The sequence below is a fragment of the Marmota monax genome, unplaced genomic scaffold (assembly GCF_021218885.2).
Source record: "Marmota monax isolate L192 unplaced genomic scaffold, Marmota_monax_Labrador192_F-V1.1 WCK01_AAM20220418_F8-fsc00036, whole genome shotgun sequence".
Taxonomy (NCBI): domain Eukaryota; kingdom Metazoa; phylum Chordata; class Mammalia; order Rodentia; family Sciuridae; genus Marmota; species Marmota monax.
The window spans coordinates 2,864,466-3,008,644 of record NW_026694491.1 but is presented as its reverse complement, the minus strand read 5'-3'; the positions used below and the strand labels follow the sequence as shown (position 1 = coordinate 3,008,644).

General features: G+C 37.3%; 1 long non-coding RNA gene across 7 annotated transcripts; it reads left to right on the top strand.

Annotated features, from left to right (window-relative positions):
- Positions 1–32,355: 32,355 nt before the first annotated feature.
- LOC131423237 (uncharacterized) lies at positions 32,356–126,665 on the top strand. Of its 7 annotated transcripts, XR_009224435.1 has the most exons (13): positions 32,356–32,481; positions 32,770–32,909; positions 60,268–60,412; positions 61,239–61,343; positions 61,820–62,016; positions 62,516–62,732; positions 63,689–63,860; positions 89,356–89,446; positions 94,487–94,684; positions 113,870–113,969; positions 122,151–122,313; positions 122,412–122,660; positions 126,370–126,665. It is a non-coding gene; the product is annotated as an uncharacterized LOC131423237 (long non-coding RNA). The 7 variants fall into 7 exon arrangements; XR_009224441.1 differs by lacking the exon at positions 126,370–126,665 and having other exon boundaries at positions 61,261–61,343; positions 122,412–123,280; XR_009224438.1 differs by lacking the exon at positions 126,370–126,665 and having other exon boundaries at positions 63,735–63,860; positions 122,412–123,280.
- The last annotated feature ends 17,514 nt before the right edge of the window (positions 126,666–144,179 follow it).

The window sequence follows — 144,179 nt, the reverse complement described above, 5'->3', positions numbered from 1 at the left end:
ACTCATATGAAATAGCAATAAAATAAAATGCTATTCCTTGAGCCCAAACAAAAATCCCCAATCCTTCCTGACAAGCCCTCTAGTCTGCTATGCATATCAACACACAGTATCAAATGCCCACTAAAGCTATTGACCAACCAGTTCTGCAAACAGCAAGATTCATCTGTCCCCTCACAACCTGACAAAAATAACACGTTCCCTCCAGGCCATCAGAGAAGACCAGATGCGCATCCTTCGGTCAGAGATAAGGTTGTCCTCCACGGGCTGCATGCCTCTCTGAGGCCGCTCCGTCCCTTTCACATCCATTTTTCAGAGTTTAATGGAATCGATAAAGTTTTAAATAAAGTGGGATAGATTTGAAGAGGCTATGTGGAATTTGTGTCTGGATTCAGCCATTCGCTGTTTTGAAATTTCAAACTAGTTGTCTCATATTCCTGAACTTGAGATTTCCTTGTGGTTGAAATGGGAACAGAGCAAGACCTCACCAATAGGTCTCTGTAAACCCATTTGCTAAGCAAATCACTGCTGGTATCATTACTTGCTTAGGTTAAGTGTGGGTCTGACCAGAGGCAAAGGACCACAGCAGGGCTATGGTCAGTGGCTTACGGTTCATAAGAATAGTTCAGGATTTATTACTAGTGGTTAACCATTCTAATCTTTGCATAAGGATCTCCCCGCTTCTTTCCATCTCCTCTTGCCCCTTCTTAGCATTATTTCCAGTAACCCAAACTCAGTTACAAAGAAAGCAAATTTGACATTAAAAATAAAAAAATCAGCAATATGAAATAAAGCAGTTTTTAAACGTTACCTGACCTTTGGGTATTAAAGAGTGGGCCTTCCTATCTAATCTCTCAAAATCAAAAAGAACAGGCAATCACAGAACCATACAACGTGACCACTGGCAATAATTTAAAAACTTGTCAAATTTTGAATTTCAAGGAACTTTTAGAAGATTCTTCCCAGATAGACCAGCACAGCTAAAATCACCAGGAAACTTTATAAAATCAAGGTTGTTTTCTATACATATTTAAGATATACAGAATACCGGGAAGTAAAAAAAAAAATCATTTTTTAAAAAACTAGCAGTTGAAAATAAACTTACTAATTAGCATAGCCTCCGTATCTCCCATGTGCCAGGCAGCGTTTGAGTGCTTTGCTTGTATTGATTCATTTAATCCTCATAATAACTGAACACGGAATCTTGCAGGAGGTCATAGGGCTCATAGGGCTGAGCCAGGATTTCATCTGGATCTAGATTGCTGTTTTCCAGTGCAGGCAATTCTGTGGCTAAATGAAAAATTTTCGGTGGAGCAGCAGTTGTTCATTTTTCCCTTGCTGTGTAGGATAGGCCTCTGTACACTTCACCACTCAGTTTTAGACCACAACCCCTGGACTGTTTTGCAGCTACATATGCCCCTGTGAAAATGTACTGTGGGGTAGCAGAAGATGCTTGTAGGAGTCTCAGCAGACCACGAAGGAGCCAGTCCAGCTGGATTCTTCTCTGCCCTGCTCTTCCTCCTCCTCCACGCTTTATACCTTGGGTGGGATTGTTGCTGCTGTCACCTGATGATGTGACTTCAAGGTTGAAGCCATGTGCCGGGATAGTGGGAAGAGGAAGCTAATGACCTCATACCAACCTTGCTTCTGTCCACCTCTAGATTTTTTTATTTTTTAATATCAAGAGAGGTCTTTTATAAGCCTCTTCGAGGGAATTTCACTTGAACCTTGTTTCCTGGATTTTTCTTCTAATTCTGTTTCTCCCAACATTCTTCATTCCTTGGTCTCCTTTCTGCCCAGTGTCTTGTCTATGTCCCCCTCCCTTTCCTTCTCTGTGGGCCTCCTTTATCATCTGTGACTTCTTTTCTATTCTTATTATCCCCCTTCCATGCTCTGTCTTTGGGTTTCTCCCTTTAAAGGAAAAAAAAAAAAAAGCAAGTATAAGAATTAAGAATGCACACAGAAGGTGATCTGCAATTTTGAATGCAAATACAGTAATTGTATTTGCATGGTAGGATTATGGATAATTTCATTACTACTCTATCACTAATAATGCATTCTAATGTTATTTGTTTTCAATAAAACATAGTGGTAGAGTGCACATTTGTAATTCTCTCTAAAAATCCATGTTAAGCATTTGTGTTTATTCATAATACTTATTATTTTTTAATAGCAGGGAGGTTTCCCACACCATTAAAATGTTCAGAGGCTACCATTGATGTGTGCCCTTCCAAAGAGAACCTGATGTCATTTTAGGGAAGGGTAAATATAACTAGGAAGTAAAATCTATTTTTTAAATCATATAATGCATTTTAATCTCCCCAAATAAGGATTTGGGGATTGCCTTCAGGTTTGTATTTTCCATGCCGGTGAACTCCTCCATGCAGGACCTGTGCTAATTGAAAATTAGCAATTGGCTTGTGAAATCCTAGGAGTACATTGCCTAAAACCACTTTTAGTTACAAGGAAATGAAATGTATACTGCACCCGTACAACACAGACACCTGCTTTCTGGTAGTTTGTGCAGGATGAGGAGCCATTGATGGGCTAGTTAAAATTTTCTCAGTATCTCCTTTCATTGACTTAGTGGATCTCTTCTTTCTCAGAGGCTCAAAGTATTTTATAGATTTAGGAAAGGGAAATTAGTTGCAAGTTGTCTAGTTCCTTAAAATTGCTGACCAAAGACATCTACCGATAAGACAAAGCTGAGAGACTTGTAATGATCTTTCATAAAGCACATTTTCACTTTTAAGGTGCCTTTTAGTTTCAAATCTAGATGAGGTGATATGGTTTTTTCTTTTCATCTTGATATTCTGTGGGTTCTGGTAGAGACTTCTACCAAGGCACCTGGGATAAAGGAGGATCTGATTTAAATTTTTTTAAAAAGGGAAACATTCCTGGCAACCAAAATAAAAATGTGCCTTCATTTCTAAAACTTGTGAAGTTTGGGCAAATAGTGCTCCATCGCTGATTACCTAGGGAAATTTACATACATTCTGATCGTCTGGTGCATCTGTATGTATTTAATCATTGTGCCACATGGGCCTGTTAATTTAAGAGGGAAATAAAGCATTTTTCTGGATAATTTTGCTTTCTTCAAGCTTTTCACATTACCTATGCTTTTAAGAGTGGCCGACTAGGTACAGCCACTTCGTTACCATGCAGGATTTCAGCCATTCTGTTTTAACCCTTTCATACCATTGGATTTTTCTCAGAATGTCTTATTTTGCTATCAATAGCAAAGAAGCCAGTTCAGGTTTGGGAGAAAGCAGAGTCTCTAGTTTAAGCCAGCTACCAAGAAATGTGATAATTAAGTTATGTTCTGTGAATTATAAATTGTGTTCTCTCATGTAGGTGGTTCTGACTTTTGTTGTCTGTTCCTACGTAAATCTCTCTTTTTTTCCCTTTCTTTTTCCTTTTTTCTTACAATATTAAAAGCCAGTTCAATGATTTCCTTATCTAAGGAGACCAGCTGTTTCCTGGAGGTTGGATCTAGTCTTTCCTTTCTAAATCAATGTCTGTCACAGGGAGACAGAAATATGTGTATGACTTAGAGGATTTGTCTTCATAATGATGAATGTTTAGTTGCAGCATTGATTATAAAAATAGAATCCAGACTTTGAAAAGCAATTTAAAGCTATGGTATCTGTCTGTCACGATCATTAAGAGCCAATGAGCATATTTCTTTGTTGTACTTAATCTTTCCACAGTCTAACCAGCAGCATTAATGTTGAAAAGATTACATTCAGTGTGTGACACAAATTTTGTTTATTAGTACCCATCTTATATGCTATTTAGCCCATCATTTAAATGTGGTGTATGGTAGAATCTGCACATTAATTAATTGACAGGTGGAAAATAATCCAGATTCTAGCAGAATCGAAAGAATATTCCAGTTGGTCATATGTTCCAAACTTGAAGATACATTGAGCATGATTAGACTTAAACTGTTATAAGAACGGTTGTTTCCCTAGGAGATCAAAGTTTGGGTTTATGCACATATCTTTCTGTAGTTGGTTTATAATTATTTATCAAATATCTGACAAGGCTAATGAGCTTTGTCTACATTTTCCTTCCCTCTTCCTAGAATTATAGTTTATTTTCTCCACTTTTGAACATTGCAATATGCATCAAATCACAACTGGCAGAATTTTCTCTAAATTGAGAGAGTTTGTCATAAAGCAAGTAGTTTCACAAAACACCTGAAGCTTCAGTTTGAATATCTGAAATTCAAAAAATCTCATGTAATTATAGTTGGAATTTTCAAAGAAGCATACATTTTTAGATCTGGCAAGTAGTCATAGAGATTATTCTATCCCATCCTCTATTTATTTTGTCAAAAGAAAATAAGGCAGAAGAAATTCAATTGGGAAGTTCCTCTTAATAAAGCACTTATTTATAAATTTGAGGGCCTAGCAGGGGAGCTCTCTGTTCATATGTGTGTCTGACTCTTCATAGAAAGTGTAAACTGGCTTCGGCCATGGAAGAAGCTCTGTTGGTGTCTGTAATCGGGAGGTCTAGCCACATGCTGGGTTTCAGGGTTGGCTGGATTCAGCTGCTCATCCATGTCATAAAGACCCCCTTTCTTTCCCATCTTTCCATATGGTCAGCTTCATCCTAAGGCTAACTGCTCAGTGGTGGCAGAACACACTGGCATGTTAGGCTTTATATCTAAATATCATACCAACCTGATCAAAAGAGAAAGTCCACTCTCTCAAAAACAACACACTACCTTCTTCTCCAGAAGCTCTCAGAAAATTGCCCTTTTGTGTCTCCCTTGGACCGGAATTACTCCACAGGTTGAATTGCACAGGCCTCGGTTTATTTGAGTCACCAAGAAGGTGGATTAAACCATAGATTCAATGATGGGTCCAAGGGGTTGGGTTAAACAAGAGGGCCAAGGCCTGAAGGTTGGGCTCTATCCCTCCTGCCACCTCTTCCTCCTAATTCCAGAACAAACAACCTCAACTTCCATTATTATCTACGTAGTGCCAGTAACGACCATAAGCCCAATTTATGTGGATTGTAGAAAATCTGAAGAATTCCTTAAAAAGTAATCAAAACAATCACTTATTAATTCACTTTCTGGAAACTAAGACTAGCCAAATGCCAACTAACCATCAACATTTGGGGTCTCCTCTTTTAATTAAAGGTGCAATATTAATTTTCACTGTCTTTGTTTTTCAGTCGATTTACCTATTTGTATCTCTCTCTCTCCAGTTTTGTATCTTATTTTGCATTATCTTATCCCATCCTCTATTTATTTTGTCAAAAGAAAATAAGGCAGAAGAACCTAACATCACTAATAGTCTTTCTCCATAATATTTAGAACCCTGATTTTTCAAGTAGATTGGAGGGGTGGAATTAGCAGGGAGATAATAAACAAATATAATCTGTTCTTGTTTTTCCCCATGTTTTCCAAACCTTTTCAGCATTTCTTTTAGCATTATCAGACTGAAAAGGTCACTGAGCCTTCACCTCATCGCTAAATGGATCTAAAATTTCCCCAGGGTTCCAAGACTGGCTGTGACGTAGGACTGCAATCAGTAGAGGTCTAGAAACCTTCAGTTGCTGAAGGAGGATTTCTTTGGATGAAGGCAGATAAATGCTGAACCAGGATACCACTGAGAACTAATTGGGCATCAAGGCCCTGAGTTTTAGTTTAGTCTCTACCACTATCCAATGTGTGAGTCGAGAAACCATCGTAAACGCTCTGTCTTCCTTTCCTTATTCCTCAAGAAGAGTAAGAGCTCTTTTCTACCTTGTAGATTAAGATGATATGAAATTCGTAAGAGAATTTTTTTCCAAGTATATGCCTCCATGTCTGTTTCATTCTTTGTAATATTTTGTATTATTTTATTCTCTTACAAAATGTTGGTATTAGTAGAGCGGCTCTCATTGACCCCACAGGACAAATGAGGGAACTGAGTGCCAGAATGATATGATTAATATTAAAACTGCCCTGCTTCTCTAAGGCATCAGCACTAGTGAAAGCATTTGATAATGAGACCAATGGTGGTAATAGTCATCACAGATAGTGACTGCTAACGGTGACGGTAAGGCAAGTAACTAAGAATTAAGAAACTATGAGCCAGGCATGGTGGTGCATGCCTATAATCCCAGAGGCTCTGGAGGCTGAGGCAGGAGGATTGCAAGTTAAAAGCCAGCCTCAGCAATAATGAGGCCCTACCTAAGCAACTCAGGGAGAACCTGTCTGTAAATAAAATACAAAAAAAAGGGCTGGAGATGTGGCTCAGTGGAAAGAAACTATAAATAATACTGGCAACATCTATTTTTAGAATCTGGGCTTGGTCATTCAATTAACTCTCCTCCACTTGAATTGGTGAAAAAACATAATTGTTTAAATAATAGATTGCTGCTTTTTTATGACTTTTTTTGAGTAATACATATTCACTTAGGAAACACAGGAAAACAAAAAAGGAAAAATATCATTCTAATTTTGATAGCTATAGAAAACCGAAAATAACTGGCCCACTGAGGTTTTCCTATGTCCACTTAGATTTATTCTCAGATAATATCTATTGATACTTGTTTGGAAACTTAGAAATTGTAAGAGGCCTAAAGGTTACTCTATAATGTAGTAACCAATCATATTTATCAAGTGCTAACTCTAGCACATTGTCTTAAGTGCTTTAAAGATATTAAATAATATACTCACAATCACTGGTAAAGACTTACGTAGTTAAATCCTAATAAGATTCTCATTTTGCACACATGGAAACCAACACACAGATAAATCACTGGCACGAGGTCATACTATGTGATCTCAGGCAACCTGGCTCAAGAGCCTGTGTCCCCAACCTCTGATATGTGGCGCTCCTTGCCATATATCAGAACTCCCAGGGGATGCCCTGAAATCTGAGGACTTGGGACACTAACCTGTGTTGTGAGAGGATTCCTTGGGCTACTGTTCTGGCTGCTTGTGCTTCCTGGAGAACATGAAAACAACTTGGAAGTCTCTCTGTAGGGTAATGGTAAACCGTTTGTAGTGAAGACCAAGACCCCAGAAGCCTTACCACCATTTCTTGCTGGGAGCTGGTGAAGTTTGTGTGTAACTGATCTGCCCCTCTTTCAGGAGAAGTCAGTCCAGGAGAACATCAAGATAGTGGAAGACAAGAATATTTCATAGACTTTTTTTTTTTTAATAGAATGCTCAATTCCAACTCATGACAATGACATTTTTCTACTTGCTTCCTTATTGATTTAACTAATGAACCCAAGTTACAAAAATGGTTAAAATATATTTTTAATTTTCTTTTAAATTTTAAAACACACACACACACACACACACACACACACACACCCCTTAAATATCTTAAATAACCAGAAAACAACATGTAGAACTCTATTTCTTGGGAGGTGTAGAGCAGATTCTGGCATCAGACCATCTGTATTTCTGTCCATACACTGACCGTCTGCTACTTACCATCTTACAGCCTTGGATAAATTTCTCAATGTACCTATGCTGTTTACAAGCATAAATGATAAGAAATGTACATATCTTCATATGAGTGTGATAATTCTCTGATCATTAATAATTGTGCTGTTACACAGTAAACATGATGTTAGCATTTACAAAAAATGTGCACAGTTGTGTATGAACAAAAATGTGTCCAGAGCATTGATCCTAAGAGTTAAACACTAGAAAATCAAAATGTCTACCCTGGGGGGCCTGACTACACAAACATTAGTGAATCACACTATGAAATGTGTGCAGCCATGGAAATTAATCAGGGGTGTCTCGATTCTACCATTGGATTTCAAGGCCAAGGAAGTCAGAGATGCTGTTCACAATTTTATCCTCAGGGCATAGGACTGGCACAGATAAGGTACTCAGTTGATTATTAATTACGAGAGAATTTTTATGAATGGATTATATTTCAAGTGAAGAAAATAAGTTGCAGAACTTTCCTCCACATTTTTTTTTTGCCTTTACTTGTCCTTGAGATTTTAATTTCTCTGAGAGTGTTTTCTCATCCCTTTAGCTAGTCAAACCTCTCAGCATTCTCTATTCCAGCTCTGTATTTGTTCCCTTTTCTGGACTGATCACCATTCATAATTCTTTTATTTGTTTGAATAAGCATATTGTCTTTTTCCATCTCCTCCCTTCACTGAAGGATAAGGTGTCCAGACGGTCCAGGGACAGTTCTGTTCTGTCCACCATTAAAACCCTACCAGCCAAACACACAGTAGGCACTCAACAGACACTTGCTGAGTGATTGGATGTGAAATTGCTATGTATAGGGAAGGATTGACGATGAACTATTGATACTGATTTCTTCCAAAGAGGGGAGAAACCACAGGAGCTGGGTAAAGAAAGATTTTAATTCTACTCCAGCTTCCTCTGAATAATTTTTAAAAATAGTTAAGTTTGAGCCACATTTATCACTAAAAATATAGAACTAGGTCAGAAAATGACTAGAAAGTCATTAATAATCCCTAATTTATCCTTGTGCTGATCATTTCCCTCATGGGGTCTCAGTAGGGGACAGTAACATTTCGAAGCCTCCCACCATGACTCTCCAGTCCTGTAGGAAGGCACTTTCAAGTGTGTGAGGGAAGAGGAAAGTTTTGCTAGTGGACTCACTCCTTTATTTTTATTTTTTTAGGATTGGTTTCCTTTAAGCATGTTATTTGATTATACCTATTTTGCTAATGAGTTTATTTAAAATGCATTTTCTAAGAGCCTCTCAAGATGTGCTGAAGTGTGGCCACAGGTGGTTTGGAAGATTGCTTACCTATTAATGGTTATGAGTGGAGACGTCGAGTACGAGGGAGACAGAAAGACTCAGGAAATTAGCACATGGCAATGGAGCCTTAGAGAGAGTTTGTATCCTTGTCAGATGAACAGGTGCTAACACTGGGGATCGGACAGAAACGTCCCCAAGACGTGACAGTACTTCCAGAATGAGGAGAACGGGTTACTCCAAACTGCAGCTACCAAAGAGCCCACCTGGAGATATTTTAGTGACTTGGATGTGAAACTAATCTTATCCATGCTACTGAAACCATCTTTTCAACATAAACATCTGGTTTTCCTTTCGTCAGGGCAGCCTGAAATTGTGGGTGGGCGACGATATCTTGATTGGAAAAATGCTGAGCTCAGATGCATAGACAGTTTGGCCTCAGAAAGCCGGGTGTCCAGTAGGCACCCAGTAGGTGACCCATAGATGCACATGTGTGCATGCACACGCACGATGAGCATATGCACACTCCCTTGAGATCAGGGTTTTTCAACCTTGTAACTTACTTACATTTGGGTCCAGAACATCTGTGAGGTGGGAGGTCGTCCTCTACATTTCTGCTTTATTGGAAGATTATTGCCCCTGGAGTTACCTGCCAACTGTGACAACCAATAATACCAATCCAAATGTCACTGCCAAATGTCTCTTGGAAGGCAAACTCACCCATAGTTGAGACTCAATCGTTGCTCTAAATCACATTTTTCCAAAATGAGAAAAACTATTAGTATCACCCCTTTCATTTGCCTACCACTTCATAGTGAACCAAGCCCCCAGAATACGTTTCAGAAAATCAATTCTACCTCCACCAGGGAAAACAGTATGAAAAAGTGGTTGACCGTGTCTTACAGTGATCTTCCACGGGCTCTTATCACAAGAAATTGTTGGCCAGCGGGAAGCTGATGAATGGAACTTTCCTCTTGGTTTTAGTTCCTTTGATGCCACCTACAGTTTGGAATCCTGGGGCAAGTTTTTTGTTCATTTTTTTTCCCCTTTTTGCAAATGTCAAAAGAAATCCTGCCTGTAAAGAATAAGTCCTAACTTAAATTATTAACTGTATTTCATTAGCTTATCTCTTATGTTTCTGTTCTTTGGAGGCTTGGGGGAAAACATGAAGGAAACAGTCGATGAAATCTCACCCTTTTCCTGAGACTCAAAAGTCTTTGGTCACAGTCTGTGAGAGAAAACCTAAAAGATGATTTCAACACATTCAGCAGCTGAGTGCCTCTCGGTGCATAAAATAACCTATAGGTCCTGAACACTATGCTACTGTTGCATTTAATGGTTGTATTAGTTTTGTTCAGGGACTTTTTTTTTCCCCTTTGCTTATTGATCTTTTTTCCTATGTGATGTTGTTCAACAATATGTGCAGCGTGTGCGCTGTCTCTCTCTCTCTCTGACTCTCTTTCTTTCTTTCCTCTCTCTTTGTATTGGAGGCCTTAACATTAAGGTGTTCTAGGAAGAGTAAGGACTTTGGAGTCAGATCATCTTAAATTCAAATCCCTTATTTCAAAAAGTCGAGGGTTGTAACATTGGACAAGTTTTCTGACTTCAGTTGTGGGTAAGGTAAAACTGTCCACAAGATGGCATAAGGAAAATGAATGTAGTAAATAGAGACAAAAAGTCCATGCGTACAGCTTCTGACCCTCAGGCATGGGTTGATCTAGGGCTCCAATGTTGTAAAGATTTCTTGTTCAGCTGTACTTCCACTGAGAATATTCTCAGGTCCATATAATGACCCCCATCGACTCTGACTTACATGCAACATCTGGCCATTATAACAGAGTCTCCTTTTTTAATAGATCAATCAAAAGTTCAGGGCTTACATCTTGCTGAGTAACCTTCGTTGGCTGTGAGTCCATATCTGGAGTAACTGTGTTGAGAGAGAGTAGGAGAGTACCAATTGCGTAGCCTGCATTGCCTCTCCACCACCTCTCCACCAACTCGTCCTGAAGCATCTGGTGAAAGAGATGGGCAGAGTGGTTCTTCCAGGCAAAAACCAAGGGTTTGCTGTATGAAGGGACCTGGATGCTGAACAGATAAATAAAACAAAACCAGACATAACAAAACACAAAACCACTCTAACCCGGAACTCATCAGTGCACCCACACTAAACCTGTAGTGTTGAAATTTCCTTTGAATTATATAACATAAAAAAATCTTCTGGAGTAGCTTAGTCCTACTTTAGATTTTGGAAAAGGCAGGATATTATTTCACTAATTTTATTTTATTTTATTTTATTTGTATTTTGTGTTTGTATGTGTGTATAATTGATGTTCAACCACTGAGCCCCATCCCCAGACCTTTTTTATTTTGAGGCAGGGCCTCATTAAGTTGCTGAGGCTGACTTTGAATTTCTGATCCTCCTACCTCAGCCTCCCAAGCCCCCGGAATTACAGATATGCACTATCAGGCCAGCTGCTTTTCTTTATTGCTTTATGTATGTATTTCTTCTGACACATTTGAAGGTTTATATCTTTTGTGTTTGTTTATCATTATAAATATTTTAATAATTTCCTTTCTTCCTCATTTCTTTTGGCATTATCTGTTAGTTTTTCACAATGATTAGCAATAACATGTCTTAATATTTCTTCTATCTCCTCCTCCACCTTCTCTCTCACAACCTCATTTTAGATGGGCATCTTATTTTCTTCTGACTCTCTTTGTAACACTAAACTATTTTTCTTTTCTACAATGTGTGAGCTGTAACTGACTTTCTTTGACCCCCATCCATCCACAGTGAGAAAAATCACTATATTACCTTCTCCCCAACTTTTATTAGTTACAACATTTCTAATTTCCCACATTTACATCATATTCTCTTCTTTAACATAACCCTGGCACTTGCGTTAATCTAATCCTATAGTTAAGTAGGTTCACTATTCACTCTTGGTCTTCTCCCATCACTTTTTTTCCAGCTCTTTCTTAGTTGGCATACATTTGTTTTCTAGTATGTTCTTTATTGAAGTGCTCATGTAAAATGTTCTCTGAATTCTTCAATGTTTAAAACTTGTTAATTTCTTTTTGGGGCTTGAATGAAATTTTAAATAGTTTTATATTTTAAGATGACTGTCCTTCTGTCTTTAGGATTTTGTCAGTTATATGTTGCTTTGGAGAAGTTTGAGCGACCTTATTTCCTCCCTCCCTCCCTCCCTCTCTTCCTTCCTTCCTTCCTTCCCTCCCAGGAATTGAACCCAGGGGCACTTAACCACTGAGCCACATCCCCAGCCCTTTTTTATATTTAATTTTGAGACAGGGCCTCTCTAAGTTGCTGAGGCTGACTTTGAACTTGTGATCCTCCTGCCTCAGCCTCCTGAGCTTCTGGGATTACAAGCAAGTGCCACCATTCCTGGTGCTCACTATCATTCTTTCTTCCTTCATTCCATTTGATTTTCACACTTTTCCACATTTGTGTTCTTTGTATCTTTTAGCAGTGTCTATATCTCCTTATGCTGCTTCTAACTCATATTGGTTTCTTAATTTAATTTTTCTTTTGCTTTCCCCCAGGTCTCAGAAGCTCATGTTTTACCCCCTAAGGTTTCCTACCCATCTCTTTCCCGGGGTCCCATGTTAGGCTGTGTTCTTGCCTCCGAAAGACAATTGTCTTATTTAATTCAGAGTTAAATATATTTTCATGTTCCATCTGTCCCATTGAAGCTTTTAAAAACAATTTCTGGTGGGCATTCTTCATCTATCATTGTGCTTTTTAAATTGTCTTTATTGTAATATCTTTACATAGCATCCTTACCCGTTCCTTCTTGATGAATCATCTTGAAACAGAGATTTTCTTCTGTACCCTAATGTTTGCCAGAAGGTTCAGAGGGGAAGAAGAATTATGATCAAGCATTAGTTGAATAGGAGTTTTCTTTTGGACCAGGGGATTACATGGGACTTGGTTCAGTCTTTAAATATCTCCCCAGCTGTGGGGTGGCTCAGGATGCAAATCTCTTCTCCCCACCGCCACAGGCTGCTTCCTGCAAAATCAGTCTTTTCAGTGTTATTCTTTGTTGGCTGGACTTTTACTTTTTAGAACCAAATCAAACCCAGGGTATGTCCTGTCTTCATCTGGTGCCCGCCTTACAGGTGGTAGATCAATTGTGTAGCTTTTTACCTTACACTTGTGCAGGAATAACTTATCATGTCAGTACCATATTGATGTCTAGCTCACACTTGAACCTGAACATGTATTTAAGGTATGTAATTTACGCTTGTTAGCTTCATTCAGAAAATAACACAGCTCACATTGAGCTGACAAGTGTTTTCATGTGTCAGACAATTATTCTGATCATTCTTCTTTCAACAAATGTTTAATAACCAATACATTACTTTTTATTCTTTGCAATGATAGTTAAATAAGTAAAAACAGATTTTACCTTAAAATATACATTTCAGCCTTTGTTTTAAAAGGAAAGCGAGAACTAAAACAGCCTAAGACCTGAAGGATTCAGTGCCTAACTTTTAACTGTGTCCTTTTCCTTCTTAGTAAGAGCAATAAACTAACTAGAAGTATGGTACCTCCATTCTGTCAGATAACTCTATCTGGTTTTCTGCGAGTCAAACAGTATTTCAAGTTATTTCATGTGACCACGCAGTTAGATCATACCTGCCATGTCTGAAGTGAAATTCAAGTGCAGCAAATGCTACCCTTTACTTGGGGATCTGGGTCCAATTGGAAGGCTCCCAACAGAAAATCTCAGAAATATGAATTGAGGACTAGGGTTGTGGCTCAGCAATAGAGTGCTTGCTTCACATGCACGAGACCCTGAGTTCGATCCTCAGCACTACATACATACATACATACATACATAAATGAAATAAAGATAGTGTGTCCAACTACAACTAAAAATAAACATTTAAAAAAAGAAATATGAATTGGTAATAAGGAGGAGAAAACTTGAAAGCCATTCTTAAAATAATATCAAAATTAGAGTAATAATTTCAGGTGAACAACCTGCCACATTCATCCTCCTAATTTTTAAAACCCTTAAATGGCTTCCCCATTTTTCTTAGGATAAAAATCAAAGCTCTTTACTTATTCAGCCAAGAATTCTGTGGTTTGGCTCTTTCCTGTACCTGCAGGTACGTCTCACATCATGTCTCTCCCTTGCTTTTTCTGGGGCAGTTATTCTTACTTTATACTCGGCATGTGCTCTCCCACCTCAGGGCCTTTGTACATGCTTTTGCTCCTGCCTGCAAAAATTTGTCCTTCATTTTTGCCTACTTAAGTAATACTGTCCCTTAGATCTCATCCCAGTACCTTCTCTTCAAAGATTCTTCCCTGGCCTTCTTGACTAGCTGCCCTATAGAATAATTCTATATTCTTATAGAATATCAGCATTTCTTTTGTGATTTTCATGGCTTCTCCACTAGCTCTAAACTCCATGAGCCTCTTTTCCACTCTGTTATATTCCTAGCACATAGTAGGTACTTTATAAATATTTGTTGAGTGAATAAGTGAAAAAAAATTATAATACCTGCCATAAATCCTTGAGTGCTAACTTTGTCAGGCATCTGTCTTGTTATATCACAAAAGCAGGTCTTCCTTTTGGAAAATATGAAGCAAAGCAAAGCAAAGCAATGAGTCTAATTAAGTGTCCTTGAGGAAGAATTTTTGATCTTATAAAGTTTTGCATATTTACTTCTCATGTTGGTTGAATATGAAAGGTACCCAGGAGTCTAGAATTTGCATCAAAACTATCTAAACTCTTAAGCTTATAAAAATGAGCAAAGAATTTAATGATGGGTTTTTCGAAGATATATTTGGCATTTTCTTCTTGTGATTGGATTAGAATTACAAGAAGCAGATCCACATTTCCCACCTAGTTCTTATTTCTACCCTTGATTCTATTCCAAATCATAAAGACTAAGGTAGCAAGGGAGAAATGCATTTTTTTAATGTATTGTAATCTAGGCCTTTGTCTTCTGGAACCCAAGAAGTTTGCTTCAGGTTCAAATTTTTAATTTCTCAAATTTATTTCATGTTGCAGTGACTGCTGAATATGCCTCCACATGGAGCTATTTCAAGTTTTCTAAGAGAAGAAAGTAAGTAAGCTCAGAGACAGAAGGGCTGGAGAAATCATCTATTCAGTGATTCTTGTTTTACAGGTTAATAAAAAAAAAACCTGGTACCCACAGAGATCTGGTTCTCTCTTCCTTCCTCCATTCCTTTTCTAGCTACACTTGCTCCAGTAAAAGACTAGGATCAGACCAGTTTTGCACCTCATTGTATCAAAATAGTTCCCTTGCGGGGCGCAGTGGCACACACCTGTAATCCCAGCAGCTGGGGAGGCTGAGACAGGAGGATCATGAGTTCAAAGCCAGCCTCAGCAATGGCAAGGCACTAAGCAACTCAGTGAGACCCTGTCTCTAAATAAAATACAAAATAGGGCTGGGGATGTGGCTCAGTGATTGAGTGACCCTGAATTCAATCCCTGGTCCCCCCACCCCCCAAAAACAAATAGTGCCCTGATTGACTTGGCTGAAAGAAAGAAGAAAAAATGACATCTTTAAAATATATGGATTTTATATAAATACCAAAGTGATGCCACAAAGCTATGTCAACTTTTAAGTCCATTTTCCTTGAACTTGATTCCTTATACCACCTAGAAGGTACCACTTTCTGAGGAACACACAGAGCTTTCATGGGAACAAATCCATGTAGGATTCTGGGTCCCATCACTTACTAGCTGTCCCCCCCTGGAGCCAACCAATTAACTTAGAATGTTGGTTTCTTTATTGGCAAAATTACAATATTATACCTGCTTCAGAGACAACTTCAATCTCTTCTGGTAAATCAATATGCAGACACATGTGTGTTTAATAAATAAAATAATTCACAGATTGCTGTGAGGAATAGATGAGATGTCAGTGCCTGGCATATAAAAGGTATGTACTTTTCTCTGTGGAAGCTAAAGAGAAAAAAAGCGTCATAAAATAGGGATCTATTAAAAATAGAAGAGAGACCAGGAGGTCAGAGGAAAGGGATCAGGGGGAGGGAGGGGGAGAAGGAAAGAAATCTACCCAATTAGGTTATATACATACACAAATATTTCACAAAGAATTTTCCTAGTATCATGTGTAATCATAATGCACTAAAGGAACAAGTAAAACCTTAGAAGATAATAGATAAATAAAAGGGGTATGGTTAATTCTAATTTTCCCTCCCATTCTAAAGTTGGTGGAGCCACTTAGATCTGCTCAGGTGACATTTTGCTTTTCATCCTATAGAAGCACAATATTTGAGGTCTCTTAGGAAAAAAACATGACTGGAAATGGTTCATGTCAAAATTATCTGACATGGAGCATTGTACTAAGTATTTTTTTGTGCACTAAGTATTTAAGTGGTTTATAAAATGACCCCCTGTGGAGTCTGCTGCTATAAATGACAGGAGAACATGCATGCTTTCGTGGTTGAAAATTGCTGCTTACTGGCACACCAGACTCTGGTTAATGTATTGGTGCAAAGTATTTGCATACTCGGTTTCAAGTTCTGTCAGTTTAATAGACTGGACTCTCCACTGGAAAATAAGAGATTTTTAGTACAAATCAGTGAATCAAATTCAGTCATCCTCATGAAGCAGATTCGAATCCTTAAAATTTCATTCATAATTGCTCCTTGACACTTAAAAGAACTTATCACTTTAGGCTGAAATATGGTTCCAAACCTGCAGATGATGGGCTTTTCTTTTCTTTTTTTCCACTTAGAACCCTATAGCTTTGAGGAAAGGCAATGAGATTTGGTGGGACAATTAACATTATCTCCCTCTGCTTCCAAGGACCATGAAGAAGGGGCCAGATTAGCTTCACTGTGCTATAGAGTCATCGAAACAACATGGAACTAGAAATTCATTGTTTTGGTTTTCACCTAGCACACTATGGCACGGGGTAAAATCACTTTTCTCCTTCAGTATTCAGTTTCCTTATTAATAAGGTTATGGGATTGGATGAGATTTACCAAGGGAGGAGCCCTCTGAGTGTGCCCCATGCACTAGGAAGGCATTCTCCCAGCCACCTCCGGGGTCGGCTGTGTGTCTGCCTGCACCATCTCCTTCTGCGCATTACACACCTTTATGGGTGAAAGACAGCATCTTGTGACCCCTTCTACCCCTGTCTAGCTCTTGGCCAAGACTCCGTATTATTCTACTTGATGAGGCATAGGGATCTTGTTGTGCGCTCCCGGAAGCTCTCGCTGTTCATGGCCCCTTGTAGTATATATTCTTTCATTTCCACCTTATACTCTTTAAGGGATGTCTCCAAGGGAGAAGACAGACCAAGGTCTCTTCACTACAAATCCATCCAAGGGCTCCCATCTTGTCCACAAGAGGTCTAAGACAATGCTCTGCCACCTGGGAAAGCTCAAAGAAGAAAATGAACCTAGCCTGGTATAACTCATGTTTTATGAATCTAAGGCTCCTTCTAATTATTTCTACTTTCTTTGCTAATTGCTCAAAACTTATCTATTTAATCATCTCTAGTAGAATTTTCCCCAGAAATTGGTGTCAGACTCATTGATTTGTAGGTTCAGGAATCCAATGATCCTTCTTTTACTCAGTATGGGGACATTGTTTGCCAATATTCCATATTCTGATTTTTTTTTCTCATTGATCTATTTATACAATGAGAACCAAAAAAAAAAAAAAAAAAAAAGGTCTCACTGGATCATTATTTTCCTTGAGACTTGAATTTTTCTCAAAACCCCTAAATGCCCTTTGAAAAAAATATCATCTCATTTCTAAATCGAAGTCAAAGAATGCAAAACTGGTATTCACAAACTCTGAAAACAAGTGCCTGCAGGCTGGGCATCCACTCTCCAGTTTCTCCAATCCTAACTGCTCTTGGTATTTTCTTTGCCTACTATTTTCACACATTTATGCTACTGGTCAGCTCTAGGATGTGTTTTGAGTTTGTAACCCCTGTTGGTTCTAACCCTTTCTTTTTCTTTTTTTTTTTAAAGAGAGAGAGAGAGAGGAGAGAGGAGAGAGAGAGAGAGAGAGAGAGAGAGAGAGAGAGAGAGAGAGAGAGAGAATCTTTTAATATTTATTTATTTTTGTTCTCGGCGGACACAACATCTTGGTTTGTATGTGGTGCTGAGGATCGAACCGGGGCCGCACGCATGCCAGGCGAGAGCCCTACCGCTTGAGCCACATCCCCAGCCCGGTTCTAACCCTTTCAACGTGAAGATTTTCTTCCTTGGTAGAAAAAATGAAAAGACAATAGGGATCACTGCCATAGATTTCCATACCTTTGCTCACATTGAGCTCTCTCTCTCTCTCTCTCTCTCTCTCTCTCTTTCTGTCTGGGATCCTTTGTTCTAGATCTCTTCCTCACCATTCCACAACTTTCCAGAACATTGTCTATGTAATAGAAAGAGTGACAGCAACCATTTATTTTGCACCTACTAAGATGCGGGCACTGTACCGTGTAAAGGAATGAGACCTGATATGCTCAGGTCTTCCAGGCAGGGTGAGGGACTGATGTGGAAAGCTGTATTTACATACCATATGCAGTGTGGTGAATTTGCACATGAACTTGGGAGCTAGGCTGCCTAGGTTCAAATCCTGGCTGTATCACCCAATGACTGTTTAGTCTGCAACATATTTATTAGCTGCCTTATGCCTCAGTTTCCTCATTTGTGGACTGGGGACAGGAGTTAGTACTTGTCTCATAGAGCTCTTGAGAGGAGTAGATGAATATTCTTTAAAGTATAAAGTATTTGGAATAGTACTATTCTGACACATAGAAGATCTCCATCAGTGTTCCCCATCATTTTTATTATTATTAAAGTGTTAACTCAAAGTGGATCAAAGACCTAGAAATTAGACCAGTAATCATGCACATACTAGAAGAAATTGTAGGCCCAACTCTCCATCATGTCATCTTAGGAACTGACTTCCTTAACAAGACTCCTAAAGCACAAGAAATAAAATCAATAATAAAAGGGATGATATCAAACTAAAAATCTTCTCACAGGAAAGGAAACAATAAAGAATATGAAGAGAGAGCCTACAGAATGGGAGAAAATCTTTGCTACCTGCACCTCAGATAGAGTGTTAATTTCCAGGATATCTAAATAACTCAAAAAACTTAATACCAAAACAACAACAACAATAACAACAAAACCCAATAACCCAATCAATAAATGGGCAAATAAACAACAGCATTTCTTAGAAGAAGAAATACAAATGGTCAACAAATATATGAAAAAAGTGTTCAACATCTCTAGCAGTTAGAAAAATGCAAATTAAAACTACACTGAGATTTTATCTCATTCCAGTCAGACTGGCAATTAACAAGAATACAAGTAACAATAAATGTTGGTAAGAATGTAGGGAAAAAGCCAAGCTCACACATTGCTGGTGGGACTGCAAATCAGTGCAAACCCTCTGGAAAGCAGTATGGAGATTCCTCAGAAAACTAGGAATGAAACCACCACTTGAGCCAACTATCCCACTTCTCAGGAATAGCCAAAGAATTTAAAATAAGTATATTATAGTGTTTTATAGTAAACATCAGTATATTATAGTGTATTATAATAAACATCAATGTTTATAGCAGCTCAATTTACAATAGCTAAGTTATGAAACCAACCTAGAAGCTTTTCAACAGATAAATGGATGAAGAAATTGTGATACACACACACGCACACCCCATATATACATATGTATATATACACACATATATATATACACATACACACACACAATGGAATATTACTCATTCATAAAGAAGAATGACTTCATAACATTCGCAAGTAAATGCATGAATCTGGAGACTATCATGCTAAGTGAAAGAAGTCAGGATCAAATAACCAAAGATCAAACATTTTTGCTGATATGTGGAAGCTAACCCACAATAAAGGGGATGGAAAGAATAGATATTCAGTAGATTAGACAAAGAGGAATAAAGGAAAGGGGAAGACAGTGGAATGAATCTGAAATAATTTTCCTATGTGCTTATATGAATATACCATAGTGAATCTCTCATGGTTTATATCCATAAGAATGGGATCCTAAATAGAATAAGATATATTCTGTGCTAGTATAATTATATCAAAATGAATTCTACTGTCACATATAATTAAAGTGAAACAATAAAAAAGTAAAAAAAAGTTAGGTGTCATCAGAAATTATTTTCTGACCCTCTTCCCTGCCCCCCCCCCAGTTCTCATGTATCAGATGTCCCTCCTTTATACTGCTCAATATCTATACTGCTAACAGTGCTAGAATATCATAATGTAATGGTCTTGGGGCTGGGGATGTGGCTCAAGTGGTAGCACGCTCACCTGGCATACGTGCTGCCCGGGCTCGATCCTCAGCACCACATACAAACAAAGATGTTGTGTCCGCCGAAAAAGCTAAAAAAGAAAAAATATTAAAAAATTCTCTCTCTCTCTCTCTCTCTCTCTCTTAAAAAAAATCAATAAATCCATAACAACCACTGTCTCAGGCTATACTGGGATATTGTGAAATATAACTATATTCATTGTCTTATATTCCCGAAGGTCAAAAAATTTCTGAATTCTAAAACATATCTGGGTCCAAGAGTTTCCGATAAGAGACTGATGAATTTCATAGCCTGATACCTTTCACCAAACCTTGCCTCCTCTGTATAAATCGTAGACTATTGAATAATTTAGTTGAGCTCTCTTTGCCTCAGATGGCCCACCTGGAAAATGGAAATAATATTAGTGTCCACACATGGAGTTGCTAGTAAGAGTCAATGTTTGAAAATTGCTTTAAATGGCTGAAATTGTAGTAGTCACTCATTTACTTTTTTAATTTTTATTTCTTACATACATGACAATAGTGGAATGCATTACAATCATAATTATCCATTCACAGCACTATTTTTCATATCTCTGTATATAAAGTATGTTCATGCCAAATTATGCCATTATACATGAGCTCTCTCTCTCTCTCTCTTTTTTTTTTCTTACTACTTCTACATTTTTCGTCATCTTTATTTGCGAAGTGAGGTTCGTGCTCTCCAGCCTCCTGGTGTCCAACACCTAGCTCACAGTAGGGACTCTATAAAAGCTCCTGCACCCACGAATGAGCAACCTCAGCAAGTTGACCCCTTTCTGTTCTTCAGGACAGAATTACAAAGCCTTTTTTATTTGTTACACTTTCACAAAGCTCCACTCATCTGGTCTTTGCCCTCCTGACAGGTGCTGCTGTCCTATTCTTTGCCTCCTGCGAGTTGTGCTTTTCCCTCTACCTTTCATGTATACCTTTATTAAGCTCCTGGGAAGCTCACCCTGTCAGACAATACTGATTCCTTCAAATTTGCTTTCAATTTTCTTTTTCACATTAGTGTTTCCCCCAACCCTAGAATTGAGGTTCTCATCGCCTTCAGACCTATTTCCCTGTAGGTGTGTCCCTAGGACACACAGACTCCTGTCTATATTTCCTTGGAGCTTTCTGAAGTCTGCAAACAGAAAGTATTCATTTCCCTCTTGTGGCTACTACAGACCACGAGAAATAGGGATGTGGTCACAGCCATTACCCTTGGTGGAAACTGTACTCCCTCTGATATTTCAATTTCAACATCTCATTTTCAGATTTCATCTTCCCTCCCAACTCTACTCTTTCTTTATACAATCTTCAACTTCATCAAGATCTCCAATTCATGGACCCTAACCATTCTCATTCCTGAACAGAGAGGGAAGGCTTCACTTCTCTCCTTCCCCATGTCACTGGCAGACCAGCCAAGGGAACCTGTCTGGATCTTGCCGCTGGCTGGTTCTGCTGCCACCCACCTGCATGAGAAATTGGCAAACAATGGAAAAGGGAAAGATGAATTTCACGCGGTTTGATTAAACTGGGGAGAAGCAGCTAGATGGCTTCTCCGTGGTCCCAAAGACACAGTTAAAATTTATAGAAGTGAAAACCAGGTGATATCCATGTAGATTTAGCAAGCCTGAGAATATCTCAGTCTTTATTTCCTTGGTGTCTGTCCTCAGCAGGAGGAAGTATGGAATGCAGAAAAACAGTTATCAGGAAGTTGCTTTTAACTTCAGAGGGGGTCTGGTTTACCCAGACAGGATTCCATAGCTGTGCTGTAGCCAAAGCTCCCAGTTCACTTTATCTAATTCACCTTGTTTTTCTTGGCAAAATCCCAACCTTGTACCTCCCTGTATCAAATAGCTAAACTTCATTGGGTGGGGGCGGGGGCGGGGGCGGGGGCGGGGTGGGTGGGGGGGGAATCAAACATGCATCCAGAATTTTGTTTCATTTTAAATTCGAGATCATAAAGCTCAAATGGGTACTCAAACCTGCCTGACAACCCTTCTATATTTACCTAGTAAGCTCATATTTCCACCCCACAAGTGACAAAGTCTTTCTTGGACCAAACTCTAGACAGCCTCCTCTGAACTTTTTTAAAAACTAGACTCAGCCCTGGCTCTGTCCCTGACCTACTTAGCCCCATTTTAGCAATAATGATGCTGAATGAATTTAGTAAAAAGCCCTCACCCTTGCTATTTGATCACCCTGAGTATCTAATCAAAGGCTTCATCCTCACCATTAATATTGCATCTTATCACCCTGACCTGCCTTCAGCAAGAATCCTGTTAAGTCAGTTTAGTCTGAATCTCCTTTATCCTGTTTCCTCTGAAGAATTTTCATTGACCCCAACTTGTTCCCTGGCTATAACTCTCCGCTTGTCCTGGTTGTTATTAGAGTTGAACTGATCTCTTTCCCCCACTGTAACACCTTTGTTGCAGCATCTCTGTGGGGTAAAGCCTTCCTTTCTGTCTATCGTGGGTTACTTTTCTTTAATGCAAGATGACTTAGGTTTTAGTCAGGTTTGCATCACTGTGACCAAAATGCCTGACCTGAACAACTGGAGGAAGGGAAGTTCATTGGGGGCTCATAGTTTCAGATACCTCAGCTTACAGACGGCAGAGTCCATTGTTCTGGGGCCAACATGAGGCAGGGCATCATGGCCAAAGAGCAGGGTGGAAGAAAGTAGCTAACCTCAGGGTAACCAGGGAGAAGAGACAGGGATAGAGGACGAAGGGGACCAAGGGAAAGAGGAACCCTTCCAGGACATGCTCCCAATGTCCCATCTCCTCCAGCTGTGGCTCACCTGCCTACAGTTACCACCCAGCTTCTCTATGCCCACTAGGGTGGACTGATTAGGTTTCAGCTCTCGTTCGCTAATCCTTTCACCTCTGACCATTCCTACATGAACACAGGAGCTCTTGGGGTCATCCCACATCCAAAACATAATGGCATATTTTCCTGCCTTCTGTCTTCCACTTCTGTCTGCTCTCTTCTCCCTCTTGCTCTTAGCTGCTCACCTTGGCTGAAACTTCATTTAGGAAACAGAAGCTCTTGGTCAGTCTAGAACTCATTCCCTATTGCGTTACCCACTCTGCACACCTACCTGCTTCTCCACCCATCTCCTCTTCCCTCCTTTCTCCCCACAAGGGGAACCTGCCCCTTTCCCCTGGCAAAGGCCCCTCTTTCTACCTGTGTTCAGAGCCCCATCTCTTCTAGCCCTGTCAAGAGCTTCATTCTCTTTTTTCTCTTCCACACTTTTTCCTGGATAAATTAATCCTATTGCTGTTAATGTGCTTCAGAATCTTTTTTCTATATTAAAAAAAAAAAAAAAAGCAATGAAAGGAAACCTCCCTTGAGCCCAGCTCCACCCCCACAGCTACTGGACCATCTGCTTCCTTTCATGATCAAACTTTGCAAAGATTCATGAGATGTCGACTCTCCTACTTTCCAGTTTCCTTGCTAACTTGTTCTTCTCTAGCTTCTCCCTCCAGCATCCCAGGAGGCCACCTGTGAACTCTCCAGACCTTGATCCAGAAGATTCTTTACTATTCTTGTCTTCCTTGACCTCTCAGCGATTTTCTGCACCGAGGAACATTCCCTCCTTTCTGAAAGAGCTTTTCCTGAGCTTCTGAGGCCCCACAGTCTCGGTTTTATTTTATTTTATTTCCCGACCTCTTTGGCTGCTTCCTTTTATCATAGTTTTAAATGTAGACATTTCTTAGATCTCCAGCTTAGAACTCATTTTCTACTTTCTGTGCCAGTTTTGGCCAGCTGAATTTTCTTTGAAAAAAAGAAGAAAAAGTCTTTAAATGCTGCCTAGATGCTGACCCCTGGCGAATTTACATCTCCAACCCAGACCCTATCTCTGAGACAGCCACAGAAGTTCAAAATTTAATATTTCTAGAAATGAAATTCTGTTTTCCCCATGCTGTCTAGTATTTCCCCTCCTCTGTGTTCTCCATTCCACAGCCCCCCCAAACCCTATTCTGAACAAACTGGGAATCATTGGCTCATCCCTCTGACTGGCCATCCACAGCCTATCCATCTCCCCATGTTGACATTTCTCCCTCCACTGTCCGCACAAATCCATCTTCATTGTCTCCTCTTGACAACATTTCCCTAATCAATCCAAGCTATCAGCATCTCTTCACTGGCCCCTACAGTAATCTCCTAATGTATTTCCTTGTTTCCACAGTTTTCTTGTTCTACTCTGTTTTATACGAGGCATGCAGAATGATCTTGAAAAAAAACAAATTGGATCATGTCACTCTTCTGCTTAAAACCCTTCCATGTTACCCCATATGGTTGGAACTAAATTGACCTGCAACCAGTTTATGCCTTCTGTTACCATCACCTGGGCTCTCACCTTGCTGTATCCACGCTGGCCTTCTTTCACTTCTTCAAGCCTAGAACAATCTCGCTGTGTCTGGAACACTCTACCCCCACAGCCTGTCTCAAAGACATTGCCATTTTTCTTAATAAAATCATGTATTTTATTTGTTTGCTGCTTGTTTCTTTTTCCCTCAACCTCATTCCCATATAGAATGTCCATGAATGCAAGAAGAATGTCTCTGATCCACAAATACAGAAGCAACTGGTATCTACCACAGTGTCTAGCGTGCGACGTGTTTGAGAAGAATTTGTTCAGTTTCTGACTCCATATGGACTCTGTTGCTTCTTGGCCTCCTGTTTTAGACTCTGAAGTTCAGAAGTGTGATTCTGTAGATTGACTCAGATCTCCATGTTAATTATGTCTTGCTGTTATATATATATATATATATATATATATATATATATATATATAATTATACATATATATATATAATTATACATATATATATTTAATTATACATATATATTTAATTATACATATATATTTAATTTTATTTAATTTTATTTAAATAAATATATATATATATATTTAACCATACCATTGACCAAGTTATTTAAAAAAATCCCTACATCTTGACCCTCAAAGAACTTTACTAAAATAATGTCCTTCTGCCACATCTCCCTGTCCCACCATCTTTTGGAATTCTCATCATATATGCCAAACCATATCTTTTCTTTAAAAAATCTATTTTATAGCTTATTTTCCCAGATAAAAATAGAATGAGAAGAAGAAAGAAAATCTTACCATGGTGCATAATTTGATTAACACTGAGTAAAAATTCAGAAATTAGCTACCTGATTTAGGCTACTTGTTTGGAAATTTTAAGAAAAGTATGATATGAAATGAAATATAGTTTGTAATAACCATATGGCAGAGCTCATAGATCCCTGTATCTTTATAGAAATTGCAAGATTTTAATCTGAAATATATAAGAATATATTGTATCTTTACAACTTTCATAGATATGTTTCTTTTTTACTAAAATGGTAATTATTTTTATATTTATTATCATATCAATTGCTTAGCAGGTAGAAATAAAACATGAACTGTAGTTACAATTGCCAATGATTTCCCTTTTCTCATGGTCTCAAAAAAAGTATATTTGGAGCTGAAAGTTTATTTGTCATACATCTCCAGTGTCGTGACAAGAATTCAATATATTTAATAAGTAGTTAGAGAGCAGACATTTCTCTTAGGATTATAGCAACCTGTGACTAGGATTATTCAGGTACAATACTATGAGAGTTGAAAGAAAAGTCAGTATAACACTTAAAATTCATTTAAAGATTCCATTTTAATAGAGAAAAGAACTATATAAAGCAAGGTAGAACTATATTAAGAATAGAGTCCTCACTTTATTAAGTGTTAGGGAGAATGTGTGAATTTCTTCTACAGGTTTTTGCTGTTTTCCTGTGGGTAGTCTGAATTAACTTGAAAATTCAGATAAGGTTTTTTTTTATTAGAAAAAAAATAAAATTGAGTAAAATGAGATATTAAAGAGAAGAATAAGTACTGGAAATAAACATTGGAGCTGAAACTAAAGTAACTGAAGTGAAAATGTTTTCATAATGAACTTTTATGTTTAACAAGCCCAGACACTTGGAACAGTGTAAGCTATATTAAAGCCTTTTATGAAAGGATTATGTTTTGTATGATGAGTGTTTTAATATAAGTATGGTACACCACGTAAAATATAACTACATTTAACTCAAAGTAATTATGAGAATTCAGGCAAAATTATTTTTCTCCTGTACTATCACATTGATTCAGGAATTTTTTTTTTTTTTCCTTCTGGAACCTTTCACCAACGTGTCTCTGTTTCAATTATTTTTGGCAGTATATATTGCGTCTCTCTGCCTCAGCTACCTTTTATATCGACAGTTGGTAGCACAAGCCTTTTAACGCACAAAGGGTAGCAGCACTTCAGCCAATCTGTGATAAAAGGGAAAAAATGAAATCACTATGGAAACTGCAGGAAGGATCTAAAAGCTCTCTTTATAAAGTAAACGTCTGATGTTTGTGACTACAGGGGTAAAAAATTCATAAATCTCTGTGATGCTATCATTTCTGATTTGTTATCACTGCAAATGCCAACTCGATGCAGCCTGACCTCAGCTTCATTAAGTGCTGTGTGCTCAGCAGCGGTTTACTATTCAACAGGAGGAAGACCCACCCTGGTCTGCAGGGAGGTCTGGGAGTTTAGGTGATGCTGTGGGACTGAGAGAAGAAACTAACTTGCTCAGAATGTTTTCTTTCTTTTCTCATTTGCTTGTGTTTCTCTTTTGATTCACAGTGACTTGATGGAGTCAAGCATACAGTTAGTTGTTCTGCTCTGTGTTTTCTTTTGGTTTGTTCTTCATTGAAAAATACAGCAAGTCTCAGATCCAAATTCAACGTAGAAACTGCAGTTCGTCCCATGACATGTCTATCTTTGATCTTGCATTGAAAAAAAAAAAAAACACACTCTCTCTCTTTTCAATCATAAAGCAAGTCAATACCCAGGAGAACCTGTTCCCACTTTACCACCTTGGATCCTGGGAAGGAAAATAACAAAGGAGATTGTGACTGCTCAGCTCTGGAGAATCTCATCTGACACCAGACAGCAACAGGCACCTGTGTGAAGAAGGCGTTTCAGAATGTCAGTTCTCAGAAGTTAAGTGACTTTTATAATACTGTTATTTAAATAGGACTCTTTTTATTTAATAACAGTTCACCAGGGAAAGGGAGACTAGGGGATAAAGAGGACCCTGAAAAGTTCTCAAATGTGAAATGCTTCAACTTCAAGAATCGATTCTAGAGAAAGATGAATAATTAAGTAAGTAGACCCATTTCAACATAGCATGTGCTACTCTGCTGCTTTCTCTAATGTTTACAATCAAATATTATTTCATTAGTTAGTTTTTAAGGAAATAGAAACTGGCTTCTTTTTTTAAGAAAGAAAGTTGGTGGCAACTTTACTATTGTTGTAATGCATTGAAATGTCAAAAACTGATGTGCATGGTAATTGATTTCATATTGTCATGCTGAATTCGGACAATTATAAACATTGAAAATCTAATGTTTCAAGGTACTTATGAACAATTAGCAGTTCTGTACTGGCATCTCAATCATATCACTGATGACAATAATGTATTAAGTTCTAAATCCTAAAGGGGATATTGTGTAAATGATACTTAAGAAAAAAATCAGAAAATGAAACCAAAGTAATAAAAACACAAGAACTGAGCATGAGTTGTCAAGGGGCACTTGCTGTTGTGCAAGGAACTTGCTTGAAAGAGAAGAATATAACATCTGCAGTACTGGGTTTATTGAACTTCTACTACTAATGATGAACTCAGCTGCTTGCATAAGCTTTACAGTTTCCACAGTGCTTTCTCTTACATTAAAGAACGTTAATGATCAGTTCCATGGAATCAAATGCAAGTGTGTGTTTGGGCACCCAAACATAAATACAGGCATACTTTTATTTGAAAATATTTAAATGCCTCATACATACTGACTTCACTGATGCTTCTTGTGCATATAATGAAAGCCAATTATCTGTGGAGAAAACTTGACTGGGTGGAAGAAAATTAAATTGGTTTTTAAAGAGTTCCTTAAACAGCAGTAGCTAGGGAAAGGGCCAATAGCAATTTAGTGCAAGATTGTAATGGCTTTGCCAAATTAATAAATCATGCTTTATCCTGACTTTTACCAAAACTTTTGGGTGGGGAAGACCTCACATGACCAATAGATGGGAGAGGAGCACTTTCCCTGCAGCTTTGCAGGTAGCAGAACATTCTGCCAATCTCTGCAAAGCTCTGGGAACAACTGGTGGAGAAACCAGGTAGGTCCTGTTTCACTCAAAGAATAGGATGCAGAATAATACATGTCAATGCAGAAAACATTTTAGAATTGCAGCTCTTGGAGGAAATATTAATGTTCTAGAATATTCCATGATTTATTTGTAAAAAGGCTGTACAAGGTAAACGTAGTAAAATCTTTACCAATGTTTTCTGCCTAATCCCCTTCTGGGAGTTTCCTCACTTCTTTGAAATGCCTTTGTGTGGAATATCAACTCTCATCAATCAGCTACATGTTTCTTTTTTTTTTTTTTTCATTGTGCCTTAAGTCTGAGACTATTTATGAGAGCATTTATAGAAACTTGGGGAAAACATGTTGTTTCATTTACACATACAACAATGCAAATACTTTCTCTTTGTTACCTTCAAATATTAACTTTCTGTTCTCTGTATATTCTCAGAGTTGACTTCCAGCAGCTATTGTAGAATAAAGAAGGTAAAAGGCTCCACCATTACTTCAAAATATCTTATTGCTTACTAATTGATGAGTAAAATATTTCATTGAGCTTTTCTAAAACCGAATTGTTATCTAATTTAAACTAAATGTCAGGAATTTGAACTTGATAGACTATAAAATATATATGATTATGTTGTAGAGAGGATTATTAGGGAAAATGTGTGCTTTTCCTCTATTAGAAATACTGCAGGAGTTGGATGGTGTGAAGTACCTCCTAATACTTCGCATTAAATTATCCATGACTTTTCAAAACAGCACAGTCAGAAATCATACTTTCACTTAGTTATGAATTAAATGGAAAACTAACTAATATTTACTGTTCTCTGAACTTTAACTATTGGAAAGCCTTAGTTTATATTTCATAATGTGTTTTCTAATCAGCCGAATTGTATGATCAGATTTGTTTAAGATTTTAATTTTGAATGTTATCAAATACTGTCCTCTGGCACCCTGCAGAAGTTTTAGCTTTTCCGTCTCTCTCTCAAGAAGGTGAGGTTCTGTGGAGCAGAAGTCACCAGGAAATATCTTTATGGTATTTAATACTCACATGGACTAAAGAGGGTCTCAGAAGTTGTTCATAGTTTTGCATTCTTTTCTGTTAGAAATATTTTGTAATTTTGCCATGAATTTCCAACTTGCCACCATCAAAAATCTTGTTTCCTCACGAACTTTCACTCCAAACCAGAATATACTCTCTAATCTCAAATTGGTTAATGGAGAAAAGATGAAGATTTTAATTATAATTTTAATATGTAATTGAAGCCATTTGTAGATTATGCACAGAGGTGATCTTCTATATATTTAATAACTGTGTCAAGAACTTAGATAATGTTTAATTTGGTGGAGAAACTATTTTTAACTTTGCTGAAGTTGGGTTACTTTCAATATTCCCAGAGCGTCTTTTAGAAGTTATACCAGTGTGAGGTTCCTTGTGTGAATGAATAACTAAGTGTGTCCCCAGCATGTCCTGGGGGCAAATCAAAAGAACTGGAATATTCTGTAAGATAAAGAAGGGATTCTGGTTTTATTTCACACCTCTTCTGGGAAACCTAACTTGAGGTTTCTCAGATCAAGCTATGTGGCCAAAAAGAGATTAAGACCCTTAGAGCAACGAGTCTGCCCCTTGCTACTATGAATGAGTGGTACCCCTAACTCTCCTCTATATAGGTCTTAGAGACCCAGCACATGGGACAGGATATTTACTTTTTTCTTTAAAGAAATGGTGGACACTTCATGTTGGAGTTTTGCTTGACATGAATCATGGCAAATTGGGGACTGACGTATGAATTTTGAACTTAGAGCTATGTGGTATATACCTCAGGGGTGTTCTAGGGACAGAGACAGAGACTTCATGAAGGTCCCTATTATGGAAAAAAAAAAGATCTTTTTTCCTACTCCTGAAGCATACAAAAGTGTGTGCATTGCACAATACAGCTATCCATTTATACACAGAGAGACACACGTCCACATTCTCCATGGCGTATCTGTTTTGATTTGCATGTGCACATGACTCTCATTAACGCTGATAACCCTCTGCAAATGCCTCCAGAAAATAATGGCCCCCTACTGTGAGATCTATTCAAACATGCTAAGAGCCGAATATTTAAAATCTGTTTGGCACACCAAACTTGGTTTTCTGAAGACAACAGAAGTGGAAAAGAAAGATCAAAAGAAAAAGAAAAAAAAAAAACCACAAAAGATAACAATATCTGGATGGGGCCTGGGTAATGCTCTAATTAAATGTACTTACACCTAAGTCTTATCACATGCTCAGGAGTGAGAGTTTACAAGCCCCCTTTAAACTGCAGCCTTAAAGGCAGTCACGGGAACTATGCACGGAAGCTGGGAAGCTGTCACTTCTCCTGTGATCTGGCTCTGTTCAATGTGTGTTCCTATAATTTATCCTCCTTTCTTTCATTGCATGGGCCTCTGCTGTTTTGCTGTTAAGATGGTCATAATAAATGAAGTTGTCCCTTGAACTTCACAAAAATATGCATGTTCTTTAAAATGGGTGGCCTTTGCAGGGGAAAAAACAGTTTATGCACATAAAAGAAACAGACTGCAAGATTCTCTTGTTCCTGACTTATAGATTAAGATGAATTTAGTAAAAATCCATCCATACTTTTTTCCTTGTTCAGGTAAAAGTCATTTGACATTTTGAACATAATAACAACTCTCCCGGACTACAAACCACAAGGCAACCGTTTCAGATGTCACCAAGTCAAGCAATTTTAACTTCTGAAAGAGTTTCTAAAGCCTATATTAATTGCTTAGTGTCCTAGTTAAATTAGCACGACTTGAAATGGTTTCGAAATGCTGGGATTTAGGACAACAGACAGTATGAAAGGAAGTTCCTGTATTTTCTCGGTTTTTTGTTTTTTCTTAAATGGAGTTTTGAAGCACCACAATGCGATCTCTTATTAGTTTGCTTTTAAAAATAAATAAAGCAAAACCTAGATACTTGGGGAAAGCTGTTCGGCAGTGCACAGATATGTTCTACATGTCTCATTAGCATTAACAGCCATGCATGGCTAAGCCTCCCCCATTGCATGGAATATTTACCCTCTGGCTTTGTAAAGTGATGCCTGACTGTGGATCTTATGAAGGAATTTCATAACCATTTTCTACACCATACAGCACACCTACTATATTTGATTATACACAATGTGTCTTGAGTGATGGTAAAAATTAATGAGGATGGGAGTTCATTCCAGGAAAAAAAAAAAAAAAAACCAAAGTGCTCATATATTAAGTGTCTGGGGGTGAGGACAGGTCCACTTCTTGTCTTAACCCAATGACAAGCCACTTTTCTTTTTGTTATGTTATTGTTAAGTACTCAAATGCAAGGCACTTTGTCTCCTTCCACTCCTTAAAAGAAAATTATTCAATTAATACACAAAAATGAAAGTTAGAAACCCACCGTCATTTATGAAGGTCTAGGAATTGAAAGAATGAGATGTATTCCTGGATCTTGGGATCCAACAGGGAGAAGATAGAATAAGTTATTTTTCTCTGAGCTTCCTTTATTTTGCATGATTTAAAATTGATGTAGCATTGGAGATGGGAGTTGTTTTGGGGGTGTTTGAGAAAACAGTGAAGTCTAGAAAAAAAGTGGACCAAAAGGACTTCAGACCTAGGGGACACAGGTCCGCTGGGGTGGCTTTTTATGCAGAATGTTTTCAATGTGCCACACCCCTATGCGAAAGGCTGGAACCTCTTTGGCTTAAGTATCCCCCTATCTGTTTTACAATATATGTATTTACACTCAGGGTGTTTTAAATAACCCCGATTACTCTCTTCCTTTTTAAATTGGCTGTACTGTTCATCTTGGATGTCAAAGCTTTCTTTTACTTGCTAAGTCTTGCCCATGCAATCTAATGCTTCATTTCTCCACCCCCCCAAAAAAAAAATAAGACACTTGCATCAAATTCAACATTTCAGTAGTAGTAGCAAAAATAGCCCCCCCCCCCTTTGAAAAGATAAAGGATTAGTTTCTGCAGTGAGTTCATCTGTATCATCCCCATTTATCTCTCATGGGTGATGAGAAGACCTTCGCATCTCACCAAAAAGCACTAGTAAAGAAGGAGTTAAAATGAAGGCAGGCTCACTGGCTTGCTGAGATCTGTCAGAGTCTGACTGGCTGGCTACATATCTGTCTCTGGAACAATAGGTACCTGTATTCTGCACGGACTGCTGGGCAGCACTGGCATTCTGGAGAAGGTCTGCCTCTGTCTCCGCTTTCCTGGTGAGAATCCCCAATGACAGTCCCACTTTTCAGTGGACGAGAAAAAAATATATATATATATCTGTCTACTCTCTTGATGAAGGACAGAGCTTGATCATTTTGTTCAGGCTTGACTTGGCCGGAGGTTTTAGCTTCTTAGTCTCAAGTCAGCAGTCTCTCTGGCTCTCTTAGTCTCTTTCTCTTTCTCTCTTTCACACACACACACACACACACACACACACACACACGCTTCCTCCCTCTGTCTTATTCTCTTTCTCTCTCCCTCCCTCTCTCATTTCCCCCTCATAGGTTCTATGCAGGCAGATGAGTGTCACCGCTGTCACTGAGGCACAGAGCTATAAACATAGTGGAGCCAATTTCCACGATGGTGAGAGAGGGGGCACTGGAGGTGACAACAATGACAAGATCGTCCTTCTGACAAGTTTTAGGTAAGAAAATATTTATGCTTGATTCTAGCGTTTCTGCATCCCTGTGGCTGAGACATTGTGATAGAAAGCGAGTCTCATAGGGAAATATTTTCGAGAGGGCATCATCGGGGCTGTCACTTGCCTTCAAACCTGTGTTCTCCGGCTTTGTGTTACTAGAATCATCGGAGGTGAGGTGTGAGCGGGCTGGTGGAAGGAAGGGTGAGCTGCTTTTAACGTCTGTGTGGTGATATTCATCATGCTGCTTAAATTTGTATCTGGAAAAAATTCTGTTTGGTGATAGTTAGCAATGTTTTGTGCAATGTGGAACATATGGCTGGGCAGAAATTAAGTGATGCTCTTTCATTCTTAATTTGTAATTATTTTTACACTCAACCATACTGAGGTCAGTGAGTTTTAAAAATTAATGAGATTCCCCATGGAGTTCAAATAGTAATATCTACGTGAGCTGCCAGAAAAAATACGATTGTGCTGGTGTGTATTTTTGCCATAGATTTAGCTGTCTTATTTTGAACACACTCCATTTGAAATCTATGAAATGTACAATAGTTTATGAGACTTGCTGTGATTTGGGAGATTGCTGCTTAATTATTATTTAATAGCCAGGAGACATTGAGTGAAGATTAAAGTGTTAAGGATGGACACTGGGTGTGGAGGTATTACTAAAACTTCGTAGACATTGTTATAACAATAGAGAATACCTGGTACTTTCGAGGAAATGACATACAATGAATGAGCTGCACGCTCCAAAAAAATCTGCAAATGTGTTTTCATTTTAAAGTAATATATAAAAACTCAGCAGATATTTAGGGTGAAAAATTGTTGGTGTGAACAAAGGAGCAAGTGTACACAGAGATGAGAATTCTTTGTCACAAAAATGAGTCCAGGGCATGGATTTAGGAGGTCAAATGATTTTTATGTTCTCTGTGCTCCACAAAGAGAGTGTATTGGGATGAGTTCCAGGCATTTAAAATGTACTGAAAACTTTCAATTCCCACAATTTAAAGGCATTGTTTATGTTCCTGATACCACACATTGTTCAAATGAGAGGGATGGGGGAAAGCAGTGTGAATATACAGTAATGGGGCTAAAGATGTTTTTTATCCCTGTTCCCCCATTTACAAGACCCATTGGGGCTTCCTGTGATATATTGTTATGTAAATACTGTGCAGCCAGGGAAAGCAGCACTATGGAGATTCAATTTACTTTGAAAGTTGTTCATTATAGCAGGGATGAATGTTATTTATTTGATGTGATTCAAAGGCTGGAAATGACTTTTTCATTGTGGCACCTTTTGTAATGGGTGCAGGGTGATCTAATCTTTTTAATTTTGGCTTTCACACCAGTGGAGATGAAAAGAGATCTGAACTCATTTATTGGTTGCTAGGTCCTCCTGGAGGCCTAAGTTCTGTTGGTGGTTGCTATGGCCAGTCTGACCTCAATCTCTGTGGTTTTGGGGACTTAAGCAGTCTCTTTTTTTTTTTTAATTGAGGAGCATGTACCTTGATTTATGTCCAAAATTGTGGCTGAATGTCTTTGTCTGGGAGTAATAAATGGTGCTCAGCAATTCATCAGTTCTTACAAGTAAACATGACTGTCGGACTAAAAATATGTTTTGTTCTGAGTTAATGGTATGGAACAAGGCATTCTCCACAAACAGCTGTCTTTTATTGCGGAGGGGCCACTGAAACTTGGAGCAAAGTGGAGGAAATTGGCATTCATTTAGTTGGCCATTAGCATTTCATTTGTGATTCCGATGATGTGGCTTAGGTGGATAGAAGACGGAGGGTGAGCCTTCCATTTCCTCACCTTCTCCCTAGCAGGGGCTGCCTCAATGCCTGGATTTGGTTGGAGCAAGAAGTCAGGAGGAGTTTTTCTGCCAGTGTTGGCCTCTGTCTGCTTCGCCAAGTGCTGAGGCACAGACAGGCAGATGTGCTGTGTGTGGCTCAGCCACGGGCGGCTCTGTCGCTCTCAGCCGCGGGGGGCTGGCTCTCTGAGGGAAAGTTGAGTCCCGGGTTGGTGACTCCCAGGAATGCTCTGTATGTGTGCCACTTAATGGTCCCCGGACTTCCTTGCATTCTAGACCCTCCTTAGAAAGGAGATGCAGTGATTAAGAGGCAATGGAGTCCACAGCCGCATTCAGCAGATGAGCCCTAATACATTTCCCGTCCCCTTAAATCTACTAATTGATGGGAGCTGCAGGGAACATACACTCTGCTAATAAGATGAAGATGACAGAATAGGTATCAGGGAGGCCATTTATTGCTTATAAGCACTATCAGCTTTCTTCTGAGAGAGACTGCGGCTTCGTAAGGCAGGTTTTTTTTTAAAGTATTATGCTAATGGTTTTTTATTCCAAGTCGGCCAGCACTGAGTATCTTCAAGAAAATGGGATCCATAAGAAGTGACACCCTCCTCCAACAGAAAGGTAAAAAAATCAGCATATTTTTAAGGTGCCATTTTTAAACCATTTCATGTCCTTCTTGCCAGTTCTATTAGGAAACGGCTTTCTAAATATGACTATTTTACATTATTTTTAATATATAAGACTCAAAGAGAATAACTTCGAGAATTTTATTGTTAGACACTGTGCTACAGATTGGCTAGCTTTTGTTAACAAAATACAATCAGGTGCTTCGTCTGTTGCTTTTCAGCTTTGGAAATAAGTGGCTTTTTATTTCTTTAGAGAAAATGATCCTTTGGGGATTGATAGAAATGGTCTTTATTTTATGTAGATTTTATTCCTAGAACCAGTAAATTACAATCTAGGATTAGGTGATGTCAAAGGTCTCTTCCGGCTTGAAAATTCTTCAGAGTACTGGTTTTCTGAAAGAACGAATAAGGTTGCCTTTATTTATTGTAATTGCACCTGTACAATGTGTGTTTAGCTCTTCAGTACAACAGCAGTCAAAACTAATAAGCTCTCTGGCATAAGAAATAATTGTGGCTAAAATTAATTTCCAAATAATTGATATTTTAAAGATTTTCTTTTAAACTGACACCTCAATGCTTTGTTAACTCAGTTTTTGCAGAGCTCAACTTGTGATTCCTTTACTAGGGTTTCTGACTATAGGTCTTTGGGAAGGTAATATTTTCAACGAGTGATTAATTTCTCAAGAAATATTTAATTCTAGGTATCTGAAGACAAATACTTCCTGGTATGTATCTGAATGTATGTGGACCTATTTGAATATAAAATGTCTTATAAATCTTGAATCTTGTTTTACTTTGCTGTTAATTCAAGGATTTAAGTGAATGTTGGATAGCGCTCAATTTCCTGAAATGATTAAATTCACTCTCTGAAGAATCTGGGGAAAAGGCCTGTAATGACATTTTGATGACTTTCATTTTAAGGTGTAATAGAAATTGAGTAAAATGTTTTAATAGCTATCCTTTAATATCTCATTCCAAATACAATGTTTTTATTGCTCATTCTAGCTTGCTAATAATGGTGGCTGGTAATTGTTTCTTATATAGAAATCATTTTATCCTTATGTAAAAGTTATTTCAGAAAAGTCTTCATGCATTTATTTCAGCCTTCACAAAATTGCAGTTAGCTCTAGAGATAACAGTATTTCCAGATTACTTTTGTTTTAATTTGGCATTTCCTAAGGATAATTAGTTGTTTCTTAAAGAAAGGAATATTTGATACAATAGCCTGTGGTTTAAAGAGGAAAGACAAAATAGTATTTGTGTCCGAGAAAGCTGAGAAAAGAGAAAGAAAAAATACTAAGCACTATCACAAAATGAATTTTACTTTGTTATCAGATGTCATGTGTTCTGTAAAATTTAAAACTGGACTAAGAAATAAAAATACATATGCAAATATGTAGCTGTTAAATCTATTTTATTGAATAGTTAAGTGCCGATATATAAACTTAGGAAGATTACAGCTAATATTACCAGGAATATCTTGGCATCTCAATTCTTTTGGGAGATGTACACACGAGTAAAGTTAATCACATAGCTTTTAAAGAATAAAATCCTCTGGGAACTGGAGTTGTGACATATTAGGTCAATTTTCATGTAAGTCAAAATGAAATCCTTACATCAATTTTTCTGTGCAAGTTGCACTAAGCCGATAGCTTCCAAACTGCGTTGTTCAAAATGCTAATTAGAACACTTTTTTATACATTTTTATTTGATTAGAGTGAATATTTAAAGTCAGGCTATAATATTGCTGAATTAACAAGCCAATTATTTTGTAAAATGTAAAATTAAGCTCTCGTATCTAATGATTCTCTTCTGATACACTTGAAAATATCCCCAAGTTTGCTTTATTTTTGAAATTAGTATTTCTTTCCCAGTGCCATTGTTTCAGAGCAACTGGTTACTCTTAGTTTCTTTCTGCCTCCTATAATTTTGGGTTTGGTCTTTTAGGTGTGCCATTTGTCTTTCTGGTCACCTAGAAAGTTGTATTGACTTTGAAGCTATTTATCTGACCTATTTGTCTGAGTTTGAGAGAAAAAATAGCCCCAAACTTGCTTCATTAAAAATTGTATGTGAAGTGCTGAAAGATTTGAGCTGGCCTTGGGATGCTGTTCAAGGTGTTATTAGAATGTAGATTTTCCCAGTAGTAGCAAGTTCCTTATGTAATTCAGTAAAAACTTTCCTTTGGGTATCTTGGTTTATTTCCCCTAAAACAACATCATCTAGGAAATTAATTGTTGATAGTTAACTAGCAGAGGAGGGGCCTTAGTAGCTAGTGAAGATATCACCCCAAGTAACTATTGTAGCTTGTTGGCAAAGATACGTAATAAAGTTTTATCTACAGGTTTTGTATTAATCATCTTTGTGATACAACAGCAGATTTTAATTTTCACTGCCATTGGTTGAGTAGATTTTGTTTAAATGACAGATGGTTTAAGAAAATTATGTTTACTTGATAGTATTTATCATCTCTTTTTTAAGAGATGACCTTTATACACTTGTAATGACCTTGATTCCTTTGAGAGTTGCTAGACTTTACGATTTTATATTATCATATCATATAGTGGACAGAATCTTTTTGCATCCTTAATAATATCTCTAAGCTCTATGATTATGTCCTAATGTTTCTTGACATTATTTAGCCACAGTGTACTTATTCTGTATAAATCCTCAAATTTCCTGTATTTTTCTGACAATTGAGTCCACAGTTCAAATGCAAATACTGAAATATACCTCTAGGACAGGAATTTCCTTAGGGTCAGGTAAGTTCGTACACAGTGGTCAGGAACATGTGGTGTGTAGTTAATTATTACAGTCTTAAGGGTTTTAACATAGTGTACTGCAGAAATTTTTTAAACTATTAAATTTCAAGAAAGAATTAGAAGAATTCAATCTGCTATAAATTTGAAACATGGAAATCAAATATGTTATTTAAAAATATCTTTTCCTATGTGGATTTAGAAGTTGTTCATTCATTCAAAAAAACTTTTATTCAGTGCCTACCACATGAATGACAGTAATCTTGTAGCTCTTTAATTAATAGTCACCATTAATTCATTATTAAATATTATTTGCCTGATTTTGCATATTATAGGAATCTCACTAATTGTACATCAGCTAATCATATCACTATCCATATCAATTTGAAACTTGCACTTCTCTTGTTTATTCTTTTAATGGCTTAAATATATGTGTGTATGTATATATAATATTGCATTATATTCTATAGCAATTTAGACAACATTGTAGCTAAAACAGTGAGAATGTGCTTTAAGAACTGCTCTTTCTCATATGCATTTAAACATGTCTAGAAGCACCCTGGTCCTTCCGATGTTCAGGTCCACTACGCAGCAGACGCTAAATAGGTTTTATTATTTCTACACTTCCTTCTAGTGCTTCTTGAACTACTTTAAGGATTTTTAATTATTTATAGCTAATACTTATATGTCAGACAATGTACTGAACCCTTTACCTTTATTTTCTAATTTAATCTTCCGTGCCACCTCATGGGATAGGTAGCATCCCTGTTTGTTGATGAGGAAACTGAGCCTTTAGAAGTTAAATAACTTCCTCAAGGTCACAAAGCTTGTAAGCAGCTGTGGTGACTTAAAACCTAGGTCCTTCAGGTACTTTGAATTTTTCTAGTCATTCAACAAACTTATTATATAATGTCCTAGGCTTGCTCAAGATGCTCAAAATACAGTGATGAATGTAACAGACTTTAAAGCCCATGGACTTTATTGCCCAAGTCTCTTGACCTTAGAACAAAAATGCTTAACAACTCCCTTGGTGCTCCTATTATTTCCCTCTGCATCTAGGGATTCCCCATCCCCAGAGCTAATAGGACACTATTATAAAATGTCAAAACTCTTTAGCTTTCTTACTATATGGCTTCAGTCATTCTTTCCAACTGCATCATTTCCTATTTCCAACTTGGAATTCTACCCTGGTAGACTGATCTTGCTGCCCCAAGAACTTTGTCCTGTATTTTCTCTGATTATTCCTGAAACAATTTCATCACTGCTTTCTCAAAGCCATCTATCCCCTAGTGGTTTGGGTCAAAGTTCATGATGACTCTCAGGAAGCCTGTCTTAAAAATGAAATCCTCAGATTCTTTCATCTGCATCAATCATTTGACCTGTGACCTTTGCAACAACTAAGGTGATTTGAGGCTAGATGACACTTGGCACATTTCTTGTGTCTGTATCTGCAGATGTGCCCAACTGACAGATTGGCAAAGAGTTTCAGGAAACAACAGTGAAATAAGCATAGAAAGTAAAAAGGATAGAACTGGAAGGATTGGGAATAATGGCCCAACTGCTGGCCTAGCAAAGTGCCTGGCCGAGGGCGTGCAGTGGACACACTTTTGAAGCTGGGAAGTGGGGAGGAGGGGAAGAGGGGAAAGAAGGAAGGAGAGATTGACAGCTGGAGGAAAGCTAGCAGGGAAAGAGAAAATCTCTACCTCAAGGCCTCCCGAAATCTTTATATATATTAGGATTAGAGATCTTATTAAGGAATGTGTAAATATAGACAATAGTCTTTACTTTCAAATATGTTTTGGCTTCTTTTGGGAAGAAGCTGTCACTTTATCAACATTCATGCGTTTGAGACGGAATAAACTTTAGGTGTTTCTAAAAAAATAAGTTGTGTTATGTTTGATTTGTTTTCCATCACTCAGGCGCACAATGCCGCTGATGTTAAGTTGGTTTCACCGTTTCACTTTGTTTGATGATTTCTCTATTCTCTGGGACATATGTCAGTATCATCAAAGTTGCTGGCCACTTTTTCTCCCCCAAAAGGAGACATCTCCTTATCTACTATAAAGTTTTATTTGTTAATACTTCATATTGGATTTTTTTATCTTCAAAAAAAAAAAAGCCAAATTCAACCTTCAAATACCTGCAATTCTCTATTAACAAGCAGCTCTCAAGGTTAATTTTATGATTTTGTTCAATTCGAAAGTTTAGCCTTCAAATCTCAAGACACACACACACACACACACATATGTACATATATATTTTTTAATTGGCTCTCAAACCAAGTCATCAAGGTAAAGATTTTACTTCGCATGGAAATTCAGATGGATATTTTTTAAAGCAACTGCGACATCTGACTCCTGCTGTGTAACGGTTTTACTGTCTGTAAGAGTCAGGATCATATAAACAGAAATATATATAGGAACTTACTTCCAGGAGCCTTTACTTTTACTTAATATACATGTAGTGTGTACTAATTTTTCTGGGCAAAGCAAGTTGGAGAACCTGTTTCCTAAACCAGAGAATGTAACAGGTTGTAAGTACTCTGTAACTTCCTTACAGGGGAGCCGTCTGCTGAGCTTCCCCATTCTTCGGGAATTCCTACTCACTGGTTAAGAAAAGTGAGGATAAATTTCAGCTATCTTCCTTTTAAGAAACTAGGACTATTTCTACAGTTGGTATTGTAATAGCAGCAGCTGAACAGTCCACAAGAGCTACCCAAATGAGCTGAGCTCCAAATGATTGTCACATGCTGTGTTGATGTCGATAAAATGCAGAGGATGAGTTTGAGTCCCCTTTGACCCCAGCTTTCTATGGTCCTTTCATTTTGACACTAATTTCAGGCATGAACCTTGGCACTTAGCTACAGTGTGTAATTGTTGGGATCCCTCTGCCACCTGGGTGCACAATCGAGAGAAGCAAATGGAGAACAATATTTAGCCCCTGTGATTTGCCATAAGAACACACCACATGCAGTTGGAAAGGGAAATATTTAATCAGCCAGTTTTCTCCATGCAGCCCCAGTCAGTTAAGTTGGTTGAAGATTTTTTTCCCTCTGAATTAACTGGTTGTTTTCTCTTTCTAAAGATAGATCCTCTGGCTCCCTCTTGAATTCATATTATACAAATTTGGAAACATTGCATACTAATTTGAATGTACATACAGATGGAAGATACTGTTAAATATGTTAATTTAGTAAGTCATTGTGGTCAGAAGATCAAAATTGAAAAAAAATTCCCCAGTTCTCTGCTTGCTTGGTTGGCTCTGGACTTAGTATGTAAAATGTTGTAAGTGACGCACGAATAATACCATTCCATTTTTAGGTGTGTTGTATGATGATGCTGCTGATCTTTAAAAGAAATTCCATTTGGTGACATTTATGAAAATAGTTTCATGTTAGCAGCTTTTAATTTTAATTAAAAAAATATTGAGAATGGTATAACTTTCAAGTTTCAGGGACACCACCTAGAAGATATACACTTATATAATGGAAACATGAGACAGACGGACTTTCATCAGATGTTGTGCTTAATTCAGTCCAGGGAGGTAGTTTCCCAAGTAGCAAATGTATGGATTAGAGTTATCTGTATAAATAGGCATATCATCTTAAAGACTGAATTTTTTTTTTTGCGTGTGTTGTTTGCTCATATTTTTTTTTTAGCCTGGTGCTATCAAAGTGCTAGAAACATCTGAATCCCGAGTTTGGTTGTCCTCAGTTTGAATCAACTCATTTAATGCCATGACATCCTGTCCTCCTCATGTCACGCAGCCACTCATTGACATGCTAATATTCATGAACATTGAAAATTCTTCCAATTACCGCTTTGATGATACTAGTGTTATTATTTTGGTTTGGGAAATACAATAAAATATATGGGCATATATGCCAATGAATTTCTAATTCTTTGCCACAAAATAAAATTTTTAAATGAGTTCAGAATTTCTATGTGGGGTACTTTTTTTTCCCATTCCATGTTGGGTAAAAGGTGGAATAGCATATGATCTTTGAAACAGTATTGCTTTTGAATTTTATCACAAATTTGAGAAAACTTAGTCATTCATTCACTCTATAATTCTGTTGACTTCCCCCCATAGTTATTTCATCTGACCTGAGTTGCTAAGGCCCCGTGAAGGATTTTATGAAAGAACAAAATGTGATCTTTCCCTCATCAACTAGAGTATAATTAGAGAGAGAAAAAGAACTTTAAAGAACTAATTGGATAATATAATGAAATTACTCTTAGCAATCATACTTTAGTATTATGAAGGGAAAAGCTATTTCCTCACAGGTAGAAAGCAATATTAACAATCAAATATAGCTTTTAGCCTCAGAATATTGGTTCAGATTATTTGTTGTGAGAACAATAACAATATTCAGACTAAAGGCTAATTCTAGTAAATGGATTTTCAGTAGATTTCATCAGCAAAGCTTTAGGTTTTCACTTGCACAGAACTATTAAAAAGTTAACTATGTTGTTGTGTTAATAATTAAACTGCCCCAAACTTCCTTGTAATAAATCATGTGTGTGAGTGTGTTTGTGCACTTGTGTGCACTTTGGGGACTGTGGGGCTAGTGGAGCTTCTCGTTGACCTAATCACACTTCATGATATTCTTCCCAAAATTGGACATATATGTAAATTGAAATGTTTTTAAAATACTTAAAATCATTATTTATGTGTCTATTTTTTAAAAAAATCCTTCAAGTTTTTCACTGTCTTTAGAAGACAGACTAACTCATTCCATACAATGGGAAAGTTTTCAGGAATGAGGATATAGCTGAGTTGGAACAGTGTAACAAAGCCTTGAGTTCAATTCCCATCAATTAAAAAAAAAAGTTCCTTTTCAAAACAGTACTGGGTTTGTCAGTCAATTCTAGCCAAATGCCATGGCCCACACCTGTAATCCCAGCAACTTGGGAGAATGAGACAAGAGGATCAAAAGTTTGATACCATCCCCAACAACTTAGTAAGATCCTCAGTAATTTAATGTGATCCTGTTTCAAAACAAAAAATTAAAAACAAAACAAAAAAAGACTGATTGAGGATATAGCTCAGTGGTCAAGTACCTCTGGGTTCAATCATCAGGACTGAAGAAAAGAAAACAAAAATCTTTAAATTTATCTTCACATCCATTATCGTGTAAAGCCCTGCCTGTGGCTTTGTTCTCTGACATAAATGTTGTGCCCTTTACCTACATGTGTTAAAAACACTATTCCAAATAAGCAAAATCTTTATTTAAAGCTCTTAGCATTAAGCAGAGAGCTTTGGGAGTGGTTCAATTCTCATTTTCTGTCTTGAATATAAAATTTTAGGATTTTAAGGAAATACAAAAACTTTTGTCCATATTCATCATCATTTTCCAAGAAAACCAAAACTTATCCAGTCCAAACATTTTTTTTTTCACTTCATTTAAAAAGCCTTGAAGTTTTGCCATTAGTTACCTGTGTGTTAAAAAGCAATAACCCTGTAATGACAGTTATTCTCTCCTTTTATCTTATGGGTTTGTTCTGTAGATATAGAGGGAAGAGCTTTGGCTGTTTCTGCCTTCTCTGCTCAGGGAAGGGAAGAATTGCTAAGAAAAATGTGTACCCATTTTACTAGACATCTCCCAAAGACTTTAGGTGGCATTCTATAATCCAGGGAGAAAGATGTTCATTTTTGGAGGGTAGTTAGAGGATGAGGCTGGTTCTCCTGAGCATGGGAAAGGACTTAGATCAGACACGTCATGGAGGACAGGTAGCAGCATCTTTTTTATGATGTGGCAGCTTTCAATTCTCAGGGTCTTTGGGGATCAAGGGTCACCATCCATCTGTATAAACAGATAACGCAGACACATGACATACCTGTCCCTGTGACTGTGACTGCCTCTAGTAGTCCCTAATAAGGAACCTCTCTCATAGCAGTCTGCCCTGCACTGTGTTTCATCTTGCTCCCCACTTGCAGAAGGCACCTTTGAACTCCATAGGATGTAAAAAGTATGGTTGACTAGTTCTTCAATAGGATTTTCTTCCTTCACCTCCCCATCCCCTACTGGGGGATAAAGAACATGAAGATTAGAGACTAAGACTAAGAAATGCTATTTCTGACCTATACTCACGCTACTTAAAAAGAGAAACAAATAATGATGACAACAAAACACTTGAAAACGTCAAAATATCATACATTGGGGGATGTCGTATATGGTTACATTTGTGAATCAGAAAAAAATGAAAGAAAATATTTGGGGGGGGATCATGTTTTTGTTTTAAAGATTCTTCTATTCTCAGTTTGACTTTGACTTGCTAGATCAGGACTCCAAAGTCTTCCTCCAGCTAATTTTAGTGTCATGTCTCTGAAGTAAATCTGTTGTGGAGCAGACGTCCTTATCTGTCACTCTGAGGGGACAGGATGCATCTCTTTGGTACACCTCCAGTGTGCTTATTGCAGAAAAAGTTATCTTTGGTATAAGCTGCTTTCACCATCAAGGTCTTCACCCCAATATATAGCTAAAATATTTTGACTACTGATGCTTTGAATGGCAAGTCAACTTCCTAGCCTTCATCTCAAAATATTTAAATATAAAATCCAGGTTATAGCATGGTATCAAGGTCCATGAGCACAGAGAAATTTTTATGCTCTGGTGAATTCATTTCTTGTCAGTCATCACTGAGTTTCTGATTCCTAGATGCATGTTCATCTATCTGCGCCATATTGTTTTGGCCCCTTTTATGTTGGAGTTTAGCATCCTGTGATTGGAAGGCCTTGGATGATTTTTGAAAGTCTAATATCCTCACATTTAAGTTAGAATACATGCATGCTTGCATGATGGTGTTGGAGGAGCTTCTCAGCTGACATCTCCTTTTCTTTTTCACTTTGGGACTCAAAGAGAAGAAGCAACCTTTGTGGCAGGAGGGCACAGGCTTTGGGATTAAAAAAAATTAGATTGAAATTCCAGACTTACAACCACCTTGAGCCAGGTGCTTAGCATCTTTGATATTCAGTTTCTTCTTCTGTAAAATAAGGATTATAACACCCACATTCGTAACATTATTTGACCATTTCCCTCATGTCAGGCGTCATACTCATTTGGGCTATAAGGCAAGAATCATTATTATCCACCATTTACAAATTAATTCATAGACATTTGGAGAAATATAGAAAATTCACCCAAAAGTACTTGTTTAAGTATGTATTACGTAGTGGGTTCTTCTTCTTTGTTGGTTCTTTTATTTCATTTTTAGGAAAGGACTTATGGGATAAAAAGACGTGTACGTAATAAATTTAGTTTCCAAATGTAATTTAGCTTAAGCCTTTGAGTATGGGATTAGAGTAATGCTGTGGTTTTGATATTGTAGTATAAAACTGATTTATATTTCCCATGTTGTTGCATTATATACTGATACCATGGAGAGTGTTTTTTAAGTGGCCGTGGAGGGCTATGTGCTATGAGAGTTGCTTTTTGCTTTTCTTTATGAAGATGTTGATGGTGCTCTTGACTTGATGTGCATAACTCCTTTTCAGTAAAGATTCTGGATAAATGTCTGGGGCTTGGAATTCAATGCTAGTCTACAAGGCAATTTTTGTACCTTAGATGAGGAGTGGGTGCCATTTGCAGAAGAGCTTGACATTGTCGGGGAGTGGTTTGTTAGCCTTAGAGAATTTTCTATTTGTGATTTGTGTGACTCTTGATAAAGGGGAAAGAAAAAAAAAACACATGAGAATGACTTGCTTGGAATTTAAAACTTTGATTCAATTGTGACTTTATCTGTTGCCCATTCCTAGGACTTTGCTAACTTCAACATCTTCTTCTACTTCATCGGCAGGCTCTTGAAGTCTGTGGGATGCCCAAGTGTATATAGAAACTCAGAAATAGTACAGTCCCTTTGGTTAAGAATAACATGTCAGATTTCTTTTCTTGCTTTTGTGTGCTCTCTGGAGCTCACCCATGCATGATGTTCCAGTTGACTTCAAAGGCAAGTCTATGGATGCATTAGCTCCACAGGACAGAGAGCAAGGTAAGAAACAGGCTTAGTGCTTTCAAAGCCCACTGGGGAGCTGAGAGAGCCAAGCTTTGGGGTTACCAAGATGATTTGTCCATTTATATCCTCATGGAAGAACAGGTAAATATGCATACTTTCTATTTTATCGTCAACATTAGATTTTCTACATTATAAAAATTGTGACTAGACAGTATGCCCGCATTTACGTTTGAAACCTAATAAAAAACATATAGACAAAATGAACATGGAGTAGGAAACACTACTTAGGTAATGAAGGCATGAAATATTTAAAACATAGGGTAATTTTAAGTACTGAAAATGGGATGGAATAGAGTGGTGTGTGCTTGGGAAATTGCACCTGAGGGATGTTTGTTTTCTAGATATTTCCAGCAAAGCAAGTCTTCTTACACAAGTCTAGAGATGGGCATTGTTGAGGGACAAGGGAGAAGATTGGATGAACGCTTATGAAAGAGAGATGGTTAGATGATGTAAGCATTAGAGGACTTGCCTGAGGACTTGGCAGACTGGAAAGGGGTAAGACAGAAGCAACCCTGGTGGAGGGAGGTGCCCATGTGCACTGCAAAGTTGGGAAAACTAGCAGTATGGCGTGGAAATTAAAGGAGAAAGTGGAGTTGCAAAAAGTCCATGGATACAACTTGAGCAATTCTGCTTTATATGGTAATAGGCTTATTTTTGAAGATTGAGAACCTTAGGAAGACAGACAAAGAGCCTTAATTTTCAGAAATCAGCGGGCCAGTTGAAAGAAGCCCCAAGAATTCAGGTGAGAGGTCAACAAGTCCTGGCCAAGAGTGTAGATATGAAATAAAGGGGGATACATTTAGTAGTCATAAAGGAAAATCACCATACAAAACCCAAACTAAACACAACAGCAAAATCCAACACCATAGAAGGAGAATCTAGAAAAAAAAAAGTAGATAGAAAGGAATTAAAAATTGAAGGTTTTGCTTTTCTGTTAAAAAATGTTACATGTAGAAGAAGACTAAGTGAGCATATGCAGGATCCGGCAAATTCTAGAAGGGGGACCAAGCATACTTACTGGCATGTTTTTTTTTTCCTTCTGTCTCTGAGATGAAGAAAAGAAAGGGAATATTTTTTTTCCATTTAATTTATTCCATTTTATCTCCAGGATCACAAGTATGTGTTACTTGAAGTGATAGAAAGCTAAAAGCACAGTGTCCTAGTCCCCACCCTCCAGAGTTCTCAGCAGTCCCTCTCCTCAGCCTTGTCACACTACAGAGAGAAGCAGCTGCCTGTGTGGTAACTAAACTCATGGATGTTGCCTTGCTGAAGTTCAGATTGAATCTTAACTGTGGTTATGTTCTCTCGTGAATAGACCAGAACAGAAATGAATCATTTGTTTCTAGAAATTGTCATTCTGATGCTGCTTTTGGAGACACTGACATGTGTACTAAGGTTACAACAATCCTGCTTTGATTTGTCATCACACCCTTGGTATTGGACTCTGAAAGAAAAGTACTGTGTGATTCAAATGAGCTTTTCATTTGACAAAGAAAAGGCTATGTGTAGAGCTAGCTTTTAAGATTATTATTAGTAGGTATTTCTCATCTAAGATGTATGCCGTGGTTTTATGACCTTGGTACTGCTCAGTGTTTGTTTTGGTATCCACAAAACATATTTTGATTGAATTTCCTAAATATCGGAATGTGTAGGTGGGTTATTTATCATAGTTTCTTCTTACCTGGTAACTCTGGAAGAGGAAACAATAAAGTAGAAGCACCTCCTTTTGTAGCTGTAATGAAGACTGAATTTAGAGAAGAGATTTTTCAAGGTTATGCAGTGAGGTAGATACAAAGCCAGGAAAAAAAAAATCTACTCATGCTCTTTCCACTATGCTGCATCATTCTTTCCCAGGGTAGGAGGTTCTAAAGCATAGAAAAATACTGGTGACCCTGGTGGTGGTGGTGTATGCCTGAAATTCCAGCTACTCAAGAGACTGAAGCAGGAGGATTGCAAGTTCAAAGCCACTCTGGGCAAGTTAGTGAAATTCTGTCTCAAAATAAAATAATGAGGACTGTGGATGTAGCTCAGTGGTAAACCACTCAGTGGTAAACCACTAGCATATGTGAGGCCTGGGGTTCAATCCCCAGCACCACACACACACATACACACATGTGCACACACACACACACAAATACTGATATCTACAATAACCACTTCATTTGCCAATAAATCAGATCTCATGTTGAATGTCTGATAATGGGCTTGCACATCTATTGCAAAAGCTTTGTTATAAAGTGTAAGCATTCTGTTAATGGTGGACAGGGCTTAATTGGGATTGAAAGAAGAGATTTTTAAAAGATAGTAATTGTTTAAGAAATAATATTTTTTTCTTGATCTCCTGAGCAGACTTAATAAGAAAACAATGACTCCAAATCCAACTTATTCCATGTTTTGCTTGCATCCTCAGACCAGGGAAAATTTCTCAGGAAGTTTCTCAAACGTGAATGGTAGGGAACAGAGAGGACAGAGGAAAGAGAACTTGACCAGCCACTGACGGAGCTGGTGGCCCAGGACAGGTGGTCATTGGTTCAAGTGTATACCCATGTTACTCCTGTCCTGAACGTCCTTTCCCTTGGCCTGGTCCCTCTGCATCTTCATTCTGATCTCTCTCCTGACTTAAGCCTCTTGAACTTGGTGCACGTGCTCTCTGGGTGTTTCTGTCTCTGCTTGTTCTTACCCTGCACACTCCCCTTCAGTACTCCCATCCACAGTCATGATTTACAACCACTCAGACATTTTATATGTAGCTCAAGTCCCTTTCCTGCCGTTCGCCATCAAGCTTCCTCCAACCCACCTGGTGCAAACTAGCCTTATCTCTGTTCTCTGATTTCCCATTCTCTGCTCTCTGAATTGGTTTGTACCACCATCATCTACGCGTTCATCAAAGCTAGAAACCCAAGAGTCACTGGGGCTCCTCTTTTTCCAATTTTTGTTGTTTTCCACATCAAGCTTATTACCAGGAATCACTAATTTCTCACCCTAAATATTTATTGAATCCTCTATAATTCTCATCATCACTACCACTGTTGTAGTTCAGACTTATTGCCACCTCTGATGGTTTCCCTCCTGCTTAGACATCTGTACCATTTAAATGGCTTTTCTCCCACTGGCCATGTCAGCCTCAAATCTACCTAATACACAACTCAGAGTAGACCTGCTGCTTGCCAGCTTAAAAGCTTCAACCATTTCCCCACCTTGTAGATAGAGTACAAGGCAGTCCCAATCTACTTTCTATCCTGCATCTACTCTTTCCTGCCTCTCTCTGGTTCTGTCTCTAACCTAGCTTAAATTTTGTTCTCTACCAATATATAACAGCTTAGAATTCTGCATGCCAACTATATCGTTTCGTTTGTGTTTACTCTCTACTGCATCTCCATGTCAATTCTCACTCTTCTTCCTGCCCCGCCCCGCCCCTAGTCCTCCTGTAGTCAACACAGATGCATCACTTTCTCCAAGTACCTTTCCTTTATGCGTCTTATCCACACGGCCATCCCACCTCTCCTTAGTCTGTCTATATTCTGCATAGTTCAGTCAATGCATTAACTATATGATTTCCAAGTTATATTTACATGAGCTTAATTACCCGTGTGTACATCTACCTTTAATTTGACCTTTCATTTCTTCTGAGGAACAGTAACTAAGTCCAGATTACAAATATCTTTATTTTACCTTCTCTCCCTACATCCCTACTTTGCCAATATTTTGCCCCCAAATGAAGCTGACATTTAAAAAAGACCAAGTTATTGGCTTGCATGGAGCATCATAGCATTTCTCAACTTTCTGATCAATCCTCTTACTATGATATTACTCTTATGACATTGCTTCTTTGTGATTAAAAAAAAAATTTAAGGGTGTATTTCATGTCATTTTTATTCAGTCACATACCTACAACTTGAATTTCCCAGGTTGGCCAGAGACCATACTAGAAAAAGGCTTTTAAAAGCTTTATTTATCCACATTATAGAAATATATATATTTCATATCAAGAAGTAGCATCCTGGGCTTTGCTGTCCCAAAAGCACTACACTTGCTGTTTTCTCAGGAAGAAAAGTGAGGTTTATTTTTTGTTAATGAAATGACAAACAAGCCCAGCCAACTTGCCAGGCAGAATTAAATTGGAGCATCTTTGGCAGTAGACTGCGTTGTTCCATCCATGCAAATGTTTTGCAAAAATTCAGCTTGAGCAACTTTTAATTTTTTGGCCAGAATCTTTCCAGGGTAAAGTGGAGACATTCAGGAGCTGGGGAAGTGCTTAAAAAATTATAAACATTTCCAAAGACTGTTGAAAAATAAGGTTCATTATGGTCTTAATAAATGCAACTCAGGCCTTTCTTTGTACCCCCAACACAAGACCAGTCTTTGACCAATGTAGGTGTAAATGAAGTGGCAGAATTCAGATTTTAAAACATGGCTGGCAAAGCTACTCTAATTTGTATTCCCTCTACCCGTGTTTTACAATACTATTTATTCACTGTCTCTGTTTGTGCCTCCTAGTATCAGACAGAGAATAAACACACATGCCTTAAGGAATCAGTCTTGAAATAAAGATTCCCAAAAAGGACATGCTAAAATGGGAAAAGACACATAGGTACTTTCCATTTTGCAAATACATAGTGAGATTTTTCTTAAGGTATTGGAGATTGGCACACTTTTTCTGGACTGTGCCAGTTAGTGATATTTTAGCTTTTGTGAGGAATGTGGCCTCTGTGGTGAATAGTCACCTCTACTGTGTAGCTCAGATTCATCCAAAGACAATACATAATAAGTGAGTTTGGCCAGGTATGATGACACATGCCTGCCTGCAATCCCAGCAGCTTGGGAGGCTGAGACAGGAGGATCTCAAGTTCAAAGCCAGCCTCAACAATTTAGGAAGACCCTGTCTCAAAATATAAAATTGGGCTAGGGATATGGCTCAGTGGTTAAGCACCCCTGGGTCAATCCCTGGTATCCAAAACAGCAACAACAACAACAATAACAAAACAGTTAGTGTGGTTGTGTCCCAGTAAAACTTTATTTACACAGGCAGAGAGCACCTGGGTTTGACTCCCTGATTGTAGTTCGCTGGTTCCCCATTTAGCTCATGTTTTGTTGTTGTTGTTGTGATTTTTATTTTAAATTCATGAAAATAAAGAGTAATGTGTACTTCCATCATGAGTAAAATTTGGGGTTATATTAAAGACAAATACTGGAATAATTTAAGGATTAGATAAGGTTGAAAAATTTTAAGACTGTTTTCTATATTTGAAGTTTGTATGGATTGGTTTTTAAAAAGTAGGATACAGTTTTTATCCCTAGTACTTTAATTTGTCCAATTAAAAACAAGAAGGACAATCCTGTTTACTCTGAAAGTGGGCTGAAGGCATGATGGATTTACTATTATTTTCTATTCCTTAGCTTTGAGGTTTACATGAGCATAGTGTCCTGGATGAAGCTTTGGAAGTTCTTGTGAAGGGTAACTGGCCATATGCCAGAGAAGGTGCTATTTCCACCAATTTAAAAAGTATTTCTTTTACAGAACTATGTCACCAACGTAGATAATAGCAGGCTTGATTACAAAAGACTTGTATTACACTCGTTGTTCTCTGAGGACAGGTGCCATGACTTATAGCTCTTTTATTTCTTTAAAAATTAATTATAACATAATAGTATCCATAATGAAATTTAAGGAGTAAAAATGGAACACCCCCTCTGCCACCTGGCTTCTCTCCCCAGTTCTGTTTCCCTTCCCTGGGAGAACAGATATTAACAAATTGATTTTTGGCCTTTTTACACTCTTCTATGTGTCTACATGTCTCTGTGTATGTTTAAAACCTAACCATGGTATGGTCCATACCATGCTTAGGATTCTACAGGTTGCTTTCTCACTTAACATTTGTGACATATACCTATTCCATGCTAGCAGATATAAACCTCCTTCATTCTATTAAGGAATGAACTGCCCTTTAGATAATCATTCATACATCCCCCCCACTCATAAGCACTATGGATTGCACTGTCCTTACATTAATATCCTAAAGATGCTCATATTAGTTAATTAAGGAGATGAAAACAGTCCTCCCTCCCATGGTGGGGAAATGAGTGTCACTTTTGTTAATCTAGTTTTACTTTTAAATTGTTCACAAATGATTATTGATGGTGTTGTAGAGTTTTACAACATTATTCTTATAGTGAATTTTTATAACTATCTATTTATTATTATACAGCCATTAAGGCCCATGCCCAACTCTGCATGCACACATACATATACAGACTTATTTATTTCCGGGAGATGATTCAGATGGCCAAGCTCAGAAGTGGAGATCATTCTGTTGTGTATCTGCCTTTTGTGACAATGGCATCTGCACAGAGATCCTGTGAAGCTGTTGAGCCTCCAGAATATTTCACCATCGTACAATAATTGCTACACACACTTTTAGCCACATTAACAAAGAATGTCTTTAGCCTCAAATTTGCAGACACCTTGATGCCTTACCATTCAGAAACACCCAATTTTAAAATTTCAGAATTTGCTTGAAGCCTTATTCTCTGCAAGATCTTCCCATCTATTCCAACTGTGTCAGACTACGACAGAAACAGGAGAAAACAGGATAGACCATCCTTGTCACTCATGCTGGCTGAGCGATAAGCGGAGAGAGCAAGAATTGGATGACAGAGGAGTAAATGTATCATGACTTGAAAAAGCACTCTTCTCTTCCCAGCTATATCTAACTTTTCCATTGTAGCTGAGTAAGATTATTAATAGTAATAATAATAACACCTTACATTTGTCTAGTGCCAGTGTCGTATAACTTACAGAATCCTCCTCGACTCTTAATTCAGTTCATCTTTTTGACAGTCTCATCAATTAGTCAGAGTAGAGCTTATTATTTTCCTTCTGTTTCCCTTTCCTTCAGCTACTTCCTATGACTCTTTTCAAACCCAGTACCACAGGTCAGAGATGTAGAAAAACTGCAGGTTTGAACACCACCCGAAAGGCATTAGCTGGGAGCATCATGCTTGCTGATGTCTCAGAGTGTGCAAATTCGGGCTGTGGTCATCATTCATTTGGAAAGAATACAAATCACTACCAAGCTCAGGTCACATAATTTAAAATTATTGAGGTCATGCTATTTTTTTTAACTAGAAGTACATGACAGTATTAAAAATGGATAGTGTGGATTAATTCCAAACATTTATTCTCAGTTATATCATAGAGTCATTTGGATTCCATCCATCTCTCTAGTAAATGAGGCTCTGATAATCATACTTATGACCCTTAGGTGTCATAAGACAATGAAATGCCTCCTAATTATTAAGAGGTGCTAATTTATGTCTATTCTGTATGTAGTTTCAAGTATTTTACTGCCCTGCTATTCAAATTGGTCACCTGCATATGTGATATATATGTAAGATCCAATTTTATGCATGGTAGTATTTCTTTAGAAAAAAGTCCTATTCCTAGTGTTGAATAAATATGGTTGTATTATTTATGGATTTTCCCCTGGATTTGCATCTGATGTCAGTGGTCTTGAATTGCTGGCTCATTAGCCAGAGGTCCTTACTAAGAAAAACAGTTTTAAGCATCATGCAGAGGAGCCTGTGCCTTTAGTGTTGTATATAATACCTGATTTATTACATAAGCCCCACAATGTATTATTACCAGTGTTTTATCAAGTAAACCCGAGGGAGCCAAGGTGGTTTGCTCGAAGCCACATAGCTAAGTGGCAGAGAAGAAACACAATTTCATCTGCTCAAGTCAAGAACTTTTTCCATCAACCACTGTCATCTCAGTAACTAGTCTCTCAGAATTTGTGTCAGGGGGTTGTTCAGCCATCCTTAGGTTTTTCAGCCTGTTCTCTTGTGGGCTCAGTTAGCAGGTTTTTTTTTCCCCTAAAGCTTGTCAGAGAAGGTAACATCAAATGACAAATCAGAGATTCAGAAATCTTGCTGTAATCCTGGTATCAGTGCAAAGGGTTAGTGGCTCCCATGTTACCAGGCATTCCATCCACCTAGAGAGAGGCACAGAGGACGCATCATATTATAGAGACAGCTTTATTTACCCTGCAATACAACGACAGAGCAGAACCCTTTGTAATAGCTTTTTACCATATGTGAGAATACTAAGCTTTGAAAGGAAATATGGATTTAGCCATTCTTCCTTTACTTTGGATACAAAATAGATTTTCTGCCTTCATCTGATGACAAGAACAGGCTGTGCCCATTCTTTGGAGAGTGTGTGAAATAAGAGACAACTCTGAACACACGGCTTTATAATTACCTCCTGCTTTTTTTTTCTCCCCTGTTCTAATCAGAAACCTGTCTATTTTAAATGAGCTGTCCTGATATTAACAAGTGACACAGAAAAGTCACTGCCTTAAACCTTCTCAACGAAAAGTGGCACGAGAAGGTGAGGGACATTTCCAAGGAAAACAGGCTTTTGCCATTGATAATTATCTGTAAGGCACAAACAGTGCTCATAGGAGGCAGGACTGAGCCAGAGAAATCTAGAACATCAGAACAGGCCTCCACTTTTTGTTGAGATATTGCTGCTGCAGAATGCAAATTTCCAGCTAGAATAAAGCTGCTAACAAAGCAATCCTGAGCTCCTCCATTCTGGAATATTAAAAAGAAATGTCTCCTGTATTTATTAAGCCACTTATAATTATTTCTGATGTGTCGAGTATACTGGGGATACAGAGAATAGGAGAAGATTGGGGAAAAGAATTTTTAATGTGATGTCAGTCTTCAAAGAATTGAACAAATGGCCCCAGCAATGATCCTTCTTGAAGTCTGACACTGCCACTTCGTGAACCAAAAGAGAAAATATTGAAAGGAATTCTGTCAGCATGCCGGGATAAGTGTAATTTTGAACAATCAAGCATAATGGCAAGTTCAAGCTTGGTGTCATGCTGTTGGACTTGGAATTCTGTGGAATTCTGAAACTTGGGAACAAAAGAGACATGCGAGGAATGCAGAGCAGTGGCTTAGGAGGTGGGGAAGTGGCAAGCTGGAGACTCCATGTCAGTCTCCTGTGACCTCGCTGGTGTGCAAATGATTTCATTAGGTTAAAAAAAAAAAAAAACATACACAGAAAACCCAAGGGTGAAATGGTCAAGGTTTCCTAAGAGAGGAATTTAAAGTTTCACCACAGAAAAAAAGGTTAAGTTTGGCGTTTGGAACATCTAGGAGCCTCTGAAGTATTGTCTCATTAAAATTTATGATCAGAATTAATTCACATTCATTTCATTAAGAATCAAATCACCTGGGTTGAATTTGTGTGTAGAATCGTAAAAAGAGGATCATGAGAAATGACAGCCAGTCCATGAAGTGGCCAGTGAGGGCCACCCGGTAGAACTGATCCTTTTCTCTTAAAAAAAAAAAATCCATTTGGTGTTGGAAGACTTTTTTTCTTTCTTATATAGGATACAAACTAACTAGAATCCTTTTAAAAATAATTAGGGTTAAAGGATTTAAATGGCCTTCAGTGAAATCTTAAAGTGTGGAAATGAGAAAAAGATGAAACTGCCCCCAAGAATGTAAGAATTGTGTTATTTTGGTGAGAAAAATCTGAAAAACACATTAGATGGTCTGGGGATGCTGGGGCAGGTAAAGAGGACCCAGGGTGGGGATGAAGTGGCCTCAGCAGCTACTACTGTTGGTTGAAGATAATGATGAAGGCCGTGTGTCTGGGATGGTGCCCAGGTGACCTGACAGGGAAAGCTGAGCACCAAGTAACTTCCCACATGGCTCCTGAAATGATCCACTTCCTTTGCCACAGGCAGCTCATCACATCAAGGAAGAAAGCAGATTGCATGGCTTAGCGCCTCGTGGTCCTCCCCCTGGCCCCTGCCATGTCCTCTTGGTTGCCCAATGCCCAGTACATGAGCTCCTCTAGCTGCCTCTGTTGTCTGTGTGGATAGTTCACAGTTGAGGATGCTGACATCTCTTGAAGTGGTTTGTATCTCTTCTGGGCTTTCCATTTTTCTTCGAGAAATTGAATTACTCTCAGGGTATCTAATTTCTTTCTAACACATCAACCACCTTCTACCGTCCTTGGGCTTGAGCCCTAGAACTGCTCTGTGTGACCTTTGGCAGATGGCTCTCTCTGGAATACACCATTCTCATCTAGACAACTAGAGGCTGAGTACTGCTGAGATCTTGGTTCAGAATGAGAGTCTTTGGTCTATGAGTTCATAGAATCCCTACGGTCTGAGGGGAGGCCTGGATGTGGATGGAGATGAATTTGTGCAGATGCAGCTGTAGGATTAAAATGGAGACTTTGTGTGCCTTGTCTCACCAATCCTTTTCTTGTCTACTCTCCTTATCTCAAAGGAGGCTGCACACCAACCCTTTAGTTCTTCACCAAGGGTAGAGGGGTCTCCCCCTCTCCAGTTCTTCACCAAGGTGCTATTTGGTACATCAAGACTTATCTTCCCTCAATTGCCAACAGAAAGTCTGGTCTAAGAGGTTCCAGGAAATGAAACAGGGTCCTTTCACTGCTAGCCCCTTGGGGACCTTTAAGTGGTTCTCCAGTCCCTGTGATACCCAGTCCACAAAAAGGCACCTCAGCGCATCCTGGGGAATTGACCTGGAATAGCTTCTCTGTGGTTGCCCTTCTGAGTCTCTTGGCTTTTCATGCTCTGTTGATCATGTCCATTTTATTTTGTTTTGTTTTGTTTTGTTTTGTTTTGGTGCTGAGGATTGAACCCAGGGCCTTGTGCATGCTGAGCAAGTGCTCTACTGCTAAGCCCCAGCCCCAACCCTGATGATGTCCATTTTAGAACTGAAGAGGAAAAAAATTTCAATCTGTTCTGTTTCTTTTGTATGGTACTTACCAAAGAGCTATGTGCAAGTGAGAGTCCAGCCAGTCATTTTCTCCTCTTACTTGTAGTACTTCCCCTCTGGGATGGAAATTTCTATTTTGGGTTCCCAAGCAGTTAAGTCACCCGTGCTAGCCTCAAAGAGTTGAGACTTCAGCATAAGCCTAAGTAAGCATTTAGAATCTTGAAGAGGCGAAGAGAGCAAAGGAAGAAACAGATAAGCAAAATGTTCAGACAGTTTTCCCATTATTGAGTTACACAGTTGTTAAAATCACTTCACTGCTATCCAGGTCAATTGGATTTGCATAATTGAGAAACCTGGATTATGGTATAAAAAACAATTAAGCCAGCAATCTTTTTATGTCACTTAAAACCTTACTCTATGGAAAAAAGCTTGTTAGGTGAGGATTTGACAACATCATAACCTCAGATGACTTCTTGGGTGGTTCTGTCAGATTCTGTGATTTGTTTATGTTCTTGCAAAATAAAGAGGAAGAAAACTATGTGTAAAGATGTGTGAGAGTAAAAAATCTAGAACCAAGTTGTTCCTATGCTGGAAGGATTTCCTATGACCATGACTGTTTTTTTTTTTCTCAAATCAGTATTAAATACTTTCATACCACAATGACAATTTTAATTGGTGATGTTTAGTTCTAAGGGAGGCAAGTCTACATAAACTAAATGTGAAATTAATAGTAGCATATATTTATCAAGGGCTTGCTGTGTGCCATGTACTGCTTTAAGCATTTGGTATAGATTGATTTATTTAATCCTTGGAACCCTAATCAGTAGAACTATTTTATTTCCATTTTACAGACAAAGAAACTAAGTCATAGGGAAATAAAATCATGATTCAGTTTTCGAAAGGCAACATCAAGGTTTGGCCTCAGGGAGCCTTAAGACTACATTTGGGTACATACTGTCCTCAGTATTCATTCCTATAGCTCTTCTTTGATATTCTTCACATGCATGAACATCTTAAATTTGAATGTTAAAGGTATGAATGATACCCTGAAATGATGCTCATGAATATATTTTCTTTTCCAAATGTATTTAACTTAATCTGAAAGAAGGAGACACTGGTTCAATATAAAAGAAAATGCCAGGAAATGAGAAATAGATAAATGAGCCTGGTGGGCAGAACAGTTCAACACAGAGCAAAGTTTCATTCCAGGGATATTGATTTCACTCAGACGGGAAGGAAAACACCAGTGTAGAGACACCACCTTTTCATTTAAATCTCTATGCATCATGTTGTATCAGTTTGGTTTTATCAGAAGGCACATTGCCATACAACGCAAGGATAGAGATTCTGGAGAGCCTCTGCATTCAAATCCCAGCTGTTCCTCTTACTAGCCACGTGATCCAGGGCAAATTATTTGCTCTGTCTGTGATTCTGTTTCCTCATCTGCAAAAATGAAGGTAACAATACCTCTCTTACAGGGTTATTATGGGATTGAATGAGTTCACATTTACAGAGATTTGGAACAGTGCCTGCTGTATAATTAAGTACCATAGCTAAAGGTATATAGTTGGCAGTCTCTACAGCATCCTCATCATGGTGAGGTGCTTGAAACGGTGGCAAAGATACTGACAGTGGTTTTATGTAGTTCAATGTACTCAGGGTTTCCATATGAGAAAAGAAGATATAAGATTCCACTCATCTTACATGAATTTTGGTAAATAAAGCAATTCTTCTATCACCTGGAATTCTTTTGCTTTATAATTTGGGGGGTAATTTAAAAGCTAATCAACCAATGTGGTGCTGTGAGAGTCTGAAGTCAGAATTGTACACCCAGCAGAAGGGGATTTAACATATAAATTATATGATTATCAAACTGAAACAGAGAGACTGGAAACTTATCTTGAAAAATCTGAAACTAGAGATGTCAGAAGATAAAGAGATAGTTCTGTTTGTAAAGCACAAGTGATTAGGGAGCCTGGGGTGTAGAGTTTGATCTTGCTGATTTATCTTGGGGTGATATTGGTAGTAGTGGGTGTATCTTGTAGATTGCAGTTCTGATAGATTCCCACACATCTCAATCTTCACTCCTGCTCTTTTCAAAGAATCTGATTGGCTTCTCTTGAAGCCTTTTGCGGGTGCAGACGGTGTTAAGGCAGGCTTTATTCCTTCAAGGCAGCTTGGTCCAACTCTGCCAGCTCACCAATGGGGGAGGCTGGCAACATTCCAAAGGTGATTAGTGTTGTATCTGTTATTGCACAGGGTGGAGCCTGTTTGGGTGGATGGAAGGGGAAGCCTATAATTTCATAGCTATTAGTAGAACATTTCTGCTAAAGCTCTTTTTATTGTAAAAATTGGTTGAAAGAATCTCAATGTTCAGGATGATTCGAGAGCACTGTACTGTCACCAGAATAGAATCTGCCCATAACTGGTACTCAACCTGGACAGCGCAAATCAGAGGAGTGTAAATATTCCCTCCAAAATATAGATTACCTTCCCTTTTGAGATAGAAACTATCTTTTCTAATATTTGAACTCTAAAGCTTTGATTTTTCACCATTCATATGAGTAGGGTTGTAAACCTAACCTAGACCAGTTAGGAAAAAAAAGTATCGCATTTTAAAATAGTGCCACCACTCTGTTGTTTAGGAACAATGTCAGGTTAAACTGAAGGTTGAGTCATCAGTGACTTCAATACCCATATCCACCGTCATCCTTGCGAAATGTACATGTTTTTCTTGGAGTTGCGTGCTAAGTGACTCGTGTAGATACCTCAGAACAGCAATCGCCTTGTGCTTTTTCGTCATGGGTTGTTTTCATTAAATGCTTGGTAATGTCCTTGCACCTGTGTAATTAGGTGAAGCAGCTCCACCCGAGCGTCCATGGGTCAGCTATGTGGACTCTAGCTGCCAAAGGCGCTTCTCCTTCTGAACAGAGCGCTTTGCTCAGCCAGTGTAGACATGGCCTGATGAACAATGGAACTTCTCCCTTGAGAACTGGAGTTCGGATTGATCTAATTCTTTAACTCAAAAACGTGCACAGGTTTGATGAATGGTTAAAACGCCTGCTTTCTAGTAAAATGGAAGCCTAAATTGACAGTAATGTGAAGAGTAGCATAATTTATAATGAACTTGAAAGGCAGTAGTACTCGCTGTTGCAAAAGCTAATCAAGAGACTATCAAATCAAAGTTTTCACGTGAGCTTAAGTATCTGTGGCAGGGAGGTGGTTCTGGCAGGTTTCTAGCTGTCAGGTATTAACACCAAACCTGTCAGAGTGCAGCGTGTCACTTAACCAAGATGTCACATATATTGTGTTTTCTTCCCTAGGATTTTTACTGGGGAAAGCAAATGTAAAAGGAATTTTTTCTTTTAACACTACATTTTTGTTTTGCAGATTCTCATACTGATGGAGTAGGTGATGAAGTGGGTTCCCAACTGTAGCTGCTTCACTCAACGCAGAATGACTGCAGGGGATATATTCAGACATGCCCAAAGAAGTCTTCCCAGGGTGAAACAAATACCTTTGAGGTTTAAATCAGGTGTGTGGAGGATGCTGGGAACTTGACTTTGTGGTGGCTGTTTTTTTTATTTGATTTTTGTTTTTGCATTTATTTCTGTCAAGGAAGGTGGGAAAATGGGCGGCTCTTTGCCTGTTCTTTCAATACTTTTAATGCAATAAAACATACCCCTAGACTCAGGAGACTGAGGCAGGAGGATTGCAAATTTGAAGCCAGTCTGGGTAACTTAGCCAGAACCTGTCTCAAAATTTAAAAAAAGAAGGAGAAGGAGGAGGAGGAAGAGAAGGAGGAGGAAGAGAAGGAGGAGGAAGAGGAGGAGGAGGAGGAGGGGGGGGAGGAGGAGAGTAACAGAGAGAGCACCCCTAGATTCAATCTCCAGTATTGACTCCCCGCACCCACGCTCCCACATCTAACCCACCGTCTCTCCTAGGTTTTGATATATTCTAATCAAGTCCCTCCAAGTACCTCTATATCACCAAGTTTTAATTTTAAAATCATGATTGTGGTTTTCATATTTGGAAAGGATTTTGATTTTGGAGATACTTTAAGATTGGGACTTAAACTTTGATAGGTTTTACCATTTGCTGATTTCCTTAGGAAAAATGAATACTAGCTGTATAAGTTAGCTGCAAGAAACCTAAGGAAACTACATTTGAATCATGTTTTAAAAATATATTTTCACACGGTCTTTGAAACAGTAGTTAAGTGGCTCAGAAAAAAACAATCCACGTTAACGTCTTCAGAAATTATAAACTGCATTTCCTTACAGGATGAAGTTGTGCTTAATAGCCTATGCTTAATTCATTTAGAAACAAGACGATTTTTGTTGCTATATTTTGTTATAAAGGAAGGAGAGGCTGTTTCTACAGGTGTTATAGAAAAATCAATACTGAGCCACGGATTATTGGATCCCATAGAACCATGGAGACTTGGCAGTGAAATTCTTCCAAAGGTGAGTAGGGGCATTGATTTTCCTTCTCATGCCTGAAGAAATATGACACAAGGAACAGGGGCTAAATTTAGATTGGAAACAAGTGTGATTGGAAACTATATCTTGAAAAGCTAGTAATAATTTTTCCAAATAAATGAGGTAATGTAATTCAAATTTGAGCATTTACCATTATTTATTTTTCTTAGATTGCTATTTTTATTTTAAATTTTCTTGGGTACTTTTGGGGGAAACAAAATGATTCTTTAGGACTGATGCTTTATCCATAATTCAGACTCAATAACTTCCCTGTAGCATACCTGAGCTATACCATATAAATTAGTCTCTCAAACTAGTTTCTGGGAAAAACACACAGTTTATTTACAGAGCTCACTTAAAAGTATGAGTGTATCACTAACCTTCCCGATTTGACCTATATAATTTTCCAGCTATTTTGCCCTGTAATTTTGTACTTGCATGTTTGTGGACTTATTTTACAGCTTCTTCTAGGTTTTTCAGAGCTGCAAAACTGTACCTAGTGCATGGATCATCTGACTGCATGGCTTAGCATTCCATCCATGTAGGCAGACAGTGTTCCTAGGTTGGAAAGTATAAGTCCCATGGGAAGTCAGCTGAAGAACATTTCCTGCATCTCTCATCCTATTATGAGACCTGTGCTATTCCATCTCTCTACAAGGTACGAGATTGATTGTCAGTTGGCTCCCAGAAGGTAGTCAATGTTATATGCTAATGGATCGTGCTTGAATGCGAATAGTCTTGCAAACCATCATGGAGGGTATAGAACTGTTTTATGATCAAAAGAATAATTGGAGCAATTTAAGTTACTTACACATGCTATAGCATACTCATCTGTCCCTAGGTAGTATTTGGTTTTTCTACCCCGGGACCCACATTCTGTAGTATTGTTTTCCTCATGTAAAGTGAGGTGGTAAATTGGTCATTTTTTTATAATGAATTTGATCAGGGTAGATGATTAAGGAAGATAATTCAGGTTTTAAAGTAGAAAATTACTGAATTACTACTTTGCTCTATCTAGAGAGATAGATATAATTTGAGTTATAGTAATCCTCAGATCAGAAGTTGATCATAAGAAAGTTAAAAAATAAAATTTGCTAGTAAGTTCATGGCAATGCATACAATGACCTTAGGATTGTTTTTTTCTTTTTCTTGGACAGTGGAAAATTCTCATTCTTTTTTCCTTCACCTGGATTTTTCACACTGGCTGAGACAACAAAACTTGTTTACAATTTATACTCTGGATCACCAGTTAATACCCTGACTCTGACCCAAAGACAATGTTCTGTAAACAAGTGCTATGTGTTATGAAGATGCTACTGCATTATTAATAAAATAATTGGAAAGTGCAAGATTTTGGATTTCCCATCTGATGAGGTAAGATTTTTTTTTTTTTACATTCCATGAGACTACATTTCATTTTATCATTATTCCATTTCCAAGGAAGTGTATGTCTTTCAATGTGATACAGAGAAATGCAATAACATGGTTCATATCCATTGTCTAAACTGTGACCAATTTGAAATGTTTGAAGCTGGGCTATATATAATGATTTATTTGTATATAAATCAATTTCTTAATTCTTTTTATCCTTTGAAGCTTAGAAAACTATAACTCAATATGTAACGCAATGTATTTAAATAAAATATAAATTTTATTCATTATAATTCTTTTGAGGGTCAAAGCGTGCTTTCTAATCCTTGCAAGGTGTAACTTCTGATGTGTGAATTCTTAAATATGAATAAACCAAAGACAATAGCATACATTCAAGTTTCCTAAAGTAAAAGGGGAAATAAAGACTTTTGTGGTAAGTGGCAGCCTTGTGTTTATGGTTGTGATAATATAATGTCTGCATGGGAAGAAAAAAGGACAAAAGCCAATGAATGGCAAGATGCTAGAGGAACCCGTCAGTAAGGTGACTGTGGACACACTACGCTTATGCTCAATAGACGGCCTTTTTGTTTGGTATATGTACCGTAATCCATCCAAATGGAGGTACTCTCTTTGTAGTTCAAAAACATTAGTGTTTTCAACATTGCTACCCTGTACATTTGAACTGAAATACATATTATCCAATAATATGTACTTACAATACTTCTGATCTTAGGGTAAGCAGATCTTATGATTTTCCTGAAATATTGCAAAGATAGGTATCTACGAGATAATTTGTGTTTTATGAAATATGAATATCTGAGGGGAAAATGGCAACTAATTGAGGCATATTTATCTTCCGTGAGAATTGTCTGAGATGCCAATTTTGACGGGCACGGTGTCTTTGACTCATTAGTGTTTTCTTTGCTTGCTTCTGCATGTAATCCTCCGGTTCTTTCTAGATCCATCTCTCTTCTGTTTCCCCTGGGCTCCTCTCTTGTGTTCCAGTTGGCAGTTAAAGGACAGCAGCAGCAGTCAGACCGCCTGGCTCCATTTTCCCAGTGCCACCGACTGGGAGTTAAGCTGACTAACGTTTTGAAAGCCCGGCCCATTTCGTTCTCAGTGGGACAGCAGGTGAAAGCATTTCTGTATTAAAATACACACTTGGTTTCTTGAGGTTCTTGGTCTAATTTCTCTTGTTTGCCAGCTGCGGGGAGAAATGAAAGTAGGTTGGGGATCAAATGCCTGGGGTACTTAATCAACTGCCCAACAACTCCTGATTATAGGATGCAGAAATTTCACTTTTGAGGATTACTGTGGTGGATTTTGTCAACTCAAATAGGTGTCCCCTTCTACTCAGCATGTTATTGGGCTGCTTCCTACTACAGCCTACAGAATGTAGTGGGAGAATTCCAAATCATTTTATTTATTTATTTTGTATTTCATTTTTTAATAGTAACCCCTGGGTTATTAGAAACCACATATGCAAGGTAAAAATTCCAATTAAATATATGTATTTGTGAGGTTCCTCAAATGATACATTTTACATGTCCTGCTTTTCTTCTATTAGAACAAGAAATTGAGACTTAATTTTACTGAGTTCCATTAATATGATTACTGATTTCCTAAGTGGTAAGCCTAAACCTTCTTACACCCTGAATGAAATCCACTCAATCAAGCAAATGTTATAAATCACATCACTGTTTGATCCTCGACCTTTTGATCTTTTGTTCTACCACATTGGATGCATTTTTCTTTAGTCCATATGGATGAAAGCTTGGGGTTGCCATGGTGGGGGAAAGGCATTAAATCTCGTGAACAGCAGTGGACTGTGGGATGTGTCTCTGGAGGGAGTTTCCCCTGAAAATGATGAAATTGGGATGAGTAATATCAGTTTGCATTCATATTGAATATATTTTTAAGGAAGCTTGGATCCCTATACGGGAGTCATCTAGGATGAATGAATGTAGTACAGTTACATTTATTGTGGGAAGACTAAAGTTCTGAGATACATCAGATCACTGTGCTAATACCATAACTCATTTCATGAATGAATCAAAATGTATCTTAGCTGATGTCCACATGGACATCTATTGAAATAAATTTCACAAAGCCCCTTCTTTCACTGGAGGTAGAGCCTGTGTATGTGCCATCTTACCATGGAGCATAACTCTGGTGTGTTTTGCTCACGTTTTATGGCCATTCTATAGAAATGAGTTATCAGCTTGCATCAAACTTTACCAGAGGATGAGGTAGAAAAATGAAACCACTTTTTCTTTGAAGTTTTAAGAAAAATTTGAAGGCTTAAAGGCCAATAGATGCCCACATCAAAACAATCCCTGGAATCTTCTTAAGGACATATGGTCCCTTCTGTTTTAGCAATTAGATAATTTTTTTTATCCAATTTTTCCAGTTTGACAAAGGTTTTCTATTTATAAATGTTCCTTGGTGTCCACAGGAACCTTGGATACTCATTTATTTTCTAAAGAAAGATCCAAGATCAATAAACTCAAAATATTCCAAAGTTACTTCTCTGCTTAACTATAGCAGCAAAGCTGTGGATTCAGCCTATTTCATTCAGTCATTGGACAGGGTTTCTTCAGCTGCACTGTAGTGTAGCCTCCTCATTGTCCATAGCATGAGGCCTCACATTTGCTGAGCTTTTTGAATTTCAAAGCATTTTTATAGAAGAGTCACATATAAGGGCAGGCTTTGGGAAGCACACATATGATTCTTAATTTCATTAATTAATTTGTTAAATGAAAAATGCTAGAGACTAAGACATCTTTCTTTTGCTTTTGGATCATAGAGTTGCATAAAAAGTCAATCACAGCATAACTGTTATGAGGAGCAAGAGGAGGAGGCCATCATCCTTTAGTACTGTGGCTGTTAGGGGTTTGCTAGGCTGTGATGCCCTTGCAGCTAAAAAGAAGATGTGCCATTTCTCTTTAAAGTTCCTTTAAAAGAGAACTCTTTTCTTTATACCACATTGATTTTTACATATGAAGGTCAGTGATCCATCATCCAAGTCAAATACCTACATACACACCTTGAAATGTGCATCTGTGTCCAAACTTATCCACATTATCCAACTAATAGGAATGATGGAAAAGAGAGAATAAAGATTCTTCAGGGTCTGGGGTGTTGCCTCATGGAGATAACAAAGCAAGACCACTTTTAATTTGGAGCTTTGGGTTTCAGCTTAGAAATTCACTCACATTTTGCATTCTCTTATATTATGTCTCATTATCACTTTATTATTTTAAAAAGTCTTAATTGATTTACCCTTGAGTCAAGTTGATATTTGAGATGTGTGTGCCATGTTTGCCCTTTCATGGCTCTGGGAGAACATTTAGTGAGCTTCTGTCATGTACCAGGCTCTATTTAATCCCCTTTCCCCAACAGACTCACATATTCTAGAAGTACATGGTTGTGGCATGAATTGGCACATGAATTGGCAATAGATAGGTGAACTGTAAATTACCACAAGAATTTGATATTGCACACATTTCTCTATCCAGAGGTAGTCAAATGATGGTCAGCTAGAATGTAGAAGGAAGCTCTATTATAATTTGAAGATTTTTGTTGAACTTAGAGCAGTTCTTTCAGGCTTAAGAAGGTTACATTTTCATTGCTTGCTTTTTGTAGAGCTATGAAAAGTTCTTCTTAGTTTTCCATTTCTGCCTTTGACAGATGTTCCCGCACTTTAAGATTTTACTTCCATTTCCACTCCCTCCACCTCATTTCTTCTCTTTCCTGAATATGAAGTGCTGCTTGTATTTTTTCCCATTCTTAGTCTATCTTTTGTGTACTTGGTGTGTGTTAAACCAGAAAACTAACAACTCAGGGGATCTGGGGCTCTGCTTTTCTTAATGGCGTCTAGAATACTGTGTGTGTATGTAGTTAGGTATGAAAAAATTATTACAACTTTTTTGGTGCACAGATGTAGTGTTTAAACTGGAATTGGCTTAACTGTTTTGAGTTTCTGCTCTGCTGCTTATTAGCTGTGTAAAGTTTCTACGGCTGCTTCTTCATCTGTGAAATGAGGAGTCATCTCACTCACCCCTATAGGATGGCTATAAAGATTAAATGGGGGTAGTGAACCTAAAGTACAGTGCTTAGCATATGATAAAATGTCAATAAATGCTGGCAGTGATGTTTAGTATTGCCACTATCTATTGTGTCTGCATGCACACATATATCCCATATATACATTTTCAGTAGAATGCACTAATATTCAAAAAAGGTGAACTGGTTGACTAATCATGGGGGAAATCATGGAAAGGCACCATCTGCCTTTGCACAGTGGTGACTTTCATTGAGAAGGTGCACTCTCTTCCTACTCCCTCTGATTTCCCAGTGCCCTGCCTGTTTCCCCTTGCTGGTAAAATCTCCTTTCAAGTCAGGACCTACAGTTCATCCACACCAAGGTCTAAATGACTGAGAACATTTGGGGCACTGCCCTTGGAAAGGTACTGACCTCTTATCAGGGATCAAAGACTGAGCTGATGAGATTGCACAGATCTTGTAGCAGCTGGAGAAATTCCTCTGACAGTACAATCTTCCCTTCCCCTCTGGAGCTCTCCAGGGTAGTAATGGTTAACTGGGCCAAGAGGGGGTTAGTTCGCTGCTGAAGGTGCCTGCTGGGGCTCTCTTGGAGTTTGTCCCACATCCTCAAAGGCTGCTTCTCTCTAAGCCTAGGGCCATTTAGGAATGTCTGTCTGTCATCTTTTTTTTTTTTTTCCCTTTTCATTTGTGTCTGTGGGTTTTGAATCTTGTTATGCCTTAGACACAAGCTTTGTCCTTTGAACATTTTTTCCTAATACTCTTCTGTATTTTTGGATGTACATCATTTTTTCCCCTACCCACATGCCATCCATATATTCATTCTTAGTTGGCCATTGTATTTCTCTCACAAAGGTTTGTATTCATGATGTAAAGTTTTTTTATATATCAAAACTATTTTTTCTGAGACATTCTCCTGAAATATTCTTCTCCTTTTTTTAAAAAAATGTAACTTGCTTCATCTGTATTGTCTACACAGATTTTTACAAATTAAAGCACAGGCTTCAAGTGTAAGGTATACCTTCATGAGAAATATATGTTTGAACAACCATTTAATTTCTCAACCTCATTTATCAGTGACATCGGAATAAAAGGTTCTGCCCATAGTTTGTCAGAATCAAGATAGATCACAGCATTTTGTAAACTCAAAAGTGATGTAGAAGCTTTGGAGGGTCTTTTAAAAATCTATTCCAGTTATGCTCTCAAGTAATTGTTTTTCCCCAAAGAGATGGCATGAAGAAGTCATTATGTTTAGCAATTTGTGAAAGAAGATGTAGGAGGATCTCTCTTCCACATATCCTCCATTACTTGAAATTGTTCTATGTATTCCTGTCATATGACAGTCAATAAGTACTCCCAGAATTATATTATTTAATGCACAGATAAGCATTAAGGATGTTCTCAGGTATAAATAGAAAAGAGGAGGATGTTCTCAGGTATAAATAGAAAAGAAGAAATGTCCACTGGCAAAGAAAATGGGCCCTATTGATGGGGTCCACCAGGATTCGGATCATTCTGAGGAGCATCTCTATATGGTATGGTCAGGCTGAGGCGTCACTCAGAACTAAGGCCATGAGGCTCTACATAAATGAGAAAATGAAAATGAAGAGTAATTTTGTTAAGTACCTACTATGCATAAGAAACTTTAAATAATGATAAAAACTGCTAACTTTAAGGGTTTGTTAGAGGCTGAATAGATTCTACCCAAGTTATCTAATCCTTGCACCTCCCTGTGACACTGATATTATTATGAGTATTGTATAGTTGAAGAAACTCTGGGTTCTTTGATGCCAAAGCCAGTGTTGAATTTTTCCCAAGGATCCTGAGATGCAGATGTCACCATGTGTGAGGTCTTGCGACATAGTATTTAAGTCGCTTCTTCACATGACTTTATGTGGAAGAGCTAGAATGCCATGAGGTCAGCCTGTCCCTGCACACTGTACCACACTGCCTTTCTGAGTGTTAGGATTCTTAGGAATGACCTTTTTTTTTTTGTTTTCTTTCTTTTAATTTATCATCTATTACATATTTAGCTTTCATAAAATACAAAAAAAAGAATTATTAGAAAAATTAAAAACATATAAAAAACATAAAGTCAACTCCCTTTTTTTTATTTTTCAATTCAACCATCATAAAATAACCCTGCCACATTGTTTTATATATTGCTAATGCTTGCCTATGATTTCTATGCCTTTCTTGTAGTGGTCTGAAAACACAACTTTGAAACTCAGCACCCATCCATGGACAAAGTTTTGAGGAGTGCTGCTGTTGGCTTTCAAAATCTGATCTAGCTAAAGAGGAGACAATTTCCTCATTGGTTAGCAGAAGTTTTTAGTATAGGTTTTATTTCAATATTTACCAGTGAGGCTGTGGATAATACTGCATAGGAAATATTCTAAAATACAGTTAAAAGTTAAAAGCCACTGCCCCTATTCTTTGTGTATTTTTATCTAACCAAAGTTAAATAGAATGTCTTGACAATATGCCCCCAAGAATCCAAATTAATTTTGCTTGGTATGTATTTATTACTTGAAGGTCTACTGTCTCTATAACTTGTATAATCAAGAAATGCATACCACTGTAAATTAGCTCCTGATGTAATAAAGATACTACATGTTGCAGGTATATTGCTTTTATCTCCAGAGGACAGGCTCATTGTTGTGTTGATTAATTAATATTCTTTTCCACTGTATTCAAGCAGGTTCAAGAAATTAATAGAAGAATGATAACAAAGGCAGCAAAGCAAACATTTCTCCCACAGAAACTGGAGGAATGTTTGTCTCCTGCTATTTCTTGCTGGGCAGAGCAAGTAGGCTTAGCTTCTGTCCCTTTTCCAGCATGTCTGAAAATAAATCTTAAAATAGAGTGGCCATGAAAAAATAGTAAGCCCAGGTTTTCCAAGGGAGAACAGGGACTACAGCAGAGACATATCTCCACATTCATTGTAAAATTATTTGCAGAATATTGATGATAAAAAGACTTAATAAATAGAAAATGTAAGATTCACTTTTTTTTAACGTTTATCCAGCAATATTTTGTCCTCGATTTCAAGACAAAACTGTTTTGATTTCTGCCTCCCCCTTCCCAGCACATGACTGATTTCTGGAGTTCTGCATTAACTTGGATTTAGCACTAGTTATTATTCATCTTAATTGGCCTTTAACTTAAGAAAGAGGTACTAGGTTAGAAGATCTACATGGCTTGGTCATTACATTGCATGTGTTACAACCTGGTCAGTGTAGAGATTTCTCTGCAATCAGGTTAAAATAATAGCAGAAGATATAAAAGAACCCTTGCTTGTCTTTATAATAGAGCTTTTGCTGATCATTACATTGGCCTCCTTGGTATCCCCAAAATTCCAAGGAAACTCTGCTCTTGTTCTTAAGTACTGCCCTGTCTTGAGTTCTTATCCGTTATTTAAAATATAATCAGGCATACATGGATTATTCATTTATGGAGCACCAGTATGTGCCAGGTCCTGTGGGAGATTGCTAGCTCTGTGAGAGATAGTGGTAAAGCCTTGGTTCCACCTGCAAAGGGTTTCCATGTTGTGGAGGACACACAGATATAAGGATTGATTTTGAACATTGAGTTCTTGCTATGATACAAAGACTGACTGTACTATGAATATTGAAGTAGTAACAATGGGCTAGGGTTGTGGTTCAGTGGTAGAATGCTTGCCTAGCCTGCATGAGGCACTGGGTTTGATCCCCAGCACCACATTAAAAAAAACAAAATAAAGGTATTGTGTCCATCTACAGTCAAAAATATTTTTTTAAAAAGTAGCAACAAACTACTTAAACAAAAGCTTGGCACTGTGCCCACACATGGACCAGCCACAGTTCTTCCAAGGGATTGGAGACACTGCAGTTATTGAAAGATACTTACTCCCTCTCATGAAGCACTTATGTCTGAATATCTAGTCTTAAGCATTGTCTTAACATCTAGTGGTTTTAACATCTAGCATTAAGCATGTAATAACAAGGTAAGTAGAATGTGCAGTGGGCATAACTAACAAAGTAATCTGCCAAGTGTTGGAGTTCATGTCTAAGAACATTTGCTCAGGAAGTGGGGTTTCAGAGGGGAGCCAAGGATTGGTAGAAGCTAGTCAGAAGTGAATGAAGGGTAAAGTTGGGAAAAATTTAGAGACCAGCTCTAGAATGAAGAGGAATTTTATTGAGCAAATGTGAGAGCTAGAATTGGATATCATAATCGAATAGACCTGTTGGCTAAATCCTGCAATCTAAGAATTGAAGTGTAGTCCTGGGAACTTGGAGGGTTTGGGAAGACCACTTACCAGAAGACCAGAGACCAGGGGTAAGTTTAGGCATTTTTCTTGGTCTCTCACACCTTTTTAACTCTCATCTAGAAAATATAAATGATACACTTATTCTTTGCCTAACTCATAGGGTGACTACACATCTGTAATCCCAGTGGCTCTGGATACTGAGGCAGGAAGATAACGAGCTCAAAGCCAGCCTCAGAAATGGCAAGGCACTAAGCAACTGAGTGAGACCCTGACTCTAAATAAAATCCAAAATAGGACTGCAGATATGGCTCAGTGGTCAATGCCCCTGAGTTTAATTCCTGGTACCACTCCCCAAAATATTGAAAGTACTTTGTAAGTAATGAAATATATATAAGGTCAATTTTATTTCTTAGTAGCTTATGTGGCAAAGATAAAATATTTGGAAACAATTCTCTCGAGATATAAACAATTTCTGGAAGGTCGAATGAGAGATGATGAGCTCAAATGAGCAGGAGAGGGATCTTAATAGTGAAGGGGTCTTGGTCAGGATAATATTGGGGACTTTGGCAAACTGGAGAAGCCTTGCCCTGCCTGACAGTTGAAACAATGTGCTGTCATGTGAGAATATAGATACAGCAATGCTAGATCTAATTTTAACTTCTCAACTTTTCAAGATCTCAATTTAATGCTGGAAATTCAGATATTCATGGGAACCTCATTCATGACATGCTCCATCATCCCGCAGCCACGCTGGGTGCCTGCCACTCCCAGCATGACTCGCACTCAAACGTACACACACAAAACCCACAAAGTCTGACCAGTGGACTGTGACCTCAGGTTCGGTGAACAAAGGAAAGTAAATACATCCCCAGTCATTTGAAATTAATGTCAATGTCATACAATGGAGCCATACTCTGCTGCACCACGGTGAAATCCTTGCTTGAACACTGAATGGTGCCAATAGCCATTGTTACGTTTCTTGTCACTAGACTCTAACATATTTTGCCTACTCTTCTATCTATTTTCCTCTTCTATAAAACTTAATGCAGCCTTCAGAGTCCAATTGGCTGACTTCTATAATGAGTGTGTCATACCCTTGTTCCAAAATTCCAGGTACTTCTGTCACACACTGCATCAAACTCAGATCTTAAGCTCAGCCCACTTCCTTTTTCTTGGTGCTCTCCTTCCTGTTCTACTTCTTCATCTCTGTATCTCACTAAGATTGTGTTCCAATCAAATCGGACCTTCTGGAAGGCATTTGTCTTGGCTCTCAATTCTCAAAGTTCTTTAAAACCACAAATACACAATTACAGAGCTTGTGGTTCTTTTTAATGGACTTCCAGAAATTTCCTTAAGCTGAGCAAGAAATGTGAATCTTGTTAATTGTTTATTATTATGTCTCTGTCTTATTAAAGCTATATTAAATCCTAAGCCAACTGCAAGTCGATGTGAATGCCTGATTACAAATGCACAGACACATACTCTCTAGTGATGATTTAATCTCAACCTTAAAGACTGTCTCTTAAAATACACTTCTTATTTTATGTTAGCATTTTCATCACAGTATTCAAATATTTCCCTAAAAGTATTATTAGCACAGTAAACTGAATGGGTAATGGGTGTGAGATCATAAAATCTCATCTTGTATACTTTTGTATTATATTTTGTATTATACTTTCGTATTACCAATAGAGAAGGATTCTGCGGCTGGTATTTCTTTTTATGAACATGAAAAAAAAAGTTCCTAGAAAAAAATTGTGTTTGTTAAAAGGGGACACATATTTATTTTTTACCATATCTTTGATATTCTAATACACATGGTTTGGGGCTTCAATTTGATTTATATCCAGGATATGAGAAAAGGGAAAAGAAGTGATTTCTTTTCACTTATTCCTGTACTTTTGGATGTATGGAAGAGCACTGTAGGACTTACTCTCCGTGATAAGAAAAGGAAATGGTAAGGGAAATAATATTGGAAGGATTACCGTTCTGGAAACCTTGGCCACCCCAGTTAGAGAGCCTCTCAGTTTAATCTTGACATTACATTCACTTTTATTTCACTTGGCTAGTCATGGGTTATGAAAGATTTTAATTGGAAAATTCCTTGGTCTCCTCTGATCTGCCGGGGATACATTTGAAGACATTCCGTGGATGTCTGAAACTGTGGATAGTACCAAGCCCTATAATGTATGGTTTTCTTCTTATTCATATAAACTTATGATGAGTGTAATTTACAAATTAGGCACAGGAAGAGACTGACAACAGTAACTAATTGAAAAATCACAACAATATACTGTAACAAAACTTATTTAAAACTTAATAAATAATTTCTTTTTACTTTCTGGATTTTTCCATTTAATATTTTCAGACTGCTGTTGACTGCAGGTAACTAAAACCATAAAAAGCAAAACCATGAGTAAAGGGTAACTACTTGCCTCCCAATTTCTCTCTGGGTGAAAATTGAGTTGTCTGATGTGTCCAAATTATAGAAGTGTCTAAGGCAAAATTCAGGTAATGATTTGTCTTACGACAATCACAAAGCAAGTAGAAGAATATTAATACATAATTCTTATGATTATGCTAACGGAATCACAAGTTTACATAAAATCAGTCCTGATTAAGAATCCCCAGGTAATGGGTGAGGTCTACTCACTCCTCAAATGAGTGGCTGCTTTCAGGGAATTTGGGTTTTGACAAAATTTTAGACAGAATTTGACAGCTGCACAGTTCTGTGTTTAGATCTCTTTTAGAGCAGTGCACTGGCAAATGCTTGGGTCTGATAACAAAGACTGAAAAGGTTTACAGAGAAAACCGAGAGGAACACTTGTCTTCTGCAGGAAGGAAGGCTTTAAGTTTCTGAATGTGAGTTACAAATGCTTCTTTCATGCAGACCATAACTGTAGATGATGACAAGGCCATGCATTACCATCTTCTGTCATTTATATGAGACCTGAGGAGACCAGGTGACAATGAGCTTGGAATACAAAGCTCAGGAATCTAGATTGTAGAAAGTAGTTACCTTGTGACCTGAAATGCTGTGTGGCTGTTTTTTAAGATGGCTAACTCTGCAAGTCAAGGAGAAGTCTATTAACTAACAAAATGTACATAGTTGCTGTTGCTTGTTGATAACAGAGTAAGAGATATTTTTATTCTTCTAGAAATTTCAGCATAATACAAAGCACATTTTCAGAGCAGGATTTAAGTTTTGATATCACTGCTGTGACAGAGTGTAAAGAATGAATTTAAGATGACTTCTGCTTACAATGTTCTTATTGCCAAAAAATATATAATTTGATTTGCACATTTTTGGGATAGGTAGGAAAAAAAAAGCAACTATTGTCAGATTTCGGTACCTGAAAAGCAGTTTATTTCCTTAAATAATGCCAAAAGGATAAATAAATAACAAATTTAATAAACACAGGTATGAGTCATTTAAAATATTTATCAGCTTTCATATATGTGAAATCACTTTAATATTTTCAAATGTATTCTTATGAAAGCATCCATTCTAACTAGTAAGTATATTTAATAATGCCTTTTAATCTTAATTATAAACCAGATAGATAGAATGAAAAACACGAATAAATACATGTGACCACATTAGAGTTTATATTATAATACAATTAAAAAATATTTATCAACTATCAAACTATCTTATTAACTGTTCAAATTTATAATTGAAATATAACCTTACAGAATGGTTTAAAGATCTACTTCTTTTATGACCAATTTATCCAATTCAAGAAATTAGTCTGTATTTAACATGCTAAGCCTATTGAAATAAAAAATAATGCTGAGTTTCTTTCCCAGTCTGAATTCTGATCTCTGATTTTCAGTGATTAGTGTAAAATACTTCATTTATCAAAAATATTTATCAATATAGTTTTCTAATTACCTTCTATATTTCAGGCACTGTGCTAGGCTTCAAAGATAGATGCATGAGATGAATTCTATTCTAGAGGACTTCATTGTCAAGAGGGGTGACAGGAGAATGGACAAATTACCACACAATGAATCAGAGAGGATTGAATCAGGAAATCTATGGAGTAACTGGGAAAGCCTCACCTAAATGGATGACATTGAAGTTGATGGCTGAAATATACAGAATGAAGACACAGGGGGAAAATTATTCCAGGCAGATAAGAGAGCAACTGCAGAGACTCCAGGCTATGTTGGGAATTTCAATATGGTAGAACTCTTGAGTGTGAGTGCATGTGAGGCAGAGAAAGGTAGAGAGTGGATTAGAAGACCTGAGGAGACCAGGTGGCAATGAGCTTGGAATACAAAGCTCAGGAATCTAGATTGTAGGAAGTAGTTACCTTGTGACCTGAAATGCTGTGTGGCTGTTTTTTAAGATGGCTAACTCTGCCAGTCAAGGAGAAGTCTGTGTGCCTGCACAGGGGAGGAATCAGAAGGGAAGACTATGAGCATTTCGAAATTTTCTAGGTTCCCAAATAATAAGGGGCTGATTTAGGCCATAATGAAGAGAAAAAGGAAGAGAAGCTGGATTCAATAAACATTTCTGTTAGTGTCAGAAGATGTGAGTGATCAGTTGACTGTGATGGGACAGAGAGAGGGACCAGGTAGGGATGGGCCAAGAGTGCTGATCTAGAAGGCTTCTGTAGATGTGAAAGCCATGCGGTGAACGTTAGCCCTGGGTGAACTTAATGGGGGTAGGGAGAGAGATAAATATTAAGTTTGAACCTCCAGAGGACTGTAATCTGGCCATGGAACTCTCAAGACTGTGACTGTTTTACCTGTGGACAGGTGAGTGTTGAATGGAGGAAGCAATGTTATGTGACAGTGGACATCTTTCCCCTCAACCCCTGGTCTAGGAGAGTGAATGAAAGAGTCGAAGGGCATCATAGAGGGAAACTTGCTTATATTTCCAGACTCAGTAGAATGGAAGAGTCCACCAAAGGGGACAGAGTAAAGCAAGGGACACTTGGACATAAGCGACTGCTCAGGAAAGCAAGGCAAAAATGGATTTGAGCAGAAAGGAGTCGCGTTCATTGTCAAATTTCACGATGTCGCAAGTAATATGAAGACAGCCTTAGGTGGGAAATGAAGTTTGTGGTCATCTCAGAAAGAGTGAACAAGAGGAAAAGTTAGCCCTATTGTAAGAGGTGGAATAATGGATAGAATGGATATGGCCTGAGCAAGGGAAGAGTCAGCATTGGTAGGCAGCTATCATTTCCTACCAATTTGGTGTTAAAGAAAAATGAGGGGTTTTGAAAAGGAAGATAGTTGAGCTCATTTGTAAGGGAAGGATGTTTGTTAAGGATGAGAGAGACTGAGAAGGAACATATTACTTACGGAGTCACTTCCCTGGAAGTGGAAGAAGGGCCATGGGCACCCCATTCCTCCAAGATGGGAGCCAAGAAGCTAAGATTGCAAGACGGTAAAATGAAGCAATTTCCTGCTCTTGGGCTCTGTTAGTCTTTGGGAAGGAGGAAGCCTAGCTGTCATTTGAGAGCTGACAAGAGCAAAGTAGTAAAGATGTGTTAACAGCCGCTTTGAGGCAGAAGGCAGGGGGGCGCTGAGTAGGTGCCCAGGAAGGGATTTCTGAGAAGCAGTGAGATGTCACACTAAATAGAGGCCACCTACCTGCCCAGGGGTGTTTTGACCAGTATCATTGAAAAGCTTGGCAGCAGGAGTAGAAAAGGTCCAGTAATTAATATGCTCAGAGTAGGACTCTGATGCAGAGGTAGCATGGAAGGACAGTGGGACATAGTATAAATGTCTGAAGGCAGCAATGGGAAGATAGATGTAGGGTGGCAGCGGCTAAATAACCAAGACTTCCATGGCTTGTGCTTTTCACTCAAGTCTCAGGGGCTTAGGCAGAAAGACTTAATTTATTCCAAGGCAGCTTTAAAAAAAGACAAATATTTAGACAGGAATCAGCTTCTCTTCCTTACTAGATTCATCATTGTGTAAGACAACACAAATGGAGAAAGAGAGACTGACTCATTGGCTTCATTTTCTAGAGTTTTTTTGTAGTAAAATGAGTACTCTGAAAGTTCATCCTTTGAATAGGATTTTAACCAGCTATCTTATCTCAACAGCTATCTTTGTAATTGCTTGGATTCTCCCTTGCATTCTAGTTAGTAGGGGATAATAAAGAGTGACCTTTGGGAAGGGATCATTATAAATTTATTTATAAAGATCTCATTGTCAGCGTACAGCTGATACTCAAGCTCCTCTGTTCTGTTGGCGTCTGAAGTCAAACCTTTAATTTACTGCTGTTGAAATTGGTTGAGGGCTGCCTTCAGGTATAAAGAGGCTTGTCATTAATACGTTCTCTGGGGTGTGACATAGTGGACTAGATGCTGAACTTGCTGGCCTGGTTCTGCCCTCAACCACTTAAATCCCAACATGCCACTTTATGTCTCAGAGCCTCAGTGTAATCTGCATAAAAATAGCTCTGCTTTTTCTCATGTTCAGCCCGAGAGCCTACAGGGGGTGTGTGTTTGGGGGTGGGGGGGGGCGAAATCATCTTGTAACAAAATTCTCTCAGATGATTCTGCCTCCTTCTCTCTCTCCTTTCATTCCCTCCTTTCTTCTCTCCTGTCCCCTTCCTCTCCCTTCTCATTCTGAATGAAGTCAGAATGTTATGGAGACAAACATAAGTAAGGTCTCACATTGCCTCCTGATCTCTGTCTCAGGTCCCAGCGCAGGTGTCTTAGTCTGATGCAATCCATGCTCCTAGCAGAGTGGTGATTCACTCTTATTTTAAAAATATTATTGAGTATTTATTGAATGCCTACTAGGTGCTAGTAATATATGTGACTTTAAATGATTCTCTAATGCCATTTTTTACCCCATAACAGTGAGATTTTCTGTTCATTTATGACTCAACCATTGGACTATGGCTTCCCAAAGAAGGTTAAGCTTCATGTCTTCAAATCCCTGCCAGCCAATACAGTGTTAGACGCATAGTGGGTGGTCAATAAAGATGTGTTGGTTAAACGAATTAGGTTAAGTATATTTACCAGTCCAAATGTTACAGAGCTAAGGGCTTCCAGGAAACTGAGGCAACGTGAAGATACCCTTCAAACTCTGATTCTTGCAATAAAATCAGAAAAATTTCAGACATTTCTCTCAGAGAAACAGGAATGAGTTTATTGAAGGAAAAGGGAAAGGGGACACTCTCAAAGGGAGAGAGACAATGTGTCTCTCCTGCACTCGAGTTTTATTGGGGGTGCCAGGGAAGTTTCCCTGAGAGTTCTGCCCAGGCCCACCTCTTGACTTTTGAAGGACAGCAGAGTAACATCAGACTTTCAAGTCCCCATTGTCATGACAACTCTAGGTCACCTTGGCCCCTGCTGACTGGTTCTAATTGGATTCTTAATCATTTTTACAGGTTTTATAGTTAGGAATTATCTGTATCTTATGGAATCTGGTCTGTGTAAAGGATCACAAATGTTTCTCCTTTCATAACTTGGGTTCATCTTATCAGCATTATTTCCTGCCTGTATTTCTTTGCATGCAACAGGTAGTTTGCTGAGGGATGTGACATATCCTGTCCACTTAGGCCAGGCAGGGCTGCAGGTAAATTGCTTTTTGGCCAAGAGAGCTTGTGTGAGTGAGCACAGTGGGCCCATTTTATAGAATTATTCATTAACCTCCTGTTCCCACCATCCTCCTCTGTCTGTCCCCTAATACAAAGGATGGATTGGTAAATATACATGTTCACTTGTTTATACCCTGGATCTTCTAAAAGAGGAAATGTATTTAGGAAAGAGATAGTATAAGTATCTGGGATGTTAGGAGCAAAGCAATATGATTGATTAACTTGATTTGGTCTGTGATCTCAGAAATAAAAGCAACTTTCTGATTTTGGTCAAACTTCTAGTTCAACTTCTCCAATAAGCATTTTCTGAGGGTAATGACGACAGATGAAATGTGAAGAAATTCTATTCATAAATGCCTGAGTGGGGCAGATTAAGCCCACAGAAAAATTAAGATGTTTAGTTTTCATTGATGTCATCCAATAAGTGATTTCGGTGAGTCACTTGTTTATTTTGTAGTTGAGCAAGTTGTAAAATGAATTGAGTTTCCACAGCTTTGGTATAAATAAAGGTGCACCATCTCGTGCTGTTATGTAGTAAGAGAAGGAATTTTCAAAATAGTTAAAAAGACTGGTACACTGTATGATCATAATGCCATTATCCAAAGAAGTGATTATCCACAGTTTGTCTCCATGGACTATTAGTTACCCTATGAGAAGCATATTTTCACTAAATTGGCAGTTGCTTGAATTGATTAGTTGAAATAATCTCCATCTTTCATCATATAGTGAGATGCTTCCTGAGATCTGGTAAGTGAAACGAACATTTGTCATGAATGTTTTCTCCAAGGGACACAAACCAAAATGGTCAAAAATGTTTAAAAATTTAATATATTACCATCTATCTGACTCATTTCCATTGTCAAGTAGATGGACTAACCTTTAGTTTTGGGGGATATTTGTTTTTAATATTCCATTTTCTTTCTTGCTTTTTTTTAAGTTGAACTTTAGGAAATTGTACTTGTGTTCATGAGGGCAAATATGAATATTCCAGAGGGTGTCTCCTTAGAAACTCCCTGAACTCTGACCCCCCCACACACCCCATTTCATATTATTTTTCAATTTCCTAAAAAGGACTGCATGGAAGTAATAGTGAAAAGAATATAGGATTCAGATTCCGGGATAGTTGATGGTATGACCCAGGACAAGTTATTAATCTCACTGTTCCTCCGTTGTCTCACGTAGGAAATGAAGAGTGATGGTTTAATGAGTTTGTGAAATACCTAATCACAGCAGGATTAAGAGTGGAATGATCGAACCTACAGAGATGTTCGTGTTGTAGTTGAAAACTATTCAATGTGCAATGACGGATCACTGAATCTATTAGATCTTCCAGGCCAGCCAAGGGCATTATTTCATGCTCTGGGATGTAATGGTATCTGTTGGAGACACATGAACTAAACCAACAAGACTATCTTGAGCAGATCCAAAGCCATATGTTTTGATTTTTGAAAACCAGTTTCGTGACTAAAGAATGGAAGGAGATAGCTTATTGATAATACAAAAAAGCAAAGGGTACAGTGGCTTTAATTGACATATAGATACAGTTTCCAATGGCAGTAAAACAGGACTCCAAAGGACTTTGTTTTTATTGAGTATACCTGTTTTCTTACCTTTTTTGGTAATGAAAATGAAAAAGGGAAATTGGTAAATTGGGAGGTCTTAGGGAAACAAAGTCATGAATTGTGTGAAAACTACTTGCTGTGTTAAATGTTTGCTAGAAGAACTGGGAGAAGGAACAAGATAAGTGTGTCCAGGAAAGAAAAGTATCAGGAGAAATGACAGTTGTCCGTTAGCCCTTGAGGGGCCAATTCCAAGGAAAGGAAAAGACTGAGTTTACCTTGTTTTAACATAAAATTGGAACCACAGAATAGCAGTTTTTTTAAAAGGTGGAGTTTAGCTTAAGACAGAGAATTTGCTAATTAGAAGGATTCCTCTATAAACAAAAAATTGTTCAGGGACTAGTGCTCCTCTTGGCAGAAGGTAACTCAGCAAATGCTGGAAGGAGAGGGTAAGGCGCATGTTTGAGTAGGAGACAAAAGATGTGCTTTAGATTCCATAATTCAATACTATTTTTGCTCTATGGTTGACTGTTGCAGTAATTTGTAGTCCCCCAAATACTCAAAGCCAGCATATTTCTATATGACAACATCTCATATTTCTATATGACAAAATCCTTTTCAGGCTTCTCAGTTTTTGCAACTCTAAAGTTATCTCTCTACCTACTACATTTTATCAAAAAAATAGAAAAATGAAGCTTTTCTTATTTATCAGCCATGTTCAAGACATGTTTTCATGATGCATGGATTTCACTTTTGTTTTTTAAAATGGTGACCCATTAGAGATTTGCCTGTCTAAATCCATTTTCTTGTCAGGATTGGAAATGACAGGTTATTCTAATGCCCCAAATATTAATTTCTATGGCATATCTGTATATTTCATCAGCCAACTCATCTGTGAATTTTCTGGATTTCGATTAGTTTGTCCTAAACTCTTGGCAAGCTAAATTTCTCTAACGGTCTTCAATTCATTGCATTAAATGCCTGTTCAGCCTTGGAAGATATATTGATTTTTTTCTCACAGCAAAGTGACAAATACCATTTTCATGACTATAATAGAGATTGATTATATTTTATGGAAGAGAGAGAGGGGGCAGGCAGAAAGAGGGCTGATCTTAGTGAGACAAACTTAGGGCATACAAAAATGAAAAAAAATGATTTGAATTAATAGTGAAGTTAATGAATTCAGCCATTGTTGATGGAGACATATTTTGAGAAAAAAAAATGAAAAGTTCTGCAGCTACACAAACTGTGAAGAATTAAAGACATATTTCAGTACATTAAAGGTGCAGGTTTTATGAACCCTTTATAAAAATGAAATAGTCACTGTTTTCAAAGCTAAAGTTATGACATTGAACCCCCCCACACACACACGCCTCAATGTGCTGCGTGAGAGTAATTATATTGAAAGATATTTTTCAATAAAGTTAAAATAAAAGTAAATCATAATCAATGGTAACTAAGTTTGAAATATTATCCAGTCTATGGGGAGCAGTCTGTTTCTGATATAATTTAAGCAATCTAAATTTAAAATTTAGCTGGTTTCCTTTTCACTCTAAGCTTTCTAGAATTAGGTGTAAAATGGACCAAATGTTTATATGTTTTTATTATTCTGCCTTGCTGCTCAGTATCTCTTACCTTATAACCTGAAAAATATTATGTATGTTTTTTAAAGGTATACCTGTCATAGATGTAATGTATTTAAACTGTTTTTTGAGACTTGTTGAAATAAGCTCTGGCAGACTTGAAAACATTGCCAGGGGAGATTATAGAATTACTTTCTCTGAAAAAAAAACATTAAAACAAGGAAACCATTTCACATCTGCTTTAGGGACACTACCTATTTATTCATCTTCTATTCTTATCACCTGGCACTATACCCAACATAACATCTGGTATCTACTAGAAGTTCAGTAATATTTGTTATATTAATAAGTGGATTTTTCTGATAGGGGAACTGCATAAAGCTCATAACAACCAGTGTTTGTTGAGCTACTAATACATGCCATGGAACTTTACATATTTTTGCCTCTCTAATCTTTGTAACTTTTGTAAGGCTGCAGAGTAGTAAGTCCCAAGTGTTGGGCAGGAGGCAAAAATGAGCATCAATGAAATTGAACAATATTTGAACTTAGAAAGCTCAGGAAAAAGGAAAAGTGATCTCAAAGATTTTTTTTCCTTTGGATTCCAAGAGTTTCTAAAAGTCCTTGGTCATTCATACAGTGGATAGATGAGCCTCCATTTTTTACAGATTTATGGTTAAGTGATACAGAAAAGATTCCAACAACACTTGACTATTTCTTTTTATCATATATTTAGAGAAAAACCTTTGTGGTGGTTGTTTTTTTCATTTTCTTGAACTTTCTAATTTACATATTTGGGAAGAATGCTTTCATTCAAGAACTTAATGTTTGCTCAAGTATTCCCACAAGTTAGAAAGTGACTTTTAAATTAACTTAAAATAGCAGATACAGGGGCTGCCGCTTGTCAGCTCCTTCTCTGGAGCCCTGCACGGTGGTTTTCTCCTTGTTGCCCCCCAGCTCAGAGCAGGCCTAACAAAGCGAGCAGCACCTTTCCCTGTAACCTGCAGCCAGCAAGGAGCACGTGTGTATCTGTGGTGCTATTGAAATATTTGAAAACTCGATTTAATTTATATCACATTATAGCTCTTCTATAATTTACTTTTCCTCTTATGTTTCTTCAAATTGAAGTGAAGTTAGTTTAGATTAAAACCAACTGCTCAAAAATTGAAAAATGATAACCAGAAAATACATCAATTCACTCAACAACAGAGAATTTTATGATAAAATTACCTTCTTTTCTACAATATTTAAAATCTCAAAGAAATTTTCTGACTTTTAACAAATTCAGAAATCAGTTTTGTGTCCATTATTTTAAAAACTGGTGTGTTGAGTGTAGAAAAAATATCCGTCTTTAGGTAGTGTAAAATTAGTGATGTAAAATGAATCTATTGAGCATCATTTTGAAACTAAATTGCTATTCAATGGCTTCCTGTTTGAGTTATAATATTTTATGAGAACAAGTGACATAACAGCATTAAGTCAAAGAATGAGGGCGGTGGTTTTATTCATGTAATGAAGGATCAAGCAGCATAATTACATAATTTAGTCTAAGAATTCTAGTTTATATATATATATATATATATATATATATATATATATATATATATATATATATATTAGACTCTACACTTTAAAGATGTGAATATAAAGTCTCCTCCCTCAGATGGTAATATTGATAGGTTAATTAAAACAGAAGGCTTTTTGTAACATAGAAGTCAATATGTACATCATTAACTTTTCTGAATGATTTTTACAGGCTGTGATTGCATTAAATTTTGAGGATTAATTAAGCAAAGGAAAAGGAAGCCAGCTTCCCCTCACAGCCTTTTCAAGTGACACTCTTCTCCCGAGTTATTTAAAATTCTTGGCCAACATCTAACGGATGTTTCAAATACTATATATAAATTTTTAACTACTTCAAAGTTAAATTTTTATATAATTTTTAAAGTTTCTTTTTTAACACTAGAGTCGTTGCTCATTGTTAAGAAATTGAAGTGGCAAAGATCGATGTAAATTAAAAAGGGAACACCTTCCCTTGTCAATCTGTTCTCTACATCTGCTCTAAATTGAGATTTTTTTCTAGAAACAATGAAGCATTTATAAATACATATATAAACACATATCTTCTTTTTCATTAAAAATTGGATTACTCTGTACATATTTTTGTACAATTTGCTTTTTCTACTAAATTATCTTTTTTAAAAAAAAGAGAGAGGAGAGAGAGAGAGAGAGAGAGAGAGAGAGAGAGAGAGAGAGAGAGAGAGAGAGAGAGAGAGAATATTTATTTCTTAGTTGTTTTCGGCAGACACAACATCTTTGTTTGTATGTGGTGCTGAGGATCAAACCCGGGCACGCATGCCAGGTGAGCATGCTACCGCTTGAGCCACATCCCCAGCCCTCTACTAAATTATCTTAAGCATTATTCCACAATAATGTAGACTGTTCAAAAATTTGAGATTATGGTTGCATACTTTATCATAGAATGTATGAACCTTGATGTGCCTTTTCCCTTACTGATGTTCTTACAAATTGTCTCCCTTTTTCCTTTAAATTAATGATTATATGTGCATGCATGTGCATGCGTGCATTCTATCAGTGCCTGAGCTAAACTACAGTCACTTTTTTGTTGTTAAAGAGCAGGTGCAATAAAAAGACAGCTAAGTATTAGCAATTGACCCTTGAAGTAATCCATCAGCTTAAACTCCAGGAATAGTTACCAGTTGTCTTCTTTCCAGAATACAGTGGGGTGATGATGTGCTAATTTCTTTAATGATTACACATACAAATTCTTACTTATCTGTGTGGTTATAATTGAGAGAGAAATTCTGAAAGTGGGCACTGATTATCAGAGCAGAGTAACATTTTTTTAAAAGTGTGTGTGTGTGTGTGTGTACGCACACGCACATGTGTGTGTTTTGGATAATAACATTTTGCAGTTGAACTTTGGAGTCACTCATAAAAATAAATCAGAATTATTGATATATAAAATGATCAGATGAAATTTTTGGATTCAGGGCTTGTGCTTGGAGAACCAATTCCTTCCTTTCTACCTCTGTCTTGATCTTCTCAGATTCTAAGTCAAATCTCACCTCTTCCAATGAAGGCCATGGGCAACTTCTACAGCATTTATCTCCTTCACAAGTTCACACTCAAGATTTAGGATTGTTTCCTAGGGTTCATGTGTGATTCTTCTCTGTATCCCTCATAGTGCCTATCCATAGTCAACTCTGTCAAAATGTGTGGGTTGAATGATAGTGTCATTAAGACTCTGGCAAGATCAGATCAAAGCCTGCAGAGTTTCAACAGAGTCATTTCTTGATATTTTATAGTTTGTCCTACTTCAAGGAGATTTTGTCGCTCTTATTTCAAATTGGATATTACTCATTTTGGTGAATGAAACAAAAGCTAATGCTTGCCACTTATTTGAATCTATTTATTGCACATTTGAATTATCTGACAAACAATGCCTGAGAAAGTTAATTCATATCAAAATTAGTTTTTAGATTTTATTTGAAATTTAATAACAACAACACATAATTTTTCCCCAATAAGTCTGTTATAGGTCCAGTTTGCTTAATGATTTTTTATTGTGTTCTGTTTTGCAGTACTAGAGATTCAACCCAGGGGTGCTTAATCTCTGATCTACATCTGCAGCCCTTTTTATTTTTTTATTTTGAGATAGCTAACTAACTTGCTGAGGCAAGCTTTGAACTTGCCATCCTCCTGCCTCAGCATCCAACTTGATTAACTTTTAAAAAGTACTTCAGTTTTCTTAAAAGAAAATTATTTTGATATTCAGAATAATTTATCAGTAACTTTAATATAATATTGTGCTAAGGTCATAAGAATAAATGTGACATTCTTTTAATAGGCCCAGAATTTTAAATGCATTTGAATCTGGTGCTGTATTCGTCACCATGCTGGGGATCAAACTCAGGGTCTGATATGTGCTAGACAAGTGCTCTACCACTGAGCTATCCTCCCAGTCCCTCTGTGCTATATTTTAACTGTAGAGGGCTAGGTTACATTATGTAGGATAGCAATGAGTGTAACCTGGCAATGTCTTCATAGAAATTAGAATTGTCTTCATGCTATTAAAAATAATAATTTTCTGAGAATGCAAAATGGAACTAAATTTACCAGTGTTTTTCAAGATTGCCTCAAAAGCACTATTCATTTGGGAAAATATATTTGGGAAGTAGGCATCCTCCCAATATTGTTTCATGGCATAGAACATTTTTTTCCCCTGTTTATTTATTTTTCCTCTTATTTTGAAAGTCAAGCACTTGGTAAGTCACCTTGGACAAATGGAAACGATTTATTAATTTGTCATTTGCCTAAACTAAAAATATCTTAATGAATAAAAAGATGTCCATCAGACATATATTCCTTTCTAGTAAAGCTAGCAATTCCAGACATTAGTGGACTGTCTTTGGCCATCTTGGTCTCCTGTAGGTTTGGCTGGGGAGGAGCAGGTGTGAGCTTCCAAAGTGTCTTTCCATGTGTCTCAGTGGGGCTCCCCTCCCATGCCTCCACAGGAGACAGCTCATCTGTTTAATCCTTATGTTTTAGTCAACCTTTGTTATTATGCAGACAGGGCTCCGAGGCTCAGCTGGATTTTGACTCTCCGAATGAATTGATGGGGTTCTTTGATCTTAACTGTGTATTGCATCTGTTTCATCTTTCTTCTTAATGCATAGTCTTCCAAACTCCAATTCTAGCTGGTGCTCCTAAAAGAAATTAATAATCACACAAACAAATAAAACTTGCCGGTGTAAAATTCAAGCACAAAACCCAATTCCTTGATTGAACTTTCTTTGTTTGGCATGATAAAATTTCCTTGAAAAATCCCCAAAGCAATTGAATTACATTGCTCTGAAAGAGACCATCCAACTTGAGAGTGTGTTACTATGTGCCTGTGAATGTATATGTGCATTTCATAGGGTAGGGTCAGCTTTGCAAAGAAAATGGTAACAGTTGATCATTTCAACTTAGTGAATTACATAATAGCCTGATATTTTTAATAGACTGCATTGCAGGAAAAGGCATAAAACCTACTTATAAAATCTACCACAAAAATATAAAGAGCAATATTCATCTTTTTGGTGGGAATGAAGATACCTGCACTGCAGAGAAAAATCAGTTTAAATCAGAACAAATTATATGGAGAAATCAGTCTAGGACATAGTATGCTACAATATTATTGTTTTTCAAGACATATCTTTAAAATGATATGTGTATGTTCATGTGTGAACTAAAAGTGGAAAAATTGAGAAAACAGTATGGACTGTTTGCCCACATGAAAGAATACAGAGTTACTGTAAATTGAGCCAGAAAAGATCAAGTTTTTATTTGATTAACCTTTGATATTCTAATCTAGTGTTTTGGAGACTTGGATTATTTTATGTTTACTTTCAATCTCCAAGAATCATTTATGTTCAAGTATAACATGTTCTGGTGATGGTCACATTAACGTCAAAGCTATCAGAATAATTTCAGCTGAGCAGGAAACTGATGCTTCCTAGGAGCCACAGGTCCTTGAGGGAGTTACACAAAAGTTCCTCTCTGAGAGCAGGAAGATGCTGTGTGACCATCTAGTACACTTAACATACACTCTAACCCAACATATTTAGGCTGAATATACTAATAATGGTTAGTGAATTGTCAAAATACACATTTTTCTTAGGCTCATTTAGAAATAGAACATATAAAGAATTTTATTCCTCAAAGAACTCTATAATATTGCAGTTTTAAAAATACTTACCTAACTTTTTTCTACTTAAAAGTATCTCCCAAGCCCCCGCATGGTACTCCACTCTGAACTAGGAAGATTTTTATCACTATTTTTGAGGTTTCCATATGGAATCTGAGAATAACTGCAGGAAGGAAATGTGAAAGGTTGCCCAATCCCTCTTTGGGCAGAACTACTCTGAGAACCACTAAAGATAGCTTTACTCCTCTATGTCCACTTTATTCCTCTTTATTCTCCTCTCTGGAATGTAGTTTTGCTTACTTACTTATTCTGCCAATCAATGCTTCAATTTGAGAGAAAAGATCAAAGATGAGTGGTTTCAATGTACTTCATTTAATTTCCCTGACCTTATTTGCTTTCTCTCACACATGGTGGATGTGTTTCTTCTATAAAAATGAAAACCATAATGCTTACACTCTTAGCCTATAAGACTCTGTGCTGCTTGAACTTCTGAAAGTCATGATATAGGCTTTCCCACATGGACGGGTCAATGAAAGCTTAGACCTCTGATTTTGTATCTGTGCTTTCTTGTGACTTGCCCATCTCCAAATTTCTAGTCTGAGTAGAATAACACCTATTTGGTCCATTGATATAATTCTCATGTACATGCAGCTTACAGCATGAGAATTTATTTAAAAGATGATAAATTGCTTTCTGCACATTTTTTTTGTGTTCATCAATTCCTACCTAATTCATTCTTAACTTGCTTTCTTATTCTTTCCTCATAGTAATTGGGTGATTAAATTCATTTCCATCATTCTACCTAAATGTGAAGGTTGATTTTCTAATGTTTATCTCCAGAGAAGGAACAGAAGAAAACATTTATGGGTTGCATTGGTGGAAATGATCATTTCTAGTTAGTCCCTGCCACTAAAATGTGCTGGCTCAGGATCATTCACCATTCCTTTTGATCTATGGCTGTCACATTGAGAACCTGAACATTTTATACCCACAAACTTTCAGAGAACCAGCATCCATTCCCAGAATTTGCCCAGGAATGTGTTATTTCAAAACCAGAAGTTTGAGTGATCAATTTGTAAATCACAAAATCAACTTAGCAGATAGATCATGACCAGCACTTGAAGGAGGAGGAGCAGGAGGAGGAGGAGGAGGAGGAGGAGGAGGAGGAGGAAAAAATTAGAAATTTTAGAATGCACTGTATGTAGTGAGGCTTAGTATTATTTCATGAATACATTTTTCTCAAATAGATTTGGAGTGTGTGTGGTACTTGGTCATGCTGTAAATGTTTTCTTATCATGGATTTCAGTGGGTAAAAAAAGCCAGAAAAACAAAATGAAAACAAAGCATTGAGTTAAACCATATACCCTCCAGTAAGCTTTTGCCTGATGTTGGGCTTTTGAATTTAGAGTATTATTTTCCTATATTCAAATTCTATTATTTTTTCAACAATTAACCTCAAGCAAATCAAGGGAATTAGCTCATGGCAATGGAAATAATTATGAAAGCTTAGCAAATGCTTCCAGAATTATTAGGAGCTAGGCTGTACCAGCTTACTGAAGGTACAATGCTCTTACTGATTAAACCTTTAGCTTTAGGTAGCTCTGTAAGAAACAGACATGAATATTTAGTTGCATAAGAGAAGCGCACAGTTCACAGGAAAAAGGATTTTGTTAATACCTTATTTTGTTTTAGGGCCAAACAGAGTGAATATAAACTATGACTGTAAACTTGTGTTATGACAAGAAAGAAAATAACAGCTTTTATTCTTTTAAAGTATCTCCAGGTTCAAATCATTGCATGTTCACTTTTAAAACACTTTTGTGAATGTGATCCTTCTTTTTATTAAAAATTACATAATTATTTGTTTTTCTTTTCTTTTGTATCTACCAGGAGTTAACACAGGGAAGAAATTGTACCCTGATTGCATATTCACATTTTATCTCAGGACTGAGAAATGTTAAATGTTGTTCAACTCTTCAAGGTAAGTAATAGAGAGAAAAAATTATAATTTTTTTATATATAAGTATATGGTTTAATATTCGTTGCTCTCATTACTGGGCATGTCATTCTTACTCTCCGTAATGTCCGTGGTGGGATACAACCTCGGTACTTCATCACCCACAGCAGTAGTGTCACATGCAAGCTTGGCAGAAATAAAGAATATCAAGCTCCCGCCCAGCCCAGCCTTACTGAATCAAAATCTGCATTTTAACAAGATCCCCTGGTTTTTACATAATCATTAAAGCCTGAGAATTGCTGGTATATAAGATAAGGATAGCCAATTGCTATATGGACCTGTGTGCATTTCATGGATAACATTTGCTCAGGAAAAGAAAAATTAATAAATGGAAAGAACCAGCAGTTTTTCATACTCTGCAGCTGTGACTGACCAACTAATAGTGTCTGGAATTAATGATGATGACAGTGACGCTGCTGCCCACGAGAACACCTGTTTGTTACCTCGTGTTTCCCAAAGTGTACCATTTAGTCAACAGCTAAGGCATTTAACCTTCATCTTTCCCTTATAAGTTTACGCTATTTTACAGACAAAGCAACAGGTTGCCTAAACTCCTTACCCCCTGGTAAATCCAGGCATTTTGAGATCATGCCCAAGTCTGTGATTAGTAACTGCAACTTCCAAAATTAGGAAAGACTATTTCAAATGGGAAGAGAAAATGTAACCCTTGAAAGATTTCTATGAAGATATCAGTTGACATTTGTTTACATAGTATTTGCAATGAGCAATAAGTTGTCAAAATTTGCACATTTGAAAAGACAAGTAATGCCCTAAGTTTTAAGCCCACATCAGACTTTCAGCTTTTCAACTCACAATTTAATATGTATGTGGAGTATGTGCTGTGTGACATCATTGGTCCGATTAGAAGCCCGTCATCAGGACATCCTGTTGGCTTCTGGAGGACTTAATTCCCTTTCTCTGAGGACAAATATTTGGACATTTGTAACATGAGAAAGGACTCCTTACTTGAGATGACTCTAGAATTGCACGGAACATAGGAATGCAGTTTCTCTCTTGCACTGAATCAAATCCTTTTTAAGGAAGCCACCTTTGAAAAAGAAGATGCTGCAGGCATATCAATATTTTGACATTTACTGGAGGAGGAAAATGAACTCATGCAACAAATGGTATTGAAAGTAGTATTGAAACGAGAATAGAAAGGAAAAGGTAGTTATGAGGTATTATGGTATAGAAAAACAGTACCGTGTGCATAGCTGACCATCTGGACAGACACCAGCTGGTGAATCGTTCCCATCAGTATGGGAAAGTGGAGAGTTTCTGGAGCTTTTTATAAAAGACCGAAATAGACTGCAAATTCGAGTAGGGGGAATGATTTATTTTTAAGTTGTAAAATTTGCTAATGTTGTATTATTTATATGACTGTAAAGTTTATACTGTAAAGAATAGTTCTCTTTCCCCTCCTGTTCCCTCGGCCCAAATTTTCCTACTAAAGCAAGCATTGTGAGTGGTTCCTTAGGTATTTTTTAGAGATTTTTCTCTAAATATACAAACATTATGTACAAAATCCTTATTGAACAGAAGGATAATTCACTGTACATGTGATTCTGCCATTCTTCTTTTCCTTAAAATATATCCTATAAATTACTTCATATCAATATTTCTGGTCCACTCATGTAAATGATCGTATGGCGTTCCATAGTATGGATATAATACACCTTATTGAATCAGTTACCTTAGATGGCTTTTTTAGATTATTTTCAATCATTTACTGTTAAGTAGTGCTGCAGCTAGGATCCTTGTCCATATATTATGCTGCAGCATCAGATTCTAGTGCTCCTCTGGTAGTGACAGAGCATATATTAGATACCTACTATGCGCTAAGCACTGACATGTGTTATGCATGATCTTCATAACAGTGTTACACGATGTTGATGATAACAGTCCTAATGAGGTTTAATAACTTGCCCCAAGTCTCAGAGTTAATAAGACAGGAGCTGTGCAAGGAATGGAGGCAGAATGTCTGACTCCTGAGACCAAGACACAACAGAGAAGGGAATAGCAGGCATTCAGTTCTTCATCTCGCAGGCTAGAGTCTGAAATTAATACACATATGAGACTTAATTAAACATATTCAAGTGATCAGAGGGAAAGGAAGGACTGTCATAAGAGCCAATGAAAGAAAGTTTATGGCATCATCTGCAGCAGAGATTCAGGCTTCATGGTTTGTCTGGATCCCAAATGATTCTTCTCCAGGGAGAGGGTTATGAAATCCAGATTGCCTTGTCCTCACCGACTGCTTCAACCTTTAAAGTAGTCCACACTTACGCATTGCATTTATGTTATCCACACCCAATTCTGATGTGTGGCAACTTGTGTACCCTGGAGGAAAAGCATTCTTAGGTGACAGTTCTGAATTGGGCTTTGTGGCCACAGGAAGCAGAAATTAGCAAGTGCCCACACTGGAAAACAAGGATAAGAATGCCCAAATAAGAACACTTGAGATTTCTCAGATGATGCCAATTTCTCTAGGTTCATTCTCCTATCATAATCTCCATGTGCTGACAGCTCCACATCTTTATAGTCATTAAAGTGGCCATAGAGAAGTCAACATGGGAAGCTTCTTTATAAGACCTGTCTTAAAAAATTAAAAAAGTCTTATAAGTCTCATACAGATTATAATTTGCAATTGAGGTTTCATTATCTTTTGTTTATTCTTATTGCTGTTGTTATTTTACAAACCAGTTTTGCCATCTAGATCATTTCAATGCCTGGTCTTTGGGTTTTGAAACACTGAGTTTTCTTTGTTTCAAAATACTTCATTTAATTCAGTGACTTTTTGGCTATTTGATAGAAAAATAAAGACATGTCAGAGTTATTGATATGGTAATTATTATAAAAGTAATAACTAAGCTATATAATGAGTGTTTACCATAAGTCAGGAAATATGCAAAGGATTATATATGCATTATTTGGCTTAATACCAAATTCCTCTAGAGTAGGTATCACTATTGTTTTTCCCATTTTGTAGCTGGAGTATATACTCTACTGTTTGAGACTGATAATCGTACATGCTGTGGGCAGCTCTCTCTATTAGTGAGTCTTATTTTTATGTATTCAACCAATGGCAGGTTGAAAATATCCAGGAAAAAATTATATGGAGACAGAACAGATACAGACATTTTTCTTATTATTATTCAACTAAAGTATAACAACTTCACATAATAGGTATGTTGTAATCTAGATATGATTCAAAGTACATAGGAGGATGTGTATACATTCTGTGCAAACACCGTGTCATGTTAAATAAGGAACAAGAGCATCCTTTAGAGTTGACATCCAAGGGGATCCTGGAACCTTCCATGAATACTGAGGTACAACTGTACATCTAATTATGATGTTCAAATGTACTCAATAATCAATATATGAACATTTTGTATTTTGGTTTTTTTCATTCAGTATATTGATTTTTTTTTCAATCTTCCTCATTATCATATAACAGCTGCCTACAATTGCCAAAGTTTATTTATTTATTTGGGGACATTAAATTCTTCCTATTTTCTTTCATAGATTCTACTGCAATGAAAAACCTTGCGTATGCAGTATATATTACTCTCTTTGAATTTTCTAGGAGAAAGTATTTTCAGTCAGAGTAAAGATTTTTTTGACTCATTTAAACTTCCTGAGCTACAATCATTTTCATTGGGACATTATTGAAACCTTTAATTTGAGTTATTGAGAAATGTCCTTTTTAACATTTTTTTCTTTTCTGGGAATGGTCTTTCTAGTATTTTAAAGATATACTTTTGAATAAATATTACATAAATAATTACTATGTTGTGAACAATACCTAAAGAATGAATATTTGCATTACTTAATTTTAAGGGGAGGTAAATTGGGCTTTGAGGAGGATGGTGTGTTTAATATGTGTTTGGGTATTCATATATATTTCTTGAGTAACTACTATGTACCTGGCCCCGTGGCAGTTGCCAAAACTGTGAGAGCTAACGTAATAGAAACAGCTCATTCCCAAATAGAGCTTTACTAAAAGTCACAAAGATTGTTTGTCTTTGATATTGTGCCAAAATGTACTAATATCCTCTGACATTTCCAGCTTCTTTGTTGTTTTGGAATATGGAATATGACTCATTTTTTAACATCAGCCCCAGAGGGTGAAGGATAAAGAGTGTCTTATTCTCACAAAGATACCTAGATCAGTATAGATACGAATTAAAATTTCTTAGAATTCCCGAATCCATATTTTCCCATCTCATCCAATTCTGGTGAGATTTTAGAAACCCTTTTTTTTTCTTGACAGAATGGAAGCATCCTCTTATTTGTATTGCACAAGCCTAGCTTATATCTAAAAATATTTATGAATTTATCTTCTCAGGTCTTTAGGCTAAATAAACCAAGGTGGGGACTTAGAACCTTCTGTTACAGAAATGTCCTCATGTGGAAAAGGGATGGGCAGAGACAACTTTATAAGTCCAAATATTGCTTCCTGGGGTTGACTTAAGGCTACCCAGCCAGGAAGGTGGATTCTCCAGGTAGAAAAGAAAATAGAAGTGCACCTGAAAAATGAACTCAGATTTTTTTTTTTTATGCCCTTCTTAATTTCTAGAATCTCCTAGCCCTAACATTGGGGTTGAAGTTCTCCCTGCTACAACTTTGCGTATACTCTCTTGCCTGAACTTAAAACACTAGGAACTTAGGAACTACAGGTCTGAAATCTGAATGTGTTCTTGGTCCTAAATCAATCTTGTCACTCCTCTGAAAGCAATGCGAGATAATAAGTAGTATTCACCTGATTGCTTTCCTGCTTCGAGACAGCCAGTGACGCGCGTCTTCCTGATAACCAGGGGTTTCAGATCTGAGGCAGGGATAAAGGGAAGCTGGGAGCTCACGGAAGCTAAATTTGACAGTGGATGGCTGAGGAGAGGGTCAGAAGGGATGGAATCTGTGACACGTATGAGAAAGGAACAAAATCTATCTGTCTGCTCTGGTTGCAATGATGAGATGTCTCTCTGTCTGGCTTCCTTACAGTGGGTGAGTGATGGCACACTTCAGCTGGCTAATATCATAATTAACAAAGTTGTTTCTACACTGGTAAAGTTTAATCGGAAAATTTACCAGGGATATGATGGCATTGTCATGAAGATCACAAGGGACACAGGGACAAGGAGTCGACTTTTGCTCAAGGCTGAACGGCAAGATGAGAAACTGCAAACTTGGAAGGCAAAGGTATGTGTCTTATAATTTCACATCCTGGGTTTTCTTATTAAGATTTTTGTTTCATGTGGTGGGCTTTTTTGTTTCCCGACCAAAATGATTCATTAAAAAAAAAAAAAAGATCCATTATGTTTTTTAAGCATTTACAACATATTCTCTGAAAGCTTTGGGGGGTTTTCCCCCCAAATCCAGAAATACAGGAATAAAACTAAACAGCTTTTGATACTGAGAATGGAATATAAAACAATATTTTACCTCTTGTTATGTCTAGCTAATCTTTGTCCGTTTTCAGAATTACGATGGGGTCACAAATATTAATTGAACACTTATGTGTAGCACTGGATTTATTTTGTTCCGCAATGTAAAAGATGTTGTTTTATTTTGTGTGTCAACCCAGTTACAGCAAAGAAAAAAAAAAAAGGGCAACTGCGGTTATAGAATATGTAGATGTTCTATTTTAGTTTCAAGAGGTGCTCAAAGTGGGGGGCAGCGGGGTCTGGGTTTTGACTGAAATCATAAAGTGATTGAAGCTTTTTTACAACATTTATGAAGACGGGTATTCTTGACATTGTTGCTGCTCTCTGTCTGGCCTTTGATTGTTATACCTGTATTTTCATTTCACCAAGGTCTGTGAAATGATCTGCTTTGCTTGATTGAATATTCAAGCTCTGGGGTGTTTCCCAAATTATAGCCTTCACATATTGCTAATTAATGAGCATGCATATGGATGAGGAGAGGCATGTGTCTCTGTGAGTATATGCCTGAGCCCTTCATCCAAGTAAAAGAGGGAGGAGGGGTCTTAAAAAAAAACACACAGAGGGCAAGTTTGGGTCATTTATGCTGTGTCACACCACCACTGTAATATCATGGTGACCAATTTGCAATATTGGGGATATACATTGAAGTTCTTTTACCTTCCCTTTGCGCATCCAGGCTGAGATATCATGGCAAAAAGGAGTGAATAGTCCTTTGACCATTACAATTGTCTTTTGTGTCTTTTTTTAAATAGCAGTTTTTAAACCTTACATAATAGCATTTTGAAACACACTTAAGCATAGCATGTATGTTTTAAATCAGTTCATTTAAACTTTCTCATAGTTTTATTCCTAATCACAAGAGACCTGATTGACTCAATATATTGATTTTAAATTTTGACATCAAAATTTCCCATTCATAAAGTTCAAAAATGAATGATTTTATGGAATTAAAACCTTTAAGTGTCTGGATAGTATTAAATGTTGTGTATCAAACCTTGGTTTAAAATTTGTCTTGGCGTCTTTTCAGTCGTTCCTAAAATTTAATGACGCTGATGAGAAAAACTAAAAGTGGAAGCTTTGTTATTACATGGTGGATGTAATTTTCACAGGAGCATGTTATTTTCATGAAAGAGATTCCTTTTATAACTTGGATTCTTCTTCTACCCAGTATTGGTCATCAGGCAGTCAATATATATATATATATATATTCATCAAGTGAGTGAATTAATGATTTTAAGATTTCTACTGTGATTCAAATACGGTTAACATTTACTTTCTCCTAATCAATAACTTTTGTACACAGTAAACATCAGGGACAGAAACAAGCAGATGAATGGCAGTCACAGAGACACGGAGGATTAAGTTCCTAAAATAATATATTGTTTTTTTAAGCTAAACTTCCAGAATATTTTGTGTAACTGAGATTGGAGAGTTTTAGAACCCTGGTGGAGTATCAAAGGTCTATGAGGATTAAAAAGGGCCAAGAAATTCGTTCACAGCTAATGTCCCATTTTTAAAAAACAGGATTACCTCCTGAGATGTGTGGAAATGAACTCTTGTCAGAGTTTCAAAGGAATTAATATATATATATATATATATATATATATATATATATATTTGGTAAAATGTGCTAATGTAAAGAGTTAGAAGATTAGTGATGTTTAATGAATAGAATGCATTCTTTCTCATGGAAATGGGAATATAATAAGTGTCCTGTAGGTGATTGGGTTGTAGCAATTTTATTGAAGATTAAAGTTTGATTGACCTTTGTTAGGGTGATTAACCTTTCAGAAATTAAAAGCCAGATTGGAATTAGTCTGTCCAATTTAAATGCAAACATTGAGCAGATTCTGTGTCATTCAAATAATAATAATAAAAACCCTCCTATTTTAATTTTCATTTTTGCACGTCTGGTGATATGCTGCTTTAGAAGGACCATAGCTCTGACAAAGTGTCTCTGTGGCAGAGAATCTAGAAATAATGTGTATATTATTGGGAGCCTGTGGGGAGAAAGTCCCAAGAACCATTCCCCTACCCCATAAAACATCAAAACCATTCCCACTAGCTCTGCATAACTGGAAATACTTGCTCTCCAAACAAAAATGATCTAGGAATGTACTGAAGAGGTTAGGAATAAATAGCAATAACATCTCTATTCCAAACCAATGACAAAAACCTAAACTGAATATTATATCAATGTTAAATGTATACAATGGCTCCTGAAAAACGCATGTTTTATTGAAGTTGCTTATGAACCAGTACCTGAAAGTTGATTATTTCTGATGTCTGGAATTTTATTCCCCAGGATCTCTAATCATCTCTGGATGTATTCCCCTTTTTCGTTAGGTTCAAAAATTGTTAGAGGAGAAGCAAACTCTAATTATTTGCAATGGTACTTAATGGTTTAGTTTTATTTCTCTTTCTTAAATTATCTTGAAGCATTTGTGAAGAGTTTGCATATTCACATTGCTTCAAAAAACGGTTTTCATTTTTTCATATCATACTATTTTTTATTATTGCTAAGTCAGTGAATCTTTTTAGTTTTAGGTCCCACCACCCAGTGAATGCATCTTCCTTTCATGTGTCTATGAACTATTAAAATGGTAATAAAGATTCTCTTCATTCCATCTGTAATTTATTTCTCTCTCTTTTCATCAAAGAATTCGCTCTGAATGTGTCAAGGTAGAAAAGTCCAAGGTATTATAGTGTAAAAATTAAGAAGCCTGAGGTGCTATAGTTTATTTTTTTACATGAGCTTTTCATGTATGCTTTCAACATCCTTCTGAAAGATATAGGCTTCCTCTGTAGGCCTATAAGGAAAGTCAAAAGATGAAATACTTGGGAGAGAGAGACTGAAATTATACACACTTACCAAAGTGACTGGCATCCTCTAGAGAGCTGGATAATTCCTTGAAGCATAAATTAATAATATGTTTAACTAAGATCTATTTGCTATAAGGATAATTTCCTAATTCTTAATTGTGAGACAAGTATTCCTCATAAACTGTAAACAAATATGTTGTTCTGTACATTGTCTGATAAAGTAGAGGTCATCAGCTTTAGTTTTGGCATAGTGAATTGTCAAACTTTAAAAAATTCATTTGCTCCAATTGTTCTCTTAATAAAGTTAATCTTTACTAAGGAAAAAAAAAACAAACCCGTGACTGCTATATGCACTATTAACTGCATTTCATCTTTGATAAAAGCACTATTAATTCTTCAGATACAATTCAAGAATCTTCTCCAATTTAGAATAATCTTGTTCTACCTCTTATGAGAACTATTTAAAACGATTTTCAGTATGAACATTTGTTGCAACTCTAGCAACATTCTCTAAGCATAAAAAGCTAAAGTGCTAAACTACAGATAATCTCCTATACTATATCGTTATTAATTATCAGCATTCTTTTTCATAAAAGAGAATCATGTCTCTGGAAGGCGAAATTCATATTGTCTTAGTGCAGAAAGAAAAAATTGTTGGTGAAGAAGCAAAGGAAAATAAGATCGTATTTTGCCAAGTCCCAAATCTAATCATTTGTTTTGCTTCTGTGTGCTTTGAAGACATTTTTATTCCTTTATGTTGCCTTTGTCTTCTGGCAATTGGTTCCCCTCTAATCCACCCAATCCCAGACCTGACATTTCCCTTATTGTTGTGAAATAACATTTTTTGCCATTAATAAGCCAAGATTAATCTAATCCATTTGATATTTTCATGGACCACATATTTTGGCTGGAGTCCCTTTGTTTAAAAAACAAACTGTTTTTTTTTAAAGACCAATGATATCATTTTATTTATAGTATATTGTTTTATTTATTATGTATTGTGAGTCAGCAATTTAATTCCACAAAAATTTAGAGTATGCCTACCATGAGCAATTTTATTTTGCTGAACAAAAGAGAGATAGCAAGTAGAAGTCTTATGGATTTTCAGGGGTATTTTTCATAGGAAAAATAAATACTCACCTATAGTTTTTTTAAGATGTTATTCTATTTAACAGATAATAATTCTAGGAAAAAATATTTGCTTAGTATTGGCCAAGTGAATTTTTTCTTGTGATTTGTTTGATAAAGTCTTTCAAATAGTCTAGAAACGATAAATGTCCCAATGTTAACTTTTCGTCTTAACTGGGAAGGTTAGTTCCTAGTACTAGTTTTGAGTGAGTTGGAAGGTGGCCCACTGTGGTGTGGTGATGTGTGGCCTACTTGATATATCCTATGCTATTTATATTCAAATTATCACACCAAGCGTACACAGTATGGTGGTCCCTTGGTATCCATGGGGGATTGGTTCCAGGACCACCAGGGATACCAAAATCCATGGATGCTCAAGTCCTTTATATAAAATGGCATTATATTTGCATATAACCTACACTTTCTGTATACTTTAAATCATCTCTATATTACTTATAATACCTAAGACAAGTAGATGCTGCATAAATAGTTCTTATACTGTATTCTTCAGAGATTAAAGAAAAGAAAAAAGTCTATGCTTGTTTAGTACAGGCAAATATTTTTTCATTTTAAATATTTTCAATCCTTGGTTGGTTGAATCCATGTATACAAAACCTGTAGATACAGAGCACCAACTGTACTCTGCAATCTGGTGATGTGCTTCAAAACATATCCTTACTAAAGTGTCTTCAGCATTAGCATCTCTGCAGCCATCACTGACTGACCTGCCTCCAGCTTCAATAAGTTTTTATTGAGCACCTCCTATGTTCCATGTACTCCCTGAGACTAATGAGGTGGGTCTGTGGGCCATGTTTTATGGACCAGAAACTGCAATTGAGTGGAGAACAACTTCCCTGAAGTCAGGTGGTCAGTCAGTAGTCTAGCTGCTGGGTTGGAAGCTGATAACATTTTAAGCCCTTTCTTTACCAAATCTGCCCTTGTGATATCTGTGGCATTCCCTCTGGCTAAAATTTGATGACTATAGGATCAAAATTTCTAAAAGATGACTTTAATCCCTTTCCTGAGCAAAGAAATTTACTGAAAGTCAGGAACTATAATGATAAAATGAACCTTCTCCTAATTCGCTCTGGAGGAAGTAAAAGAAATAGTTAGGAGCCTGGGATTATTCCCTGGTACACCCATGCCATGAACTTCACTCAGATGGCTCAATTCATGGAGACAAGAATTTTTCCTCCTCAAATTTGAGTCATTCAGTTTAATTGACCACTAGTTATTGGGCTTTTAAAATGATTGTCTTTAAAAGTATTTGTGCTTACCTCTTTCATTTAAAATTAATAAATAATTCTGTTTAACAGACTCTTCAAGTTAGAGGTGTTTTTGCCCCATGACACAACATTTCATTGTTAAATGTAGTTTGACAACCCATTAGTAAATTTGCCTCTGCATTTTATAATTGCTGCTCTCAAAATTGGGTATAATAGGCACAGCATCTATTCGGTTTCTGTGTCATAGGTAACTGTCCAGTTTAAGCTGAATACATTTAAAGAGTATGTGGGGAAAAAAATCTTTTATATAAATATGAAAAAAGAACACAAATTGTACAGTTTACTGCAATGTGAGAAAGAGATAGCATGCTACTTGGTAATTTTTGTTCTCAATTTCTAAATTAATATGAGAACAAAGGAACTCTGCTGAGTTAGGCAAAAAGTAAGCTCTGTGAAATTAACCCAGGAGGCTCAGAAATTTGGAACTGACAGATAAATTTGCACTTGGTAATATCTACCTTATGAAAATAATTCTATTGGTTTGTAAACTCTCCGAAACTGGCTCAGAGGAGTGTGATCAGTCTAAATTCATCTCCAGATCCACCCACAGGGGTTTTGGAAGGTTCCTGATACATAGTGGGAACTAAGGAAATGTTTGTTAAGTCAGATTGCAAGCTTCTATTACCATTAAAATAAAACTGTGGACATTAAATCCAATACTTCATTATGGAGACCAAAGGTCACATTAAGAAATAAATCTCAACTTCAGAATCTGAGGAGGAAAAGAAGTTGAGATGGATAGATAGGTGCATAGATAGGCAGATGCATCCTAAATTTCTCCCCAGTCTATTACAGAATGCTTTTAAAAGTGGCCCAGGGCTAAGGTTATAGCTCAGTAGTACAGCACTTGCCTAGCAAGGGTTCGATTTTCAGCACCACATATAAATAAATAAAATAAAGGTTCATTGACAACTAAAAAATATTTTTTTAAAAAAAGGTGGTCTGGTTTTCTCCTTCACTTTAGCATTAACTTTATACCTAAGAACGCTCCCCCTGAACCTGTTCATCACTAGTTAGCCACTTATTACTCACCAATAAATTAGTTTTTATTAACTGATTAGAAAATTTAGTCAAAATTATCCATTTAGTTTATATTTGTAGAGAGACAGAACTAATTCATTAAATATTAATTTTAATTAAAATATTAAATTTGAAAACACATGGAAAAGCAACTAAAGGGCATTAAGTAGAAGTAGGAATATTGAAGAGTGTCGGCAGAAAAATAAGAAAATATTATTGTGATTCTAAATGCCAAGTACTTTGTAGCAGAGAAAATTAAAATAAACCATAAAATGAGACACACTGAAAGAATCTTCCCCCAGAGATGCTAAGCAAGATGGAAGACTAAGTTTGACCAACATCCCTTCTAATTATATAAATACTTGAGAATTCATTAACCATTTGAGTCTTGCTTGATGATGATTAAGCCCTTAGGCAGATGTGAATCAACTTTACTATATGGAAACATTGAAGAAAACATTTATGAAAAATATGATCTAATTTCTGAAAATACAGGCCAATTACAGATTGAGATTTAATTTAGGAATGTTACTCTGGGTGCATGATGTATATATTAATGATGATTTCTCTCCCCTCGTTCTTCATCTAAAAATGAGATTTTTACTTATTGACATATTACTGAAGAATCTAGTTTTTTCCCCAAAATTACACAATTTTTTGCATAAATGTGCCTAATTACCTGAATTCAGTTTTGATTAGCAGTGTTAATTGATGCAGCTGTGGATGGTATCTGTTTACCTAAATTACCATGTGCAAACAGCAATATGTCTGGAAGTGAATATGCTAAACTGAAAATACTAATTAGCTAAGACAGATTGTTATTCAAGTCACATTGTGGAGCTTTCTAATGAAAGCCTGGATATGTCAGGGTTTTATGATATTCAGAAAGAAATGTCTATATTACATATGATTTCTAAATTTAATTCGTAAGAACAGATGGGATGTCAGCCAGGGTTCTTCTGCCTTATTCCGTTATTAATGTGAATATTTTACTCAACTGGAGATATTTTCATATGTTTTTTTTTTTTTTTGTGAGAAACTCATTGTGGGCTTTGACAAGATGCCAGCCCTGTGCATATAGACTCATCTATTTCTTGACCAATATATTTGCAGATTATATCCACCCACTATCCGAAAGATAAAGATAAATAAACCATCTTGCAAGTTTAATCACATCAACTGGTTAATTTCATCTTATTGCAGAAAGGTTAGTTAAATAGACAGCTTACACTGAGTAGTATTTTATTTTATTGTTTTCCCTTTTGCATACCAAGCAAATAATAATTGTAAAGAATTGATCTTAGAATTCTTAAAAATCCTTGAATATCTCATGGGCCTAAAGGTGAGTGTTCCTTGTTTTTGGATGATCTGAAATCTTTTATCATTTTTAAATGGATCACAAAGCAATGCTTGTTTTCAGGGGCCTGGTTTGAAATGTTACAGCCTTTTTTTTGTGTCTTTGTTTCCTGTTATCTCTGTCCTAAAACACGACCTGCTTTGTTTAAGGTTTTTCTACAAAGAGAGCATTAATCTTTCACCTTCTGCTGTGGCACTCAGCTCTCATTAATGGCCCTATAACTTAGAAGAACCTGAAGATTATGGTACAAATCCTGCACATCATCCAGTAAAGAAATAACGGCTCTCTTTCCTTTCCCAAGAGACTAAATGACTGTGCTTAATGTGTAATAAGTCTCCTCTTCCCAAAGGCTGGGAAGATGAGGCCTCTTGACTCAACCTGAGGGCTTCAGATCCTCTATTAGATATTTTAGGATGCTGTGAGCAAAGTGGGGATAATTTTCACAATGCAAATTTGAACATAATTATAGTTTGGCATATTTAATTTAGTTTTAAGTGAAAATTATAATTACCAAAAATTGAATTATTTCAATTATGCTAATTTCTATCCCCAAAGTTTTGTGTAATTTGGGTTCTACAATAGGTTAAGATCTAGCAAAATCACAATGGCATTGAATAGTATAATGAGGAATTTGGGACAATGGCTCTGTTCTAGTGACATTTTTTTGCTATAAAAATGATAAAGTACCCATGAAACTGGTCCAGAAGAATCATAAAGTACTTGAGATCACTTTCATCAAAAGTGTAAAAATATATATATATTGAATGTTTGTGTTCTTTATGTTCCATTTTCTATACCAATATCAATAATAAGATATTGTTGCTGCTTGCTGTCTCATCAGGGAAGCTAATCTCAGTATTTTAAACATTAAATTCATGTGTAACAGAGTTACGATTTTTTAATAGTATACTTTCAGGAAAAAACCATGAAAGTTACCTTCAGAGTTCTCTTGCCTTTGATCATCATTTTTGCATTATGGTATTTAGTGCACGTTTCTATATTCTTTGAGGTGAAGACTTGAAAGGTTTTGTTGCTGAATGTTCTATGGAAGGACCAAGAGAGTTCAGTGTTATAGCGTGTGTGTGTGTGTGTGTGTGTGTGTGTGTTTGTAATTAAATCACCTAAGCAAAGAATTCAATTTAGATGCCAGATTCAGCCAACCAGTTCGATTTGTCTGGGATGTTTACTTTCTGTACTGCCAGGTTCTCTAAAGCAAACTAAGTCTGCTTTTAGGACCTAGACAAAGGAAGTAAACTCCTCCCTCAGAAGCACAGCTCTCTGTTCTATAGGGAACAATGGCTGGGGCATTCTTTACTCATCCTGAGATTTTCTGGGAATTTTAGTAAAAAGTTGTTTTGTTGTTGTTTTGCTTCATGTATAGATGTGGACTTGTCTTGCATTGGGGTCCTTATTGCCACATGTGAGCATTTCTACAGGGTAATTTGAAAATGGGAAAGCAGGTCAGGGATGTCAAATCAGAAATGGAATTTTTATGGAGTTTTATCAAACATTCCAATGAATTGTCTTGAGGCAAATCACTTAACCTCGGTGTGCAAATTAGTTAATTTTAAGAATAAATATAGCTATCTTTCTGACTTATTAAGGATTTATCACTTGTGCCCAAGGTTCAACAGATCTGCAAATGAAGTGTATGTATCTTTTCTTTGAACTCTAATTGGCATGTGGGGGAGGCAGGTCTGACTGAGTTAAAGGCTGTAGGACTTAATCCTTTGAAGAAATTTTGATTTAGTTTTATGACTTCTAAGTATTGCTAATGTATTCTCAGATTAATTTGACTCTCACTGCTTCCTTACTCTGTTCCTTTCCAGAGGATGGATAGTAGGCTCCCTGAGGGAACTCGTTACTTCTTTGCTAGGGTCTGTCTTCTCCCTGCACTCAGCTTTATCCCAAAGGGGTGGTATGCACACAGTAGGGCTCTCAGAGTGCTCCTGGAGTAAGTGGAGGTTGCCAATGAATTAAAAATCTTGGCCATTAATCCCATTTGTACCTCTCAGTGACCTATATTAAAAGATGTGGTGTGCCATCTAACCCCAGGAACATAAACCCTCTGAGGGCATTTAATAATTTTGAAAGCTACTGGTTATTTTGAAAAAGCTGCACATTTTTGATTAGTTTGTATTCAATTCAAAGGAACTCTCATATTTCACGAAGGATGAAATACATTTGAATTGTACCCTGAAAAATATAGCACACAATGCACTTGGGTAAATGGATGGGATTTGAATGGATAAGCAAAGCTTTGTAGACAAGTAGACCTAAATTTAGATTTTTGCCTCTGTCACTTACTAGAAGTGTAATCTTGGGGCATTTTCTTAACTCTTTTGGGCCTTGGTTTACCCATCTTAAAAGATGGGCAATGTCTATGTATGGTGATGGTATGATGAATAAATTGCATAATGTATATAAACACTTCCTTTTAATATCAAATTAAAAGGAAGTAGAGCCATAACTACTGGATTTAATATAGTAGCTCTGTGTCAGATCAACAAAGGCAATTAGAGAAAAACTTAAAATGTAGCACTCATTAACTTACTTAAACTCTTCTATAGTGAAAGTCTATTTGTAATCCCACCAGTATGTTGTATATGTGTGTACATATATGCATTTGCATGTGTGCATATGTGTGTGTGTGTTTATAAACATATATCAAAAGACAAAATGAAATACCTGGCTTCCTGGAAATATATAATACATGAATTTCTGGCTTCCTTTTCTTCTAATAATTTCTTTCAGCTATCTAACATTTCATCAATCCAAACTAATTCTGTACATGTTACCTTCTGTGATTTCCCAGCAACAAGACATTCTTCCCAGGAGCATTACATTCTTCTTTATTACCTAAGTTCTCTTATTGCAGTGAAGAGCAGGAAAGAATGAAGGTAGAATGCACTTGGAATCTTTTTCTAAACTGTTTGGAAAAAGAAGCTAGTTTCTCTACATTATAATGGCATTGAGAGTAATGTCCCAAGAGAATAATATTACATCTCAATATAGGTCCAGGGATGAGGACATTGTGACATCTAGGTACTGTCCACATTTTGAAAGGTGGATGGGGTTAGTTTCTCCTCAATACACATTTACTAAAATATTCTGATCCATTATGTTGCTTATAACAGTTAAATATTACCATTTCTGTTACTATCAGGGCTTGTATGAAAACAGGGCAGGCTAATGGCAGAAAAGCTGGGACCAGAAGCTTAGGTCTCCCTTAGTCCTGGAGATGTAAACATGGGGAGATGTCTAGGGATTTCTCAAGAAATTAGCACATCGAACCAGATTCCAGAAAAAACAAAATCTATTATCCCCTCTTATAATGAAGTTAGTTACAGGAGAAGGATAATATCCCAAGAAAGCCATCTCATCTATTCATAGTTTGTTATCTTGGGTTAAAATATTTCACTGATTCCATAAAAATTTTCTAAATATCTTCTATTTGTGAGGTATTTTCAAAAGCACTATAAGAATATGGAAAATTTAAGGTAAGGGATAGTACCTTCAAGGATTTTACTTTATGATAATATATCTATTACTGCAAGAGCAGAATTATTAAAGTGGTAAATTCTTATTTTAGTTCTAAGGATATTTAGAAGGACATTCATTCATTCATGTATTCATTCAATAGCATTTATTCCCCTGTGCACTGGGTAGTAGAATACAGAGACATGAGCTTTGAAATCAGGTGGTCTGAGTTTATATCCTTGGTTCTTCACTTACTAGAGGTTGACAACTTATGTGAATCTTCAGCTTCCTTGTCAATAAAATTGGGTTGATTGATTATGATAAGATTTATATGAAGATTGCATTTGTAAGTTACTTCCCACTCTGTGTAGCACACATACATCCAATCATTATTATTTCATGAAAGTGAATGCTTTTCCATTCAAGGAACATAAAAAGTAGTTAGAAGTGGACCTACACACACCTAGAACAACTAGAGAATTATGAAATGGCATATAAGTAAGTGAAATCCAACATGGTCCAAATCCCACAGGTGCTGACAGAATTTAGAAATAGGAGAGGGCTTTTAGAGAAATGGCAAACAAGAGCAAAAAATGCTTTCTGTACCATGTGGAGTCTGGATCTAGCCATTGCTTTGTTCAATATGTGCAGTCCACTGAACATTTCCCTGGAGACCTCTGTTAATTTAGGAACCTATGACATCTGTGCAATTTAAATAGGACCAGAGCCCAAACCAGAAGCACATAGAACAAGAATTCCTGTTCAGTGTGTGGATCGGGGCCCTGTTCATCCCCGGCCTTTGGTTTGTGAACTCTGTAGGCCTAATTGACAGTGGGCGCTGCCTCTTCTGATAGCACGCATCATAGAATTTTGGTATATGTGGACTTGCTCAGAGTTCTTAGGACCACAAAGTCCAAATTAGATTTTTGTCATTAGCTTGTCAAGCTTGTCTTAAGCCCACTTAATGAGGTCTGCAGTGGAATGTCTTTCATGTCCTGTGGCATTTCTGCTCAGTCTCAGCTACTCTCAACTCTGGCCAGAGGAGTTAACGAAGTTACCACAGTGCTCCCTTGAGGTCTGCTGCTTCTGAAAACATACCTCCTATGTGTTTGGGTATTTAAATTCTGTTTTCTAGCTTTTAGGGTTTATATCTTCGTGATGCATTCGAGTGCTATGGAAATAAGACCAGATGGATATGACAACCAGCCATTCGGGAAATTACGTACACATTACATTTTAGAAAACCAGTGTACATATGTCTGTGTGGATGCATTCATATGTTGGATTATTTTTGTTTTATCCAACTGGTTTGGATTTCAGTGAAGCAGTTACCTAGAATGACGGCCTGAAAATTCCCCTCGGAGGAAAAGCGAAAATGTGCACTAAGTTTTTTTGTCAAACGGGCCTGAATCTGGGGACAGAAAAAAAGGCCACTCTGTGTTTCTCTACCTTCCTTTAGCTTCCTCCACAGTACTCACCATTCACTCCCTGACATTCTCTTATGAGTTTACCTGTTGTCTGTCATTCCCCTACAACTCGGGAAGGATAGGACATTTGGCTGCCCTAATAGTGTACTGTTTGGCATGCAGTACGCACACTATATGTGATAATGAAGGAATTGGCTCTCATAGAGAAATGGCATTTGGTTCTCTGTTGGGCTGATACCAACATAACATGGTGATATTGTCTCCTAAACGATGAACATGGGGTTGGAATAATGGCGATGACACTGCCTGACATTTATATAATGTTTACTATGTACTAGTCACTGTCGAAAGCGCTTCACATCGAATCCTGACAAACACCCTGAGAGGAGGGGGCTTTTATTCTCCCTGTTTTATGAATGGAAACCTGAAGCACAGATACTATGCTACTCAGCCAGGTTTCAAACCTGCCAGTCCGATCTTCTACATCATGTATTGTTAAAGTGTGGCTTCCGGGATTTAAAACAAGACATCTCAAAAATGTATCCACCCTTTCAATTAGCAAAAAAATCATCACCTAACCATGATCTATCAGTTCTGTGTGATTCTTAAATCTGCTATTCAGTTCAGCCCAGTGGTGCAAGGGGAATTAGGAATCTGTACAATCGCTTTTCCTATTTTGTGTTGCTCTCTTCATTGATTTGCCTACCTACTTAACCTTCAACATAAAAGGAAAAAGAGAAGGAAACTAGATGATTTATGCTGTAAATAAATACTGTGGGTTTCTGGGCCAGCTAAAATATTGTGTTAACAAACCCAAAGCATATCGCTGAGCTCAATGGAATAATTGGTATTGGAGATGTTATCTTGGCTTGTTTATGGTTATTCAAGTTTTTCTTCTTGTACAAATTGTGAAAGGATAATGAAATTTAGGTTTGGAATTAAAACATGTAGTAGAAATTTTAACAACAAGCACGGTCTGCTTAGCTGGATTTCGGGAGGCCGGTATTAAAGGTGAGTTGCTATTCCTCAGGAGGATTTGTCCCACATAAGTGCTGGGACAACCCAGAATTGCAAATCCCCTCAAAATGGATGAAAATGCCCTCCAGATATGTAGAAACAGTGTGTAGAATCTAGTGGTTGATAACACCTCAAAAGAATGGCACAATTTTCAGGGGTACATTTGTGTACTGGGGCTCCATTGCCAGAGATACATCTGAATTGTGTTCCTCGCCTGTACATTTCCCTGAAACACTTCTATTATCTTTCCACACAGTAGTAGTGTTTCACCTGTTCATTTCCCTGCCACCTCCTCCAATCAGTCTAGCTGCCAAAATCGATTGTCATCCACCTTCCTCTCCTGAACTACTCAGTCTTATAAATCCCATTCAAAACTAAAATAGCTTTTGTTTGGGTTCACACACTCCTCCTGATTTTTTCTGTGTAATGAGTATTTATATGTAATACAATCTTGTTATTACCTAATGTGCTAAGATATCAATTTCTTCCCCTATTAACTGAATGAGGAAATTCTTGTGGAACGCTTAGCAATGTTGTCCATGGTAACAAATCCCAATAAATGAAAATTTAAATGGAGCTAATTAATATATGCATTACCTCCGCTTAATTTTTTTTTTTTTTTGGTGAAAGCTCTTAAACTCAGGATTTTCAAGAATACAATACATTGTTGTTAACTACAGTCACGTTTTTGCACAGTAGATCCCTTGGACTTATTCTTCCTAACTGAAATTTTATATCCTTAGACAACATTTCCTAAAGCCCTTACCTCCCATCTCCCCCCTCCAGCCCGTGTAAATCACCCTTCTACCCTCCGTGACTTCAACTCTTTAGATAGCCCATATAGGTGAGGTCTTTCTGTGCCTGACTAGTTTCACTTAACATAGCATCTTCTGGGTTCATCATTGTTATTACAAATGACAGATTTCCTTCTTTTGAAAGACCAAATAGCGTTTGGTTGTGGATATATGCCACATTTTCTTATCCATACATCTGTTGGTGGATGCTTAGGTTAATTTCAGATCTTGGTGGTTATAAACAATGCTGTAGTAAATGTGGGGTTACTAATTTCATTTGGCATACTAATTTCATTTCCTTTGGATTTACTCCAAGTACTTAAATTCCTGGATCATATGGTAGTCTTATTTTTAATGTTTTTGAGAAACTTCCATATCCTGGTTTCCATAATGGCTTTACTAATTTACATTCCCACCAAGGGTATACAAGTGTTCTTATTTCTCCACATTCTTGCCAACACATTATCTTTCATCTTTTGATAATAGCCATTCTGACAGGTGTGAGGTGATATCTCATTGTGCTCTTAATTTGCATTTCTCTGATAATTAGTTGTGTTCAGCATTTTTTTTTTCATATACTTGTTGGCCATTTGAATGTCTTCTTTTGAGAAATCTCTCTTTGAGTCCTATGCCCACTTTTTAAATGGGTTATTTATCTTCTTGTTGTCGAATTGAGTTCTCCATATATTTTGAATATTAACTACTATGTTTTGCGAATATCTTCTCTCATTCCATAAGTTATCTCTTCTTCTGATGATTGTTTACTATGCAGAGCCTTTTTAGTTTTCTATAATTCTCATGTGTTCCTTTTTACTTTTATTGTTCGTGTACTTTCTGGGTCATATCCCCAAATCCTTGCCCAGACTGATGTCATAGAGCTCTTTCCCTATGTTTTCTTCTACTAGTTGTAAAGTATCAGCTCTTTCATTTAATTCTTTAATCTAGTTGAGTTGATTTTTGTATATGGTGTGAGATAAGATTTAATTTATTCTTCATATGGATGTCCAGTTTCCCCAGACATCCATTTATTAAAGAGTCTATCTTTCCCCCATATGTGTTCTTGGCACCCTTGCTGAAAATCAATTGACTATTAATGGGTTGATTTATTTCTGAGCTCTCTAGTCCATTCCATAGGTCTGTGGGTATGTTTTATATGCTAGCAACATGCTGTTTTCATCTGTTTCAATACAATAGCTTTGTAGTATATTTTGAAGTCAGGTTTTGTAGCACTTTTACTTTGGTTTTGTTTTTGTTTATGCACAAGAGTTCTTTGTTTATTTTGTAGTCCTATGGGAATTTTAGGGGTTTTTGTTTGTTTGTTTTTCTCTATTTCAGTGAAAAATTTCATTGAGATTTTGGTAGGGATTGTGTTATATCTATAGATCACTTTGGACAGTATGGGCACACTAGCAAAATTAATTCTTCCAATCTATGAATGGGGGATATATTACCATTTATTTATGGTTTCAATTTATTTTATTAATGCTTCATAATTTCCAGTGTATAGTATTTCATTTCCTTGGTTTTATTTATTCCTAAGAGTTTTATTTTTTTGTATCCATTATAAATGAGATTGTTTTCCTTATTTTTTTTCAGATAGTTTATTATTAGTGCATAGAAATGCTACTGATTTTTGTATATTGATTTTGTATTCTGCCACTTTACTGAATTTGTTTATTAATTCTAACAGTCTTCTGGTAGAGTCTTTAGGGATTTCTATAGAGAAGATCATATTGTCTGCAAACAAGGACATGTTAACTTCTTCCTTTCCAGTCTGAATGCATAAAGTCATTTCTGACCATATTAAAAAATAAAAATAAAAACAAAGTAAAGTCAACTCACTGAATTTTTTAAATAACTAATAGAAATTGACTTGAAAAGGGGTTTTATTTCATTCCTTTTTTATGGTTTTAAACCCTAAAACTGACTATAGAACAAATTCATCTTTCCATAATAAGCATTAAACAAAGCCCTATAAGAAGATGAAATATTCTTAAGGGCACAAATCGGTAGTGCCTTCAATCCTTTTTTGGAGCACAGAAGGGAACAGGTTTTACCTTACCATATGTCTGCCATAGTGTTGAGAGTACCTTTTGTATACATATGTATTTATTTGATTGATTAAAAAATGCCCTTTACCTTCAGAGCCAGAGGAACCATTTTCAGAAGCATGTAGATAATCAAAATGTTTTCACATCCTGAACACCAAAGAAGCACCATCTTTTGGTTTATTTACTATTTCTTTCTAAATATTTTCATTTTGAAACTATCCCCCAAAGGTAATAAACAAGGCCCATATTAGGCCCCAGGGAATAAGAAATTCAGCAGGATTGTCCTGCACATGGAGTCTGCCTCCAGGTTAAGGCTCAATGAGGTTAAGTTCAAATGGTTTTGCAACTCGTTCATGCAAAACCATGGAACTTTCTCATCACCCTGCTTGCCATAAACTCACAAAGAAAGCATATCTGTAGGGGTTTTTCTTTCTTAAGGTTTTCCCTGCCCCAGTCCCATTACTATGTATCAGCAGCTTGAGAGGCATTGATGAGGTGGAATTGGTAGGAAGATTTTGATGGAACAGTTGACGTATGAGCAATTATTGGATAATGAGGGGTAGGTTTGAGATCTGTGCTGCATGGAAAGAGAAAGAAAGGACATAGACCAAGACTGACTTTCAAATTCCTACAGAATTCAGTATTTTAGAATAAATGTTTCCTATCTCATTTTATATGCCAAGACATCAAAACGCACATTGGTTAAGTAATTAGCATCAATCAAAAGTTCAAAGTTGAAAACAAATTGAGATAATTGAATAGTGTAACTGAAGAAACACCCTTCCCTTGTATTCGAAGGGTTGTTTGTACAACCATTAAAAATAACTATATATTAGTAGGACCAAAATAATATGTATGGTGTTTAGATATAAGCACATTTTGTTTCAGCTATTCAACCCAAGGCTTGCTCAGGAAATTCACCCATGGTAGATAATTTAATGCACAGTTAGCATGAAATTACTTTTTGTGTGTGTGTGTTGCTGGGTATTGAACCCAGGGGCACTCTGCCAGTGAACTACATCCCCATCCCCTTTTAATTTTGTTTTTGAGACAAGATCTCAGTAAGTTGCCTAAGCTGGCCTCAAACTTGTGGTCCTCCTGCCTCAGCTTCCCAAGCTGCTGGGATTACAGGCATACAGATCACAGATCCTTACTTCCTTTGAATCACACAAAATATTTATGGGTTCTTATCAGTTGTTGCAAAGTTCAATTTAAAACCCCATTCTTGGCCCCATGGAATGAATTATATTTGCAGGATCTTAATTTTCTTCACCTTATTGTTTCCAGTGCAATTTATAGCACTCTCCAAAATCCCATGCCAACATGGGTTAGAACAAAATGACATATTTTATGGCATCTTTCCTGAATAAATGTCTTTGGGGCCATGCATTTATCCACATTACATGCAAAAAGGGGATCGGATGGTATTTGGCTTACTAAGTCCTAGAATCAGAAAATTATGGAGTTTTTTTTAGATTTTTTTTATTTAATTTTTTTATTAGCTACACATGACATTACAATGATCTTGGAAATTCATACATTTGAATCAATTGGGGTATAATTTCTCATTTTTCTGATTATGGAGTCTTTATTAAGGCCATTGAGGAAGGTAAATGAAGCTACCTTTATTGAGCACCTACAATGTTTCAGGTAGTTTACATATATACCTTCTAATTATCACAGCCCAGAGAAATGGACAATATTATCACTATTTGGTAGAAGAGAAAACTGAAACTAAGTGTATCAAACCAGTTTTTTTTTTTTTTAAGTTTACCCAGGTTGGATTTTAAAATCTGACTCCAAAGACCATATTCTTCCTATCACACCACAGCATGTTGTCTTTGTGTCTCAAGAATATTTATGTTCTTGAAATATAAAAAAGAATCATTGGAGTTCATGGCCCTTTGTTATAAAGCACAAAGTCATGTCCCATTTTTTAGTGGAGGCTCCTCAGTTTTCTTGATAATTGAATCCCCAAGCTCAGTATTTGGCATGCCATCTAGAAAAAACATAGAAAGCTAGATAGGAGAAGGGGGAAGAAATAAGGAAAAACAGAATTTTGCAATTGAACATCTGGTGGTAACTCTCAAAAGAAGGGGAAGGAAGATACTTGGTTTTCCTGCCATATTTTTCTTTTAAAAGAAAGAAGGGGTAGCATGCGGCAAAGGGTAAATAGAGAATATTCATGTTGTGATAATTAGCAAACAGAGCCAAGGAGAGCTGGCTTGGGAGTTGCGTCTCCATCTCCCTGGTCATTGTACCCTGCATGGAAAGGGAGGATTCAGTTTGGGTTTCAGGCTTAGAGTTGTCATGCGAGAAGTGTACATTAATTTCATATTTTCTCATAACTTTCTTTTGGGGATAAGCATTTGGTTTTCTGCTGTTTATTATTTCAAAGGCATCTATATGCTAATATGCTTTATGCTAATTATTTTCATGTTTGCCCCTCAGGTTATGCTTCATATCACCCACCAGGGAGGATCATCTCTCATGAAAACTTTCAAATTTGATTTTGAAAATTATTCAGAAAAAATTAAGCCATGCTCTCTCCTAACAGGAAATAATATGCTCTGGAGAATCCTGTAATTCAAAGAAAATGGACTGGGATAACATTTGGCTTCTCATACTACCAAAATCCTCTTGAGAAGGACAGCCAGGTACACAAAGCATTTATAACATTGTGACATTGAAATGTTGGAAGAATGATTAAAATAAAAATCTTAATAATAGGCTTTTAGAAATTGCTAAATTACACTGTTTTATTCAGAGAGGGGAAAGAAAGGGCTGTTTTCATTCTCTCACAGCGTTTGAGGTGTGTTAACTGCTTCTACTGCTATAAATAATACCATGTTTTAATTGAATGCCATTGTTTCTTAGCATCATTTCTAGAAAGTTAATTCTAATGATATTAATGCCTGAAGCTGAGTTTATGCTTACAGGAAGAATCAGGTAAAATGGAAATCTCGTATAATAAGCGAGCTTGATGTTTTCTTCCAGTGCTTTTATTACAGAGATTTTGTGTGTGTGTGTGAAATTATAACTTATTTTGAAGATAGAAGTTAGCCAATTAGCCTACGTTAAAAATATTTTTCAGGCACCTTTTTTTTTTGAAGATAAACAAGGCTTATAATATAATTCCTTGACATGAGATATTAAAACTTTGATGATTGGGAAGGGTATTTTTTTACCTCTCCCTTGGACAGAAATTGGACTCCTTTTGTTCCCAAGCACTTCAGGGGTTCCTAGAAAAGACCTCATATTACATTCCTCTGTATTGTTCTCTGCCTTGCTCTTTGCTTCAGAAGAGCAAGGAGCCAGAAACAGTGGGGGATTCCTACTGCAGATTTAAGCTCATTTCCTGGTCAGCCTCCTCTTTGCTTGCTTTTTCCTAACTCTACTTTTGTGGAGCTGCCCCTAAGGACCTTTCTGTTTTTTTTTTTAAATGCTTTTGCTGTTAGACGTTAACAGGGACATCACTCTATAGGAAGTGTAGCCTCACTGCTGATATTTCTCCTACTGATTCATTTTAATGCCTCCTGAGCTCCAGCAGGCCTTGTAAGTAGGAGAGTTTCCTTTCAGGATTGGAAGAAAGATCTGCTTCTGCAAGGGGGGCCTGACAAGTAAACTAGGCTCTCCCCAGGAAGCAGGAGATCAGAAGGAGCCTACCCAAGGCAGGTGAAGACAGGGACCTGCCCAACATGTGCTGGGGTGTTTCACTTACAATCATAATCTATATAAATAGGAAGAGTCATTGCTAGGGAGATAGTTGGTAAACTGGCTAGAATAAACATTTGTCAAATAATGATAAAATAACATTTTATTGGAAGCTGGTAATGTTTGCTACATTTTATTGCAATCAAAGAACCTGCAAGGTTTTATGTGCCCAACCCTTGTGACCCATCATCATTTTCTTTTTATTCTACTTCTTTGCCTGTAATAATAACAAAATAGCTACAGATTTTCCCTTTTAAAGTTGTATTCGAAGAATGATTCATTAAACTAACACATTTGGCCTTAATGCAGCCCCAGCTAAGATGAAATTTTATCTTCTTGCTCATCTCTGAGCATAATTTAGAGATAATTCAAATAGAAAAGCAATTTGTGTGCCATTAGGCACCACAATTTATTAGGTGCCAGTGAACTACACAGCCTGATTAAGAAGGCTGCTATTTGTTTGTGATTCTCTTCGCCAACTAAGTTCTATGAGGAAAGGAAAGACACCAGGAAACAACCATTTGTGGTAGCTCTGGAAGGTGGTGGACATTGTGGACTTTGGCATACGCAGGTGGGCAAGGCCCAGGGTTCATAGGCAGCAAATATTCAATGGACCCAGCTCCAAGAATGTTGTGTGAGCTGAGAGAACTGGAACATCTGATTCTGAAATGCCTTTGGAGAGTGGGTAGAAGCTCACCACTTTGAAATAATAGGAACTAGAATTAGAAAAGCCTGGGTTTGAGTCCCACCATCAATACATACTCATTTTCAGCCTAGATGAATACTTTTTACCTCCGTCCTTCATTCTCCTTGTGAGTAGCTAACATTAGGAGAAGTTTTTTTTTTTCTTTTTCTTTTAATCACATTTAATTTACTTTTGGTTGTGAGGATAAAAGGGGATGGCATATTTGCAAGATGCCCACATCTAGTAAATGCTCAACTAATGGTCATTATTTCTATTATCATGGATATCTTATTTTTAGGATTATCACTATTCATGATATTAATGGTTGGACAAGTTTTATAATTTTTGCTCATGGAGAACTTAGGTAGTAGAAATCAAATGATACACATATGAAATATTTTTTCTGCTACTAAAACAGAACCATCAAAAATAACAATGTGGAAAGTCTCAAGTTTTAGGTGTGATTGGCTGTGTGCATCATCACAGTTTCAGTAAAAATTTACTTTAAAAAAAGTCTAAGATGTTGTATAAGGTGAAGATTTTAGAGATTTACTAAATTTAATTGCTTGTTTCTAATCAATGCCAAATATCCAGGTGAAGTAGAAAGAAATAAAGCAGGTTATAAGCAAGTTATTTCTAGCCTTACTGCCAAGAATCCAGATGTCTAGCTAATAAACTTGCTTTTTTCATTTTCCTTCTGGGGACCTGATATTTTGAAAGCCATTTTGCAGTTGGTTTCTTGTGTTGCTGTAGTGGTGACCTGGTGGGTTACAGGCTACATCATGACATCCTTGAGTGGTATGGGGTGTAGAATTGATTAGAATGAAGGACATACGTAGGAAACAACAACTTGTGGTTGAAAAGCCCTACTGAGCTTCTAGGACAGCCTCAGACATCCAGAGCATCATACCAAAGCCTGCACACAGGTCCCAAGGCCATTGAAAAATTTTAGCTTTGCAGCTCAACGAGAGTAAATAGGCTTGTTTGTGTTTGCCTCTGAAATACATGACTTCTCCCACAAAGAAAAGACAGATATTAATTAAAATTTAGCAAAGTTGGAATGGATCATGCATCCTGTATTAGGCGAAGTTTTTAAAAAATCACAAAAGCCAGTGTGACTTGACAAAAAAAAAAAAGACCCACAGATTTGTTTGCTAAAAAAGGCTCTTATTGCATATAAATCTCATTTAAAGTAAAAAGAGACACCTTTTTTTCTTTGTATTTGAAAGCATTCTAATGACAGTCGAGCCTTTTATAAAATAATATATTGAGTGCATATTTATGTTTTGTTTAATCTTCACCTTTTCCTGTGGATTTACCTCTTTCATGGAGCCATTTTTCAAAAGAAATGCTGACAATAAGTTACTCTGGTGTGCTCTATGGTATTTCACTTTAAACATCCACATGTAGATTAAAGTACAACATCATTTACCTTTCCCAATGTTTAGCATAGAGAAGTGGAAAAAATAGCAATTAAAAGGAAATAGACTCAATAGAATTATAGCACTACTTCCCCAGATTTCATTTCCATCCTGTCAGTCTTCAATGGGATGTTAGTGTAATTTCTCTTTAAATAGGCATGATTTGGAAATGTTCACAGTCACAAGTGAGAGAACAAAATAAGAGAGATTTTCATTTATAAGATTGCCTTTCTCTTATCTACTGGTCTTGTCTCCCAGACTGTCTGTCTGTCTCTGGAAAGCAAAGTCAATAAAAATGATTAGAGTTGGCATCTCACAAATGTACACCCTTAAACCATGAAGCGGTAATGCTGTGCAGGAAATATTTTTTTGACCTTTTCAAATTGCATCCAACTGTCTCGGGAATTTCTCAGGGACTAGAGGTAATAAGGTTCAATCCGTTTTACTGTCTGGCTTCAAATTTAGTTCCTTCAAAGCTCTAACTTATCTATTCTTTGCATCTTGGCCCTAGCATCCATTCAGCACGGGAATCCATGCATCTCATCTCTTTTCCTCTTCTTAGATTTTTTGCTAAAGGATCACACTCTGGAATCTACAGTCATGACGACTTTCCACTTATTGCCCCCTTCAAAAGCAAAATATTAGCAAGAGAAAATTAGTGGGCATTTTGTCCTTTGAGAAGCCCTTGTTGAATTTAACTAGTTAGTAAATTCCATCCTATCTTACATCTGTTTTTACCCATATGATTTGTGTTTTAATCAACTTTATTATATGTAATTTTTTCATATTAATTATATCATAGGCATTTTTAAATTTTTTAAATAGAAGAGGCCAAAATATGCAAATTCCTTTTGTTCTACATCGATTTTGTTTTTTCTTCTGTGAGTCCAAATGCAGCGGGACACACTCCCTGGTAAAGAAGGGAGTTATCCAAGTGTGACATGCTAAAAGGCAGCTGAGTGGCCTCATTCTTCACTGTGTTCCCTGAAGGAGAACAGAAAACAGAAGCTAGGGACACATTCCTTGACCCCATGAAAGCACTGGGTGTCAGGAAGCCTTGACGAGACTTAAAAAGCTTGTCTTACTTTTCATATTCTGAGCATCTCTGTGCAGAATGTGATTCTGGGTGTTCTCTCATTTGTAGAACACGTCATGTTCGAAAGCACACTCTGTCTTGCTGTCTCTGTCCATTGCTGCTTACTGCCTTCTGCAGAGATTAGAATCTTGGCTGGAATTTCCTGTGGTCAGTGGAGCTTGGAGCCTCTTTAGGGCTTGGAAGTCATGTTCATGGGCAAACAGCCATCAGGAGGAGGATGTCTTTTTGAAGTTGCCCTTCTCTGAGAGTGTATTTTCTTGTCCACTAATTTGTCAAGTTTGATCTCATAAAATACGTGGCTTTATAGAAATGAGATTATTTCAAATAGCCCTATTTAGAAAGTAGGCGTGGGGAAGAGGTTATGAAGACAGACTCTTTTTTTATTCACAGCAATGTGCTTTGTCCCTAAAAACACTAAGTATACTCATACCATTGTTCATCTTCATATTAAAGTTTATATATTTTTCCATTTAACACAAAATATTTGGGTTAAAATGAAATCTACAAAATATGTTTAAGAGTAAGTTGCTATTTTGTCCCTGGAAATTTAATCCATCTTAATAATTGAGTCACCCTCCTGATGCTGTCCTTTATGGCTAGCTGGTATTTTATTTAGCAAAGATAAAGTATTCTGGCTGTTTTACCAATTCAGATTTACCCAATATTTGCAATAAGCTTAGTGTCTTTATCACCAGCTGGGGAAGAGGGAAGACTGTCAGGTGCTGTAATTAAAGGAGGTTTGATTCTTGAGTGGAGCTGCAGTGCACCTGAGAGGTTGTTAATGCAGGTGCATGTGTCTGGGTGCACACCAGACGCCCACCACACCTCCGTGTGAGATGCGCATGCTTACTTGAGTTTGGGATTAGAAGGCAGCAACTTTAAAACCAAATGGTTTCTACTCTCTCCCTGTGGATGTCACCTCTTAGTCCGTTGGACACTGGGCTATAGCTATTAAGCCTTTTCAGTTCACAGAGTGGATCTAATCATTATACATTTAGTGTCTCCTCTTTTGCTAAGATACATCATCTTTCTTGCCCTTCAGGACCTGGAAGTAAAACAAAGTCAATGTTCAGACTTTCTAATGGAAGCAGAAGGTGATTTGAATGGGTTGGAAAAAGGAAAGCGGTGGTGCTGTCTGGGGCTGGTGTGTACTGGGTTCTCTTGTTGGCTGGGTGTTCTCAGGGTTTGTGGAATGTCTGGGAAATTAAAGCAACATTGAGATTGAGAGGCCAAGAAAAATAACAGCTACTTTTTATTAGATAACTACTGTTTGTAGGGTGGCTGCTAGATAACTTGTCTAACCTCACTTCATCTTTGCAGGAACTCAGTAAGAGGCACAACTGTCCTCAACTTACAAGGAGACAAGAGGCTTAAAGAGCTTAAAAACTGAATTTCCTCTTAAGTGGCAGGAGAATTGTATGAAGAGAAATATTTTTGCACGGAGAGGAACAAAATAATTCATTTGTTGTGCTGGGTGGCCTCTGGACATTTCCTCCTTTCTCTTCCTATTCTTCCTTCAACACCTGCCATCCTCCTCCCTCACCCCTTTCTGCTCTTCCTCCACTTTACTTCATTTCTCCTTCTCCTTTGTTTTCTTTTCCCAAAGACAGAACAAAGTGAAGCCTCAGAGTTAAGCAATGTTCCATCCAGTCTTCTTCCACAGAATGGCCATCTCTGCCTCTTTTGCTATTGAGTTACTTTCCCTAGAGCTCCTAACATCATTATTTTGAAAGTTTAATGAAGGCCAAGGGTTCTGACTGGTGGTTCATATGCTGGACAGCATACTTTTTTTTTAATTACCTTAAAATGATAATGCAAGTGGCAAGAGATGGTGATTACATGTTGTCCTTACATGCTCACAGGGAACCCTGCCCATCTACCTTTTGTCTGTTAATGAATGGCCAGGGTCAAAAGGGTTCAAGAAAGGATTGAGGAAAGCAGATCCTCAAAAGGACTTTTGTAGGTAGCCCAGGAAAACCGGTTTCTATAAAAATATTATGTTTCTCTATTAGGATATATAGTAAATTAAATTTCTTCAACTATACAACTGAAATATTTTTTTTCCTCTGTTTGGTTTACATGTCTATTACAAAAATAAACATTCTTGATTGCCAAAGCGGGCTTGTTACTATGATGTCAGCTCAATGCAAATATGGACGTGAAGGGATTCAATTTCGCTCTCATGGCAATGTTTAATATACTTCAATTTGTGTCTCAGGGAAGGGGCTTGGCTATTTATCCTGGATAAGTCAGGCTGCTGGGCTGCTCAGCATCCCTTAGACTCCTGATGCTGTGGCCGACAGCCTGACGGGGCATCATTTGTTCCCAGGCATATCAGAAGACAGAAAATTGATTCAAATCTAAGCAGAGTAGTAGAATCTCAAAAGCTGTCACCACCATTCACTGCACATACCCTTTTCCTGGAGTGGGTACTCTGAAAATTCAGTCAACATCTCACTTGTGATAAATATCTTCCTTATAAAAATTTCAGACAGAACTACACAGGAAAGGGAGCCTGGTTTTTAGACACAAATATGATTTCAAGATTTCTTTCTGTGCTTCTCTCTTTCTAACTTGGGTCTTAGGGCTCTTGAATATGCATGTGATCTCAGATCAGGGTTCATGAAAGACTTTATGCTTTGTACAAGGTCCCTTTGATTCTCACTGTCACCCTTTTTGAAACCAAACTCAAAATAATATAAGCCAGCAAGAATAAATCATTCTGAAACAATCTGCCGTACCCAGTTCATCTCCACCACTTTGCTTTCTCTTACTACGGAGGGCAGAAGAGTGACAGCCTCAGCTTTCAATCTGTGCCTTGAGCACCTGCCTCTGGGCTGTGATACCCGGGTAACCTCTGCTTACTGTCAGGGCTACAGCAGTATTTATTTTTCCTTAATTGGAACCCCACTGATACCCTGTGGGATTTCCCCCCTTGGCAAGGCAATATATCCATATAGACCTAGAGCACCACCACCATAGTTGGTTGTAATATTATAGTCAGACGCATCAACATTGGGATCAAAATTAAACCAACACCTAGGCTGCTGAAGTTTCTTGACTGCCTTCTGATATTATTAGGAACTCAACATTTTTTTTTCAGTGTTTATCTTGGAAGGTAAAACAACGTCAGCAGAATTTCAGATTCCATACACTGTCACCCTGACTCCTCTTGCTTTAGTTCTTCTTTGGCTTTGGGCAGTGTGAGAATCGTAAAATTACTATTACCCATAGTGAACAAGGAAACAATGAACATAAGAAGTGTGGACACATTATAAACATTTTTCTATAAGAGGCCTTGAAACCTTTAACTTTATTAAAATTTATTGAATTAACAAGTAAATATCGTCTGTCTAAACTTTTGAGTGTCAAAACAAAGTTCATTTCCTCGGACATCAGAAGGCCACCTCCTTGTCTATATTTATGGCTCCAGCATTTGCATTTGCTTTTTCTTTGTGCTATTTTTATTTTTGCCATTGAAGTTCATGAAGACTTAATCATTAGCCCTCTAATTTTCCAGAAAAAAAAATGTTGATTTATTGAACTGGCTGCAGAAAAGGAAGAAGAAGTTCAATCTGACATTGTAGGTTAATAGTAGGGAACAAAACACATTCATAATTAGAAGAGAAAAGGACTTTCCTCATTCCTTCCAGTTTATAATAAAAAGCCCCTCGCCAAAGTGTCTTAGAAAATAATGCATTCAGACTGAGTAGAATTACCGCCTAGCAGATTCTATTTATCTGTAGCTTAGAAAGCAGCTGCGTTTTTGTAAAAAGCAATGAATGTGGCAGTCCTACTTAAAGGTAGAAGAAAAAGAACACCCCTTGTTTTGTAATAAGGGGATTTTCAATTTAAAAGAGAGAGCGAGCCTGTTGTGTAGAGTAGGGTTATTACATTCACTGTATTCTATCTCGCCCACCAGGAGGCTAATAATGAAGGGGCCAGGGAAGGAGGCCAATGCTACAAGGGTTATCTCACAACCTCAGATGCTGGGTAAGTCGAAGGAGACAGAATCGCTTCTGGATGACATTCAGAAGGCCGGAGCGATTATTTGGGAGAGAAAAGCCTGCCCTATTCTTTACGAGGTAAATAGTTCATCTGTCAGCAGCATTATTCAGTATAAAAATGTGTTTATATAAAGATGTCTATAAAGTTTCCCTTTTTTTAAAAAAAATCATTTTAGGTGCGTGCATATCCCCTGACCTGCCCATCCACTGGTCCAGTGATGAATTATTCGAAACCTGCTTAGACAAAGGCTGCCCTTGGAGCCCCACCACACCCCAAACCACGCTTTGAAGGATCTGCCAAGCTCACTTTTAATCATGAAAAAGAAATTACCCACATGGAGACAGCAGAAAATGAGAAAGTTGAGCTCGTGCTGCGAATAATTCCAGCGAGTGCCAAGGGGCTAGTTGAGGAATGACTTCATGAGGTGAATATCTTTAGCTTGTACTTAGGGTTTGGTTAGCGTATAATCGTTTTCTCTTTTAGGAGCATTGACTATCCTAAGTGTATTTCCTAACCAGTGCTCAGGGCATCTGTCAGGACATTGACAGATTTAATCCTGGTCTCGCCCTTGTTGTTATTTACGATGACTAATTTTACATTTGCAAATATGCAGAAATCAATTTAGGTGGAAAGTTCTCTCTGAGCCTGTGACGGTTCCCAGATGCCTGTATTCGTGTGCATTGCTGTGAGTGTCTGTCCGGTGATCTCTGTCCCTGTGTGTGCCTGCCTGTGCCCTTGTTCTTGTCTTTTCTCTGTTGTGAACACAGGTTGGGAGAATTAGCCAACTGATGGGTACTCAAATGTGATCCAAAGTTTTTCATTTGAGTTTGGAACAGAAAAAAAAAAAAAACAGGAATATATATCACTTCATGATTAATGGTCAATCTGAATTTTTAATTCATGTGAAAGGAGAAAGAGGAGGAGATATGAATCAAATGACAGGACTGACCTTTTCCCTTTGGGACAAGCATGATTCAAATCAAACATCACTTTTGCTGTGAAATTAGTTTGAAGTCCTTTTGTTTGCTTTTTTTCTTTCTTTTCTTTTTTTCTTTTTTCTTGTGGCTGGTTTAACTCCTTGATGTCTGTCCTTGATGTCTGTTCTTTCAAAGAAGTTTCCTTCTGTCCCTGCTTCACACCTGAGTTTATTCCCAGTAGCTCATGTCCTTCTTTTGTTTCATTTTTCTAAAGATCAGATCAGAGTATTTTACTACTTCAGAAGCTTCATTACCCACAAGATAAGATCCTCCCTAAAACGTGCTATTTCTTTGCATCCCAAACTCATGTTCCAATAAAAAGAAGTAAGTAAATAAATAATAAATAATCACTTTCTTGTTCTAAGGCTAATTCGGCTAGGGAGGAGGGAGTGGGAAAGCAAGGTTCTTTGTGAACCACAGAGAAAGAATGCCACAAAACCCCCACATTCTCTCCCAATTCTCTAGTTTCCCACATAGCGGAGTCACAGGATCGCCATGCCAACCTTAAGCAGTTTTGGCTTTGAGCAGGCATGTGCCCGGGCTCTTTCAAACTACCCATTGGTCCTGGTCTAAAGGACTCAGGCCCAGACTTGTAGAAAAAATGCACTATAGGAGAAAAGGCCTGACTGCTGTCCCATTAGTACACTTTCTTAACGCCACAGTTAAGCATCATCAGGACTGAGATGTGGTTGACTCTCTTTTTGGAGTTTGGTGGCTTGTGGGGAAAAAGAAAATACTAAAAGGACTAAGAAATGGGGTTGAGAACAACCAGGGTATTTTCAGAAGGACAATGGGAGGGCTTTTTAATACCGCCTCTAAGGGAAGTAGAGGTGAGGTAGGGGAGGTGAGCCAGCTGGGCTGGTATAAGGGGGTGGAGTGAGCCAGCTGGGGGTAGCGGTAGAGGTGGGGCGAGGAGGTAAGAGGTGGAGGCAGATGAGCAGCTGTGTTTATTTTAATACATATCATTTAACCCTCACCTAAAAACAAATTGGAGAGGTTTGGGAGTGCATTAATCTGGACCCAATTAGCATGTCTTTCTCCTTCAAAAGTGCAACCTGAGATTAATGAATATAAACTAGAGTTTCAGATGCAGCGCTTAAATCATTTGCATGTTTCATGCATGATAATTGAATTTATGTATGCACTTCCTTTCATTTAACTATTTCCAGTCTCCTTGTGATTCACATAAACCAAGAGTCCATTATACTAACCTCTAGGTGGAAATAGCTTGCCTAGACTTTACTGCTAAAGAGAAAATCAAGTTCTTGTTTTTTTTTTTAATTTGAATTTCAATAATACAATACGTTTTTATAAAGCAGAGGGCAGTGTTTAATAGTCTGGTATGCTGTTTGGTAAATAGGCACCTCAGGTTTATTTTTGATAAAAAACAGAAAAATCATGGAAAATTACGACATTGAGTTTTCAGTGGTCCTGGAGAATTGGGTTCAGTGTAGCCACTTAAAAATGTCTTAATAATACCAAGAGCTACGTCAATTTAATGCAGCATAAAAAAAAATGTTCTTGGAGTCTGGACCTGAGCTATTTAGGTTGCTGAGTGATATCAGTGCACATCATTGTTTCTGGCATAGTTAGATATTTGTTTCCATAGCTGGGGTTGGGGGATGGTGTCAGTCTCTATGAGAGGCTCTAGATGAGCAGTTAGCACTTATTGTCCCTTAGTATGTCCCTTAGGCTTGATTCTTTCTTTCCTTTTTGTTATTTAGTTGTAGGAGGCTTAATGCTTACATAGTGCAAGCAGGTACGAAGGCCCTCCTCCCCACCCACCCCCAAATGAAACATCTAAAAATGGGCAGTGGGTATATAAGACAGATTCCTGGGGGAGAAGTTGAAGCAAGAGGCTTGGAATAATTCCCCTGGTTTCAGTTTGTTTCAGTGATCTGTCTGTCTTCTGTCTTTCCTTATGTGTTTCCAAGTTCAATGTCAAAGTGATGAGCTTTTCTCCAGGAATTCTCCCCAGTGTCCTTTGTTTTTGGTGAATTCAATGGCTGAATGTTGCTGAGTGTCTCCTGGTCTTGTTTCTTGGTCCTTGTAGCTAAGAATGTCGTTGAAGGATAAAATCTTGTTAATTTGTGATGTCACAATTTAAGTGTGCTTCCTGTCACTTATGTGTAGTTTAAAATGTTCCTTAATGTAGCATGAAATGATTGGTTAGCTTTGAAATGGTTGTGAAGTCATGTGAAGAAAATAAGTTTTTGCATCCGACCAAGATAAATTCACTCTAGTGCTTTATGGCTTTTTATTCCTATGTGATAGTAATAAAGTCTCATGTAGGGATGGAAGCCATGAAATACATTGTGAAAAATCATCAACTAAGAAGGGGCCATCAGTATAGAGCACGGTAGCCTGTGGAGCTGTGGACGTGATGGAGCGATGACCTAGTGTATAGCTCTGCGACATGCTTGGTGTTCCTGAGTTTCTTTATTCTTAGATTTTTGACGGCTGAGGAATCTAGGTGCCAAGAGTTGGTTCATCTTCGTTATCATTGATTAACATGTACATTCGGGATAGCGCATTTCTGTTTATCATACGTTTTTCTCCGTTCTCTACTAATGAACATCCTCTAGGGGAGCTATGGTAACCCACCACTCTGGTAGGCAGCATTCAATCCTTCTATGCCTTTTTTCCGTCAACTGTTGAGGTCTTACTTCTGAAACAGAAGAAATAAACAAGTCAGATTTACCTTCTTGGAAATGTGGTCCAGATTTCTCTACTCCCAAGCTCCAAAAAAAAAAAAAAAAAAAAAAAAAGGTATACGTTGTATGGGTTAGGGCAACACCTCTTGAATGCCATCAATCCACTGAGCTGTTTTGTGCTGCAGGGGGTGGGGTGGTGGAAGACTGATGACAGAGAAAGGAAGGCAGACTTTGGAGTGGAGCTGGATTCTAGTTGCTCCAACTTCAGCTGTGTGATTTGGGGCAAGGGATTTAAACTGGGTGGGCCTCTTTCCTTATCTTGAAAATGGGGAGCAGCAATTCCAACTTTGTAAGACTATTGTGAGGATAAAATGCATGTAGAGCCTAACAAAGTATTTAACATTATATCTTTTTTAAAGCTCATGAAATATTAGTTTTTCTTCCTTCCTTCCCTCTCCTCCTGTTCCCTTCTCTCTCCCTCCTGTACCCGCCCCTCCTTCAGATGTTAGTCTAAGACAACACCTTTGGATGTAAGCAGCACCTTGAGAAAGAAAAGACTTCTTCAAGAATGTCTTGTTCCACCTCCTTTTCATATGGGCCTTAAATGCCCGGGTTGGATCAATAGTTTAATTTATATATATTTTTTGTACTTGAATTGTTAAAAATTCACTGCTCACTTATATTCATTTTGACTGTTTTCTGTATGTTTATTTTTGCTGGAACTGTTTTAATATTGAATATTGACAAGTACTTATTTTTACTGGCTTTCTGTATTTTTTCAATGGGACTCCTAATAAAAATTATTTGTGTTCTCTTTTGCCTCTCCTTTTCCTCCATATAATGCGATGGGCTTTGAAAATGTCCTCACTTCCCTAAATGGACAAATGGTACCTTTTCCTTAGAAACTACTCATTCATAGTGCCAAAAGAACCATGCCCTTCCTCCCCACATCTGATTTGCATAACAACATGGGGAAATTGTTGTCCATTTAATTCTAACTTTGATGCTTATTTTAAATCTATAAAATTTAGAATTTGACTCTCGCTAAAATCTGTAAAATAATTATAGATAAGGAAAAGGACTTTGCAAGGACCCCAATACTGGTAACTCCTTTAAATTACAGAATAATGTAAATGTATTGCTCTCAAAAACAGAATATAGTGAAGGAAATCCATGATACCACACATGCCTCCAGAGTTCTTCTATTATAATCATATTCATCTTTTAAATCTGATATATTCCCATTTAAATCCTATATTTCCAGGTCTTTGTAATGCCCATGAAATTTAGGAGATATTCAAATATTTGCAAATAAATGAAAGGAAAAGAAGAGAGAACAAGGTTAGGAGGAGTGGGTGGAAGCAAGGAAAAACAATGAGGACAATTAAAAAGTAAAAAACAAAACAAAAAAAAAAAAAAACAGCCAGGCTCTGTGTCACACATGTGTAATCCCAGCAATTAAGGAGGCTGAGGCAGGAGGATTGCAAATTCGAGGTCAGCTCAGCAAATTAGTGAGGCCCTGTCTCAAAATAAATAAATAAAAAGGGCTAGGGATATGGCTCAGTGGTTAGGCACCCCTGGATTCAATCCCTGGTATCAAAAATAAATAAAAAAAATAAAAAGTAAAAGACTGTATCATGATGGGAAATATATTTTAAGTTTAGGGAAGCAGAGCAAACACTCAAACACAGATAAAGGGCCACTTCAAGAATGAGATGAATTTAAGTTTGCAATATGATAGAGTACTAGGCCACTCAATAATGTAATGTAATATGAATGGCATAGACAAATTACAAGTAGGTATCCAGAGCAAGAAAAGTTCCCCAGAATCAGAGAAAAACCATCAGGAGTTAGAATGGCAGTCAAATTTCTTAAGCAAGAGTCAAGGAATTCATGAAAAGCTCCATTGAGTGGTTCTAGGAAAATTTTCCAACACACAAAGTATTCTACCCTGGAGAATATATTTACTTCTAAATATCTTTACAAGTACCATTAGAAGCAGATATTAGATTTTAATGGACACACTTAGATAAATTAATGAGTGCTGAGTCTCAGTGGGCTGCAATTAGCTATTGCCCATGTGGGACAGGATGAGTGCAAGCTCTCAGCATGCCAGTGATTTCAAGGACAACCATGTATGTACTCCTTTCCCCCTCCTGTCCTCTTGTAGGGTTGTATTTAACCTCCAAGTCTTGGTGTAACTCTGAGGCAACTTGTGCAAAACCTGTTATCATCAAGAAGGGCTTGGCACCTCCCAACAGCACTGGCCTTGGTAGGGTTATGGGCTGGCCATAAACGTCACAGAGTATTCCTATGTAAATACTCCAGTGGAGGTTACCTGTGTTGGCCATTGGAGCACAACACTATGGTGAACAGTGATCTCACTCAGCAAGTAAATGAGTAAGTCTCCCTCCTGACAGTGGCACAGGCAGGGGACCCAAGCATCAGAAGAGAGACAGAGTGCACTGCCTGCCTTATCAGATGTTTCTCTTCATCAGAGGTTTTACCACCAACGTGGTGTTAATCACTGGAGGAAAACATCGATGGGATCAGAGTTTGGGAAAACCACACATTGTCTAACACATTTAAATCCCAAATGGTGCCATAGGTTTGTGAGGCCTCCTAGGAAGAAAAAATAGAGTTCAAGAGTCTCTCATTCTCTGGGTGGTACCATACACTCTGACTCCATGGTTCAAATAGCATAATCTGATGTTTTTAGTCACAATTTGGGTCTCACCAACTAGATACATACTCTGAGCTATCGGCATGGGTGGGAATGGGTCTTGCTGTCCCCAACTCTCTCTTGCCTGCCTTTATCACCAAAGTCACCTGCATGTACATGTGAGGCATAACTGAAATGGAGATTCAACCAGTATCTCTGGATCAAAGTGGGCCTACATATGAGAGCAGAACCAAGAATCTGGGTGCATCAAATAATATGAACATTGGTTATGAGCTTCAGATTTTCCATTTATAAACCAATTATTGAAATCAAATATTTCAAGGACAGCTATTTCAGAAAGGGATGCCACAGATCCTGTTCATACAGGCTAGACTTGGAATCAAAATGCTGATGGCTGAAGGGTGCAGTGGGATAGGGTTTGAGAACATCTCTCAACATTCCACCAAATGGCCCTTTTCACAGCCTTTCATAAATGAGACTCCTAGACCTATGACAATCCAGAGATGAAGGTCAGTGATGCCAGGTCTCCTCACTTTTCCCTTCGCCGTCAGCCCTTATCACAAATAATGCAAAATAAATAATTGGTTTAAGGTGATACTATTGGTCCTCATGGTTCATTGTTTGATTCCATTAGCTATTTTCTCTTTCCTGTCTTTAATAGGGCATTACACAACAAAACAAAGCAAAACAAAAATACCTTTTTGTAAAGAGATAGAAATATTGTGGGAGTTTTTTTTTTTTTTTTTTTTTTTTTTTTTTTTTTTTTTTTAGCAGAGAATACATAAGCAACTTACTGGTAGTCCAAAATGAGGTGACACACAAAGTTTCAACAAATCTTGAAGACCCAATTGCCTACCTAAGTTCAAAGCCCATGTGGTCTGACTTCACTCCATCTTTCTGACCTCATCGCCTGCTACTCTCCCCAAGATCCTCCTCCAGCCGCACTGGTTTCAGGTTATTCTGGGAAGGAACCAAACATTCTGTTTTAGAGACTTTGAAATTGCTCTTCCCTTTTCCTAGAATCTTCCTGAATAACTACCCCTTGGCCTTCTCGCTCCCAGCTCTCTACTCAAAAATCTCTTATCAGAGAGACCTGCCCTAACCATCTTCTATACAATTACATCTCTTCCTCCTCCAGACTCTGGTTTTGCTCCATGGAGAGTATTTTTTGCCATCTGATATGCTACAAATTTACCTACTTTTTATTTTCTTACCTCATTGGGACATAAGCTCTAGGAGGCCAGGGGATGAATCTGCCTCTTTTTGATTGCCTCATCTCCAAAACCTGGAATTGTGTCTGCCCAGGATAGATCTTCAAGTGTTGGTTGAATGAAGTCAGTACACTTCCTGGCATTCATGTGTCTAGAGGCTGACATTACATATCTACATAACAAAGAATCACTTCTATTTCCCACCCCAGGAGTTAACCATGCATTCACCATTATTTTCTTCTTAGACACACATAATTTTGCTTTTATAATTTCCTCTTTCCTAAATAATACTTCAATGTATCTTCTCCCATCAACTTTAACCCCACCTCTCCTTTTGGTGTGGGGTTCTGGGAATTGAACCCAGGGATTCACACATGCTAAGCAAGCACTGTATCATGGAGACAGGGTCTCGCTAAGTTGCCTGGGCGGGCCTCAAACTTAAGAGTGAGCATGAGAAAGTTTTTGACTTTTTTTTTTTTTAAATCAGTTTTATGCTGATTACTAAAAAGTTAGCCAGATTATCTTGCTGTCTCCACTCTTTTGCTTTACTCCTTTTGGGAGTGTCTGTCAAATTTTTACTTAACTTTTTCAGTTTTCATCTCAATTTCTAAAATAAAGAACTTATTTTAGACATGGAAGAAAGCCATTCATTACAGTTTCTAATGCCACTATTCTACATATGTGGAAATGTCATGTGCAGCTATTCTGTTGGAGACTAGCAGCCTTGCAGGGAGGGATTCAGAATTTCTGATTCTCAAGCAGCACCTGAAATATATGGAAACTGTGAGTCAGCCCAAAGGAGTCAGAGTAACCGTGCCACCCCTAAACTATCATGCCCACCTGTTTCTTATTGAAATGAATGTCAAAAGGTTCACAAAAGCACCTCTTGTTGTGGTGAGATTAGATATGTTTATGTGTAGGATGTAACTTTCAAGTTGTACTCCCTGTTCTGCTTACTGTTAACTTGTGTTAACTTGTTCTAGACGCCTCTAGAACAAGGATGAACAATTGGAAAGGATGAAACAGTTGGTAGTTTAAGTGGGGCACCATGTTCTGATAAAAAAAATAAATAGCAAGTGAATCGATATCTTTCCCTGAGTGCCTACTATAAATGCAGAAGATCTGAAATTCCAAATTATTTATGGAGATTGCAGTGTTATTTACCAATAGGCATTAATATCTCTAAAGAAAATGTAAGTGCCCTGGTAAAACAAACGAATGACTCAAATTGACAGGAGAACTCCAAAGGAGCTAAAGCGAATGAACTTAATAACTGCTTACTATGGTTGTATAGAGAGGTGTATGTGTCATTTAAAGTTATTTTAAATTCAGGAGCAGAAAGGCATGAGGCTCACCTGAAAGAAACCTGGATTTGCACAAATACCACATATGACTTTGCAAATTGCATTTTTCACCTCTTAGTTATGGCTTGTTCTTATCCCGATTACAGAAAAACAATTTCAGCACATCATTGCTCGGTTTTATCAAGTCCAAGTGCTTCAAGCCAGTTGGATTCCCAACATCTTCTGCAGTCATAGCCTCTTGAGTCTAGAAAATAGCTTTCTTTTAAGAGGCCTCACTATCTCTCCATTTCCATAATCTTCCCCCTCAATATGCTTAGGAACTAAGAAAACAGTAATCCACCCATAACTATTAGGAACCATGTGGTTTACATATATTATTTTGATGAATCTCAACAATCTCACTAGGGGGTTAATATCCTTTTTTGTTTGTTTAAAAGAATTGGAAACTGAGGCTCTAAGAGCTTGTGTGGGACTGATTGAGCTCCTTTTGATTTATTCTCTTCCTACCTTTGATGTCAGTCTTCAAACCCAAGGTTCACGTGGGAGGGCCAGTTATGAAGAGATCATCTATGTGCTCCAACCCTACCCCTATGTCTTGTTTATGGTGGTACAATAGGATCCCTTCTCTCCCAACTTCCCAGAGTTTTGAGATCAGAAAGTTGTGGCCTTCCACCAACTGTCCACCTCCCTGCCCCTTTCTTTGTGTTCTCCAGTAGTTAAACTTGCTCAGAAAAGGAAGAGTCTGGAAGCCCCTCAACTGCCCTGTTGATGTTTTTCATACTTCTAACTAAATTTCAGGAGGGTGCTAGAAAAGGCCGAGAGTAGTGTCCTATCAGAGCAAAATGTCCTCCGAGTATGTGAGCAGTAAGTTTGTTGCCTCCCACGAGGGCAGCAAAGTGTCAAGGGTCACTGGTTCCCTGTGGGGAACAGTTTCAGAGTGTCCCTATCTCCCTGTGTAGACAATGCAGTTGAGGAGGGCCTCTATCCTAATTCTATCAGGGTTTGTGACATCAAGAATACAAGGGAATGAAGAAGAAAGTATTTCAAGGAGACTCAACCACCTTTTTGCAATTCATGGGAACTTTTGATGACAGAATACAGAGGGGGATGTGCAATGGCATCTGGTGGACAGGACAATGGCATTAAAGACACAGGGCCTAACTTGGCCCCCGGCCAGATGTGTGGCCATGAGAAAGTCACTTGCTTCCAGAAGCCCAAGTTACTCCTTTATATTCCAACGATAATTCCCATCCTTCCCATTTTGGATTGTTTGAGGGTTAGCTCAAGACATTTATAAAGAGAAATGTTCCAATAAACTCTAGTAGCACGAAGGAAATAGAAATTATGCAGGGTTATTAGGTTGCAAATTGAAAACAAACAGGCAAGGGACTGTCATTTCACTTGAAGTTGGGGAGAAGGTTTAAGTTCATTCACTGATTCATGTGCCAATTCCCCCTGTGTAGGGGATGGAGATATTATCAAGAGGCAGGGTCCCCAATAGGGACTAATGAAATGATGTCGGGGCACAGACTGAGTGAGGGGTAACAGTGGAATAAGCAGTGTGAAACTGGATATGAAAAGGGGTTTCTCCCTGCGGCTCAGGAGGCTAAGGCAGGAGGATCACAAGTTCAAAGCCAGCCTCAGAATTTAGCAAGGCCCTAAGCATCTTAGCAAGACCTTGTCTCAAAGTAAAAATAAAAAAGGGCTGGGGATGTGGCTCAGTGGTGAAGCACCTCTGGGTTCAGTTCCTGGTCCCCCCTCCACAAAAGGGGTTCCTTTGGATATCTGAGAAGACCTCCTGGAGAAGAACATTTAACCCTGGTCTTAGAGGTGGAATGCCACAGGTTCCTCACTTTCACTAAGCTAGAATGCACAGAACTGATATTCTCCCCCTCCCCAATGCCTTAAAGAAGGATCCAGGGTAGTTCCTTCCACTGATTTACAGGTGTGGAAATAAAATTAAAGGGTATTCTTTAGCTGAGGGTGACAACTTTTGCACAAAATATGTTCCATTCTGATCTTTGTTGGTTAGCTGAGTAAAGCTCAGTATTTCCCCTGCCTTGAGGGAATAAAAATATATTTCCTATTGCTGCATGTGCAATCCCAGGGATTCCCTCTAAAATCAAGGGATAGGTTGACCCCAAGGCTGCCCAGCTACTGCCCTAGACCTCAGCTACTTTCTTAGATAAATCTCTCCCTTACCTCATGTACTTTCTCAGTGGGGAATAATAAAACCACATGTCCTTCCTTCCTTCCTTCCTTCCTTCCTTCCTTCCTTCCTTCCTTCCTTCCTTCCTTCCTTTCTTTGTTGTATGTGGGACTAGGGATTGAACCTATGGCCCCACACATGCTAGGCAAGTGCTCTACCTCTGAGTTACATTCTCAGCCATAGCAATGTATTTCTTATGGGATTTTTGTAAGGATTAAATGAAGTAAAACCTAACATAGTGCCTGGAACATAATGTATGTTATACCCCTCAGCTAATATTATGATCATAACAAGAATCTCCATTTTCTTACCTCCTCCTTGCTGTCAGTTCACTCCAACTTTCCTTATAACCCATGACACATATCTGTAAATTGCTCTTGCTAAGATCACCAATAACCTCCATGTAGCCAAGCCTAATGAACTATTTAAATCCTCATTTCACTTATTCTCTTCTTCGTCATTCTGGCCTCTGCAACACAATGGTGTTGTGGTTTTTTTTTCTGTATCTGTCTGGCTACCATTCTATTTCTTTTGTAGGCTCTTCTGCTTTTTGCCCAGATATCTTATCTGAAGTTACTCAAGATTCTTGGTCTTTTCCTGAGGACCCAGGAGGTCCTCTTTTCTCCCTAGAAAATCTCCTCTCCAGGCCTGTGGCTTCAAGAACTTCTTCTTTGGTCTCTCACCTGGATTTCAAATCCATATAGATAACTGCCTTCTAGGCATTGCCACTGGAGTGTTATAAAGGTATATTGCTTGCAATGTGTGAAAACGAATTAGCTATGTTCTGCCCTAAACCTGAGCTTCCTACTTAGCTTCCTGTCTCGGCATGTTATAGCATTTGTGTAAGGTAAAATTCAGGAATAATCTTTGATATACTTCTTGGTCCATTTCTGGTCTAGTTCCAAGTTGTGGAGATGTTTTTCTCTGACATATCCTTGAAGTCCCTCTACTTCTCTGTCCCACTGCTACTACCCCAGGTGAATGTGGCAGAATTACTACAATGGCCTACAAGTCCAGTGGATTCTGCCTCTTCTCTGTGTCCCCAGCCTCACAATGCAGCCATACATAGGCTCTTCAAATTCAATTCCCAGGTGCCTACTTCCTCTCTTTCTTAAGACACATTAGAGGTTTTCTAACACTGTCGAAATAAAACCCATGTCCCCACCATGGCCTGCACTCCCATTAGTGTCCCTCGGTTCCTCAAACATGTTTGTACATTTCCACCTCTTACACTCATGGCTGACTCCATCTGGAAGCTTTTCTGAACCCACACTTCACATCCCTCCATCTAGTAAACATCTATTCCAATTTCAGACTCTCCTCTTTCCATAATGCAACTCCCTACCTCTCCAGTTCGGTCTGGTTCATTTGCTATATGTTCCCACCCAAGTACACTTCTTTCAGGGCATTTGACTGGCTTTCTAAAGAAATTTTCATTTTGTTAGATTAATCCATGGTTTTCTTCCCAAGTAGAACTTATGTTCCATGAAAGCAGGGCTGTTTCTGTTTTTGTCCCTGTTTTTTTTCTCCAGAATTTACCAGAAAGCCTGGTATAAATCAGGAACCCAACATTTCTTGAATGATTGAATGAATGATTTCTCCCTCCTAGATTGTTATCAGAATATTTCATGTTTCTTTGCAAAAACCTCAAATCACCTCCAAATCTTGATCTCATAATCATTCCCAGAAATAGATTTAAGGATCATAATTGAATTTTTGGCTAACACATGGTGAGAATTCCTTTTTAATAGACATGGTCCTCCTACAAAAATGAGATTCATTAAAGTAGATGTTGAAAGAATTTATGTAAACATCCTCAAATAAAGTACACAAAATTCAAATGAGAGCAGGATTGCAATTAATTTGAAACTAAAATTGTAGTCTACAACAACAAAGTTATAGAAAAATGAATCATTAAGTAATTGCTATTGTGACATAACTTCATGCAATAGTTGAAGTACTTCACAAAGCTGTAATCTCCAGCTACCTTGAGGTTTGTCACATTCTTTAATTTTCTGATTGATTAAATGGATTATTTGACATTTTGGCAGATCAGAGAAATCACTGAATAACAAAAGCCTCCTTTCATTCCTCATTATTTGCTCTCTTTGAGCTCAATGCAAATTCTTTAGAAACAAAGGTGTGATATTTCCTCTTCTGTAATTTTATTTCAGCGTCTTATTTTTACTGTTAATAGTAGCAGTTCCTCCACAACAATTTCACATTATTAACTTCCATATCACTCTCTCTAATGAAAATGTAATGCATAATAAGATATGAACTTCACATCACATTGAGACTTTTATATTCTTGTCATTTGTATAGAGGATTACATACTTTTATATTCTTGTCATTGGAACAGAGGATTAAAAGGAAAAAAAAAAACTCATCGATGATGAAAATTTTCTTCCCTTTTGGCTGTGTGAAGTACTTGGGGAGGATGGGCATTTCCAGGTGGCCAGGTAAGTGATGGATTGGACAGTGTTTACACTGATTAACTGGCCAGGGGAGAGCTTTCTCGTGCCAAGCTCATTTACTGTAGTGTATTCAGTTAGTACAGATGATATAAATACTGCTTAGTAGCCCTTCCTTACTGGGCTACCTACAGATCTCCTTTTACCACCTTCACCTAACCTCTAACTTGCACAAAGTTCCTCAGGTAGCCTCTCTAATCAGATTCTCTTGCCTACTTGAGGAGAGAGAGCGTTTGTTCTGTGGCCCATTGACAACAAAGGCAACCCAAGCAAACATTGATTGACACTTCACTATCCAACAGGGGCTGGGTTGGGTATTAGAAATAGACACTGAAAAAACACTGACTTCTTTTTAGCATAAGATACTCAGGCTCAAGTGGGAAAAATAATCATGATACAATATAATACTGCTGTATTAGAAGATTCAACCCTGACTTTTGTAAGTAGGGAATAGCTTATCCAGGAAATCACACCTCAGCTGAGATTTTAAGGGTAAGTAGGAGGAAATATGGCAAAGGAAGGCGAAGGGGGAAGGTAGAACATTTAGCATAAAGCAACAGCAGATGTTAAGCTGAGAAACACCATCCACCAGGACAAGATTCAAGATACCTAATCAATTCAGTCCATCACGGACACAGGCTATGAAAGAAGAGGTTCAAGGAGAGACCTGAAGGTTCTATCAAAGAAGGAGTTATATTTTATCTTGTGTGCAATAGAGAACCACTTATAATCCAGGGGCAGGGAGGACTGTGATCAGCTTTGCTCCTCAGGAAGTTCTCTCCAGCTGCAGGGTGGAAGGAAGAGATAAGGTAGGGGCAGGAAGACCCCTTGGGAGGCTGCCACAGTAATCCAGGAGGGAATTTATCAGAACCTAGTAACCAAATAAACAGTGGTAGCAAGGGAGACGGAGACGACAGGGGACAGATTAGAAAGCCATTAAGGAGAAATATTAGGCAGGAGTTTGCAACTGATGGAACACAGGCAGGGAACGGGGAGGGGGAGTTGAGGGCAACACTTTGACTTGCTCTGTTTCCCGCCTGGCTAGCCTTCCATTCCATGAGATAACACATGCTTCCTATTGGCAGTGCTAATTAAAAATAGCTGGGTACACTCCTGGGTCCTGAACACTTTAAGTAGAAGTATTCCATAGCATTCTTTAGTTGGTAACCTTCCTCTCCATGCCAGAGATTACACACTGTGACCATTAGGAGTCTTCAGTTAGGTGGCCCTTTATGTTCTTATGTCCTCTCTCCTTTCTGGACTTAGCTGTTTTATAACAGAGATCAAACTGTGCTTCAAGTGTCTCATTACCTAAAGGTTTTCTTTATCAGAATGTGAGTATCTTTAAAGTAGGAACTACATCTTGTGAATCTTTGCTCAGGCATTCATGAACTTGACCACGTAGTCAATATTCCCAGTGTCTACGATGGGTCAGGCACCAATTCGTTGTGTGCTCAGGACATTGTATGGCACCTGGCACATAGCAGTCCTCAACAAATGTTTGATTAATTGAATTCAGTCTTGAATATAATTTATTTGGCTACAATTTAAAGCTTTTCACTCTAATGTGAGCAAATCTCAGAGTATAGGTTTTCTGCAACACATTTAAGAGTACTTCTATGTCAGCTCAAGCTAAACTTTCTTTTTTACTTATTTCCATGACTGAATCCAATCATGAAGGGGCATTTTTTTTTTTCTCTTTCTACTTAATTGATGTCTTACCCTTCTGGTTGGGCTTTATTTTGGTAGCACCCAATATATAAAAGAAGAACATCTGCTATTTTTCTAAGATAATAGTGATTAATCCTTGATGGTTTGCAATCAGCTGAATCTGTGTTCAAATTCTGGCCTTGTCATTAGTTTTTAGAATGTCACATGTATTTTGATTAATTTTCAGTACACCCATTTTCTCATCTTCATAAAAATGGGGATAATAATAGAACGTACAACACAGGATTATGGCAAAAAAATGAATGAACTAGAAAGAGCTTAATTAGTAATTGACACACACAATTTACTACAACTAAATTCACCTACAACTATTTCATTTATGGAAATGATTTTTAATTTCTCAGCATATATTTAACAGTTATAAAAGATCTATTATGTATAAAATTTTCTATCATGGAGGATACAAAGATCCATCTCTTAAATCTAGTAAGTAAAAGAAATAAAAGTAACAAAAAATAAAATTATCATATCCCCCCAAAAAAGTATCTATTAAGTGCTATATGCACAGTTAGTTATTGTTTCTCAGCCCAGCTTTTATAAAATATGATATTGGACCTTCACAGAAATTTAGATTCATTTGGATAGGGTATCTTGCAACTCTTAGCATATACTCTGAGTTTTTTAATATGGAGCAGGTTTTAGAACCACAGAGGTAAGAAATAAAGGAAAAATTACTTCTGACTGAAATTTTTTCTTTCTAATTTTAAAGTTGTCAATGGATTATTTATTTATTTATTTACTTACTTACTTATATGTGGTGCTGAGGATCAAACCCAGGGCCTCACACATGCCAGGGAAGTGCTCTACCACTGAGTCACAACTCTAGCCCCATGGCTGAGGGTTTTGAAGACTTTGCATAGAAAGAGTTATCTTGAAAGAGGGGTACGATTATTTTAAAATTTAATTAAGCACCATGCTTTTTCTTTTTCTTTCTTTTTTTTTTTTGAGAGAGAGAGAGAGAGAGAATTTTTTAATATTTTTTTTTAGTTTTCAGTGGACACAACATCTTTATTTATTTATATGTGGTGCTGAGGATCGAACCCAGCGCCCTGTGCATGCCAGGGGAGTGGGCTACCTCCATGCTTTTTATTTCAAATAAGTACAATGGCAAAGACTGTTTTGAAAAAAAAAAAAGCAAAACCCCACCCCCACATCCTGTCATTCTTCTAAGACAATGTCTTTGTTTCTATATAGTTATAACTATACTTATTTGTCATGCTAAAGCAATTCTCTTCAATAAAAATGTGTTGAGTCAAAAATTCAAGCATGGTGGCTCATTCCTGGAATCCCAGTGACTTGGGAGACTGAGGCAGGAGGATCTCAAATTCAAAGCCAGCCTCAGCAATTTAGCAAGAGCTTAAGCAATTTAGTGAGACCTTGTCTCAAAATAAAAAAATGAAAACAGGGCTAGGGATATGGCTCAGTAGTTAAGTGCCCCTGAGTCCAATCCCTGAGACCAAAGAAAACCAACCTACACATGCAATTTTTAAATTTCCCAAACTCTACATAATGAAAGTAAAAAAGATACAACTACAAGTAATTTTGATTTTTCATTTAAACTAATATATCCAGATTTAATCATTTCAACTTATAATCAGTATAAAATTAATAAGATGTGATACATTCTTTTGCATAATAAGTCTTGACAATTGAGTAGGTATTTTACATTTATAATGCATTTCAACTTGGACTAGCCTCATTTCAAATGCACAATAGCCACACATGGCTGATGGCTACCATGTTGGACCACATAGTTCTAAAAGGTATGATGCATATCAAAGATAGTAGAGAATCAGAAGTAGCCAATACATTTTAGTTACTATTGTTGTTGTTGATATAGATATCTAGTATAAGGCAAATTACATAGAATCAGATCATAGTGTGGTTTGCCTCAATACTCGGCTAAGCAATTTGCATTTTATTTAATGGTCATGAGCAACCACTGACAATTTTAAGCAAAACAAATGCAGTTGGAAGTGAGATCAGTTATAAATTTAAAGGACAGGTAATTTTGGCATGTATTTCAGAGAACATGAAAATGAACCCCCAAAAATAGGATAACATTCATAACAACATGGTGATTTACATAATTTGGGGTTGCATAGAGAAAGAATAGCTCAAGATGGCGCCTTGACAAATGGGAAAATCAGGGATAAGTACTGATCTAGGGGGTATAGGAGTGATTGTGTTCATTTAGACACATTAAATTTGAGATCTAAGCAAGATGGCTTTGTGATCCAAATATCTAATTGTTTCCTAGAATGAGAATTGAAACCAGAGAATAGAGAACAGAGGAGCTCTGTAGGGGAATATGAACTCTCATTAAATACCTCAAGAACTGTTATCTGGGGAAATGGACAGAGTTTATCACTGCAGCTCTGCAAGGCAAATGTTGTGTCAGTTGGTAAAATTATAAACAGGCAGATTTTAGCTTCAAGGTAAATAAGTTGTCAAATACATAGATAATTGCCCATAGGTAGAATAGGTAGCCTTAAATCCCTTGCTCTTTTTTTTAGAGCAAAGGAAATATTTGCAAATAAAGATACATGTAAAATATGGGCCAGATGCTTTTCTTCCTTTCTAACTAGATTTTGTGCCACTTCTATAAAATTATTTAAGTGCTAATTTTAAACATACAACTGAGGTAGACTGCTAGCCTCTACTAAATCTTTATTTCTAAGTCTCTGAGCTTCACACCCATTTGTAATACTTTAGCAATTGGCAGACAGATTCCATTAGCTTCTTTTGATTAGTTATTTTGCTTGCTTTCTGAGTCTTTCCAGGAGACAGATTTTCTTGTTACATGGTCCCTCTGTTCTCTGATCAGAGTTCCATCGTTCTTTGCCTTTCTTCTCTCTATCCTACCAATGCAAACTGATAAGAGAGGGTATGCGCTTTGGCTTCTAGACACAGAATTGATGACTACTTTCACACCTTCTCCTTTTTCTCAGATTGAACCAAAAATCACTGAAAAGGCTATTTATTCAATTCTAGGGCTATATATATATATATATATATATATATATATATATATATATATCCCTTTCCTCCTTCCTTTACTCCTCCTGTCTCTTCATCCATCCTGCCTTTCTTATTTCCTCTTCTTCTCTTAGATATTTATCATTTTTATCTTGATATTGACAGTACTAATAATAAGAGAGGGGCTTCAATCTTGCTCCTATTGGAAAGGACTCTTTCTCTTACACTCTCATTTTTTTAGATAACAGAGAGGGTTCAGGGAGGGTTTGAGGCATACCACAGGAGAGATTATTTTCTTTTGGGTTTGTGGTCCAACTCTTGTAGGCAAAAGTAATTTTATGGATCCACATGGCCGAGTCTATTGATTAAAGCTCCCTCCGTTAGGAGAGAGTACAGTGAAGTAGTTTAGAGCTTAGAGCTGGAGTCCAGCTAGCAGATTCAGTTCTAGCTTCACCCCTCACTAGCTGTGTGTCCTGAAATAAATCATGTAACCTCTTCCTTCTTCCCACTGATAACCTGAAAAATGGGGATACATTTTTTTCTCTATATTCATGTAATTGACACTGAGGATACAGCAATAATAAAAACACATTGTATCTCTGATAGAGCTCACAAAAGGAGACAAAAATATCTAATTTGTTGGGTTGTGATAAGAGCAAAGAAAAACAAAACAAGGTAAAGATATGGAAACTGATGGAAGGGGTAACAAATTTTGATGGTATAATTAGGCAAAGCTTTTGTGAGGAGTGACACTTCAGCTAAGATCTCATAAGTACTTGAGCAAAGCATATCCAAACTGAGGAATTACTAGAAGAAGACCCTGATAAGCTGCTCTTAATGTTTAAGATGCAAGAAGATAACCAGATGGACTGGAGTAGAGAAGAGAAGGATGGAAAGAGATGAAGTTTAAAAAGGTAAAAGGAAGAGAGATTATTTATGGCCTGGTCTACAGTGCAAAGGTTGGGTGATTTTTCCTGAATGAAATGAAAAACCTCTGAAGAAGAGTCAGGATTACAAAGTATTTTGCTGGTGCACTTAGAATTCTGTATAAAGTTGTCATTTATGGTAGCGAGAGAAACTTGAGAGAAAAGCACAATGGTGAGGTCAAGAGTATATAACTAGATGCATTAAATTTTAGTTGCCTATTGAATTTTTAGTTGGAAAATCCAAGTAGGAAGTTGAATATTAACATTCAAATGTTGCTGTGAGTCCATAAGAGATGAGGATAGAATTGGCCATTGAACCTGATAACAAAGCTGTCATTATTCACCTGGACAAAAATATTTCAATATTTCCACTTCTGTGGGAGGTTGAAAACCTGACATCAGAGAGTTATTGAGAGAATGGAATACTCTGCTTCGGGCTAGGATGGTAAAATCTGGTTTCAAAAAGAAAACATTTAGCTATCTAAGAGATACTAGGAAAGACAGTATTAATCAGCTAAAGTCCCAGAAGAAAGAATGTGTATTCAGGGACAGTCACTAGTTGTTGCTTTTTTTCTGCTTACACACTTGCTTATTAGTAAGTGACATCTGGGGACTTGGAGGTCAAGCAGGAATTGATAGCCCCCAAATTATGAAGGTAACAGAACTTTGAACAGTCTAATAAAGCTACAGAGACAAAAAATTATAGGGAAGAGGAAGGGGCTGAATTTTAGGATTTATAGATTCAGGATTTCACTTGGGAACCCTGAAAGACTTCACCTAAAGAGTAAAAACAGCCAGGAAAGATCAACCTTTGCAAAGAGTAAAACTCAGCTTTTACCTACCTTGGTCACAGACTGAAGTACCTTCCATACATAAAAATAAATTCTCTTGGGTAAAGCTGTTCAAAAGAATTTTCTATAATGATGGAAAACATCCTATATCTATGCTGTATAACGGTAGCCACTAGTCACATGTGACTACAGAATAATTGAAATGTGACTAGCATGACTCAGGAAATGATTTTAAGTTTAATTTAATCTAAATTAATTTAAGTTTAAATAGCTGCATATTCTTAATTGACATTATACTGGACAGTGTAGATGTTGAGGAAGAAAACATCATTTAGATCTTAAAATTATCTCTTATAATTTCTTATGTATCATGACTATATTCAGTAAAATGTAAGCTTATCAGAATATAGAGCAAATGATCAAAAAACAAGAGAAAAAATTATAAGAAAGAGAACCATAGAGAGAGATTTACGACTCATATATTAAAAAACCTTAATGAAAGAATTTCAGTAACAAAACTGAAAATAGAAAATTAGGAATGAGTGGAAATTCCAGAATAGAATATTTAGAAACTCAGTAGGTGGATTTGATCAGAGATTAGAAACAACTGACAAAATTAGTGAAATAGAAGATATACCATTAGAAAATATCTGGATTAAAGTATAGAAAAAAATAGAAAAAAAACATTAGAAAGGTATCTATAAAGAATGTGAAGCACGATTAAAAGCTCTACATATAATTGAAGTGTCAGAAGGGGAGCAGAGGGTGGAGTAGAAATAAGCACTGAAGACATAAAAAGTGTCCATAACTGATAAAAAGACTTCCAACTAGATTCAACAAACCCCAACATTTCAAGTAATATAAATGCAAGAAAACTACATTTGAGCATATTACATGAAAAAAATGTCCAAAGGTAAAAACAAAAGATCTTAGGAGAGCCAAAGTTTACGGAATTGCATTAAATTCAAAGTGCAACAGAATGACTACCACTGACTTCTAAACAGAAATTATGTAAGCAGAAGGACAATGGAGATTCACTAAAACACTGAAATAGAATAACTTCCATCCTGGAATCATAAATCTAAATGAAGATATACATTTAATGTTTTTGTATAAATAAAAAAAATAGTGAGGACTTGCAAACATAGAGGTTCTAAAAGAAGTCTTTTAGGCAAAAGTATTTTTACAGTTGGTTTAGGCAGACCATTTTGATCTCAGATAAAAGTACAAACGTCTCAAAGGAATGAAAATCACAAGAAAGGGTAAAATGTGAGCACTACATATAAAACAATTTAATTTCTGCTTGAGAGCATGGAGAGATGAGCTATGTTGGCACAAATTTTAGATTCTGGGTTACAAGAAAATCCTGTTGCTCCTGTTCACATACCCTGTGTCATTCACCCTGTATAAGTTCTTGGTCTAACTGAATTTTAGCACTGTATCTCTTACCATTCTAATAAAACTCAGAATAAATCTATTCACAATTCTGGTTACCAGGTCACTCTTCTAAACCTAAATAATTGACTGAACTAGAAGAGCCACAGTTGGAAAACTTTAAACATAACCAAGTGAAGCACTGACAAGAAAATGAATGAAAACAGTCATGTTATGTTGAACCCCTAACTCTGTTCCCTCATTATCACACTGGAGATTGCATAAAATGATATGCCAATTCTAAATATTTTATTCATGGCCATTTTTGTTTCAAGACCATAAACTGGACATATATACACATGAGATTTGCATCCTAGTTTTTTTTTCCTAATAATCATAAGTACTTCACTTCTTTGAACTTTTCTAGGAGAAGAATACAAAAATAAAAATATGATAATAAACCAAACACTTGAAATGAAAGTATTCTTTAGAGATAAAATAATGAAATTAGAAAGACCCAAAGATTACTTATTCCAGGGAGTACTGGAGGTTTGGAGAGGGGAAGGCGGAAGGCCAGGAGGGGTCTTCAGATTTCCTCCTTTATCCAGAGCTGTCTTGGTGTTCAGTTAC